The 144,179-nt window shown below is 45.4% G+C and overlaps 2 protein-coding genes and 4 long non-coding RNA genes across 21 annotated transcripts in view; 2 read left to right on the top strand and 4 right to left on the bottom strand.

Moving 5' to 3' along the window:
* The window catches only part of LOC148004306 (uncharacterized), a 4,858-nt gene extending 1,678 nt beyond the window's left edge, over positions 1–3,180 (bottom strand). The window contains exon 1 of the long non-coding RNA XR_015627958.1: positions 200–3,180. This is a non-coding gene — a long non-coding RNA (uncharacterized LOC148004306). The remainder of the gene's footprint in view (positions 1–199) is intronic.
* The window catches only part of Rasa2 (RAS p21 protein activator 2), a 119,031-nt gene extending 113,505 nt beyond the window's left edge, over positions 1–5,526 (bottom strand). The window contains exon 1 of one of the 2 annotated variants that reach the window (XM_087560558.1): positions 5,379–5,526. Coding sequence is in view for 1 of the 2 variants with exons in the window: in NM_001105724.1 (NP_001099194.1) it covers positions 5,345–5,474 (130 nt within the window). In the remaining variant the exon portion in view is untranslated. 2 annotated transcript variants of the gene reach the window in all.
* Positions 5,527–24,477: 18,951 nt separating this feature from the next.
* LOC148004307 (uncharacterized) lies at positions 24,478–25,895 on the bottom strand. The gene is made up of 3 exons (XR_015627969.1): positions 25,756–25,895; positions 25,349–25,426; positions 24,478–25,182 (listed from the first exon to the last, which is right to left on the bottom strand). It is a non-coding gene; the product is annotated as an uncharacterized LOC148004307 (long non-coding RNA).
* Positions 25,896–51,073: 25,178 nt separating this feature from the next.
* Positions 51,074–86,416, bottom strand: Zbtb38 (zinc finger and BTB domain containing 38). 7 transcript variants are annotated; one of them, NM_001436514.1, is given in 3 exon segments: positions 51,074–57,268; positions 84,924–85,027; positions 86,360–86,416. In NM_001436514.1, a coding segment is annotated over 1 exon segment (3,612 nt). In that variant the 5' UTR covers positions 84,924–85,027; positions 86,360–86,416; the 3' UTR covers positions 51,074–53,656.
* LOC100909637 (uncharacterized) lies at positions 65,104–77,581 on the top strand. 7 transcript variants are annotated; one of them, XR_015627959.1, is made up of 5 exons: positions 65,104–65,209; positions 65,904–66,066; positions 67,849–69,359; positions 72,357–72,460; positions 76,545–77,581. It is a non-coding gene; the product is annotated as an uncharacterized LOC100909637 (long non-coding RNA). The 7 variants fall into 7 exon arrangements; XR_015627961.1 differs by having other exon boundaries at positions 67,849–68,056; XR_015627964.1 differs by having other exon boundaries at positions 67,849–68,056; positions 76,577–77,581.
* Positions 86,417–99,517: 13,101 nt separating the features above from the next.
* On the top strand, positions 99,518–120,160 carry LOC134480088 (uncharacterized). Of its 3 annotated transcripts, XR_015627966.1 has the most exons (6): positions 99,521–99,693; positions 102,268–102,393; positions 116,394–117,256; positions 117,982–118,049; positions 118,512–118,652; positions 119,090–119,269. It is a non-coding gene; the product is annotated as an uncharacterized LOC134480088 (long non-coding RNA). The 3 variants fall into 3 exon arrangements; XR_015627967.1 differs by lacking the exon at positions 102,268–102,393 and having other exon boundaries at positions 99,518–99,693; XR_015627968.1 differs by lacking the exon at positions 117,982–118,049 and having other exon boundaries at positions 119,090–120,160.
* Positions 120,161–144,179: the final 24,019 nt, after the last annotated feature.

Genomic DNA, 144,179 nt, shown 5'->3' on the forward strand with positions numbered 1-144,179 from the left:
GCCTCTGCCTCCCAAGTGCTGGGATTAAAGGCCTATGTAACCCTGGCTCATATTTGATATAACCTTATAATGGGCTATTTGGGGGTAGAGGGAGAGGTCAGTCAGTAAGGTGGTTACCTCAAACATGAGGACCTGAGTTTAATCCCCAGAACCCAGGCAAAAATGCTGGGTATGAAGGGTCATGCATGCAATCCAGCACAGAGATGGTAGAGACAAAGGGATCCGTGGAGTTTGTTGGCTGGCTAGTCTAGAACACTTAGTAGGTCTCCAAGCCATAGAGAGGTGAACAGTGTTCCTGAGGACAACGTCTGAGATTATCCTCTGGCATCTACATGCACAAATATACATGCATGTGTACCTGCTCGTGCACACGTGTCATAAAAGTTTAACATACAGAAAATGTTCCTTATTTAACAACAATACGTGACTATACAACAAACTTTGTTACCAGTTCTTAAAAGGGCATATAATATATTGGGCAAAACATACAATCTGATATTATCGGTAATTTCACAAAGCGCATTAACAAGGAAATAGGATTCGGGTTTACAATTAAAGGATTAAAATGATGGTTTTATTCTACCTACACTACTTCCACAGTCACTTCAGGACTGTTCAGAGTTCTCAGTTATAAAACACTCTATGAGCTCCCTGAGGATGAATCCTGTCCTCCACAGAGCAAATGACCAGCTGAATGCTCTGTGAACGTTGCAAAGATTCCTTTCCCCCTGTTTCTACCCATCTCAAAGATGGATTCTTCCTCCATCCTCAATAACTTGTCTCATTTCAAATTTCCGACAATAATGAAGCATTAGCTCAAGTAAACCTTTTTAAATCCCTCTACTAAGTATTCATCACTTCATTTAAAAAATCTGATAATAATAAATTATTAGCATGAATAATCCCTTTTAAATCTCTTCCTCTCAACTCTTGGGTAGTTAATAAAATGTCTTGATTTAAATCTTATTACCGAAACACTTAAACCTGCCATGTCAAATAAAACACTTCTGGGTAAAGTATGAGTTTAATATTTTCTTTTCCAAGCTTCAGGACCAATTAGTAACAAAACTCATGAACATAGTCAGGCAACAATTAATATTCTAATTAATAAGCCAGCATTTAAAAAAAGTAATCCTTTCCTAAGAAGGCAACGTTGGCCTCAGTTCAAAGCTAAGATTAGTGGACATTATAATGTTCCAAGAAGAAGAATGAAGAGCTTCCTAAGAGATCCGTAAGTTTGCCTTAGTAAAGCGAACGCTGCTAATCTGTTCAGCAATGTGGGAATCCTTTCTTATCCAGATACCCAGTACTCGGAAGTATCCTCAGTAAAACACTGAGACATAGGGTATTTTCTAAAGACATGCCCTGATCTACTGAGACTGTTAAACAAACAAACACCACCATCACCAACAAATAATAAAAACAAGAATGAATTCTAAAATTAATATAACAGGGGACCTACAAATGATTTTTATAATAAGAAAATGGTCATAAATCATGATTTGTTTTTAAGCATCAAAACCATATGGCTAGAAAACTGAGGGTAAATTTGGCTCAGAGAAGACGTGGATCACAAGGAGCAAGCTTTGGAAGGATATGTGGCTCTCTGACATAAAAAGGGGAGGGGGACACAATCTCAGGCAGAGGAAACAGCAGGAGCGAAGCGTCTGGTGACAAAGCACTAGTCCACTCTGAAGATGAGAAAGATGAAAACCACCGCAAGCTCAAGGGCAACTGAGCTGCTCCAGTCACAGGGACATTGCCTAACAAAGAATAAAGCAGAACGCAGGCTTGCACACCAGGAAATGCAAGTGCACGCTGGACAGGAGCATCAGATAAGGCTTATCTCCTACTTCACTGCTTCCTAAGAGATGGCCCATGGCTGACCCAGATTTTTTTAGGGGACTGGGGGTGGAGGCACTGACTACACCAGGTCCCTAAGCCTAACCTAACTCCTTTGTCAAACAACCCTAAGTCATGCTTGGTCTGAGAATATCAAAATCCTAAGTGAGCTCTTGGGTCACATTATTGTCTCACAGATCTCACTGAACAATCTATCAAACACTTCACCCAAATCTTCCCAACCTGGTACCTTTATAATAAGGCAGTGTAGACCCTTTCAAAATGTTTACAATTGACTTCGTTAGACAAGGGCAAACTGAACAAAATGGTAGCCAAGAAGGAGGTCACATCCAGCCTGAAGATACACATGAAGAAGAAAGTCTGAAACTTTTCATCTGAGTATAGGGGTGATGGGGGTATACACACAGACTACCTTTAGGTATGCTACTTACACCAAAGTAGTTCACACCAAAAACACTCCTAATGTTGTTTACTAAAGGCTCAGATGACAATTCTAAGCTATCTATCAACTTTGCATCTTGAATACAGGTAAGGAGGTGAGGTAGGATGTCCTAAGAAACGGCATTGATCAGTCTGCAGCCCAAAATACTAGATTTCCTTAAATTGGTTGTGTGAAAATAGCCATAAGATGTTCATGTGCGCTCTCTCTCTCTCTCTCTCTCTCTCTCTCTCTCTCTCTCTCTCTCTCTCTCTCTCTCTCTCTGTGTGTGTGTACTGACTGTGTGCACATGTGCATGCCCATGGGTATGGGTGCCTAATACCAACACCTGATGTTTTGATCTCTCCCCCCCACCCCCTCCACCTTTATTATTTGAGACAAGGTTTCTCTATGAACCAGAAGCTCTACTCAACCAGGCTGGCCCAGTCACTGAGTTCCAGGGATCCGCCTATCCACATTCTCCCTAGTGCTGGGGTTAAAGGAATGTGTTGGACTGCACCTCCCCCACCCATGCCTTTTTACACCGGTTCTGGTGATCTGAAGGCAGGTCCTCATGCCTGCTTAGCAGGCACTTTACCAGCTGAGCCATCTCCCCACCCTGCAGTTCTCTGATCTGTCACCTTGATACTATATATACCTTGTGAAATCCATGGGACACGAACACACTAGAAACGAAACACTGAAGAAGGGTGTGACCATTATCTACCTCTAGAACTTCAGCAATATACACACCAATCTATCCCCACTTTTCTCAGGGAGGATTTGGACTATCCTACCCAAGAACGTCTGCTCCTCTCAGGTGGACTGTTCAGCTGCCTGTGGATCTCTAACTGCAGATGGAGGCCCCCAAAGAGCAGTTCTGAATTTGATGGCACATCTCCAGGCACACCTACGGGCAACTATCAAGTTCTCCCCAGGGTATCTCAGTGTGGTAAAAAGGAATGGTGACGTCAGCATCCCCCGAACTGCCATCAGTCCATTTCTGTGACTTCAGCACCTGCTAATGTTTCTGACACTTCTCAGCCCTCACGTTACAAAGCCCACGTGTCAGTTTCAGGAAACAGAAGAGCATCTCCTTACAAGGATCCCAGGGCTCAGCCAGCCTTGATTACACCAGCTAAAAGAAGGGCCGAGAAATTGGTGGAGGTGGTGGTGGGGTGGGTATTCTCAATTTATAGATGCTTCCTTGTCAGTCAGTCACATGACCTGAGCTGTAAGATGAGCAACCAGAAAATAAACTGTCTAGGGTGGAAACAAGTGTAATACTTTAGCCCTGGTTAAACTAAAAATATTTCCAGGAAATTAATGGTTGATTTCTGGGCAGCGGGACTGCCTAAACCACAGAAACCAAGTTGTGTTTTTTTTAATCTGCAGACCCAAATTTCACTTGGAGTGATATTTTGACCAAACGGTTCACAGACCCTTTGCTATGGATCCAGTCCAAAGCAGAAGCTAAGGAACTAGAAACAGCTCAACCCTAGATCTCTACTCCAATAGTGCACGATGTCATCCCACAACACAATCCACGTCTACAAATCAGCAGGGCTTCAACAGTGTCCAGTATCAATTCACAGATAAACATAAAGTAGTAAAAATCTGGAAAACCAGATTAGTAGGGGGGAGAAATTTTAGTTCATTTGGCTTCCCAAACATTATGTACATGCAAATATTAAGTGTAAGAAAGCTAAATTGTGAAGTTTACACCCTAAGAAAGTAACTTAAGAGACTGGGAACAGACTCACGAAACATCTATTGCTCTGGTGTGATTTCTCAGGTTTTAATACTTAAAAATGTCTGAATTCCAAGGACGACATCAGGGAATTTAAAAGTAACATTTAACATGCTGGCTCCTGGGGTTTTAATAAAATTCCAAATCCTTGAAGGGGGGGGGAGGTAACATCAAGAACCGAAGTGGGGGAATCCAAAAGAAGCTAATAGGATCCATATTTAAGAAGGAAGGTTTATATTCTGTTGAATAAAGAGCAGTATCAGCCATTCGAACACAATAGAATTTTCAACATATAAAATATCTGTTACTGTCAGGGATTATTTGGTAGACTGATTCCATTCTGAGGATAAAATAATCTGAATTGAAAAAAAAGTTTTTAACAAAAGTTAACAATAAACTCTACAGATTCGCGTGCCATACAGCGAAAAGGGGTGGTCGTCTAAATGAGTTGGGGGGGGGATAAATCTAATATCAAACGATCATTTTAAAGACTTAAGGATAGGAATGACAATCAAAGCGGCCTGTCTCTGAGTAAGATTCTGTACTCATCAGTATGGCTCTCACAAGAGTAACAAATGCACGCGAAAGAATTAAGTGGGTTAAGTGAGGACTGGATGACTGTGTTTTGAGACCTGCTCACAGGAAGCCACTACATCCTGCCCGAAGTCCCCGTCAGTCACGCCGTCTCTCGATTCAAGTCCCCGCCGCAGCAAGGTGGGGCGGGCACAGGTGTCCGGCCCGAGCCTCTCGGGAGCCCCGCTCGCCCGCGCGTCCCGCCGGGCCTCGCCCACCCGAGCTCCCGCCGCCCGCACCCGCATCCCCCTGAGCCAGCCTCAACTTTACACGGGCTGAGGAGCCCCAGGGAGCTCACACCCCCTCCTCAGCCCGCCGCCCGGCCGGGCCCGGCCCCGCCCCGCCCCAGCCGGCCTCCCTCCTCCTGCCGCGCCTCCCTTGTAATTACCACGGGGCTCCCACCTCGGGCCGCTCCCGTCCTCCGCGGCCGCCCGCAGGCCTGCGTCGGAGGGAGGCCGGAAACTCCGCGCGCCCCCGGCCGCGCCCCGGGCTCCCGCGTCCAGGCCGCGCTCCAGGCAGCGCCCCTCACGCCGGTGCGCGCGTGCAGGTCCCCACCCCGCTCGCACCGAGGGGAGCCCCGACCCGCGCCGGGCAGCCGGTCGACGCGGCGCCTCCCCCAACACACCCCCATCCAGTCCCACCAGTCCCGGGCGGCCGCCAGTGCCGCCACCCCCGCGCGTGCCGGCCGCCCACCCTCCGCCGCGCCGCCCCGGGGTCCCCTCAGCCCCGGCCCCGCTTACAGATCCTGCCGCGCAGGCTCTGCAGCACTCGGACCTCACGACTGTCCTCGTCTCCCGTCTCGGGTTCTGCGGTGCCCGGGACGGCCGGCGCCTCGGTTAAAGCCGCCGCAGCAGGCGCTGCCGCCGCCATGGTGCCGCCCGGCCCCTACCGCAGCCCTACCGCCTGCGTAGCCCGTCAAGGCGGAGCCGGAGCGAGGCCCAGGCCGGATCGAGCCTCGCTCTAGCCCCGCCTCGGCCTCGGGCTGGCTCGCCACGCCCCTCGCGCCGTGCCCGCCCTGCATCCGCCTCGCCCAACCTCCCCGCGACCGGTCTCTGGCTCTCCTCCCTGGGCAAGTCGAGAAAGCCACTCTGAAACCCCCACGGGAGGAAAACCTGGCCCTACTGTGATTCCCCAGAACCCTGGGTATTGAACGTTCCCCACAGACGGACCTTCAGGTTCCCTAATGCTCAAGGAAAATAGGAGTCCCCAGTCAGAACGACTCCAGGTTCAAAGGAAAGTTTGGCATTTTGGCAAACACTAAGAGATGTATTAGACTCTTCCAACAGTGTCTAGATGCTCCCTCACGTGGGGACAAACCACTCCCGCAACCTTTGCTCTGGGAACATTGCTTCGCAAAAGTTGGGTCAAGAAAAGGACCACAGACACTGTCCAATCCTGTCTGAGATCCAGAGGAATTCTGAACTTATCACCAGTTGTGTATTTCAGAATTAGAACGGTGCTGACCTGTTTCCCACTCCCAGAAGTAGGCTTTTTAGAAAGTAGATTGGCCCTGGGAAGTTTGTAAATCTTCAACTAGTTGTTGCCACTATCTTAAGGGAACTATTTACAGTGAGTAAACTGTGTGAATAATACCCTGGTATGTGATGAGAGGGCTGATTTCCTGGTCCTGAGGTTAACTGCACTGCCCTAAGAAGGAAGAAACTGATTCAGTAGAGCGGGGTTGTTCTTTGCCAGGTACCTACTGGAGTCGGCCTGTCAAGCAATGTTTTCTAAGGGTCAGACATATAGGGATGGCCTTGGGGCAAAAGACAGTGCAAAAGGTGCCCGAATCTTGAACGCCTGGGTCTGGAAGGGCGCACAGATAGAGGCAAGGTGTGAAAACAGGGAGTAAAGAAGAGACTTCCTGGGAAAGAACCCTTCCTGGGACGAGTGAACCAAGACAAGCAAGCCCACGCACCTTTTATGCAAAGGCCAGTCAGACAGTGACCTAAGCTTGCTAGGTGTCCTAGGCTACAGAACAATACTTCTAATCCAGCTTGTGATGTATGATGATGATGATGCCCCTCTTCCTGTACGATGCAGCCTTAGAGAGAGTGAGCATACCTCCTCTTGCAGGCATTTTGTGGTGTTTCAAGCAATAAGTCCAATTTATTTCCCTTTCTTCCCAAATCAAAGCTCACGTCATGGGCGGGAGACTGGCTTTTTCTATTTTAAAACTTTGAATGCTTTATTGGTATGTCTTACTTACACACTGTCATGGTGTGATGCTGTTTTCACACACATGTATAATGTATGTACCGTATTCACCTGGTCAATACCCTCTTCATCACCTCCCACTTCCTCTGCATTCTTCCCTTCTTCCCAGCTTTCTTCCACTGGAAAATCATGGATGATTGTTGGGAGTTGGTTCTCCTCCCACCGTGGGTTTCCTAGGGATTAACTCAGCTGTCTGGTTTGGTATTAAGAACCTTTAATCACTGAGTCATCACACCAGTAAGACTTTTTTTTTTTTTAAGTTTAACAAGTTTTTGAGAGTTGTTTCCAGAAGCATAGGCGAGAGATTAATTTCAGGAGCATAGGAAACTTATCAATGACTGCACCACTGAAGAAAATGTCTCTTCCAGCAACCATTAACTGCCCCAAATTCTTGTAAGTCCCTCCCCATCCTACAACGGGATGATGGCCCAGTCTTGCACAGATCTTGTGCAGCACAGACAACCACAGCTGCTATCAGGTAAAGAGTATAACAGCTCAAGAGATGGCTGAGGGGTTTAGAGCACTTACACTTCTTACAGAGGAGGTCCCAGCACCCAAGTAGTGGCTCACAATGATGTGTAACTCTAGTTCCAGGGACACTAAGCACCCAAATGGTATACATACATGCATGTAAACAAACACTCAGACACGTAAGAGTAGAAATATCTTTGTAAAAAGAATGTGACGGCCATGTCATCTCATGTCATACCAAGAAAATTCCACAACACGCCACTTCTTTTTTTTTTTTTTGTTCTTTTTTTTTTCCGGAGCTGGGACCGAACCCAGGGCCTTGCGCTTCCTAGGTAAGCGCTCTACCACTGAGCTAAATCCCCAGCCCTGTGAATTCCCTCTTAAGGAGCAGGCTTCCATTACAGTCAGGAAGTCGTTGGTAACCCCCATAGCAGACTTCCCACTGGTGCATCAGTAGGTACCCGTTGCCTGCAAGTAGGGATGTCAGCTGAGTAAGACTACTGGTGACAATCCTCTACCAGCAGGCTGCATAGCACCTTCTGGCACTATGAGGGGTGAGCTGGCTGGGGTTTGGGGAGAGCTTCCCTCTGTGTCATCTTGATTTCTGTATGTCCTGTGGCCTCTTCAGCACATGTCTCTTCAGCTTCACAAGTCTAGTTCTGGTGGGCAACCAAACACAGCGGTGGTTGCCTATATCGTTCGGGAACTTGATGGACCTGTCTGAGCAATGACAGCTCCTAGGGAGTCCAGCATGGGGTTTGCATTTGATGACCTATGGCTTCTCAGAGCAAGTTTTATCTACTTAGACATTTTTATTTAATTCAATATTTTAATTATCATATCAAGTATCTGGTTTGCTTGTGGCTTTTTCGTAATCCTTACTTTCTGTTGGCTCTTCCCTCCTCCACTCTCCCTCATCTAGAGACTAATTTTCCTATCCCTTCTCTTCACAGTGCCTCCGGTTGTCACATCCCTGTGATGGACAGAACCTCTTTTCCTCTCTCTCCTCCTTTCTATTCCATCATGGCACTTCTTTAAAGACAAAAACAAGGCCTCATCTGAAGAATGTCCATAGTTCAAATTTTTTTCCAAGACATGACGTTTTAGATCATATATGGAACCTGATCCTTTTACAGCTGTGACATTTGAGAGTGACGTTCAAACTTTGTAAAAGGACTTTCTCCCCCTTGGGGTTGGAGAGATGGCTTTGTGGTTAAACTGGCTCTTCCTGAGTTCAATTCCTAGCACCCACATGGCTGCTCTTAGCTATCTATGATAGGATTGATGCCCTCTGCTGATGTACAGACACATACATGCAAAGTACCCACATACATATGATACATAATAAATAAATCTTTAAAAATGTACTCTCTGATAACTTCACGCACACACACATACACACACATACACACTCACATGCACACACACATACATACATATACACACACATATATACACACACACTCACACATACATTCACACACACACTCGCACACATATACACACATGCACACACACATACACATAAACACACACACTCACACACACATGCACACACACACTCACACACATGCACAGACACATATACACACACTCACTCATACACACATGCACACACACACACTCTCTCACACACATATACACACACTCACACACACTCACACACTCACACACATGCACACACATATACACACACTCACACACACATGCACACACACACACTCATACACACACACACACTCACTCACTCACTGTATTTTGATCCTATTCACCCCCTTATCCCTCTCCCACTCCTACTAAGACTCTTCCTTTTCCCCCCAAAAGTCCTCATCCTTGTGTGTGTGTAGAGGGAGAATTGTCTTCGACTGTGTATGTATTTGTGCACACGCACAAGTGCCCAGGCATACCACAGAGTCTAATTAGGGCTGTGGATCAAGGCTTATTTATTAGAGCAATTTAGCAGTGGCTGCACTCCTGAAGAAAATGATCCCCCTTACCCCAGCAGCCATTCATTAACTGCCTATATAGCTCCTCAGAGAGGGGAGGGTGCTTGTGAGCCCCTCCCCCATCGGTGCTGGAATGTTGACCTGGTTATTCTTGTGTAGGTAAGCACAGCTGCTTGGAGTTCACGAGCACAAAGGCCATGTCACATCCAGAGGCAGCATTTCATAGCTCTCCTTCCCATCCTCGGGCTCTTACGGTCTTCCTGCCCATCCTCCTTGATGTTCTCTGGACCTCAGAGATGGTTGGTATGGATGCCTCATCTGGGGCTGAACATTCCTCAGTCCCAGATAGGGAGGCTTCCGACTAATGTCTAAGAGCAGCACTAACCTATGGGTTTAAACATCAATGTGTGCTTCTCTGATGCAGAATGGAAACATTACACGGATTCTTCCTTCTCGGAAGGATTATCATTAGTACTAAATAATTGTTGAGATCTTGTCTGTGACGTATCTAGCAGGATTAGTTCAGTAAATGCCATGTCCTGCTCTTGATGTGAACGCTTGTAATAAGTCTCCCACCTCTCTTGTTCCCGTTCTGTGCCCATTAGTCTTAATCTAAAGCAAAAACCTAGGAAGCTTGTTTGGTTTGTGGAAAACACAGTTAAACAACAACAACAACAACAACAACAACAACAGTAATAAAAACCCAATGAATGGCTTCATTGTATCAGTCACCAAGCATGCATACAGTGCAAGGTCATGAAGCCTGTTAAAGATGACTAATGAACCAATTACACATTCCTCGGCCACGCATTCAGGGTTTAGATTGGACCCAGCCTACCTCGAACCCTTCTTACCTCAGTTGCTTTGAGCCACTTTCCCCAACAACTTGTGTGCCACCCTGTGGTTGCTGGGAATTAAACTCAGGACCTCTGGAAGAGCACTCAGTGACCTTAACCACTGAGCCATCTCACCAGCCCTCCACAACTTGCTAAGAATGGCTTCCTAAGCCAAGCATGGAGACACATGCTTTTAATCCCAGCACTTAGGAGGTTGTTGCAGGTCAATGTCTGTGAGTTTGAGGCCAGCCTGGTGTATATATCAACTTCATTCCAGCCAGGGCTACCCTGTCTCAATAAAAAGAAAAAGGAAAAAATAAACAAAAGCCTAGCTGAGGGTTGCCTCATCTTCCTCTCCCTTCTCTCCTGGGCAGTAGTTCTCACGTGAGCCATTGTATAGTACTGACTACCTTCTGCTTGATATTATAGGAAACCCTCCCAGCACAAGGAGAGAGTAACGGAGGGGTGGTTGACTAGGGGTTTTATCTCCTGCACTCAATGTTCTTAACCGATCTCAGTGTGTTCACCGCATGAATGAGTGATGCATTAACTCACTTCCTCTGTTCTGCAGACTTAGAGCTTCCCTATTTTGAATTTTCTCACTTGTAATTTGTTATCATAGCTGTCCAAATGGCAGGCGTCTGACTTGAAAACCTTAGTGACATCCTCCAGTTAGACATCCAAAGCTAGCTTTTTTTTTTTTCCTTTGAAAAATACTGGTGCTCATACCAGGTTTCTCTAATCTCCCTTCTTTTTCATGAACCCCATTACTAAATTGTTACTAAAGATATAAAAGAATTTTACTTGAAGCGACATTCGTTTTTCCTCCCAAGACTCTTCCTGTGGTAGAGTTCAAAATTACCATATTGTTCCCCTCCAGCTCCCTTTCTTTGCTATCGGAAGTCACTTCTAATTACTCCACTTTCTGAATGAGTGCTTTAGAATGAATTTTTTTTTTCAACTGGTGCTGAAGGAATCTTGACTGGTCATTGTTTCCTTGCTATAAAGCATTCAGGAAACCGAGTTTAAGGTTTGCCTCTGAGCTGCAAGACTACTTTCCCGTCTCACTTTGTCTATGGCTCGTGTGCTGGGTTTTGAATTCGTCTAGAGTTCCTCTCCTCTCCTCACTGTGTTTGGTAACGGGAACAATATTACAGCAGACACGATCTTGCAGTTCACTTCCTTCCCCATATTATTGATGGATGTGTTTAAAAACCTATCTTTCCCCATCTCTTCTCTCTTCTGACAAGCAGTCACACACTGCTTTGTCTTTTCTGATTTCTTTGCTAGTTGTAAGCCCATTCATTTGTTTGAAACCACAAGTCAGCTCATTCATGGTGCGCTGTGTAGGAAAATCACCGTTTCTGTGAATGAGAAGACTACATTCTGGTGCTAGAAGCTATTTCTAAAGCTGGTCGGTCCCATCCGATTTCTGAATCACCGACTAGACTGTAACTGACCTATGAGAACTATCTCTTGGGCCTCAGTTTTTAATTTTATTATTTTTTAATATTTATTTTAATTTAAAAATTTTTTATGTGTTTAATGGGTGTTTTGCTATTTTCGCACATCTGTGCGCTAACAAGGCAGAATCGTTTCCCCTAGACTGGCTGGGAGGCAAACTGCTTTCATCAGTGATGATCTGGTCCCCCCTTAATACTTTGGTAAATTAAAGTTATTCACTCGCCCTCTAAGTCCAGACAGCAGTTTTTTTCTTCTTAGCAAAGCTGGACTTGGGGAAGGCGATGAAAGATTCAGAGAACCTTTAAGTTTTTACTTCAGAACCAAACAAGGCCATGACAAAACTTGGTCAAAACTATGGACATTTTTTTTTTAATCCGGAAGGCTCCAGCTCATCTATTTAAAATACCTTGCAATAAGTTTAGCTCCTGGAGGAAGCGGTTAAAGGCCCGGCTGTCTGTCGGAGTATAAGGCAGCATATGCCCTTTGGCCAGAGTGACTTCAGGTGTCTCGAGGCTCCCTTCCTTTTCAATTGTGATGGCGCACTCACCCCTCCTCCAGTCCACTCTTCTTGTCACTTTCAGTGATAAAACAGCAGCCATGGAAGGCTAGAACCATTGAGCAACTCTGCACTTGGTTCATCTACTCATTTGTCTGGGCAGATCTATCCATTCACCCAGAATCCCAGAGGCACTCTTCAGTAATTCAGTAGGGAAGAGTCAGGCTACGGTGCCTCAGGTCCGCAGCCCCTGCCAACCCAGCAGCCATGTGATCTTCAGAACTCGATCTAGCTGGGTCCCACACTCATAAGATACAGCTAGGGCTTCCCAATGACCCTGTCACTAATCTGGCTTGTACAAATCTACATGGGTACCTCCAGGAGTCAAGGAAATGTGGACCCACTTGGCTCTGCTCATGGAAAGTTCCGGTTGCCCTTCTCCCCTCCTCAGTGCCTGGAGAAAACATTAGAGCGGTAGTTGGTTAAATGATACCTTCAAAATCTTCTGAAGTCTCAGCAAAGAGAAAGTATAGCTCCATGAAGAGCTGCCTAATGAGGCTAGAGAGTTGGTTCAGTGGTTAAGAGCCACTGGCTGCTCTTTTGGAGGCCTCGGGTTCAATTCCCCGCACCCACACGACAACTCACAACTGTCTGTAACTCCAGTTCTAGGGGATCCAGGGGATCCGGTGCCTTCTTCTGACCTCTTTGGCCTCCAGGCACAAACATGCATGCAAGCGAATAAAACGTAATCGGGATGGGGGGTGTTGCTAAAGAGCTGACCCAAAGTCTCTCTTGCAACCTAGAGCGGAAGATATTTCAATCGGCAATGAGGACTAAGAATCAAGAATTCAGGCACAAGGGGAATTCTTTGCAGAGTCTCTTTTTCTCTCTACAAAGCACAGGAAGTGTGCTGTCTGTTAGATACTGAACCAGGCTCCTCAAATGGGCCTCTTTGCAGGTCGATGTTTACATGCTACACTTTATGGCTAACATCAGCATTTGCTGCTGTTTTTCTCAGGCTGTCTCTGAGCAAAGTTGATCCACAGACTCTCTAGGATTTGAGCCAATGCACCCTGACCACAGAGCACAGTCCCCAGTCAGTCCTCTTTGTTAGCATCTTCAGAAGCCCCGTGGCCCACTGGGAAGTTTTCCAGTGGTGAGGACTGGGGGAGGTCAGCTCTGGGAAACAGTCATGTTGGATGGAGTATGCGACTTCTGAGCCGCTTCTACGGCTTTTTTTTTTTTTTTTTTTTGATGTGAAAGGGCTGAATGGGGGTTTAGCCCCAGAGCAGCAGAAAGAGAAGCATTTGAGTAGAGTAGACACGCCGATCCTGAGACTGAACAGGCCTCCAGGAAAGAGGACCTACTGGGAGGGGGGGGGGGGGTGGGACAGACTCTTGCATGAAGAACCAGCAACTCTGTAGTACCAAGGGCAAGCAGGGCTCCATACAGGCAGAAAAACAATTTTATTTGTCGTCTTCTCCCGACACCACTTCTTTCTAGCTCTAAGTGCATGGTACTCTGGTGCCATTCCCACCACCCTTTCAGCCTCTTTTAATGATTCCCAAAGTTTCATTTCAAGAATTTAAGCCCATCGGATTGGGGATTTAGCTCAGTGGTAGAGCGCTTGCCTAGCAAGCGCAAGGCCCTAGGTTCGGTCCCCAGCTCTGAAAAAAAGAAAAAAGAAAAAGAAAAAGAAAAAGAAAGAATTTAAGCCCATAAGAAAAAAAATGCCAACCAACCAGAGCTCCCAGGGACTAAACCACTACCCAAAGACTATACATGGACAGACCCATGACTGTAACTACATATGTAGCAGAAGATGGCCTTGTTGGGCACCAATGGAAGGAGAAGCCCTTGGTCCTGCCAAGGTTGGACCAGTGTAGGGGAATGTCGGGGGTGTGGGGGGCGGGAGGGGTGGATGGGGAGAGGAACACCCTTATAGAAGAAGGGGAGGGGGATGGGATAGGGAGCTTATGTCTGGGAAACTGGGAAAGGGAATAACATTTAAAATGTAAATAAAAAATATCCAATAAAAAGATATGGATATGGATGATAAAAAAAAATAAAGAGGGGCTGGGGATTTAGCTCAGTGGTAGAGCGCTTACCTAGGAAGCGCAAGGCCCTGGGTTCGGTCCCCAGCTCCGAAAAAAAAAGAACCAAAAAAAAAAAAAAAGAATTTAAGCATCATGTTGAGGATAACAGCCAAAGCTCTGGTTTCTCCTCTCCTTTGAATCAGACCTGTCACCATCTGGGAGTCTCAAAGCAGAGTTGAAGCAGGATACTGCTGACTTTCTGGCCTCTTTTTGTACTCACTGAGGTTCCATTTTCTCTGGAGGCAGGTCTAGGGGAAGAGAGGAGAATGGCTCAGTCATAGATGGCAGGACATTGCTGCTTAGACTCTACCAGTGCTCAGAGTAGCATCCCCCCCCATGTACCAGTGATGCTGGTTGCCACCCTATCCCCCTCCCATGTACCAGTGATGCTGGTTGCCTGGACATTGTTCTGAACTGCAATTCTATCCCTGTCTCCTCCAGTTACCAGCTAACAGTTGCAAACATGCATCTCCCACATTTCCTCAGTTTACCCTTCAGCTCCTGTACATCCTTAGCCCACCATCTCAGTCCTTGGGGGAAGCTCTCCCCAGGGCATCTCCCCTTTCTGCACTCTTGTCTACTTTTTCTGTTACCTGGAGCGGGCACCTCAGCCTGTCACCCCAGGGCTCCTTCAGTCTTTCACACTCCAGAGACATCTCTTATGTTTTCACAAGGGACTAGCAACATGTCTAACACTAGCCCCAGAGCAGGCCTCAGATCCCTACAAATCATGAGCAGGGATCCTCTGTGCACACTGAGAAGTGAGGAGGCAGCTACAGCATGGTTCTGTTGCAGGCAAGTGGAGAGGGGAGGGTCACCTTGCCATTTACCACCCCAGACAACAGAAGAAAGCACAGCACCACCAAAGGGGGTCTTTGAGGACCCTCAGAGCACAGTGGTGGGTAGTTCAGAGACACTATCTGACTTCTTACTAGTTGAGAAATCTAGAAAAGTTGAGACACAAGAAGTCGATTAGGCTGAAACCCAGTGACTCAGGAAGGCACAGTATATACTACAGCAAATCAAGGCCGTTCCTGTAGACCTTTAGATTGCACAGAGGGACACTCCCTCCAGAAGGTGCTAGGTTCAGGGAACTCTCTCATTCCTGGGGACCATTAGAGCCTGGAATCTGAATAACTTACTGTTCCTGGGGAAGACAGACAAAAGGTCAAGCTTTCAGGGGTATTCCAGGAGGCTTGATGTCACTCCGTTGAGAAAAGTAGGTGTTAGATACCCTGAACTCAGGACAGAGGACTTTTGCCCCCAAGTCAGTACAAAATGTTACCGAGTCTTGACAACCACAGATACCTGCATCTCATTTGTTGGGTCCAAAGGTGTATTGTTGTAGCTGTGTGCGTCTGTGTGGAGGTTAGTGGGTTACAGGTGTCTCTGTCTACTGTTCTTCACTTAAGTTACTGAGGCAACTGAGATCTTGCTGAAACTGGAGCTTGCCAATTCAGCTAGTCTAGTTAGCAAGCTTGTCTCTCGGATTCCCCTGTCTCTGTCGTCAAACATCGGGGCCTACAGATGCACTTCTGTAGCTACCTGGCCTTCATATGGGCGCTCAGCATTGCACCTCCAGACCCCATTCCTAGGAAGCCATCTCTGCAGCCCCGGGAAATGCATTGTTTTAAGGCGTTTTCCCTCCAGGTGTAATTCCAGGCCTATATATAATGCCTTTGACTCAGTGATACTAACACTTTCTTCCTGGCTTTGCCACTATCTTTCCTTCTGTGTTCCAGAACCCTTCGGGAATAGTGGCTTTCCACCTCTAAATAGTGTATGTTTCTTAAACCAAAGAGCTCTCTTCCTACACACAGTATACTTACAAAGTATGAAGATCAATATGGCTAAAACACCCTAGCTAATCTACAGGCTTTAATTCACTTTTCTATTAACTCAATAATCTTCATAGAAGCAGAAAGAACATCCTGGATCTGAATGGCATTCACCTGGTGTCTTTGCTTTCCTCTAATCTGGAACAATTCTTCAATTTTTCCATGTCTTTCTCAGCCTTCATATTTTTTAATTGTAAAAAAAAAAAATGGTTTTCCAGACAATACATTCTGATTACAGTTTCCCCTCCCCCAATCACTTCCAGATCCTCCCCACAAAAAACACACACATACGCACGCACGCACCACAAGAACACAAAAATGAAAATAAAAGTATACAAACAAAAGACCACTAAGACCAAAAGTTGTCCAAGAAGCATGGTGCCAATATGCCCAGTGAGACTCCAGTGAGAAAAACTAACTTTTCCTTTGACGGTAGGTATCAATTACAGACAGTTTCTTGGTTCGGAGTGGGAAGCCGTGCCCACTTCCCCCTCTCAGTGTTGAGACCTCGTCTGGCTTAAACCTATGCACAGCCTATGTCTGCCTCCATAGTTCACAAATGCATCAGTCCTGCTGTGTCCGGAGGACACTGCTTCCTTGGAGCCATCCATCACCTCTAGCTCTTACAATTGTTCTGCCTCCTCTTCAGAGTAGATGTTGAGCCCTGAGGGGAGGGATTGGTTGACATCCCATTTAGGATCCAAAGTCTCTTACCTTCTGCATAGCGTCCAGTTAGCGGTTTCTATCGTCAGCTCTTCTCTACTGCAAGAAGAAGCCTCTCTGGTGATGGCTGAGTGGGACGCTTATCTATAGTTACAGCAGAATATCATAGACGCCATTTTATTGCCGTGTTCCTTTAATAGAGCAATGGTGTTTGGTTTCCCCTTAGGCATTTCCTCTACCCAGTCTCAGGTTTTTGCCACCCAAGCAGTGGCAGGAAAGGGTCCCATCTCATGAAGTTGGCCTTAAATCCAACCAGGGAGTGATTGGTTACTCCCACCACATTTGAGCCACTATCGTACCAGCATATCTTGGAGCCAGGTACACTGTGGTAGGTCACAGGGTTTGGTGGCTAGGTTGATGGCTACCCTTCTATGTACTATGCAGAGTACCTTCCAGTACCATAAATGCAAGCCAGCAGGAGGGAAACATTTAGTTAGGCAAGGCTTGATATTCTTAATGGATTCATGTCCATTGTTTTGTGGAATATCCCTGAATTTCTGTCCCATTTTTTTTTTCTGGCTTGGGAGAGGCTATGTCAAGGTTAAAGTCTTGCTGACAGATGGGAAGCACTGATGCTTCTAGTCACAGAAAGGCAGGGCTGGAGAAGGCTGCACGGAAGCCGATGTTGGTACGGTGTCTCGGGAAGACCTCAGCCAGTAGAAGTGAAGCCCTGAGGCTTCCACACTTCCACAGTGTCTGCACCCTGTTCATGAAAACTGGTTCTTGTTCTTGGCTGGAACATTTGCAGTTTGACTCTTAGATTCTCCAAGGGATTCTTAGTCACCTAACACATTTAAAGAAGTCACTTCTTACTTGAACTAAGCAGAAGTTTCCATTGCTTCAAGCAAAGCGAGATACATCTCTATGCTATCTGTGTTGATGTACTAAGCTGACTGCAAGCCCCTAAATGAGTCCAGTGTCTCTCTTTATACAGGGCACTCCGTGTCTACACCACTCCCTCTATACAACTCTCCCTCCAAGTCCCCTCCCTCATGGGCACAGTTAGGAGACCTGGGCTGTAACTAACAGAAAAGTGTCCAGAAACATCTTAAACAATTATACTCTTTTTTTTTCCATAGAGAAGAAATGTTTACTGTTATTCTGAAAATTAGAAAAAGAACTATGGTACGTTTCAACACATCTGGGTAAGAGCTTTTTTGAAAAGTCACTTGTTCATTAATTTCCTCAGCAGCATCATTCACTGTGGTCAAAAGTGGAAGCAACCAAGCCCTCACTAAAAGATGAATGGAAAAACAAACTATAGTGTAGACACACAAGGGACTGTTACTCAATTGTTTTAAAAAAGGGAAGTTTTGACACATGCTACCATACAGCTGAACTTCAAAGACAACGTGTCAAGTGAAATAAGCCAGTCGCAAAGCATATTCTACCTATATGTGGTACCTAAGGGGTCCAAGTTCAACAGAGAGTAGCGGAATGGGATTTCTAGGCACTGGGGGAGGGGAGGAACGGGGAGTTGGTGTCTGATGGGTGAAGTTTGGGTTTCGTACATGGAACGAGCGCTGGAGATGGATGGTGGGAAAAGCTATTCAACAATGAACTACGTGCTTAATAATGCTAAGGTGACGATCTTGAAAACAATTCTATTTAATTTTATTTTATACGTGTGAATGTTTTGCCTGTGCATACGTAAGTGCATACGGTGCCCACCAAAGCCAGAGGAGGGCATAGAGTTGGAATTACAGTGGCTGTGAGCTACCATATGGTTTCTGAAAACCAAACCCGGGTCCCACAAGAGCAGAATAAACCATCTCTCTAGTCCCAAGGTGACACATTTTATGTGATATGCATTTATCATAGTGGAAAAAATGAAAAAAAAGTCACTTATGTTAAAGGTGGCCCTGGGGAGTTAGTGCCTTTGTAATATTCTTGGCTTTTGTTTCATAATCATGAGGTGGTTGTTGTAGCTGGGAACAGCAACCTCTGGTGGTGGGGTACGCTGACCAGGATTTTTCCTTAAGACTCACTTACAATCATTCTGAATGTGTAAACTACCTTAATCTAATTATTGTTAATATCCCGAGACCTGAAGACAGGCCCTTCATCACGAGATAACGTGCCTTGCTTGTTAGCAGGTAGTTGGAGCAAATCAATGTTTTATGATGAGAGAGGGGATCAATAGTCACGAAGCCAGAGAGTTCTGTCCTCCCATCATGGCTTCCAGTGATAGTGCCTGTGTTCAACTAAAAATATCTTGACACACTTACTGCCCAAGGCTCCTCCTGAATCTGCCCCATAGACTTGCCTCTTCTTCCTTTGGTCTAGTGTGATGCCCCGTGGATACAGACATTGCCTGTAACGCTCATAGCAAAGGAGTCCTCTCTGTTCAGCTGTGTGTGCAGCTCTTGAAAGCTGGACCATACTGTGCCCTTGACTCGTACGTACATGGAAAATGAAGCAGACACAGGAGGCATCAACCGAATGATTTAAGAATGAACAAAGGCATAAGATGGGATGCTCAGAGAAGTGGCTAACCAGTGTGCCACAACTCTGCACCTTAAGCTGGGAAGAGAAACCAGAGCTCACCACAGAGCCAGAGGGCTTAAGCAAGAGCTTTGGTAAAAGTTTAGGGCCAGAGGCATGCAGGATGTCAGAAGTCAGGTGAGGAAGAAGAAAGGGAAAGAGGCAAGGCATGTGGTTTGAAGTCTTCACCATGGGCTGGGCTGTGTGTCACAAGCAGCTCATATATGGCAGAGAGGGCAGAGGACAGAAGCTCGCTGGTCATACTCTGTTCTTAGTAGTGGCTTAGAGGTAAACGTCTTCCTTTTTTTTTTTTCTTTTTTCTTTTTGCGGGTTGTTGCAGAATGTAGGAAAAGTGAATACAATGTTGTAAGCTGTTTTTGGACTTAAGAAATCTCCAGGTATCCTATCACTCTGTGGCTACAAATTGAGTTCAAAGGTTTCCATCTTGAGGCTGCTTGCCACCTGCCTGCCCAAACACTTCAGTCTTTCCCTAGTTGTTGATTTCCAGGAGGACCCATTGGGTTGCCCATTGGCATCTTGGGGGTTGGTTGTATGGTGTGAGGAGGATGGAGTGGTTATGGTTTTTATTCTGTCCTATAATGGGACTCTCACTGCTTTGGGATGCCTGCTAAGAGAAGGTCAAGACCCAAGCCAAGAGCATTATGTTTCAGAACCCATGGGGCAAAGCTGGCAAGAATGGTCACTCTTCTATTTCTAGATCCAAAGTAGCACTGTTTGGGCTGAAAGACTTGAAAAAAATCAGTTCCCAGCTTTGGGGTTTCCCCTCTTTCACTATCAGGACTACACTAGTCTAAGATGCCAGGCTACATGTGTGATGTTTTGTGTCATGCTTAAAGCAACGGACATCCCCAAACGTCTCCCTTACGTGTTCCAGGATCCTTGGTAGCTTGTGCTGGTTCTATGACTGGGTGAGACTTGAGAGGGAGTCCCCTTTGATCTTCCAAAAGACTCTGTGTTCCCCATCAGGAAGGATACTGAAGACTGTCGCCATGTTCTCCCATAGCCCCACCATCTCCTTTTGTTAAACGAGGACAGATGCCTGGAAATTCAGCAGCACCCATTTTGTGATCACAACAAAAAGCTTAAAAGAGCTCTGGTTCTGAAACCTTGAGTTTCTATGCCAGTTGTGAACTGTATTCCTCTAGTCCTTTCTTTTGTAATGAGAGAGAGAGAGAGAGAGAGAGAGAGAGAGAGAGAGAGAGGTCTAAGCCACCATCTGCCAGTTATTGAAGCCCAAAGCAGCTCCTCTTGCTCGGATCTTTTGCACAGTATGTGCTGATGCTGCACCTCTACCTCATAAGGGCCAAGTTGTTCATTCACAAATCACCTGATGGACAGCGGTCTGGAGTCGTTGAGGGGTAGCCTTGCCTGCTGTCTGTTGTTACTGAAGGGACGAGGTAGGTCTCCCCAAAGGGCAGGAGAGATTTTGGCAGCCTCAGTGCTAGGACCGAGACTTCTGGCAAGTGCTCTGCCTCTGGATACTTGACTTGACATGTGCTTCTGGAGAAATGTAGGGGTTTGGAGCACGCCAGGCCAACATCTTGGACCACATCGATGAGGTGTTGATATTAACTTCCAAAACATAGGAGCACATTTCAGAGAAAAGACAAGGGTATATAGCTAGAAGAGAAATAGAAGTTTGGCTAAATTTGTAGCCTCTTGGAATAAGTAGACCAGAGATCACCCAGAACTTAAGCATTCTAGTTTGTCTTTAAAGCTATATAGCATAGATTCCTAAGACTGAAGCCTGGGGATATCTTCACAGAGACAGAAAGGGCTGATAGGAACCCAGCCAGGGAGATTATAATAAAAATTACAATTAACTATGCAATTGTTCCCTACCACCTTATCCCAGTAGTCCTTCTTGGTGAGTATTTTACCTGCAAAAAGCAAGACAAAGCTCTTCGTCCCCGTGAGAAGGAGCTGGGAAAGATTCAGATTCTGGGACTTCACTTTGGAGAGCAAAGGGTGCAGAGAAGCCATAATTGTCTATCGTGATCATGTCTTACTCATGATAGCTGTTCCATCCAGTGTGTTTGTTTTATACTGTGGACAGCCAGGGAGATGTCTTAGTAGTGTTTGGATCCCCAGAACCCTTGAAAATGCTGGGCAGCCGTGGCAGCCTGCCTATAATTTCAGCTCTGGGAAGGTGGAAGGCTGAGGTAGAATATCCCTGGAGCAAGCTGAATAGCTAGACCCGTGGAAATGGAGTAATGTGAGAGCAGATGAGGGAGACTCCTGAGTTAAACCTTGGGTGTATGTATGTGTATACACACATATACACTCACACTCACACACACTCACACACACTCACACACACTCACACACACACTCACTCATACACACACACACACTCACACACAAGCATATAGACATGCAAAGAGATATTCTATAACTTTCTTTATTCAAATCTCTTTTTGCCCTTAGAGGGTCTTAGATTTTTCTCTTCTTTTGTTTTTCAAAACAGAGTTTCTCTGTGTAGTCCTGGCTGTCATGGAACTTGCTTTGTAGACCAGGCTGGCCTCAAACTCCTGCCTCTGCCTCCTGAGTGCTGGGATTAAAGGCCTGTGCCACCATGCCCAGCTGAGCCTTGAAATTTTTAAACAGGAATTCTTTCACTTTAGTGTTTTTGTTTGTTTGTTTGTTTTTTGTTTTTTTTGTTTTTTTTGTTTTTTTTTTTAACAAAATCAGTTTCTATTCAGATTACCAGATAAGAACTGATATGAGGGGTTGGGGATTTAGCTCAGTGGTAGAGGGCTTGCCTAGCAAGCGCAAGACCCTGGGTTCAGTCCCCAGCTCCGAAAAAAAGAAAAGAAAAAAAAAAAGAACTGATATGAAGGACTAGTGAGATGGCACAGAAGGTAAAGTCAGCTGCCACCAAGACTGACATGAGTTTGCTCCAGGACCCACTTGGGTAGAAGGAAAGAAACCGCTTCCCAAAGTACTTGACCTCCACAAGTACCACGTACCTGGGACTGTGTGATCTCCCCCCTCTCCAGCCCCATCCCCTGTGCTTTCTCTCATGCATTCACACACCAATAAATAAATAATATAAATAATAAATTTTAAATAATAAAATATAATAAACGGTTTTTAAGAGAATATCATAAATGCGGAGGAATGCTTAAAAGGAGAAAAGCTGTCTTTTACTTTTTACTTTACTTTTGTCATTAGAACGGGATGACGTAAGGAAACAAGCATTTCTTGGTCATGTTTCTACTTGGGACGCCTCGCTGTGAAGGACTGTCCAGCATACTGGAAAGTGCTTAGCGGTGTCCTTGGCCTCTGTCCGCATGCCACTCCAATATCTCAGTCATGACAACTAAAAATGTCTGCAGGGGCTGGAGAGGTGCCCAGTTGTCATACACACTGTAATCTCTGCAGTCCAGAAGCACGGGTAGGAGGTTCAAAGTTCTGATCCACTAAATCATGAGTTCGAAGCCAGCCTAGGATACATCTGACCCTATCTTAAATGTCCTCTGGAAGACAAAAAGAAAACCACCCCCAGTTGGGAACCTTTGCTCTATATTAGCCATTTCCTACACAGCATGAGGGTCACTGTGGTCATCCACCTGCCTAGGCTGAGAACTCTGTTCAGGGATGACTGGGTGAGGGTCAAACAATAGTCTTGACAGGAACTCCCTTAGATCTCCAGGAATAGCAAAGATACCAGAATGGAATCCACAGCAGCTCCTATTCAAAGCCATCTTGTATCTCCTCTAATGTACAACAGTATCCGGGCTTCTGGCTGTCTGTCCCCAGAATACCATGCTCTGTCCTCTCTATGTGTCTGTCTTCTTTTCCCCTTTGATACCTTTGGACACATTCAAGTCCTGGGCTCTCTGGAGGATCTTTCAAGACAAACTGGTTATTCGGTTTCTCTTCAGAATCCACCCATTGTCTTATCCATTTCTTGCCTCCTTCTTAGTCCCTTAATTTGGTGCCCTGAAGCCCAGAGATCTGGTCCGGGCCCTCGAAGCTCTTCAGCACAGTTGCGTGTGGGTGGATGGGAGGAACTGAGTAGCCCAAGTAGCACCAGATTTAGCAGTGGGGAGGAGGCTGGCAATGATTCTCTGTGAGGAGGGCTGCAGACTCTCGTCACCCCACTCACAGATGTGCCGGGATGGCAGACTAGCTTTGTTTCTCTAAAACTGCTTTCTCCTTTCCACACAATAGAGGCGGGTATTCAAATGAAATTATTTAAATAAACACAACAAATAAATAGTCCATCTCGTCTGGTCAAAAACATAAAAATACTTAGTCTTTGGTTATCTGCTTTCTCTTTTTAAAAATCTTTTAGAGATGGTGTTTGGATCTGGGACAGAGTCGTGGCTAGCAGATTCTTTGGAGAGAGAGAAGATGGGCTCCCTGGGTCCACTCCCGCTGAATTTCGCTAGGTGCCTGCCTGGTCTGGATGCTGCCCTTGTTTCACCTGTAAGGGAGAAACTGAATCTGCTCCTAGGCTATTTGTGTGCCCTTGCTGCTGTGCAGTGATTCTAGTGCCTGTGGTCTGGTCCTTCCTGGCTTGGAAGGACCTGCGTGTGTTCCCTGATGACTCAGTGCTGCTCTGGCTAGGACTCTGACCCCACATCCTCCATCTGGCTCGGCCCCAGAGTGTCTGCCCCCACCTTACTAGTGACTCACCTTTCTCTCGTGATGCTTGGCACACGGAGGCCTGTTGGCTCTCAGCTCAGTCAGCCTAGCTACTTTTCTACTGTAGTCCTGGGTGCAGCCCAGGACAGTGTATTCAACCCTTCTCCCTAAATAACCTTGCAGCCACTCCTGGGGGCTAGACAACATGGCAGGTGAACCCCTCCTTCCCAGGGTCCCAAAGATGGGATCTCCAGGTGCCCTCCACCTTCCCCCACCAACCCTATGTATGCAGGGTCAGGAGAAGGGAGACAATACTTAAATCAGATGGTGACCTCCCTCATCTTTCTGTCCTTTCCTATGGAGTTTATGGGGCCCAGCAGGATGGGCTTTTTTTCTCTTCCTGCCTGTTCCAGCACTCCTGACCTAAAACTCCATGATTAACTGGCTCTGGTGCCAACAAGCAAGGCAAAGCAATCTGTGACTCTGCGCAGATGTTCTCTCCTACACAGCTTGGCCTAATTGGTTAAAAAAAAAAATCTGAAAATTCTATTTAGTGGCATTTCTTCTGTAAAATTCTAAGCCTAGCCAAGACAACTGGAAACCTCTTGAAGGGTGATAGAGGGTCAGTATATGGTAAATGAGAAAGGGGGCCACATATTTGATTTTTTTTTTTTTGGTTCTTTTTTTTCGGAGCTGGGGACTGAACCCAGGGCCTTGCGCTTCCTAGGCAAGCGCTCTACCACTGAGCTAAATCCCCAACCCATATTTGATATTTTAAAAGCTGTTTGCCACCATGTGTATGTTTATAATTTACTTACCACATGCCATGCTCTAACGTAGATGGTCCACTGAGGCCTGCCTTCAGGCTCAGACCACAGCCCTGTGAATAGACCGTATCTGCCCAGGCAGTGGCCGGAAGAAGTACAGGACCCCCAGACAGGAAATTAGAGCACTCAGAGCACTGCTGGCAGACAGGAGAAGGGGCGCTTTGCTGTCCCCAGGTCTGGACTATAAGGATGAGGAGTCTCTCTCGTGTGAGCAAATTTCATCACAAGTCCTGATAGGCCAGGTTCTTTGAAGAGAGACTTCTTTAGGTCCAGTTTCAGAAGATTAGTCAACCAAAATCTCCATATGGAAGGAATAAAATAGAGATACCAATCTTTTATTTTGCAGGTATGTTTGTTTAAAAAGAATCACTATTTGTGGTTTTATTTCATCGGCGGTTCTGTTGTTTTAAAAAAAAAGAGCTTTGGGGCTGGAGAGATGGCTCAGGGGTTTTAAGAATACTGGCTGCTCTTCTGAGGACCCAGGCTTGACTCCTAACTCTCCCATGGCAGCTCACAACTGTCTGTGACTCCAGTTCCAGGGAATCCAACATCCCCCACAAACATACCTGCAGGAAAAACACCAATGCACATAAAATAAAAAAATAAAGAAGTCTTTTAGAAAAAATAAAAAGGTGGAAATGGTTTGGCAGTTACAGCTCTTACAAGCAAGAATTTGAATAGTCAGCACCCATGGAAATGTCATGTAAATACCAGGAGGGTGAGGGCACCCACCTGTAACTCCAGCCTGGAAAGGTGAAGACAGGATCCTTGGAGCAAGGCACGACTAGCTCTGGGTTTGACTGAGAGACCCTGCCTCAAAGAATAAGGTGGAAGAATGATGAGAAAGATTCCTGAGATCAACCTTGCACACACACTCACACACACACACACACACACACGCAACATGCACATAGGCACAGGCACATATACATGCATTCACACATATTTGAATATGTATGTATAGCGGCATACTACACACGATCACATGTATTTGAATATGTAGGTACACATACATACTACATACACATACACTTGAAAAGAAGAAAAAGAATAATTTTTAAAGGGACTTTTAACATCTAAAAAATAAAAAGGTGATTTTGACAGGACATTGCTAACAGATGGACAAGTGCAGAATCCACCTCAGAAAGCCAGAATGCACGGAGCAAAGGACAGGAGAGGGATGGCTGATGTTTCTCCAGCGGTGGCAGGTGTCGGTCTCTGACCACAGGGCTTGTGAGAGACAGGACTGGAAGGCAGTTGGAACAGGCTCTGGAGATCTGAGTAACAGGATAAGAAAGTAGCAGGTCAGCTTTGAGACGGTTCAAGTTGAAAGGACCCAGCAAGTAGAAGAAAATCAAGTTCAGGAAATTTGTTCAGGTTAACATGTAGCTTCTGGTTGACTTCCTGCATTTTGAGGCAGAAAGGCTAGAGGGGAAGCAAAGCCAGTTAGGAGAGAAATTTGGAAACCAAGCTAGCCTCAGATGAAGTGTAATGCAGTGTCTATAAGAATGGAGAGAGGTGATTTTTTTCAGAGGGTCACAGGCATATCCTAATAAACAAACAAACAGACTTCTGAACATTCTACACAAATTCTCTCTCACCTGCATAGAACTTAGGCTGGATTTGCACAGCTCTTTGTCCTTGATTTACCCCATCTTGATATTTGTAGTGTGTTTTGCCTTGTGCTTTTCATTTGATTCACTCAACCCCATTTGTGATGACTTCATTAACAGGATCCTTCAGTAGCTTGTGTTTTTCCCACTAAAACACGTCACATATAGACGCAGTTATCAACTTCCTCACTGTTGTCACTCCAGTGCCACACCCGGGTCTCTGATGAGTTATGAGTGGTTGAATAAGTGGATGTGGTGTGTGGGGACAGGGAGTGATAAACACAGCTCATGCTTTATAAGTGCCTTCTTGTCAGGGGACTGTGGGTTTTGTGGTTTGATTGTTTGTTTGTTTTTTAAGTAAATAGAACAAGCTTAAAAACTGGTGTTCTATTCTGGACCAGAAGCGCTGGCTTCCCCCAGCCTCCAGCTCTCCTTCCCAGAGAAAAAGCAGAGTGTAGCTTAGTGCCCCCTGTTGGATCAAACAGAAAATCCAGCTTTTTAATACAACCATATTTTCCCGTTATGAAGAAATATGTAATCTCACTTGAAAATTTTATCCAGACTCTTCTTTGGCCCTTACATTTTTTTTACCATCTAAAGATAAGCGTTCTCTGCTTAATTTACTGTTTTGTTTTTGTTTTTTTTTTTTTTTCGGAGCTGGGGACCGAACCCAGGACCTTGCGCTTGCTAGGCAAGTGCTCTACCACTGAGTCAAATCCCCAACCCCTTAATTTACTGTTTTAACTACTATCTTTGCTTTACCTCACAGTTCCCTTGTTAGATACATCCTATTAAATTGTGAAATATCTCTTACACAAAAGTAGTCAGGGAGTGAAGTATTGCTAAGATTACTTTATATGCCATGTATTAATTACTCGATATTTGTGGTAGAAACACACACTACAGCAAAGGCATGTCCACACCACCCTTGATCCAAGACTGCTGAGCAGTGACTTCAGAGGCACACAATTGCTACTCTAAACTTTGCCGTACTTGAAAAACTATGACAACAATAGTTGGTAGAACCATGACTAGTGATTATTCTTTATAGTTAATTCATTTCTAAACATTATCTCAGCCATCTGGTCTACCTTAGGAGAAACGCTCATTGACTCAAATGATGTTATCACTGTCTCATGCTGTGACTTATCATGGGACCTAAAAATAGAGCTGCTGGCTTGTTTGTCTTTATTTTGGACTGACTATTAAACATTTTAAAAGTCTATGGCTTGCTATGTGTTTTGTTTTTCTCTTCTTTTTCTGGTTACTGGTTCCATATTGGCAGTGAGATCTCCCTGTGGTCATGTTTTTGGTTATCTCTCTTAGTGGTACTGGGAGAAATTTCTGTATAGTTCTAGAGATTGAACCTTGAACCTATGCACACACTAGGCAAATGCTCTACCACTGAGTTATATCCCCAGCCCTTAGAAAACTCTCTCTCTCTCTCTCTCTCTCTCTCTCTCTCTCTCTCTCTCACACACACACACACACACACACACACACACACACATCTTATTGTGGTATTTTAAAAACAAAGATAGCCAGTGTTTATGTATCCATAATCAAACTTTCCCTTTGTGATAATTTATTTCCTGGCTGTTCAGGAAATAGATCTGTAGACCAGGTTACTCTTGAACTCAGAACACCCCCTGCTACCTCCCAAGAACTAGGATTAAAGGTGTGTGCCACCATATCTGGCTCATTCTTTTTTCTTGTCTTTTCTTTTTTTAAGATTTATTTACTTATTATATATAAGTACACTGTAGCTGTCTTCAGTCACACCAGAAGAGGTCATCAGATCTCATTACAGATGGTTATGAACTATCATGTGGTTGCTGGGATTTGAACTCAAGACCTTTGGAAGAACAATCTGTGCTTTTAACCACTGAGCCAGCTCTCCAGCTCCACCTGGCTTGGTCTTTGTGGTAATTTCTATCTTTTCCTTTCCCGTCTAGCTATTTGGTACTTATGTGTTTGGTTTTATTTTGCTTTTTATGATTTATTTATTTATTTCCTAGCAATTTAATTCATTTGAAATTTACTTCTGTATATTACTGAAACCAGTGCCAAGGATTCTTCTCCAAGTACAACCTCCCCTTTTGCTTAGTAGACTGCTTTTTCATGGTCTTGTAGATAGTGTCAGCTGTCAATGTGACTCAGCCTGGAGTTATCTGAGAGAGCCCCAATTGGGGGATTGACTGAATCAGATTGGCCTGTAGGTAAGCCTGTGGCATATCTTCTTGACTGCTAATGACTAGGAGGGCTCAGTCCACAGTGGGCGGTGCCATCCCTAGGCTGGGAAGACTGGGCTGTGTAAGAAAGCCAGCTAAGCACAACCAGAGAGCCAGCCAGTTAACAGCTTTGCTTTGGGGTACTTGCCTGTTCTCTTTCTTGAGTTCCTGTCCCGACTTCCTTCATCGCTGGACTGTGATTTTGTGTAAACCCTTTCCTCCTATTTCGGTCACGGTCACAGTGCCAGAAATCAAACTAGAACACATGGTTTGTGCTCTTTCCTTTATTAGAAACAAAGCTGATACACGAATAAGAAATTACTCACGTTATTCCCTGAAGCCCTCTATTAATTATTGCACCAATATCACGCAGTTCTAACCCTGATAATTAGTCCATGCATTTGTTGTTGTCATTGCTGTTTTGGATTTTTCTGAGACAGGGTCTCCCTACAGAACCCTGGCTGTTCTGAAACTCACATGTAGACTAGGCTGGCCTCAAACTAACAGAGATCTGCCTGCCTCTGCCTCCAGAGTGCTGGAATCAAAGGCTTGCACCACCATACCCTGCTTACTTCATATCTTTTAATATACACATCTTCCTCACTATGGTTTCCTTTAGAATCCATTCTTCCAGGCAAACCATTAGAATCACTTTGCATTTTCCTAAAGCACAATTATCAGGATTTTGATTCGCTGCCTTTACACCCATTCAGCAAGGTTTGTGTTTGTGTTTGTTTTAAAGCACACACAGAAGAAGCTGCAGAATGTTGACACAAATGATGGCACTGGATTTATAAACACTTATGTACACTTTACATATGCAAAGCACGAGGAAGGCTCAATGTAAATCATTCCTGCATGCTTGAACACAAGAAAATGAAGACTGATTCACACAGGGGAAATCTCCTCAAAATACACAAGGAAGGGGAGCAGGCTCACTGAGTTCAGATAGAATTCAAAGCCTCGTTAATCTATGCCAGAAAATTAGATGCTATATAAGATAAATGTAAAGGCAGAAATTGGGGATGACAACACATGGTCTAAAAATAGCTGGTTGGGTAGTGGTGGTGCATGCCTTTAGTCCCAGCACCAGGGAGACAGAGGCAGGTGGATCTCTGTGAGTTAGAGACCAACCTTTTGGGAAAACCTTTTGAACAACGTGTAAAGGTTGTTTCTGTCTGTTCAATTGTTGGTTGCCAAACCAGCCAGAGCGCTGAGTACTGACCAGGTCTTGGTATTGTTATTCCTGTGGACCATCACCAGGTACTTTGTAAACCTTTATCCTTCCTTACTTGCTGACTGGCTTAATAAAGAAAGAGCTGATGGCCAGTAGCCAAATAGGAAATGGAAGGTAGGACTTCAATGTAGAGAGAGGGTCTCCGAGAGAAGAGATCAGAAAGGGGATTCAGCCAGTGGACGCAGAGGTGTATGGAGGATTCAGATCGAGCAGAGAGGTAGAACCTGGCAGGTGGCAGGATGTAGGCAAGAATCAGTTAGGTTAGAGTAGCCAGAGGGAGTCTGAGCTAAAAGCCTAAGTTTTTAAAATATATGAGATTCTCCATGTCTTTATTTAAACTGATGGTGGATCTGCGAAAGTCCCCTCATACTAGCGTGGTCTACAGGAGCTAGCTCCAGGACAGCCACAGAAACCAAACAAACAAAAAACAAAACAAAAGCCAACAAACAAATGGCTCCTTAGATAGGCCCATAGTCTGCAATGAATTGCAGCATCTTGACGGTTGTTAGAGAGATGCACATCCTAGTCCTTGTTCCAGGGCTGAGAAAGAGGGTCTAGGTTGGACCAACCGCCTTTACAGCTGTGAGAAAGTCAAGAAAAAAAATGTCTCCCAACACTCAGGAGTCAGAGGCAGTGAATCTGTGGGGACATATTCTTCATTGCCAATTATGTAGAAGAGCCCAGCCCACTGTAGTCTTCAAGTTCCGGGCTAGTCAGAACTACATGATGAAACTCTATCTCAAAACAAAAGAACAAACAAACAAACAAATAAAAAAGGAAGTTCGGGCATGGTAAAATAAACAGACCCTTATTATTAAAAATTAGGGTTCACATGAGTTCTATAATCATCACAATAATCTGTGATTGTTATTTATGTTGTTGGAGAAATTAAAAAAGTTTTAAAAACCCTTTTAATGATTTTTTTTGTGAGTTTCACATCGTGCACCCCAGTTCCACTCATCTCCCTGCCCCTTCATATCTACCCTTGTAACCTAACTCCCAAAAGAAAAAGAAAAATTAAAAACAAACAAAACCACTACCGATGGGAGGAAAAAAATCTCACCATGGAAGCTGCAGTGTGTCACACAGTGCACCCTTTTGTCCAAACAGCTTTACTTGCAAATGTTCATTGCAACGAATCATTGGTCTGGTTCTGCTACTCTTATCAATACTGGATCCTCACTGGGACTCCTCTCCGATAACTGGTTGTTGCCCTGGGTCATGGAGAGCCTGCGGTTTTCTATCTGCAGGACTAGCCCTTCACATGCTCCAGTAGATAGGGTGGGCCAACTCAGAGCCCTGGATCTGGGCCTGGGTGGAGCTGAGCTGGTCAGCCCACCAGCTCTCCTGCACCTATACCACCGGGGTCAGCTCTACTGTGCTGCCCAGGCAAGGTGTGGGGTCTGCTCTCCCAACTGCTGCAGTGGGTGAGGGGCAGGGCCAGTTCTTCCACCTTCATGCCTTCAAGGCCAGCTCACCTACCTGCCACAGGTGGCAGGGGCATCTCTCCAGTGCCACACCACTACACAGCAGATGAAGAGCAGGGTCTGCTCTTCAGTGGCCATGCCACCAGAGACAACTCTTCCAAGCTACCCAGATAAGAGGTGGGGCCAGCTCCCTCCATGCATGGCTAGGGGCGGGGCCAACTCTCCGACTGCAGGTGAGGGGTGGGGTCAGCTCAGCAAAGCGTTCTGGCGTCAGCATGGCCTTAGGCCCATGGCCGAGACCAGGGACATCCTCATGGCTTTTGGGTGGTAACATGGGCCTCGGACATCACGGAACCACACATGGCCCCTGACAACAGCATGGGCCAGATGTCTCCATGGCCTCAGATGGTAGCGCAGGCCACTCAGATTAGCATGTTCCAGTACTACAGCACAGCCCTCAGGCATCCGCACGGATTCAGGTTGCACCCCAGACTGCAGACAGCTGCCTGGCCTCTGGTGGTATCTTAGGCTATGGACATCAACACAGACCACAGTTTCAGCAGGACCATGGACCTAGACATGGCCCTAAGTGGCAGCCTGGGCCAGGATGTCATCCTGGTCTCAGGAGGTAACATAGGCCACTCAAATCAGTTTGTCCCCCACATTAGCATGACTCCCAGACATCACCACGGTCTTAGGCAGCAGCTCCGACTACTGATATCCAGATAGCCTTTGGTGGCAACACGGGCCACAGACATTCTGGTTTCTGTAGGGCCAGGGCCTCAGCTGATAGGTGCAGGCTCCTCATGGCTGTCCGCTCCCCTCTGCTGTTGCGTCTCTGGACCTCTCACAGCGCACGAATTGCTTGGCTCCACTTCCTCTCCCATTTCTCCGCTGCGTACGCCATCTTTCCCAGTTCGGCATTACATAGTCATTCGCTGTAGTGGTGCCTGTGGGAGCCGAGGCAGGGGCTTGAGTATCTTTCTTTCAGTTGCCCCACAAAATTAAGTAATTTTAACGAAAAGCTATGCCGTCAAGTTTGATTCCTTATGTTTCCTTTTTAAAGTATGTGTTTGTGTGTGCAGATTTGTACGTTACATGCATGCCATAGAGCACCTAGTAGAGGTTTGAGGTTGGCTTTCGGGAGTGGATTCTCTCTACCACATGGAAATCAGGTGGGTTACTTTGGTCTTTATAAGATGGGTAGAAATTCAAGTGAGGATGTCTAAGACATGGATCGCTGTCCATTCTTGTAGTTTTTTTTTTTTTTTTTTTTTTTTTTCGGAGCTGGGGACCGACCTCAGGGCCTTGCGCTTGCTAGGCAAACGCTCTACCACTGAGCTAAATCCCCAATCCCATTCTTGTAGTTTTACTGAATAATTTAAAATATATTCTTTTTGGTATGAGTGCGGTATCTGTGTAGAGATCTGACACTGAGTTACCTGCTTACCACTTGTGTACCGAGGCAGGCTCTTTCTTTTGAGATTAGAATTCCTGGATTCATCTAGCCTAGCTAGTCAGCTTGCTCTTGGGGTCCTGTCTCCCCGATGTTTCTAGGTAGGAAGCCATGGGATTCTGGGTATCTGACCTCTGTTCTTTAGGATCTCACAGCAACTACTTTCTCTGCTGAATCATCTCCCCAGCTCCACACTTCACTATTTATAGCATATAATGATATTTTTAAACCATTTATTTAGAATACAGACATCACCGACATTTTGTATTTTCTTCACCTCCAAAAGAAATCCCATAGTCAGCAGAAATCACATTCCATTTTCTCCATCTCTCTTTCTCTCTCCCTGCACAACTTCAGACCTAAGGGTTGACGATTGACTATAGCTATACATTTGGTTGTTGCTACTGCCCCATGTTTTGGCACCATGTGCACGTCACACATTTGGTTTGCCTTTCCACTGACTGATGAACACTCAGATTATTCACATTCCTGGGCCATTATGAATAATGCTGTCAATTTTCCCTTCCAAGTGTCGACACAGATACACTTCCAGACATAGACCTGGGAGTAGAATTTCGGGGCCATGTGATAACTTTATGCTTTATCTTCTGAGGAACTGCTAGGCTATCTCCAGGGCAGATCTATCCTTTTATATCCTATAAGCAATGCACAGAGGTTTAAACTTCTCTGTACTCTCTCTGGCTCTTGACACTGTTCTTCAAAAATAAAAAAATTCTAAGGTCATAAGGCAGTATCATAGTTTTGATCTGCATTTATATTCAAGGATATTAATCATCACATGCTGATTATCAATGTATAAACCTTTTTGAGAAGGTAAAACTTAATTTCGGTGTTGGAGGCACTCACATGAAAAATCTGGGGCTGGGGATTTAGCTCAGTGGGGCTGGGGATTTAGCTTAGTGGTAGAGCGCTTACCTAGGAAGCGCAAGGCCCTGGGTTCAGTCCCCAGCTCCGAAAAAAAGAACCAAAAAAAAAAAAAAAAAAAAAAAAAAAGAAAAATCTGAGCATACATTTGCCTCCTAGTGCTGGGATAGCAGAAACAGGAGGGTCTTACCCAGCTAGACTACCTCAATCAGTGAGGAGGGTCTTACCCAGCAAGACTACCTCAATCAGTGAGGAGGGTCTTACCCAGCAAGACTACCTCAATCAGTGAGGAGGGTCTTACCCAACAAGACTACCTCAATCAGTGAGGAGGATCTTACCCAGCTAGACTACCTCAATCAGTGAGGAGGATCTTACCCAGCAAGACTACCTCAATCAGTGAGGAGGGTCTTACCCAGAGAGACTACCTCAATCAGTTAGGAGGATCTTACCCAGCTAGACTACCTCAATCAGTGAGGAGGATCTTACCCAGCAAGACTACCTTCATCAGTGAGCTCTGGGTTGAACGAGAGAGACTCTATTTCAAAAATATTAACACAGAGGACAATAGAAGACACCTGATGTCCATCACATGTCCTGCACATATGGGTTTTTGTGTGTACATATGATCATATACACACACTGTACACACATAACGATACCTCATTTAAATAATGCTTCCATTTTAATTGCGTGGTCTTTTTTGTTATTGACTTGTAACAGATAGGTCTAGATGTCTTTCTCATAGTTAGCAACTGTGTCTTCATTTTCTGTCGTAGGATATTTGATCACGTTGTGAACCCCAAGATTGTGCTATTGACCAGAACAACCTGTTTCTAGTTGTGGTGTGACTCAGCCTTAGCCCACACCTTTAATCCCAGATCTTTCTGCTTGAATATTGTAAACATGATTAAATAAAGTCAACCACGGGTCAAGAGGCAGAACAAGGAGCCAGTTGACAGGAAGTCAACATATGATTATTAAGGAAAAACCGTAGAGAGGGAGTCAGGAGGACAGACAGAGAGACACACAGAAAGTAGAAGAACATTCAGTGTGAAGAGGTTTTTTTTGAGATGGCATAAGGGAGGAGATGCCTTCTGGGGTGTTGGCTGAGGAGGAAGGTCAGCTGGGTGTTTTCTCTGCCGCTGTGAGCTAGCAGGCTTTCACTCCAGCATCTGACTCCCGAGTCTTCACTGGTAAAAAATCAAACAATTAAGATTTCATTAAAAAAAAAAAACAACAACAACAACTTTTTTTTTCTTTTTTCTTTTTTTCGGAGCTGGGGACCGAACCCAAGGCCTTGCGCTTGCTAGGCAAGTGCTCTACCACTGAGCTAAATCCCCAACCCCAACAGCAACTTTCCATATGGAAATAAACATGCCTCAGTCTGAAGTGTGGGGGGGGGCGGGGGCAGTTGATTCCGTGGGAGGAAGCAGAAAGAGAGACAGGCTGTGGACACAGAGCGATCCTTAGGGTTGGTTACTTGTAACAGGTACAATTCATCTGGCCCTGTCACTCCCTCCTACTCATACCCAGATACAGACCTCCCCCTCCCATTCAGAGTAAACTCAGTGTTACAGCCCAATCTTTGGTAGAAGAGCCTCTTAGGTGACATTTTTCATACTTCCTGGGAAATCACCCTTTGCCCGTCCCTTGGCCACTTTCATTGCCCATCCCCCTACCCCAACTCTGCTCTTCACAGTAATTTATTGAGCTCATGTGGGTGAGCTTTTGAGGTGGGGGCAGCAAGAGAGGCTGTGGAGGATCCTCAGTTCTGCTTCCAAGCTGTGGCATTTCATTGAGAAGGAACAAACGGCGACTGTTCTGCTAAGCTACACAACGAGCTGCTTTCTCCTGCCCCTGACCTTTACCCAGGAAGAGGCCAAGCACACTTGTCAAGTCTCTTCATTTGCTGCAAAGAATATGAGGTAAACAGAGCAAGAAGGCTCTCATTGTCATCACGTTTATAGAAGCTGCTGGAACTTTTCACACGGGGCTCTTGGTAGCTTAGTCGATGGCTGGGATACAATCTTTTTTTTTCTCCTGTGGAAATGGGTCACTTGAACAATTTATTTGGATGGATTTGGGTTGTCCTGGATGATGGCCAAGACCTTGGTAATGTGGTGATTCCACAGCAAACTTGTTGATTCGTCCACCATCTGTGCCTTTTCCTACAGCACTCGCCCACAGAGCCCTGGTTTCTTACAGTTATTTTCAAGGGTAGCCTTTGAAGGGCTCATCTACTTCTGCCTTTCCAGGACTGGTCTGTGGTGGACTACCGAGAGCTTTTGAAGAAGGCAGAACACACTGGCATGCTGTCTTTTCTTCTCATTGATCTCAGTGAGGTCCTGATGTTTTGAGTGTTTGGTCATTGTCTTGATTAGGGTTTTACTGCTGTGATGAGACACCATGACCAAGGCAACTTTTATAAAAGAGAACATTTGATTTGGGTGGTTTACAGTTTCAGAGGTTCAGTCCATTATCGTCATGGCAGGACGCTCGGTAGCATGCAGGCAGATGTGGTGCTGGAGAAGCTGGGAGTTCTACTTCTTAATCAGAAGGCAGTCAGGAAGAGTCTCTCTTCTGCAGGGAAGTAGGAGGAGCATCTCTTCCACCCTAGGTGGAGGTTAAGCAAAGGACTTCCAAGTACACCCCCAGAGTGACACACTTCCTCCAACAAGGCCACACTTCCTAATAGCATTACTCCCTATGGGCCAAGCATATACAAACCACCACAGCCATCTTCTGTCTGCAAGTACAGACATGAAGGACAGAGTTGAGAGGTGAATAAGTCCTCTCATCATGCCTGAGTCCTTACTGGCATAACTGAGCTCCAGAAAAGCATCCTTCGGGATTCTTTGTGGACTTTTCTCTGCCACTGTCCAGGGCATTTCTTGCTGATATACAAGGGTCAGGAAAAAGACTCTTCAGCAAACACTCAATGAATACACTGGCTTTGTTAGGGTCTCAAGCAAGATGCTGCAGTCCAGAGGACCCCTGGGGCCTTTGTTGTTCCAGCCTCAAGGAACTGGAAATGGATTTGAATGATAGGCATCCAACTAAAGGACCAGAGAATCCCCCTCTCTTCCAAGTCGACAGCTTCTTACCCAGAAACGGCGTCTTGTATTTAATTATTTATTTTCTGGTCCTGAAGGATTTAGAACTGAGCTCATGCTCTTCTGTGGATTGATGTCTATATGCAGGTGAGGGCAGGCACAAGATAAGGCAAGGCCTGTGACTGGGCAGTGAAAAAGTGAGGCGGGCACAGAGTTTTGGAGAGGGGAGAGAGAGGAGAAAAGAAGAACCAGGATGGAGGAGGGGAAGGACAAACCAGATCTGTGTGGCCTTAAAGGGTCACAGGTAGTTATGAGCATTTCATAAGGGATGGATAATTACAGGACAATTTGTCTTGTCCAGGTGGGCAGTTATCTCAATATTAATTGGCTCTGAGTTTATTGTGTGGATGTTTTGTGGGGTGAGAATTTATGGATATAAATCTGATTGATAAATTACAAGCTTACTGAGTTTTGATTTTACTGGGTTGCTGGGAATATGAGCAGAGTCCCCAACAAGAGAGCCATGAGATAGGCGGTCTCTGTATGGGACTGGTGTGACAGCTACCTGCTAGATGGATGGCCACTGATGTGGCTGGCCATGGCAGCGAGATCGCCTCAGGGCCCAGACAGTAGCCAGTGGCAGTGTGAGAGTTATAGAGTTGGGTTGAGAGGTTTTCACTGACTGAGATGAAAATACCCCACAGATGCCATATGGCCCTACAGGGCCGGTAATAGTGCGGGTTGGCTCATTTTGTTTTAATATTTACCACAACTCTCTTCCTTTTTCCTTTCTCCTTCTCTCCCCTCCTTCCCTCTATCCCTTCCACACACTAAAGTCGATCAACATTCTCCATGTGTCGCTCATGTTTCTCACATTTCTCAGTGATGGGATCTCTGGGTCCCCTCAGCTGGGTATGGGCTGTGGGCTGTGGACTGGGACCTCTTTGGTTCACAACCTCCTCTTTCTCTTCCACCCAAAGCTGGGATCCTTTGGAGACGGGGCCAGAAGACCTTTAGAGTCTAAGAATGATTTATTCAGTGTCAACTCCGCCAGTCCCACTGCTTTAGGCAGGCAGTAAAAGCCATCCTGCAACTGAGATTTAAGAGCATCTATACCAAAATATGGGAAATGGATATCACTGGCTTGGAAGACAGTTTCTGGAAAAAAACCAAAAATATACCTCACTATTATTTACTCAACAATGAGGTCAAATCTTTCATTTTATATGTGTTAAAATTTATCAAGCGATACACAAGATTTGTACTCTACTGTGAACATGTTTTACTTTATTTAAAAAGTAAAAAATAAAATGCCTAAGTGGCTTATTTTTACTATTTTATTTTATGTGTATGAGTGTTTTGCCTGCATACGAACACCATGTATGGTCCTGGTATCTGCAGAGGTCAGAAGAAGATATCAGACCACCTGGAACTCCAGTTAGGGTTCTGGGAGCTAAGTTCAGGTCTTCTGCAAAATCAATAAGTACTTTTAACCACTGTAATGGTTTGAACAAGGATCCCCCTCCCCATAGTAATCTACGAGTGGCTTGGTCCTCAGTGGGTGGAACTGTTTGGGAAGGATTACTGTTGGAGGTGTGTCACTGGGGATGGGCTTTGAGGTTTCACAAGCCCATGTCATTCCCAGTTAGCTCCTTCTGCTCCATGGTTGAGGACTCACCACGTAAATTCTCAGCTATTACTACAGCACTGTGCCTGCCTGTCTGCCGCCGTGCTCCCTGGTGTGATGCTCATGGACTAACCTTCTAAAACTTAAGCAAGGCTACAAATAAGCTACTTAAGTTGCCTTGGTCATAGTATATCCTCACAGCAATAGAAGAGTAACTAAGAACCTTTGAGCCATCTCTCCATCCCCACCCCCTTTTGAGACAGGATCTCACTATATACTCCTGGCTGGCTTGGACTTGCTACGTAGGCTGGCCTTGAACTCACAGAGATCCATCTGCCTCTGACTCCTGATTACTGGTATTAAAGTTGTATGCTATCAAACCTAGATATAAACAAATCTTTAAAAAAAAGAAAGGAACGAATGAACAGGAATCTTGAAAGTAGTAACATCAAAACATCTATCTTGTCTCTCCTACCCAAAAGGACCTGGAATGAAATTCTAATCAGTAAAGGAAAAATTTACCTGCCCACTGAAAAGTCCAGGTGTAACATAAACATCGTTTATGGCTTGATTTGGTGCTCACAGAATGCTACTGGGACTCAATTTTCAGGTACTTCAGGGCTCTTCCTTGTTAGTTATATCTCAGGACTTGTATTAGTCAGGGTTCTCTACAGTAGTGGTTCTTAACATGTGGGCTGAGACCTCTTTTGGAGTCAAATGACCCTTTCACAGGGGTTATGTATCAGAGTTCCTGCATATCAGATATTTACATTATAATTCACAACAGTAGCAAAATTACATTTATGAAGCAGCAATGAAAATAATTTTATGGCTGGGGGGGTCACCCTAACATGAGGAACTGTATTAAAAGGTCATAGCATCAGGAAGGTTGAGGACTACTGCTCTAAAGGAACATACACTGCATAGCCTAAATCACATTTTATTTTCCTCAGCATTCTTTCTAGGCAAGCAGACAATGTCTTTTTCTTCCCAAGAAGTTCCCTGAAACCATCCTGCCCTCACACATCCCTCTGGCACTACAGGGTCATCACCATCTTTTGCCCAGTGCCTGTGAGTTGCATTTACCTGGCTGCCCCATCACCCAGTTGCTTGCACCTCCTCTTGGTGTCTGTACCAGTCCATGTTACATCATGACATTCATTCCTACTCAGTAGTGGCTTTGTATGCAATACTCAAGCCACTCGAATGTGTGTGTGTGTGTGTGTGTGTGTGTGTGTGTGTGTGTGTGTGTGTGTTCGAGTATGTATACACACACAGGCATGCATGTGTTGAGGAAGGTAGTGCCTGCCTTCCTTAAGTTCCAGATAAGAAGCACATACAACTACTTTTTGGGCCAGTTAAAGTTGATGATGTACAATCCAAGGCTGCTTTGGTATCCTTTTGAGTATTAAAGCAATGCTAAAATAAAGAGCCTTAGGTTGATGGTACCAAAGGTGGGCCTCCCTAAGAAATTCTGCCAGCAGCATGCACACACTTCCCACTGATTCCCTTCAAAGTGCTGAGAGAGAGCAGGGCAGGCCCAAGTGTGAGAAGAGCTGCTGTGGCTTCCTGCTGGTACACCAGTGACCTCTGCTGGTAGGCTTTCCCTCTCCCTGTGCACAGAAGTTAAGTGTTCCCTCCTGGACAGTGGTTCTGTGGCCTTCTGATGCAACACTGCAGAACTGGTGACCTTCCCTGCTAACACTTTTATTGGGAGCCAGGACGGCAGCTGCCAGAAGTCTCAGTAAGGCTCCTGCCTTTGCCCCCACCGCCTTCCTCTCAAAGCATGCTCACTTTTAGATACAATTATATTTATTTAAAAATTCTCAAAGAGGGTGCTGGAGAGATGGCTCTTGGAGTTGAGAGATTGGTCCCCAGGGTCCACATCAACCACTACCAAATGCTTGTAACTCCAGCTCCAGAGGAATCCAACACCTCTGACTTCTGCAGGCATCTGCACACATATGAACATGCCTGCACACACATGCACATGCCTGCACACACATGCACATGCCTGCACACACATGCACATGCCTGCACACAGACATGCAGAATTGAAAATTAAAAAAAAAGAATATTAAAACAAAATTCTCCGAAAGGCAACCAGCCAAATGGCTCAGCCTGGATATGGAATTCACTCTCTGAGACCCAAAAGGTTTGAAGGAGAGAACCGACTCCCTCTGACCTCCATGTGTGTGAATGGCATGTATTCTTGAATATGCACACACATACTTGTGCGAACGCACACATATGCACAAATTACATTTTAAGTCTCAAAAATAACATGTCTAAACCCCAATTCTACCAGCTAAACAAATCTGAATATATGTAGCTCTGGCTGTTCTGGAACTCGGTATATAGGCCAGGCTGGCCTCGAACTCACAGAGGTCTACCTGCCTTGACCTTGCTGAGATTAAAGGCTTGTGTCACCATACCAGCCCAAACTTCCTTAAAACAAAATATTCAACAACACAGCAAAGTAAAATAGATGCTGTCAGAATAAGGTTACTCTTTGAGTCCACGGTGGGCGGCTGCTGAGGCACCCTTTATAGATATACAAATTCACATCTTTTAATGCTGCAGTTCATCTAACTCACAACGCAAAATGCTGTTGTCGCTCACGCATTAGACTACATCTAAGTCAAGCAGATTTTTGATTAACTGTCCAGGCACATCTGTCCTGGGAACTCAAGCCCAGGAAGCTAGGCAGTCAACTGAAGTCGTGGTGACAGATCTTCCAGCTGCCTGCAGGGTTTTGTTTTTAACAGCTTTTTCACAAACCTCTTGTCTTCGTAGGGCCACGGGGTGGCACTAGCGAGTCTTTTCTAGCGTGACGTTCATCTGTGGGTGGGGCCTCTGCAGCCATCTTCCCTGCGGGGCTCTGACTCTACAGTGAAGGCTCATTGGACCAGGGGCAAACTCCTGACCATGGAGGAACCAATCCTCACGTGCTGGGCATGGCGGGTCGGAAACATTCCTATGCCTGGGAAGTGGGGAGACCGCATCTTCCACCCACAGCCTGGAAGAGCAGAGGCGGCTCCTCAGCTTAGAGAGCAGAGGTGACTGGAGAGCGAGATGCAGCCAGATGAGATGTCACTGGCAGAGGTTTCTGCTTCTAGTTCAACTTTGGACCAGCCTCCTTGTATAAGATTCTTTCCTTCCACCGTGGCATTTGTTCAAACAAAGAAAGTTCGCGAAGACATGAGCTTTTGTTTATCCGGCATTCAAAACAAAACGCAGAATTACGAATAGCATTGAGAACTCAGAATTTGAACTCATGCAAACCACCAAGAAACCTCATAATGGGATGGGGTTTTGTCTATCAGTACTTGATGTTTAAAAGAGAGTGAGACGCAGAAAGCCTCCCCCCCCCCGATTTGTTTCTATATTTGCTATAAAAATATATCCAAAATGTGTAAACAAAAGCAAAAGATTGAAAACATTTTCCATTAGGAAAGTTGTTACACGTTCATCATAGAGTTACACATCAGGGAGCCATTGAAAGAACCCGACCGGTAGGCTATTCCCACATTCTATTTTAAAGAAACAGTATAGAGTGGTGTGTGTAGTGTACTTTGTATACGGAGAAAGGACAAGAATGTACACGTTCACACACACACACACACACACACACACACACACACACACACACACACACACACTGTGCAGGGTGGGGAGAGGGGTCTCTGACATCTACGGAATGATTGTACCATGTGAAAAAAAAATGTTCCCATATACATGTATTAGCTCTTTCAATACACGGCGGATACGTATGTACACACAGCTATACTAGGCTGCTTTTCACCTTAATTGAGGTTAGGTTTAACATACTTAATAGGGGATACTTCTCTTAACTTTGAAAGATCCCGGAAATTGGGTAGATCTTCACAACTGTCCGTCCTGCTTGGGTCGTGCATCCCGCCACCCTCCTACATGCTGATTGTTCAATCAGGAAGAGGCGGGATGCGGAAGTTCACCGATGCTTGCTCTAGTTCCACACACAGTGAGATGTGAAGGGTGTCGTTTGTGGACTGGCAAGTTGATATCTGAAGTTGAGGAATTGCCCAGTAAATAAACAGGCGTCTCATCTCCATTCTAAGACATTCTCAACACCTCGACCAGTGGAGCCAGCCGCTGGCTTGGGCCTGCAGGCTCTGCATCTAGTAATTAGTGAACGTAATACCCTTTCCCCCAGATTCTTTTAAATAAAGATTAAAGCGTCTGGCGCAGAGCCTGGCTGGGTCTTGGCTGATGTTGAATGTTTGGTGCCGTTTTAATCAGTCTTTCCTCAACGTATCCTGAAAGGCGGTTGTACCACTTACGTTAGAAGAGACTGAGTATTAGCTGTGAGCCAGCGCTGGGCTGTGTTTGAACTCGGTTTCAGAGGACATTGTCAGAGGTAGCTCTCTGAATTTTGTTGCTGTTGACAGGCTGGCCTCCCAGTTATTGTTATTGTTATAGGTCTGTTTTTGTGTATGTGAGTGAGATTATAATTCAATGACCTCACTTCTCCCTTCCTCTCCTCCCTCTCCTCCCTCTAAACCCTCCGATATACCCCTCCATGCTCCCTTTTAGACTTGTCGCCTCTTTCCCCCACATTGATCATTGTTTCTTTATTTTTTCTTTCTTTTTTTCGGAGCTGGGGACCGAACCCAGGGCCTTGTGCTTGCTAGGCAAGCGCTCTACCACTGAGCTAAATCCCCAACCCCCATTGATTATTGTTATGTGCTGTATATATTTCTAAATGTAAGCTGCTGGGTCTGTATAATGTTGCTCGTATGTATGTTTTCAGGCTGAGCACCTGGTAGTGGTGGACGGTTGGTGTCCTCTTCCCTGGGGAAGGCCACGCCCCCAAGCCCCCACCCTCTGCGCGGACTCTCAGCACTCCTTACTTGTCTGTAGCTCTTTGTGAAGGGTTGAGGCTTTGTGGTGTTTTGCCCTTCAACTTTGGCGTGTCTTTTGGTGTCCATGTCCAGCTCACACACAGACAGTCATGTTGGTGAGACTTCGGGTGTAGCTTCTGACAGTATTCAGAGACACAGTCTCACAGCAAACTCCCGCATCCTCTTGACAGTGACTCTTGATCTCCCTGCCTCAGGCCACTGAGTGGTAGGACGCATATGCTACCACACTAGGCTTTGGTTTTTCTTTTTCTTTTTAAAAAGAAGATTTTTTATTTTTGAGACAGGATCTCAGTATGTACCTCTGGCTAACCTAGAGGTCACTTTGTAGGTCAGGCTGGCCTGTATTCAAAGGGATCCATTTGCTTCTGCCTCCCAAGTGCCACCACATACATCATCGTCATCGTCATCATCACTATTTAACATGTTCGTGTGGGGTGATGGCAGTACATGACCCAAAGCACCTTAGGGAAGGAAAGGGTTTATTTCAGCTGATGTCATTGAGGGAAGTCAGGGGAGGAACTCAAGAGTGGATGCAAGAACTATGGAGGAATGCAGCTACTGTCTTGCTTTCTATCTCAGGCTCACCTGGCTTTCTTTTACAGAACAGAGTCATCTGCCCGGGGATAGTGCCTCTGACAGTGTGCCAGGCCCTCCTGTGTCAATCACCAGCCAGGACAATCTCCCAAAGGCGTGCCCACAGCCCAGTCTGATTCTAGGCAATTCTTTCTTGTGATGGCTCTCTCCATGTGACCTTAGCTAGTATTGACAATAAAAACTCACCAGCACAGAGCACGCACGAGTCATAGCACACATGTGGGGGGCAGAGGACAACGATACAGTCAGGCTCCCTTCTCTGTGGGTCCTGGGGGTGGCGTTCAGGTATTCCAGCTTTCAAGTTCATTATCCACTGTGGCAATTTTCCAGCCCCTACTTTCTCCTTTGAAAGATGTTTTCCTTGGTCTGGAGAGCTTTATTGTGCTAAGAATAAACATCTTTGCCATAAACTGGGATAAGCCAACCCCGAGGGAAGTAAGCAGGAATGGGGGCAGGAGGCAGAGAAGGAGAGAGTATATTAAGGCGTGAGTTCTTGGATCCAGCTTTGCTCAAAGCCTATGATGGTCTGAATCATTTAACCATGGAGTAAGTAAGCTCTGAGCTGTGTCACTAGACAAACTTGTTATTGTGGGAACCTCAGACTTGCACAGACTTAGATAGTACAGGTTAATTGCTGGATGTGGCCTCTTGATGCACTGGGGGAAAATGGTGACCATGAGAAATATGAGGCCGTTGCTGGTCTTACAGCAAACTTTAACAAACACAAACACACTCTAAAAATCACCGCAAAAAGTACAGTATACTAGACACCCAGCAACACAGATGTTACACTTTGAGTCTGAAATGCCCTCCATAAGCTTCCGGTCCCTAGATGGTGGTGCCATTCCAGGAGATTGTAAGCCCTAGAGGTGTGCTCCTGGGCTTGGGCCTTTGAGGACTGCTTTTAGTTGGGACTTTTCTGCTTCCTGATCCACCAGATATGGACAGACCACACCCCTGACTCTGTCAAGTAGTCCCCGTATTTGGCCATGTGATGAGAAAAAGTGACCCAGTCAGTAGTTTATGGTCATCATCAACTATTGTGCATCACAGAGAATTGTGTTACCCTGTTTTTTTATGTAAGTGTGTATACAGCATGTGTGTGTGTGTGTGTGTGTGTGTGTGTGTGTGTGTGTGTGTGTGTGTATGTAGTATAGTCAGTGATGTAGGAGTGCTCATGCCAGTGTGACCATAAGACCTGAGTGACACTGGTCTTGACATTCTGATGGCAACTGGGTCACTAGATGCTGAGAAATCTTCAGCTCCATTAAGGTCCTCATGGGACCTTCCATCTACATTCAGGGTGTCACTGATCATATCACACAAGGCCAGACATATAATCCTTTCCTTATGCTGAACAACGGCTTCTGTCTCTGGCATCCGAGAAGCTCTCGGTAAGGTCCCACTCAAGCCCCGGTCACCTGACTCTGATTTCAGATCTGCTTGGAAAGCAGGGCTGTTGAAGAAGAGGGTCAGGGTGGCTTGTGAAGGAACTTTAGGGGGCTTTCCTCATAGCAAAATAAGAAAGAGCTCATCAGGAAAACCCACAGAAGAAGACTTGGAAAGGCCAGCACTTTTGCTTAAAGTGGACTCTTAAAAATTCTGGGGGAAATGCCTTATGTGGGCAGCCAGGAGCCACTCAGCTCTTCAGAGAATTGGGAGTGGATGGAGCTATGTGAATTGACTGAAGGATTCCAGTAGGGTCTGCAAGTGGGGCCCGTGGGGATCCCCTCTATTCTCCCAGCTCAGACGTGTACAGACAGGACGCATTCTGTGTGGCCCAGTTGCTTTTCATTCACTTAAGTTCCGGGTGACTTCTCCTTCCTTTAATGACTGCTAGTTCCTCTCCCTGAGCCACACCTTTCTAGAGAAACTTCCCATTACCACAGCCAAACATCCATCCCCATTTGTCAGTTTTCGTGCTGAAAGTTTTGCATGCTGGAAGCAGCCTCAGTCTTGGGCAAACTGGGTTGTTGGTCAGGCTGAATGGCAGATCCGGTGTTCAGTGGGCATCTCATTGTGATGTCACTGAACAGGTACTTGGAGGACGGTACTGGGGAAACTGGGCCTGGGCTTCACTCTTCTTGAGGCTCCTGCGTGTTGGCAGAGGTTGAGTTGAGGATGGATTTCCCCAGAGAGCATACCAAGACCTGAATGGCTGTGGGGTTGACCCAATTGGAGCAACGAGGGAATCTTTGAAGAAAGAGCAGACACACAGACATGCATACAGAAAATCTGAGATCAGGTGGGCTGTATGCTTCCATGGAGCAGCAGCCCAGAAACAGTACATTCATTTTATACATCTGAATTGAGGAAATGGATATCTATCTATCTATCTATCTATCCATCTATCTATCTATCTATCTATCTATCTATCTATCTATCTACCTACCTACCTACCTACCTACCTATCCATCTATCTATCTATCTATCTATCTATCTATCTATCTATCTATCTATCTACCTACCTACCTACCTATCCATCTATCTATCTATCTATCTATCTATCTACCTACCTACCCATCTATCTATCTATCTATCTATCTATCTATCTATCTATCTATCTATCTATCTATCTACCCATCTATCTATCTATCTATCTATCTATCTATCTATCTATCTATCTATCTACCTACCCATCTATCTATCTATCTATCTATCTATCTATCTATCTATCTATCTATCTATCTATCTATCTATCTACCCATCTATCTATCCATCTATCTATCTATCTATCTATCTATCTATCTATCTATCTACCTACCTACCTATCTATCTATCTATCTATCTATCTATCTATCTATCTATCTATCCATCTATCTATCTTAATGAGGAAGCAGATTTAGCTTATCCTGGTAGGAGCTCGTCTATGGGGGAGCTGTCTCAGGCCATAAACATTGGGGAGGAGGAAACCGTAGTCCATGGTTTACTGCTCATACTATCAATACCTGCACCAGGATAAAGGGAAGGCTTCATCATTTCCGTGCGTGTGAGGCATTGAGGTCCATGACAACAATGACAATTATGGTCATGTCAACAGCACATACTCGACGTCATCCCACAGAGTAGCAGTGAGACCCCACACAAAGAGAAGCAGAGGTCTGAGACTCTGTTTCTCAACAGCACTGGATGCAGAAACCATCGTATTAAGTGTTGAGAAATGACGCTTTGGCCAGAAGAGACCATTTTAATATGGTCAGCAGCTTCTATACAGACATACAGTGGAGAAAGGGCTAGCTCGCTTTTGCGGAAGTGGTGACAGCCTGTTCCTCCCTAAACCCAAATTTACAGGACAAGAATACAGATGGAGTCCTGTATATTATACGTCTGGATATTTGAAAGTTCTAAACAGGGCTAAAAGGTCTTAATTAGATATGTTCTATCCTCCTGTTGTACGTGGTCTCAGGTTGGTTGACTGGCTTCTCTCTGGCAATGTCTGGTTGCTCCTGTGAGGTAATCTTTTCTAGGACATGTCATTTCCTTGTCCTACCACTAGGGGGACCAGGGGCTATAGTTGATTGCTAGACTTCGGGATTTTGCTATATCCTACCGCATAGGGCACGGAGAGAACTCTGCAGATACTGGTTTGTCCTGCAGATTCTGACGCGCTTCTAAGCGCGGGCCTTTCTCATATGCCACTCCGCTGAGTGGGACATTTCTCTGACTCATCTTTCAAATACTGGAGTTCTCTAGAACTCTGGCTTCTTTTTCTTATAAGTTTCATGGGAGACGTCTTTCATTTCCGGTTTGAATCCTTCTAAAACCAAAAGATGATCCCTGATCCCTCCTTAACCCTAGCGTCTCAAATCCAACTCAACACCAAGTCCCGCCGATTCTACCTCCTAAGTATCTCTCAGCTCTTCTCCATTCTTCCCACTGTCTCTGCAGTGACATACAATCTAAGTCACTATCGCCTTTAGCTCAGTCACTTCCTAACGGCTGTTTCTAGCCACCGTCCCCAAGGCAATTTCTACATTCAGCCACTGTGGCTTTTTTTTTTTTTTTTTTTTTTTTTTTGAGACAGGGTTTCACTATGTAGTCCTGGCTGGCCTAAAACTCAATGTGTAGACCACGCTGGGCTTGAACTCAGGGTCCTACTCTTTCTTCTATTTCTCCACCCTCCCCTCCATCTCTCCCTTCTTTTTTCTTCTTTCCACCCTTTGGATTGAATGCAGGGGCTCACACCTGCCAGGCAAGCACTGAGACACATGTCTAACCTAAGTGCCTCCGTGTTGCTCTTCACAGATCCAGATCCAGAGCTACAGCACAAAGGCCCTGTCATCCCGAGATTGATCTCAGGCCCCGAATTCTCGTCAGGATGACCTCTCATGCACTGTGACCTCTCCAGAGGCGGACCTCAGCACACAACCATTGCCTGGGCCCAGAACTCCTCTCCTTGTTAGCTGTCACTCATCTTTCAAATATCAGCTCAAATGTTACTTCTTCAAGGTCGGTTTTCCTCGAGGTTTAAACTAGGGCTTTCAGCCTTCCTGATTCTGTGACCCTTTAATACAGCCCCTCATGTTGTGGTGATCCCCAACCATAAATTTATTTCCATTGCTACTTTCTAACTATAATGTTGTGACTGTTATGAATTGTAATGCAAATATATAATATGCAGGGTATCTCATGAGCAGCCCCTGTGAAGGGATATTTGACTCCCAAAGGATCACAACCCGTAGGTTGAGAACCACTGAACCAGGGCATACTGCCCCATTAGCTGTCTTCCTAGCACCAAGCACCTCTTCCTCATAGCACTTTACAGTGGTAGCGTCACTCCTATTTTTAGTATGTTTCCCTGTGGATCGTGAAAACTGCTTTCTGCTTCTCCTGGATTTTCAGTACCTAACTCAGCCGTGCTTCAGTAACTTGACGCCAGTCTCATTTGACTCTGACCACGTAACTAGCGTGGTCCGTAAGCGACCCCATTCTTCCAATTGCTGAAGTTGAAAACTGAGAGAGTTAGCCTTGCTCTGTTTTTCTTACCTTCTGGTACCTAAATGCCACCAACTATTAAATTCATCTTCAAAAATATACTCAATGTCTTCACTGTGTGCTTCCTAATGGAAGAATGTGGCTCCAGGGAGGACGTTTTCTTCCTCATTCCTACATTGTGAGCAGCCTCATTTCCTTACGACTAAATTTAAAAGGGGGAGAAATGGTGAGGACAATCTACTGATCAGAAAGTTATGCCGCAGACCTCAATGGAGTCTCATTCAAATTATTAAAAGTGGCAGTTATGAGAATAGGCTATTTTAAGATTTATTTATATTATTTTTAACCGTGTGTGTGTGCGTGTGTGCGTGTGTGTTCTGCCACAGCTTCTGTGGAGGTCAGAGGACATCCTCCAGTCCTCTCCTTCTACCATGTGGGTCTCGGGGATCAAATCCAGTGGTCAGAGTTGACTGCAGGTGCTTTTACTAAGCCATCTCCTTGGCACACAAAAACATTTAAAAGAATTGACAGCTTTGCTATTGCTAATGAATACATATAGCAATTCTATTATGACTAGGCTATGACTATTTCGCCCACTGTCTATAATTGGAGAGATTACTGCATGCCACCATACCTGCTCAGTGACCATATTGCAGGGAGCAACTGGGGTCAAAGGGTGTAAACTAGGGAGGGAAAAAGAATTCCTATCAGAAAGTAAAGTCATTAGATGGCCAGAGTTTGATGTGAGAGAAGGTAAAATGTTCTCAGATATAGACAAAAATCAAAGTGGAAACATTCTTGTCACTGTGGAGAGTGAGGATAATGAAGCTACACCAACAAGGTGATGACTAAGACATGTTTAAAAATATGGAGCAATGGTGTTGCCTCACCTGACCTGTTTTAAATGCTTTTAATGTGGATACTTTCTTAATCATTACCAGCTCTAGCTTTTTGGGACAGGGTCTCTCTGAATAGCCTTGGCTGTCCTGAAACTCACTGTGTAGATCAGACTGGTCTCAATCAAAGGTATGAGCCACCACACCCGGCAACAAACTGTTTATTGAAAATGTTTATACAACTAAATAATGCATTTTCTTAAAAGCAGTAATAACAGTGACCAATTTGGGGGTAAATCTGGTTTGTTTGCCCTTCAAATAGAAAAGTGATGATACAAGTAGCCACTAGCAAGTGTAAAAAAGAAAATCTGAATTTGTGTTGGTGGACTGTTATTTGCTGAGTTTGGAACCCTCTTTCCACATTTCCCTTCATGACTGCCTGCGTTTGGCACAGGATAATCAGCTAAGGTTAGTCTGTGGCAATGGGACTCTTCTCATGTGGCATATTGCCAGCTGATAGCGGCATGAAATCATAACGTCACACCATTGTCTTCGAAGCAGGTTTTATGGGGCTACTCAGCACTCAGGACACATGACACCAATCTGGAAACAGCCTCCTTCAAGCCCATTTCACCACCATCTACAAAACAGTGGTTCTCAACTGCCGTGAAACCTTTGAGGGTCGACGGACCCTTTCCGTCTGATGGTCACCCAAGACCATCAGAAAACACATATTTATATTGCAATTCATAGGAGTAGCGAAATTACAGTTATGCAGTAGCAGTGAAAATAATGGTATGGCTGGGGATCACTACGGCATGAGGAACTGTATTAAAGGGTCCCGCATTAGGAAGGTTGAGAACCACTGCTCTAGAACAGCCCAAAGCTGCACGACTTTGTCTTGTCCCCTCCCTCTCTGGTGTATTATTAGCATTTTCCTTGAAACAGCCAAGAAAGTTCAAATCCCCTGCCTAGCTGTGGGAATGTCTCAAAGTCACTACAAGACAGGGAAGGGGGTTCCCTTCAGAGCTGGGGGTTAATAATGAATGCCTAGATCCAAAGACAGTGCTAAGGTCGGGGTTCAGTAAATATGTTCTCTGTAATACTTCCAAGTGAGAATTTTGCTTTGAGGTACCGCAACACCAGGCTCATCCCCAACACTCATTTACTAGAAGCATTTCATGTCTTAGTCAGGGGTGTGTGTGTGTGCGTGTGTGTCTGTATGTGTGTCTGTATGTGTATGTGTGTGTGTGTGTCTGTCTGTGTGTATCTGTGAGTGTGTGTGAGTCTGTGTGTGTGTCTGTATGTGTGTATGTGTGTGTGTTGTGTGTGTGTGTGTGTGAGTATGTGTGTGTGTGGTTGACTTGTTTTTGTTTTGGTGGCTCTGGCTGGCCTGGAATTCATTATGTAGACCAGCTGGCTTCATACTCAGTTCTGCCTGCCTCTGCCTTCTGAGTGCTGGGATTAAACAAATCTGCCACCATGTCTGGCCCCTATTTTGATATCAGTTTATGAGTCCTAAGCATGTAGGTCCCATGACACGTAAGCAAGGAAACAATTACACTGACAGAGTACTGTATGTAACAGAGCCATGACTCACAAAGAAGAAATAGCTACACAAAACAATTAACAGCAAGTCATAAAAAAAGAGACTTAATATAGGAATGAGCTATTTTAATCAAGCAAAACAAATTTATATTCATTATTTCTAAAAATAAAATTAGACCTTTCCAACCCTTAACATCTGCATTTAATCATATTTCCTAACCAAAATACAGATGCTAAAAACAGCAAGTTACAATATATCTTTACAGCATACAGTATGTTCACTGTTTACACTTTAATTCTACTTGGTCATTATGTACTTGATGCATACTTAAACACCACTCATAACATTTACACAATCAACAAAAAAATGTAACCAGTTGTCTTAAAATGGCTCTGCTATAAATTGTATAGAATATACAGAATTACAAAGTCAAGTATTTTATCAAAATATACACCCCCTCCCTGAAACTAACACAAGCTATCAACATTTTAAATGAATAATACAATTATAGAAAATATTTGCAAAATTATTTGTATGTATAAATATTCTGCCATATTTACTTTGGTCTAGAATTATCAGCATACAAGTCCACTTAAAAAATATCCACATATTGATGGGAGACATCAATACATATAACTTTATTTGTAGTTAAATCAAAACAACTTAAATCCATAATTGTTTTATAATCATAACTGAGATAAAACAAATTAGTGGATCACAGGATTGCTTGTCATCTGGTTATTAATTCAAAAGTGATTTTCATAAGCCCTTTGTGACTACTTCAATAAAACTCAAATGGTGTGGGTGCACATATATACAATGGACAAAACAAAGTTCAATTGCTTGCGTTTCCCCATGTCCTCTAGTATATAATACTGTATGTAGGTAAAGGGAGATGAACAAATGACAAATGCAGATACATATTGCGGGTAACAGCAAAGTGCTACAGTATAAAGGTCACCTTGAATCATGTCCTTTTTTCTGGGTGTTTAAATGTTGCCTACCCCAAACCATGCTAAGCCTTCTTCGTGGAGGCAACACAACACTGGGTGGGAGAAACCAGAGTCCTCTGATAACCTTCCAGCCTTGGCTTTCCACCTACTCAATCCAACGAGCAGGAACGGCTACTTAACCTGTTCTGAGTTTTGCCCATTCTGGTGCTGGAAGGGTAGGCTGTGTTCTCCCTCCCTCCTATTCTGCCAGTGTTAACAGTAAGAATCTTTTGAGTTCCAGCTTTCCAGGACCCTAGTTCCCATGAAAAAATACCTGTAGGGCAAGGAGACTTTTGAGGGCAATGTTGACAGTCTGAGTCAGTATAAAGAAGGATTTAGAAGTAAAAGTGGGGCTTTAACAGGGAGCTAATGTCTGCGAACACGAAGGAGGGGCATCTGGCTTTGTGGGTGTTTCGAGTCATGTTTGTAAGGGGCAGAACACTGTCATTCCACATTCTATCTCCCCATCCCTCAAAAACAATGCTGCTGTTGGAGGCATCAGGTCCCCCTGTCCTCATGTTATCAGTGGGGGTAAGGAGTCTGTGGCCCTTTTCACTACTATGTACCTGTGTGCTGCATTAGCTCCAAGGAGATGTAAACCTGAGGAATCAGGCTTTCGGCCTTTCCAAGGGACTGAGATTGATTACCACAGAGGTGTGTCTCTCCCTCAGCCTCCAGCTGCTGCTTCAGTGGAATGGGAGGGACCAGGATTATTTGACCACAGAAGTTGGGTGGGATAGCCCCCCAACATCCATGGCCTTGGGATGACTGGAAGACTGCAGAGTTCTGAAGAATGTGATCATTCTTCATTCTGAGGTGAGGCCACTGCAGAGGACTGTGTGGCATAGGTAATCTCAGGTAAGTCTAGGAAGGTTTTCTCATAGATAAGGCATGACCTATGTTCTGTGTGACTTGAGTGGACCAGTTCAACTAACAGCTCAGCCATACTTCAGGAGAACAGCACAGCACTCCATCGAGAAGCACACACATGCTCGTCAGCCAGATTCCAAATGTTCTACTGATTTCTACAGCAGTCCGTGTTATCTGAGGTCTATTGCTCTTGTGGTTCTCTACTAGGGACAGACAGACAGCTAAACGTTATAGTGATTCATATACGTACTTTACAAGGTTTATGCTGCAGAAAAGTGTCTCTAGGTGATATGAGAATGTCCTACTTTAGGTTACCCATTACATATGTTCAGTTATATTGTTAGATATTTTGTAAATACCCATCAGTTTACCAAAGATTAATAGTGCAGAAACTCAATGGCAATAAATACTGTCATAGCTCGTTTAGCATGTCTCAAAGATGCCATCTGCACGATCCTGACCCTTACTCTCTCCAGTGACTAACAACAGTTCAGCAGACCTCATTAGTGCGCGAGAGAAAGGCTTAAATTAGGCTAAAATCCAGCTGCTCTTTCCACTGTTCAAAATCCCACAGCTCAGAACTTCATTAGCCTTCACAAAATACTCGGTCGTTAGAGGATTCAGCTAGTTTGTTTTTATGCATTCTGTGTAGAGTGAATGATAAAACCCAAAATAGTTGTTAGGATCCTTTTTTGGGGGAGTTTACACAAAGGAAAATTAACAACCCCCCATCCTTTGAGAATATTATGTGAACAAAACTAAGCTTAAAAAAACTTAAAAAACTAAAAATAAAAAAATCACAAACAATTTTGAAGACCTTTCTAACTGTTGTCACTCAAAGGACATTTTCAGCAAAGGTTTTTTTATGTCATCCTTTTGGTCGCTGTCTTCCGAATCAGTGCAAGGTTGACTCTCCAAGAGATCGGAGTTTTCGTGGCAAAGGTCATCTGTTTCCTCTTGCTTAGTCAAGGTCTTGAATAAGTGCTTCTTTTGGTGCATTCTGAGGGCAGCAGCTGTTTTGCATATTTTGGGGCACTGGAAGCAAGCAAAGCCTTTCCCGTCATGCTCCCGGACATGCCTCCGCTCGTGGTTCCTTTTTGTGGAGAGATATAAGAAACCCTGAAAGCAGAACTGACAGTGGTAACGCTTCTCCCCTGTGTGGATTCTTTCGTGGATCTTGAGCGTCTCGTTCAGCGTGAAAGCCTTGTTACAATACTGACAGATGAACTCCTTCACGCCCAGGTGAATGCGCTCGTGCTTCTGTAGGTTGCCCTGCACTGAGAAGCGCCGCCCACAGGTCTTGCACTGGTAGGGCTTCTCGCCAGTGTGGCATCTCATGTGCATCTTGAGCGTGGAGGAGCTCTGGAACTGCTTCGCACAGAGCTCGCAGATGTAAGGCTTCAGAGTGAGATGCTGGTGGGGCTTGCCTTCGGCTCCCGCCCCTGCTGCTTTGTCACCGTCACAGAGCTCGCACTGCAGCTTGGGCATCTCTTTATTCTCCTCTTCTTCAGAGGCCTTATCTGGGGGCAATTTCACCTCTGCGCAGCGATCTAGTTCAGCTGGGTACCTGCGCCGACCCATCTCTGCGCGATCCAGCTCAGCTGGATACCTGCGCCGACCCACGGGGCTTCTGCTCCCTCGTTCCTTCCTCCACTTGACTTTCCTTATTTTTCTTAACTGTTTGGATTTCTTCTTGGGCTTGTAGTTGTAGTATGGGCGCCACGGCTTATCGGTGGAGTCCTGGTCACTCACTTCATCAAATGCTTCACTCATCTCCACACAGTCAGCTTGGCAGAGCCCAAGAGGGCTGTCTCCACGGGTTTCGGGGTCACTCTCCCGAGGCAATGTCTCTTCCTGCATTTGATACTTGGGTTTTCTCCCTCTTTTGTAAAACAGCTTAGACCCAAGGATATGCCTTTTCACGATGGCTTCGTTCCCAATTTTCACTGTTATTTGGCAAAGGGGTGCAACATTGCTATTTGTGGAGGTGCCGGGCAGAGCGGGTTTTGCTATATAAGTTTCAATCTTACTGGTTTCTTCGACGACATTTGTGGTTTTGCCCGAAGATCCTCCGAGATCAGCAACATATTTTGCCTCCTCTGTTATTTCTCCCCTGTTACATGGAACGGTTTTCTTTTTCTCCTTAGAGTTTTTGGGTCTGCTTGCGAGTTTACTGGCTTTATCTGCCTCAGGCTTGCTATCCTTGATCAGGGACGGACTCGCCACAGGCTGTGAAGGGGACTGGTGGTTGCTGTTGGCCAGGCAGGCAATGGCATTGCTGTGCTTGATCACCGACGAGAACTGGCTGCTGTGCACAATGACAGAGGGCACCGAGCCGCTGTAGCTGATCACGGAGGCCGAGTGCTCCCCACTCGAAACACACACGGGCTCTGCCTGCAGGGTGGTGCTGACAGAGTTTCCAATGGAAGAAATCGACACCTCAGCCGAATCGACGAGATCGGTTTTCAGTGCCTGCTTCCTCCATTTGAGGCCTTCTGCATTTTTTACTTTGGCAGAAGTGGGTGTACCCTGCCATGAAGGTGTTTCCACTGGGATGGCAGGGCTGCTGGTCAACGAGTTTCTGCCATCTTGGAAGTTCAGTGTGGGCATTTCAGAGCTTGGCAGATTCGGAATGACGAAGGTGTCAGGTGGGGATTCATTCCTTTGACGGTTTCCTTGAGCACTTTCATAGGAAGAATTCCGGTAGCTCTTATAAGGTGCCCGCTTGCATCTCATAGGCAAGAGCCTGTAAAGTTTGTATGGGTAGACGGTGGGCTTCAAGCCTCCATTTGCTGTTTTTTTACTGATGGAGAGTCTGTGATCTATGGCATGAAAAGACTTCTGATGGTTTTTCAGTATGTAGTAGGTCATAAACGTTTCAAGACAGAAAATGCACTGGTACCGCCTCTCTCCAGTGTGCCAGATCTCATGTCGTGTCCTGTACTCAGCCAGTGCGAAGACCTTGTTGCAGTAATGACAAGGGTACGTTCTTCTCCACGAGTGGACATTTGCGTGCCTCCGGAGGCTGGACAAAGTCACATAGCTACGTTTGCACACAACGCAGCTGTAAAGCATCTGCCCATTCACAAATTTCACCATGTGGTCCGCGTCTGACAAGGCACTCCCAGCGCTGGATAGTTCACCAATCCTACTTTCTGGCACCAATGAATCTGGGCTTGTGAATGAACCTCCATCTTGTCCAATGGTGGGGTAGTTTTCTAAGAAGGGTTGGTTTCCTCCTGGCATGGGCATGTGGCTCGACCTCATGCAGATCTGCTCGTGCCGGTCCAGCCTGTTGAGGGTGGTGAACTGCTTGTTGCAGTACTTGCACACAAAGGGGTCCTGCGTCGGCTTGTGCAGCTGCATGTGGGCCCCGAGCAGTGTGCTGCTGTCGAAGGATTTGGAGCAGCAGCTACAATTATAAACGAGGGGCGGGACCTCTGCTGCTGGGGGACCAGGAGTCTCAGAGGGCTGGTTTTCATCTTCTCTGGGAAAATGGACATCTCCTTCACTGCTGGGAGGTTCTGAGTGTGACAGAATTGGAGCTGGCTGTGGGCTTCTTTCTTGATTCACCTCTGGGCAGGTTACTAGAGGGAGTGGCATGTTCTCTGTGGTTGAGTCAGAATCCTGGGTTTGGGTCTTTGGCTTTCGGCATGGCTTTGCTTTTGTGGTGAGAGCTTCGCCATTTTCTTTTCCCGTTTTACCAGATGAACTGCTGCTGTCATGTTCCCTCAGAGGCTGACTCCTGTAGGCCTCAGTGATGGAAGAAACGGCATATGAGTGTTCGGCAAGCGTGCGGACAGGCTCTGCCTCGGGGCAGACACTGGCTCTCTCCTGGCAAAGGCTAGTGGTTCTCATGGCATCTGACACTTTTTTGAAGCTTGCCCTCAAGTCCAGGGGAGAAAACATGCTATTGCTATTTTCCGTCTCAATGATGGAAAATGCGTTTGTGATCCTGGGCCCATTAGTGACAGCTGGCTCTTCGTGCCTTTTTTCATTTTTTTCTTCTTTAACCACGCCCTTTTCAGTGATGCAAACTACGTAAGGACCTGGGGAATTTGAGAAGTTGCGGTCACTAAGGTCCTCTAAGAATGATATTCCCAGCCTTTTCCCTGCAGCTGCAAGGTCAGTGACGGTTTCCTGTCTCCTGACCACCACGGTGGAGCTGTAGATGTAATTAAGAATCTCTGTAAACACTTCGGCTTTCAGATCATCCAGCTCTAGGACATGACTGGAAATACAGATCGTATGGCTCCAAAAGATGTTTTTGAAATAAAGGCTTGAGGCGGCCAGGACATTGCTGTGGGCTTTAAACTTGGTGTCCTCCACAATGATGGTGACATCACATAAGATGCCCCGAATGCGCTGCTCATTTAGGATGGAGAGCACCGTGTCACTGTGAAAGTCGTCCTTGAGGTCCCTGGAGAGGGACATGACTGTCATCTGAAACAAGAAACAAATGGTCAGGGGCCTCCCATCAGCGACTTAGTCATTTCTAGGCTATGTGCTACTTCTGGAAAACTGTTTTGTTTTTTTTTTTCTTCACTTAAGAACTCAGGCATTTATCTTATCCTGTTGTTATTCCTAAGACTTGGAAGTCAACAGAAGGCCAGCCTTCTTCTTGCCCCAGACTGTTTCTCATGCCATTGCAAATAGCTGTAGTTGGAAATCCTCCCAGGATTCCTTCCCCTGCCTTCTGCAAAGCCTTGGCTATGTGTATGTGTCCAAATATGGGGAGGGCAAGTTTCTGTATGTCCACCCAGAAAGGGTGTCTCCACTTGCAGCTGCTGCACGGAGACTCTAGAGCAGAGCGACATCATGGTCTTTTAGAAGCAGCCACATTTCATCAGACTTTCTCCCCTGAATACAAGGTCTTACTATTTTGCCTCAACTAGCTTGCAACTTGTTATCTAGCCAAAGCTGGCCTTGAACTCAGAGACCCACCTACCTCTGTCTTCTTCCAAGTGTCCTCCCTTGATACTCTATGATGTAAAGATTAAAGCCAGGCTATCACACGTGCGAGGTGAGTCACAGCTCAAGCTCTTCTGGCCTGGAACTAGTTTATGTAGGCTAGGCTGGCATTGAGTTCACAAAGATCAGCCTGCCTCTGCTTCCTGTGTAGTAGGTGTAAAGCCATGTGTCAACACACCTGGCTTCATTTGGTATATGTGCCTGTGTGTGCCTGTGTGTATGTGTGTGCCTGTGTGTATGTGTGTGCCTGTGTGCCTGTGTGTGCCTGTGTGTATGTGTGTGCTGCTGAGGACTGAATCTCTGAGCTCTACATGCTGGTCAAAGAGGGTCCACTATTGAGACATAACCTCAACCTCTTCTATATGTTTTTTTTTTTTTTTGGTTCTTTTTTTCGGAGCTGGGGACCGAACCCAGGGCCTTGCGCTTCCTAGGTAAGCACTCTACCACTGAGCTAAATCCCCAGCCCCTTCTATATGTTTTGAAAGATAACCCTGATAATCTGATTCAACCATAATTCATAAAGCAGAAACAATTTATTAATTTATTTTTAAAAGTTTCCCATAAGCGAATGGTACCTTTATGTGAGGGTTATTCGCTCAGAGAAGCAGCAAGAATGGAAGAAGCCATTCTAACTGATTTCTCTGAGGTGTTTCTCTTCTGAGTGGCAATGTCTGTAACTGAGTTTGACCACCAGGGACACCCTCCCTCCTTTCCACACACTGCCTGGGGAGAATCAGCCTATTCTTTATTTGATTTCCCTTTTATTATAACCAGACTAGACTAGTGTTTTTAAAAACAAATCCTGTGGAATACTAAAGGCAAACAAAGAGAAGACAAAGCAGTAGGCCAGGGAAGTATGTTTCCATGTCTATGACAATGAGTCCCATCACAGTTTCCAAAGTTAGACAGCTGAAAGGCCCCGGCAGGTCTTGGATGGTTTAAAAATGTTATGCATGTAGCATGCACAAGTTACTCTCTTTAGACTTGTCACTGTTGTGAAATGTGCAAGAAACAATGGTTCCAAGGCTTTAGTTGATTGTAGAAGAGAGGGTGGCAGTTCAGGGCAACTCCCAGATGGTGGTGGGAGGAAGAAGGAAGAGAGGGAGGAGAGGGAAGGGAGAGAGAGAGGGGAGGAGAGGGGAAGGGAGAGAGAGAGGGGAGGAGGAGAGGGGAAGGGAGAGAGGGAGAGGAAGAGGAGAGGGGAAGGGAGAGAGGGAGAGTTAGAGGGGAGAGAAGGAGAGTTAGAGGAGAGGAGAGGGGAGGGGAGGGGAGAGAGAGAGGAGGAGGAGGGGGGAAGGGAGAGGAAGAGGAGGAGGAGGGGGGAAGGGAGAGAGGGAGAGGAAGAGGAGAGGGGAAGGGAGAGAAGGAGAGTTAGAGGAGAGAGGAGGGGAGAGAAGGAGAGTTAGAGGAGAGGGGAGGGGAGGGGAGGGGAGGGGAGAGAGAAAGAGAGAGAGAGAGAGAGAGAGAGAGAGAGAGAGAGAGAGAGAGAGAGAACCTGGGTAGTGGGCTTTCCTCTAGTCGAGCTCCCACACTGGCCTGCCCACATTCAGGTGCGGTCCCCCCCTTCTCCTTTCTCAGGCATCTCCAGCCTTACAAATTTCCTACATACTTCTCAATCCAATCAGGCTGACAATTAAGACTGACCACACTCTTAAACTGCTGTGGGTATGGGTGGTGTGGGCTGAATGATCTTGTCAGTCTAACATAGAGAGAACTGTTTGTCACAAGAGCAGCAAAGGAAGCAGGACATAGGTAAACATCTGTATTCTCTGATATTACAGATGCAAGCACTTCATGGCAAACCCTCCACATTTCTCACAGAGTAGCGGAAATCACAGGGGCCTCTGCTGATAAAAGGCCCACAATAGATTTTAGAACAGTGTAAGTCAGAAAGAAGATTTGATTTATGTGTAATTGCTAAAATGTTTTCTAAAAAGAGCTTCATGCAACGTTTGTCATTCTCAGCAGTGTTACTATGATGGAAACTTGAAGAGCCTGGGGGTGGGGGTGGGGCTGGGGGTGGGGCTGGGGGTGGGGTGGGGCTGGGGGTGGGGCTGGGGGTGGGGCTGGGGCTGGGGCTGGCTCAGCAGTTAACTTCGCTGGCTGCTCTTCCAGAGAACCCATGTTTGATTCCCAGCACCCACACGGCAGCCCACAACTGTTCTTAACGCCAGTTCTGGGGAATATGATGCCCTCTTCTGGCCTCTGTGGGCACTAGACACACATACAGTAGACAGACATACATGTAGACAAAGCATCCATACACATAAAATAAAAATATTTTAAGAGGCTAATAAAAATATTCTAGATATAAACATTTTAGTGAGCCAATATAAAAACAATCTGTTAACTAGAGAACAGTCACCACTCCTCCTGTGCTGCTGTTCTCCTGAGTCTATTGTTTTTTACTTTACTGTGTGTGTGTGTGTATGTGTGTATGTATGTGTATGTGTGTGTGTATGTGTGTATGTGTCTGTGTGTATGTGTGTATTTGTATGTGTGTGTGTGCATGTGTGTCTATGTGTGTGTCTATGTGTGTGTCTATGTGTGTGTATGTCTGTGTGTATATGTGTGTATGTGTGTGTATTTGTGTGTGTATGTGTGTGTATATGTGTGTATGTGTATGTATGTGTGTATATGTGTGTGTATGTGTGTGTATATGTGTGTGCGTATGTGTGTGTTTGTGTGTGAGCGTGCGCATGTTCACATGTGCGCATTTGTGGCATTGTTCCTTCTCTTCATTCTTGTGTGGACGCCCAGGGATGGAACTCAGGTTGTCAGCCTTGCCTGACAAGGGCCTTGATATTTGTTCAGCCATTTATCAGCCCCAAGTTTGTATTTTATCCAGAATAACTTTTAAAGGCACCTTTTACTGGGCAGTGGTGGTGCACGCCTTTAATCCCAGTGCTACAGAGATAGAGGCAGGTGAATCTCTCTAAGTTGGAGGCCAGCCTGGTCTACACAGCAAGTTTTAGGACAGCTAGGGCTACACAGAAACCCTGTCTTGAAAAACCATAAATAAATAAAAATAAAGTCACCTGTAAAATATATAAATACATATATATATATAGAGAGAAATGTATGCATATATATGAACACTTAAATGAATATATACATATATCATATATTATACTTCTATTTTATAAGTACAAATATAGAAATAGGGTGAATTATTCAGCACCGAAAACAGGACATGAGAGAAAGAAAGAAGTGTAATTAATGATGTCAGGGAAATAGCACACACTGGGACTCAATTCCAAAAAGATGAACGGTCACCCTATATTTACATGCCTTAATATGTAAACAGAATATATAGTACTATAAACTTCAATATAAAAATTTTGGGTGTGTTAACATAAAATATCTCTTATTTGAGTATGCAGTTGTCACAGGGAAATTCTGGTTGATCAGCGTATTTGGACTCTTCTGCTGGCTTGCCTCCTGCCACACTGCAGATCTACAGAACCAACGCACACAGGCAGTATAAGCATGGCACCTAGGCTCAAGCTTCCCACCACAACAGGACTGTGCAGGACCAGGTGCCTTGCTACACACTTAGCCGGTACTTAGGATGCTGAGGAGCTATGTGGGAGAGAACCTGTCTAAAACAGATAAATCTAACAAATTAACTACCTTGTGTATGTGTGTTCATGTGTGTGTGCACAGATGGACATATTAGGGGTTTCCTGGCATGTGTGTGTATGTCCGTGTGGAGCTCGAGGTCAATCTCCAGTGTTGTCTCTAAGGAGCCATCTACCTTATGTTTTGAGACAAGGTCCCTCATTGTTTTAGGCTACGCAAGTTCCAGGGTACCTGAGTCTGTCCTCAGTCTGGGAATGCAAGCATGCCCAATGTTCTTACATGGGTAATGGGGTCAAACTTGGATCCCACAGACTGACTGACCCACAGTCACAGCTCCAGCATTGTCTATCTTATAAGAAAACTAAACAGATTCCTGTCCGTGGTGGATTCCAATGGACGGGGCAGCAGTCCCTTCTCCACCTTGGCTTTCCTGTCTCACACCCAGATGTCCGATCATCGTATCTCCCCTTTCATGGACTGCCTCGGTCACAAGCTTTGGGAGACCTCTACTTTCTGTGTACATCTTGCTTCCTTTCTCTTCAAGGTCTTCCTTCTCCAGCCTGGAGCTCTCCTTGGCAGTCTTTAGACTCACCCATCTCAAGGAATAGCTCATCTGAGCAGCCTCTGGCCTCTAGGATTTCTGGTTGTGTGTTCATACCCACGTCAGAGCATCTGAGACAGAAGCAGTTATGTTTGTTCACATGTATTTTCCTTGGCAAGTCCCCAAAGTGCAGGAACAATTTTGCCGTCTTCGTACTCTCCGTAGCTATAACATGATGCATGCTGACTATGTTGATGGTGTGGCGAGCAGAGCGCAATTTAAGCAAATGTCTTAATATACATTCTGTGCAAACAGAACCTCCCAGAGTAAAGCCTTGAAAATCAGAGCAAAGTGAGCCCGGTTCTGCTCAACTGGGAGCATAATTCAGAGGAAAATAAAAATTAGTTCTTGCCAACTTTATTCCTCTAACCTGGCCATTTTAAAAGCATGTTTGAAGGGCTTCTGGGTTTCCTAAGACATTTTCCAAGTTTGTGAGACCAAAACTACTCTGTAATGATATGGAAAATTATTTATGCTTTTGAATATGTTGAAAAAGAGTAATCTGGGGCAAGCAATGACAGGTAGGTGCTGGTACCTCAGCAGACACCAAACCAGAGATATTCAAGGGAAGGAATAAAAACTATTTTATTAACTTTTACTCTTGAGATGTGTGTGTGTGTGTGTGTGTGTGTGTGTGTGTGTGTGTGTGTGTGTAAGCATCCTGTGTGATAAAACAAAGTGGTATATGTAGAACATTTAAGAGTGCATACTGAGGGCTGGAGAGATGGCTCAGCGGTTAAGAGCACTGACTGTTCCTCCAGAGGTCCTGAGATCAGTTCCCAACAACCACATGGTGGCTCACAACCATCTGTAATGAGATCTGATGCCCTCTCCTGGTGTGTCTGAAGAGAATGACAGTGTGCGCATATACATAAATAAATCTTAAAAACAAAATAATGCACGTGTAAAAGAGGTACACAGGATACTAGGAGACTTAACTGTACCAAAGGCTCAGCATCCCTGTTGTAACTAACTTGTAAGAAATCATGTCATCAAAGAATATCTGCAGGCAACCAAAACACCAATTTTTTTAGAAGTCTTTTCCAGCTTTTTATTTGTGCAAAGATGAATTCCTTTATATACCTCATAGCTGTAATGCTGTATTACAACTGGATATAGGAATAGATGTGAAAATCAAGTTGTCTTTCTATTAAGCCCAAATTAAAGATATTTGACAAAATATAATACCATGCTCCATACTGGTTGGTTTTTTTTCCCATACGATTGCCATTTTAAATGAAATGTTACTTTATTGTATAATTAGGGTGACCACAGTCATGTGCATGAATATTTAAATACACATTTGAATTTTTGAATATGGTAAATGACAGACCTTGGATAAACAAACCCTCTTTGACTCTTCAATGATAAATAAGTCCAGGGAGTGGCTTCAGGACAGCTCACAGCCATCTGTAACTCTAGGTCCAGGGGACCTGGCACCTTTTTCTGGCCTCTATGGGCACTGGGCATGCAACTGGCACACAGACAAACATGCAGATAAAACACTCACACACATAAATAAAAGAAGGATAAATATACCTTAAAACTTTTAAAATTACTGTGCTAATCTTTAAGGCAACATTCATAATAGTTTGAAATAATTTCTGCCTCCAGGAAATTATTTTACTAAAGAAAAAAATCACGTGTATGCTTAAAAGAACCAAATACAAAATGACTGAAAGTACACTGCAAAGCAGATATGCCAGTCAGACGGGGGCGGGGGGTGGGAGAGACTAAGGGATGCAGACGCGTGTGCAGCTACACGGATGCAGGCTGTTGCCCACCTTGACTGGGGTGGGAGGTGGGGGAGGAGACACCACAGAGCCGTTCCCGACTATTCCCAGTGAAAACTGTTCTTTGATCGGCATGGCTGCCATTCTAGTCTACATAATTTGCTATTTGCTTGCACCTTGTTTTCTAAGTGTCAAGAACTACTTTGGTCACAACAACCTTCCTGTTCAAATGACTCCATCCACTCATTCATTTATGAACCAGGCCTCCCCGTCCTAAGGTGGGGATGGGCAGGGAAGGTGAGCTGCTCTTAGGCCTTTGTTCTCAGAAAACACAACACACTTGTGTTAATGCAACCTCCATTTCCCCACATTTCCAGCTTAATTAACACCTCTTTCCCTCTAACCAGTTAAAACAATTTTTACCAAAATACATAGAGGTAAAACGTTAGAACTATAAATCATATAAACTATATGATTTATCATATACCTCTTCATAGGGCTTGCTACTAAAATCTGGCGTTTGGTGTGCACGTGTACATGTATGTGCACATGTGCAAGAACATGGGTGCCTGTGTGTACGTGTGAAGAGACCAGAAGTTGTCAGGTGTCCTCATCTACTGCTTTCCACTTGTTTTGCTTTAAGAGACAGGGCCTCTCACTGAGCATGGAGGTTACCAGTCAGATGACAGTGAGCCCTCCATATTCCTGTTCATCCCCAAGCACTGCAGTCACAGGCTCCGAGTCACCTGAGTGTTGCCCAAACTCAGGTCCTCAAGCTTTTGAAATAAACATTTTATCCCGTGAGCCATCTACCCAACTCCTGAAGACTGTTGCGTTTTATCGGTAAATCTCTAGGACATGACAGAGGAGAGGAAACAGCTCTTTCCAGGGCAAGGCTGCTCTCCAGAGCCAGTCTGGAACTCAGCTTTCTAAATCTTCTGATCAAAGAAGGCCGAGCCTTCCAGCCAGCACTCCGGCAGCTCAGTTCCTAACGTAAATAAAATAATAGAGTTGAACCGACAAACAACTTTCTCCCCTCTCTACTGCAAGTCGAGTTCTATAAAAAGAAACTTAGAAATCAACCCTAACTAAAAAAAGAATGCTCTGTGTGAGGATACTGACCTGGAATCCTGCAAAAGTCAAACTCCCATTCCATATCCGGCTAGCGCAGGCCTATGGAAGGAGGGTCCACTGTGTGGGGCTGCGAGGCCCTGTGGAAATTTTCTGACAAAGGACGGTTTGCTGCAGGGAGCTGGCTCCGCCATCCCACACACATCCTTGCAGTACATTTGCTCATAGTCATGGTGAGGTCTACGTCAGACCACACGTGATGGGGTGTTAGAAACACAAGCAGCAGATCACAAAAACAGATTACAAAACAGAAGCCCTTTATAGCGCAGAGCTGCGTCTAGGAAGAGGAGCACCCCTTTGATTTTGTCTTCAAAATGGGGCCTAGCAGGGGCCTGGATGCTGCGCATGAAAGAAACCAGAATGGAGGTAACATGGTGTGACAAGGGGAGTTCACTTTCTTACCTGAAACTCAAGAGTGACACTGTGAGCTACTGAACGAACGCACTCCACATAGGGGTGGCTGGCTAGGGCAACCTCACCCATTATGGTGTGTGGTAAACAACGGGCCTCCAGACCTGTAGTTGCGTGCACAGACTGTAAGAACGGGTGTTGTCAGATTCGTGAATGATGCAATGGGCTCAGCTAAACACTTTGCATCGCTTGTTTGCAAACATGAAAGGGGAGCAGGTCCATGAGTTCTTTTTCTTCTGTTGAAACGGAGCAGTGTTTCGGATGGCCTGCCTACCTGCCTGCCTGCCTGCGTGCTGTGGGTTCATCTCAGGATCAAGCTTGCCTAAACACCTGCTGGCTTGAGAAACCCGGCAAACAGGCTCAGAGCCTGTCTCCTAAGCCCTCCGAGTGTCGGGTCCAGATTTCAGCAAATTCCACCAGCACTCAAGAGTCCCAAGTGTTGAAAACATTTTCAATCTGAATACTGTTCCTTAGGACAGATTCCTGTTCTCTGAAATTCTCACTGCAGGGATGAGCTGTCTATTAAGATAGTTGGTTTTTAAAGGGCAAATACCGCTTTCCTGTGAATTCAAAGGGTGGGTGGGTGGGCTGAGAGGAGGAGGACTCTTCTTCCCTTCTCATGTGACAGCTACCCCTGGAATATTTACAGGGAAGAGCTGTCGCACATTCAACTAGCAGCAAGGACAGGTCATCCTAAAATGGACAGAGTACCAACTGCTGCTTAGCTCTGAATCTACTGCCTTGGTCCCCAACCTTCCTGGTGGACTCAACACAAGACATGAAGTCACAGTTCATGCTGACTCTTCCTGGAGGTTGGTAGATGAAATGAAATCAATCTCTCTCTCTCTCTCTCTCTCTCTCTCTCTCTCTCTCTCTGTCTCTGTCTCTCTCTCTCTCTCACACACACACACACACACACACACACCATCATCATCATCATCAAGCACGTTACGGAATGCACAGTAGGGGTTCTGGGAATGTGTCACATGTAACCTAGCAAGTATATCACTTAGCACAGAGTAGAGGCTCAACACAATCTAGCAAGTGAAGTACGTAGCACATAGTAGGAGTTCAGCGAATGCTAGCAAACAGCTAGGAACTAAACTGACTGTGACCCACCCATAGACTATGGGTAGAACTGCTCACAAAACCAACCTTCGATTAGAGTATAAATACAGAGAGATCTGGCCAATCCACGCTACAAGCCTTCAGAGGCCTTTCCCCATCCTGGGACAAAAGCCAGGCGTCTCTGCAGCCTGCAGGGCACTGTGTTATCCATGAGGTAACTGGCTGTCCCCTGCCTCACTGTTCCTTCCTGCTCCACACAGAGGCTCCCTTTGCTTCTCTGCCTGACAGCCCTGGAACCTTGAATGTGCTCAGGCATGGCCTAGGGCGGGCTTCCTCTCACTTCAGGCCCAGCCCTGAATCCTGCGGCATGGCTTCTATATGGCCGTATCTTATTTCCCTCTGCTCTGACCTGGACATGAAATGTCTGCCACAGGCCCATCTCTGCCTCAGCTGGCTGTGCCTCCCTGAAGGGAGTAGGCTGCTGGTGGCAAGCCCTGCCTTGTTTCCTGATTCAAGGCAATATGAAAGCAAGCAGCCTCGTGCTCCTGACCACCCCGAGCTATCATTAACTCTTTGTGCCTTCCTTGCACACCCTTTCTCCCTTACATTACGTCTTTTAGACATTTTGTCTAAAGCAACACTAATTTGTACCAGAAAAATAAATGTGTTTGTAAGTCAATACTCCCATCACTACTGCCTTTACACCGCTGTCCTCCACCTACAATGACCACAATGTCCCAGTCCCTAGTTATCTGCAGGGCCCTGAGAGTTCCACCCTCACCACAGACAAACACAGTTTTCCCTGTGCATACATCTATGATAAAGTTTGACTTACAGATTAGGCACAATTAGACATTAGCAGTAATTAAAATTTAACAATTACACAGACTTTAGTAAGAGCTACTTAGTACTCATGAGTTACTTCTAGAATTTTCCATTACATATGATCAGAGTAGACCTGAACTTAGATAACTAAAGTGGAAAGTCAACCTGTAGATAAAGGGGTCTACTGCTTCCTCTTCACTGCCTTCCCAGGAAGTGGAATGAGCCATGGGAGGGACGAGCCTTCTACTCTTGCTGCTCATGATACACAGAAGCCACTGGGTTTTGTGGAGTGAGAAAAGAGGAAGCTCATGAAGCAAAGATGGCTCAGCCTGGTGGGAAATCCAGCCTGCAGTGCCTGGTGGGAAATCCAGCCTGCAGTGCCTGGTGTGGGGCTCACGCCTGCAATTTCAACTCTGGAGATGCTGAGAGGAAGGTTGGGAGTCTGAGGCAGCCTGGTTACATAACAAGTAACAGGCAACAGAGGTTTGAGGCCAACCTGGGCTACACAGGAGGCCCAGCAGTCCAGGCTCTGACAGCAGCTGTACCAGGGGCACTTTCCCGGTGTAGCCTGCTATGCAATCAGTGTTCACCCCACAGCCCAGAAAACACCCACATAGCCCAGATTTGCTGGCCTGAAGGAAGGTGAGCTATGGTGCTCTCCCTCACAAGAACGAGAGTACACATTAACCCTTTTGTTACAGGCCAGTGAAGAAGAGGACTCAGGTTCTAGCCAGGCTGCAGCATGAGATCAACTGTGGGAAGCCTCAGAAGATGCTGGAGGGAGAGATCCTGGACAGGGAGAACAGCTTCCAGCGTGAACCTCCTTCATGAGACATGGAAGATTCTCTTGGCCAGTGAGGAGTTAGAATCTTGTATCTGGATGCGAATATCCTTACAAAGGTTTATGAGGTCCCTTCTATCCAATCCCCTTTTCTACTACTCTAACATGTCTCTTTCATGTGTTGCTTCTAGAGCCTGGAATACCTTCTAGCCCAGACTCCTGGTCTCTGACACTTCCTCCCTCTTCTCACAAACCACTCAACTGCTACACTCTTGGCATGCAGCCCCCCCTCCCCGCCATGTTCAGTATACTGCTGGTTAAAAGTTACTTAGCAGTGTATGCCTTACTACAGAGTAAAGATTCTAGGAGGGCCAAGACTATTTACCAGTTTCCCAGACTGTTCAGTTCTGTAATTGCCACTATTGTTTTATTATGGCACCAGCACTACGCAAAGATACCTGGTGCTGTTCCCAGATTTAAGGGCACAGAACTGGCAGCATGGACATCTCTGCTGTCTCCTACTGTGCTTCTGGGGGGGGGGGGGAAACACGCAAGTTCGAGAAAGGCAAGGCTGCCTGACTTGAAAAGGGAAAAAGAAAACCACTCCGACAAATGACCATTTTGGGGGATCTGCCTGCCAGGGTACACCATGTGAGCTGGCTGCATAGGACAAGCCAGGGCTATCCATCATCCACAAAGATATTCTGCCCACACAGGTCAAAAACACCCATGTTTGTAATGATGAACATGATACTGTGTTAGTTTTTAGAGAGGATTTGTTTTGGCGCACAGTTTCATGTCTGTTCATGTTGGGTGAGGGAAACATCACGGAGGAAGAGCACAGAGGAGAAAGGCTGCTCACCACATGGCAGCCCAGGAGCAGAATGAGTGAACAGTGCTGGGCATGAGCAGGGTGACCTTGAACTTGTCCCATCTCCTTGTTCCCACACACTCCCAGCAATGCCATCAAATTATGGATTCATAATATGAATATGGAGTCATCTGTGGAGTAAGCCACTGGGGAGGTCAGAGCCCACAGGATCCGATTACTTCCCCACAGCCCATTGGCTGGCAACCATGACTGTTTCTGTCCCCAGCTAACACTACCACTTCTTCGACTCGAAGGAAGGCAAGGAAAAAACAGTCCTTCAAGTCTATGGTAACATTTTGCTTAAAGCCCATGGCCTAGGCCTTTCTCTCACATACCTAGAACGAATTGGCAACAGTTTTAAAATTTCCAGGCTAGGTATGGCACTGCACACCTTTAATTTCAGCACCCAGGAAGCAGAGGCAGGAAGATCTCTATGAGGTCCAGGCCAGACGGAGCCACAAAGTAAGACTCAAATCCCAAAGGTTTCAAGAATTTCCTTAGCACTAAAAATGTAAAGTTGGCCCCGCATATGTGTAAGCTGATGTTAGGGGTATGCAAAGGTATGTAAAGGGCTGTGTGAGTTTCCGAGTGACCTCCTCCCTCTGGCACTCACACAGCTCCCTGCAATCACTTTTAATGGCTTCTGACCACAGTTCCTGCTTTCCTGACTGAGGAGTAGCTCACCTGGAGCCGGTGCTGGGCCTGTGACCTACTTCTGGGTTATAGGACTATGGATGCCTGTGCATGCCAGTGCCCGGTACACTGGCTTCTGGGCAGTTCTCCTGTCCCCACCCTCACCTCACTGTGATAGATATGTGCCACTGCATTCAGCTTTTAATGGGGTTTGGGGGCTTGAACTCAGGTATGAGATTTGTGTAGCCAGCACTTTTACCTGCTGTGCCACCTCGCTGGTCCCAATGGTGACCACACTTTACAGCGGTAAGAGTGACTTGGAGAGGCTGTGGAGCTTGGATGACATCATTTAGGCTGATCTGGGATTTAAATCACAGACTGACCCAAAAACTGAGATTTTCACTTCAAGTTCAGGGACATGAAGACAGAATGAGAACTTAGGTTTGAGGCTGGAGAGATGACTCCGCAGTTAGGAGCACTTGCTTCTTCTGCAGAGGACGTACCTTTATTCCCAGCTCACAACCATCTACAGCTTCAGTTCTGGGCATCTGCCCTGCTCTTCTGACCAGTGTAGACACAGGCATGTATGTGGCACATGTGAATGCATGTAGGCAAACATGCATACTCATAAAATAAGTGAATCTCAGAAAAGAAAGAACTTAAACTTCCTTGTCTTGTGCAGTGGGAACTGAGGTCCCCGAGGCTTGTGTGGTATCGGCCTTCTTTCCACTGCATGCTTTACAAACTGTATCCTAGACTGAGGCAGGGTTACCAGGCTACTAGACTGTGCCCTAGGTATAGTTTACAACCAGTGGTAGCTGGGAACCCGTGTTCTGCTCGCTCAGCTACGTGCCTCAGGTGACCTGTACCCCATTAGAAAGGGGCCGTTTCTCTTATATGCTCAAAGGTACCATATGTTTCACAGGTGCCCCGGGTGGGAACATTCAAGGGAACTCAGTATTTCCTATAACACTTTAATTCGTTTTCTTAAAGTACACAAACCAGAAAGTAATATACAGCAGTTGAATATCACTTTAGCTTTTATTTTTATTTTATCTACTTTTGTTTCAAGGCTGACCATCCATGGCCTATTGCATCTAACACAGGGGCTATCACAAGATGGGGTAATAGAGAAGGAAGGGTTGGGGGTGAAGGTCACTGATCTATAAGATCACAGTGCACCTCAGTGCCTAGAAGTAGTCTACTCATGAGATATGGTTCTACCGAAGGAGAAGTTAGGGTGAGGCCGGCTGACCCTGGGGACTCTGACCTTGGTGTAAGGTCGTCCTGGTTCTGCTATTACTGAAAACTCTTGATGCCCTCTTCAGAGGGCAAACAGCACTGGTAGCAGAACGTGGGCACTGCTCATGCTTCTTCTAGGCCGGTGCAAAAGGGCATTAGCAGTTTAACAGGAGCCTTTTAAGGTAACTACTTATTGGCTGGTAGGAAGCAGGCCAAACGAGACTGCTTATATGGCCAGTGCGTTTCTGTGACCTGCATTTCCCCTCTTCCGTGAGAAAGCTTGCTCATGCAAACCTGCTATAGATTTGGGAATAAACATTCACAAGACCAATAGTACCTGTTTTGGGCTTCTATATTTATTTCCCTTCCCCTGCGCTGTGTCTTATCTTAACTACCTAGCTTTCTACTCTCTGCAGACCATCTCTGCTCCTCCGTCTGCATGCAGGAGGGATTTTTAAGAGTGCAGTCTTGGGACCTCCTAGCTAGTTCTTGCTTAAATACAGGAACCTAAGATCATAGCTGTTTGGCTACAATTTAGTTTACAATATATACAGCATGTATACTGTATTCTATAGATCTACAGTATATGTACTAGTCTGCTAACTTACTTGCTGTCTGACAATGTCACTAACGTAGTTCGGTAGTTCCTTGGGCCTTTCCCTGGTGGAAGCTTTGTCAGGGCTGTGACTTGGGTTGGTTTGCAGATGATAACTAAAGCCCACTTCCGGTTCACAGTGCAATGCCTAGAAGATGATGTAACGTCCCCAAAGAAACCCTCACCAAGCTGGCAAATCCACTCCCACCAAAATGTCTCTCAAAACCAGAAGGATAAATTTGCAAAAAAAAAAAATTTAAAAAAAGCTTCAACAAGACAGAACAGTTTTACTTAGACACTCGAAAGCACAGAGGAGTCCGCTGGGGCTCATTCTTCAGGTGCCACAGATTCCAGAGCTGGTTCTGAGGCTGCCCCATTCTGTGTGAAACCATTATCCAGAGAGGCCTTCACCCCAAGGGACCCCCAAGTGCAACCCCTGTCCCACTACGGCCTTTTGAGGTCTTTCCTTTCCTGACTGGAATCTAATTCCTTCAGCCATCCCCTTGTAAAGAGAATGTTATGGAGAAGCCGAGGGAAACAGGTCTCCAGACTCCTGGTTTCACAGGCCTTCCGGCACCAGGCTCCATAAACCACTGTGCCAGAACTGTACCCTCTGACCTTGGAGACTGCCTGACATCACTAAGCCTGCTTCAGCCTGTGAAAGGGAGCTGGGGCTGCTTCCGGAGTGCTGGGTCAGACAGGAGCTAAGCATGCAGGAGCAGCCAAGAAACACAAGCACAGTTGTCTGCTTTACTTCGATTATGCACTTTTAGAGGAAGGCATGTGGGCTTCTCTTTCCTTGTTTTCTGCCATCTCCAATTTCCAAACATCCAGGACTGAATTTGCAGTCAAAACTCAAAATTCCATGTTTATTTTTACTCTCTTTAAATGTGTTCCTTTGGTCCGATCCCATTCTACCTGCTGATATGTTGAAAGCACTAATGGCATCTGAAAAGACACTGACGTTCCTTAAATGTGCTACGCTGCTTCCTGCTTCCGCTATGGATGGTGCTGACTAAAAGGCGTGAGGGGAAATGTTCTTGCACGTACCTGAATCATTTCAGAATTTTTCCATCTTTCAAAATAGGAATGATAAAGTCTTAGTCTCCTTTTGAAAGAGGATCACCAAAGCTACACCACCAGCATGCGACTCTGGACCCCAGTGCACAGTCAAGGCACTAAGAACATGGGGTAAGTGGGTTCTTAACTTCAGATCCAGAAAGCTTCAGAGCTGCAAGGAACGGCCTCCGAAAGAGAGAACAAGATCTCACAATTCCTGGCGCTAGTGACCTGGCTCCAGGCTTCAGCTGATCTTTATAGGGGACATGGTGCAAAGCCATATCAGGCAACATTCTCTGTGCTCTCTGTTTCAACAAATACTGGACTAAAATTTCCTTTCGCCTCCATTCTCTCAAACCCAATCCCAGCGCCTTGTGATCCCAGCATTCCTGTGCTCTGCCTAGCTATGGAATTCAGACAGCCTGTAATTGTCTCAGCTCCTATATCCGCTTACCAAGCAGAATGCCTCCTTCCCCATCCTGACTCCTTCCAAAGGCCGACTTTGTGGACTCCAACACAGAACAAAGGAAAGAGCACCCGGCTGTAATCCACCCTGCTTGGCCCTATCTCATTCACAAACACTCTCATACACACAAACTCACTCTCCTTCATGGTGCCCATGCAGCTTTGGAGTGATTCCAAAAGACGCTGAGGCTCAGGAGAGTTAGGCTGGAGCCCTAACACCAGATAGCATATAGCAAGGATGGAGTCTAATCTTGGTTGTGTGGCCCTGGGTTTCAAAAACGTGTGTGTGTGTGTGTGTGTGTGTGTGTGTGTGTGTGTGTGTGTGTGATCTCAATGTTAGTAACACTAACCCCCCATCTCCTTTTGTGTTTGACTTCTGGACTTCTGTGTGTTTCCGCTGGCCAGCCTGCATGTAATCACCATGCTACAGAGCATGTGGTGTTTTCCTTATCTGCTTTGCTGTCCTTCATTACCTGATCATTGCGTTTTGTTTAATATGTTCTGTAAAATGACAGCAATGTCCAAGATGATTGTGGTAATTATGTTAAAAAATAGATCTTGGCAAGAAAATGTTCAGTCAGTGGTATGACATATGACTTATGTATTTTAAATACATCCCCTAAAATTACTTAGATTTTTATTTTACTAAAAGTGTCTGAGCCAATACTGACTTAAAGAAACAGAACTATTTTCCTGTTGACCTTTTGGACTCCTTCCCTTCTTCACTCTCACTCCTCCTGGAGGTGCTGTCTCACAGAACAGATAAGGTAGGCTTAGATCTTCCACAGCTACTTATTTACGGTTCTTGACTGCTTTAACGTCTCTTCTAGTCCACGGACCAACAGTAGGGTTCGAGAAAGATGGTTAATAGGACAAGGAGGTTGTGGGCCTGTTTAGATCCAATCTTGTCAGAATACCAGCAGTCTAGCCCAACAGTTAACACCAAACACCAGTCGATGGCAGTGGTACGATCCAGCAAGAACTATGAGGCTCTGCCTGCCTGAGTGGAAGAGACCAGAATCAGCTGGAATACCATGAGCAAGTCTCTGGCATGGTTCTCTCTATGAAGTGAAGCCTAGCAAAGCGTTGCATGGCCAACAAAGACCAGTGAAGTGTCACACAGTGTCACAATGCAAGAGGGACCTTTCGCTGTCTGGAGGGCCCTACCCGCACTCTTCCAAACATCACACTCCCTCTCAAGCGTCTGCTCCAGCAAAACATCACATGTCCTTTCACAAGACAGCTTCCACAGAAATATCATATGACACAACTGAATTTCCAAAGAAACCAGAAATTTCCACTTCATAAATGGGCTAGCAGAAGCTCCTATATCTGGTCCCGGGCCTGAGGAAGAGGGAGCTTTAAGCTTAGTGTGGGGAAAGTTGGGGAAAGGGGAAGGAGCTGAGTCCTGGGGACCCAGGAGGGGACATAGCAGTCAACTCCAGAGCCAGGAAATGGAGTGGCACATCGGGAGAAGGATAGGCAGAGGGATGGCTGCTTCCCAGGGCCTGATGGGAGATGCAAAGGTAGAGAATGGCAGGGCCCCAGACAGGAGTGACACACCATGAGGACCTGGACTTTTCCTCTAGTCCCAATGTCCTTAGCCCTAACTACATGGTGGAAAGAAGAACAAGGCTTCCAAGTCATATGGGTGGGAGAATCTCCCGATGAGACATTAAAGGAGAGAGAAAAGGATGGCTGCCTAGCCATTAACAGGTAGGAATCCAAGATCTAGCGTGGGAAGAGGATAATGAAGCCTGGGTCCCTCTAAGTAGCCTTGGGAAGGCAGGTGGCTCTTGGCCGCTGGAGGAAGCTGTACAGGGCACTGACGTGGGGTCGGGGGCTGCAAGTGAGATCATGCATTTTGTCCAACTGAATGAAAACAACAGGCTCAAGGAGCCTGAGAGGAACAGGCAAGCTACCACAACTACCACCAGAACCCTTAATAAAAATGTTTCTAGCTGTCGCCCTGAACTGGAATAGCCCAGAATAAGTCTGAGTTTAACAAGTGCCCAGGTGTTTTTAGATCAAAGGTGGTTTGGGGCACTAAACTAGTTTCCTAAGGGTGCTGTAACAATCAACACACTTGACAGATTTATTCCCTACAACACAGGACAGAAGCCCAGCAGGTGTTTACAGGTCCAGGCTCTCTCTGATCACAGGGCATGTGCAGAGTCCTTCCTTGCTGCTTTAGCTCTGGCTTATGACTACAGGACTCTCACTTTTATCTTTCTCTTCTCATCCTTAAGAAGAATGGGAAGGTGTGGTGGCTGGGTCATCTTGGACAACCTCATTCCACCATGATGATAATCTATGAGATCATTTTTCCAAATGGAGACCCCACTTGCAGGTTCTGAGTCGTAGGCATACCTTTAGGGAGGCCTCATCAGTCAGCCCAGTAAAACCATCATGGCGATAACTCATAGATGAATGGGAGGAGAGCATGGATCCAGACACTGCAAGCAGAGTTCCCTGGCAGCTGACAGAGAAGGAAGAATAGGACCATTGCAAAGACCATTTATATACACAGTGGCACTCCCAAGCACTCCCTGGTACTGGGAGACTCCACGGGGCTAAGAATCAGGGGAAAGGCCACCTGAGAGTACTACATGTTAGGAGACAAACACCCACAAGTTAATAGAGTTAAAATGACTATGCCACCTTCTAAACAGAGGCAAGCACTTTGAAGGGCTGAAAAGACTTAGTCCATTTTCCGAATTGGATTAATTTGCTATGAAGCTCTGATTTCCTCTCTAAAATACAGTGACATGTTCTTACCCCTATCCTTTACTTAAAGTTTGGACAAGCCACCATGGCAGAATTATTTCTAAGTTGTTTCTTTAGGATCAGTCGGCCGTCCTGCTAGTCCCCAACACTGGCGTCAGCTCCAAGTCCCTTCCCACCACCTACTGCCATCCTGGACACCTTCACTGGGAGCAGTTCTCCCATTATTTGTATAGTGACACACTCCCCCTGCCGTAATCCTTCTACTTCCCAGACACACAGTAAGGTTTTCTGTGCCTTCAGACAGAAATTTCTCTTCTTACAAACTATTTTAACAGTCTTCAGAATTTGAGTCTGAAGACTCAAATTTGAGACCTCATTGAGGTCTGTTACTCCAGCATGCGTTTTTTTTTTCTTTTTCTTTTTTTTTTTTTTTCCGGAGCTGGGGACCGAACCCAGGGCCTTGCGCTTGCTAGGCAAGCGCTCTACCACTGAGCTAAATCCCCAACCCCAAATGCGTTTCTTTCTAAACAGAATCCAGCCCACACCCTCGGAGACCGGCCTTAAAACATGTTCCAGTTAGCAAGCTGGCAAACTCGTCTGCATAAGTTTGTCTCTGTGTTTCGCTACGTGTATAGCAACGTTCCCCAAAGGACAACTCACACGAGTCAGGGAAATCCTAGGTGCATTCTTCCACATAGCAGGACTGAGGTGGCAGGGGAGGCAAGATCTCAGGTTAGGTCCCCACTGCCAGTCCAAGGATCAAGCAGGACTTCCCCACAGCACTCTGATGGCTTCTCATCTGTCAACACTCCTTGGAGCAAATCCTTGGAACAACTGCATCCTGGCTCCCTCCTAGTGACCCCGCATGACACCAAACCCTACAGCCTTATTTATGTAATGGCAGAAACAGGCCTTAAGTGCTCAAGAGTTTCAAAACAAGACTGACAGCTGTAGTGAAAGAGGGTGAGGGAAACTGAATGAATTCTACAGCACTGCCTTACGTGTGTGTTCCGTCTCCATTCAGGTCTAATAGATGCTGGCTGTTCACCTTCACAGGTGGGTTACGTGGCGTCTACGGAAGCTAAGGTTCCCTGCCCCTGCTGAAGGGGTAACAGCTATGAGGAGAGCATGGCGAAGCCAGGAATCTCAAAAGCTAACATCTGTCGAGCATTTCTGCGTGTGAGGCCCTGTGCTGAGTGCTGCACACACAACCAAGAGCGAGGAGTCTCTAAAAGATGCTGAGAAGGGAGAGCATTTCATCCTCCACGGTGACACTCATAGAAGGGGAGAGAGCCATGCCCACAATCCCAGACAACTCAGAAAGCCGCTGCTTGACAGCGCAGTGAGCATCCTTGCTAAGTCAACACCTTAAGTCACACCTGTCGGGGGTAGGGGGCTGCCTGCTGTCCTTCTTTGTTGGTACCTGCCACCTGATGCTTGGCTCCATCCTGCTGCCTTTGGAGTGACAGACCAGATAAGGAAGGACTTCTGCTGATGGCTTCCTCCAGTTTTACCCAGTACTGGGCAGCCTGACACATGTTGCCATGTGTACCTGATACCTCTCCAGAGAGCACAACCATAGGTCGCTTTCTGTTACAGACCTTACGATTTTGCTCACATGAAATGGGCATAGCTATATATATGAAGGGGGTGATCTATGCAGTGACATAGAGAAGGGAAGGTCAGCGGTTATTACCTTTCCTCGGCTTGGGCCCCGGACTCTATAGGAAAAGACTGTACGGGCTGCCACTGTGGTGATCCTGATGGGCGGACTCAGACTGTATATAGCATAATCCACAACTGACAGCGGCCTGTGTACAGTAAGTCTCTAAGCATCCACAGTGGTCTTCGAAAGTCTTGTGGCTGGAGAGCTGGAGAAGGGCCCAAGCTTGGTTGCTAGCACAACCTCTGGTGGCTCACGACCTCCTATAACTGTAGCTCCAGAGGATTAGACTCCTCCAATCCAAGTGGGTACCTGCGCTCACACACACCTCCCGTCCACATTCAGATACTTAAGAAGCAAAATAAATCTTAAATAAAAGGCATGCTGTATTAGAACTACTTCTATCCTCTTGTTATTAGCCTGTGTTTAATGCTCATATTACCTACCTGAACTTGTACAGACTTGAGTTTTAGACCTTAATCTAGAAAATGTAAGTTTAAGGTACTTCAATTTTTGTAGCTGGTCTTGTAGCTTTTTCTTCTTCCCTCCCCTCCCCCTCCCCTGGTCCTGACCCCCAAACACAGATAGGAGAGAAACAAGGACAGAAGGGCAAGAGATCCCCAAATCTAATGTCTTTCTATTTGTTTCTTCTTTGACCATGGCTACTAACAAACCACACACAGGCCCCCTAAGTGACCACCAACCCTGCCTCTTGGGGCCCTCACATTTATATACCCTCTGAAAAGTCCCCAGAATTCCAAACACCACACAGTCACAGAAACTATCTGCAGCTGGCAAAACCATGCCTTTGCTAGAGCATGAGGTAAATCATGGTCAGCTGCCACATCCCCACACCTGGGATTAAAACAAAAGCACATTCTTATAATATTTTTGGTGGTTTTTTTTTTTAAGAAACCAAAATTCTAAAATGTCACTACAAATTTTACTGTTTCTAAAATTTCATCTGTCCAGTGACGTACCGTCCTAAAATTGAAATCATGCCATGTCAGTACCCAAGGTTTCCATGACGCCCTCACGTGCACAGTATCTGGGAGGCACTCGTTCTCCAGCCTATTTGCTCCTATAGGGAAACTCCTAACATGAATCCTGGAGGCAGAGCACAAATTCTTCCCTTCCGTCTGTCTGTGTGTTTTCAGGATGGGGTTTCCCAATGCTTCAGGAGCTGACTGAACCATCAGATCACCACATCCTGCCTTTAAAAGGAAGAGGCCCATCTTCACCTTGAGCAGGTGCTGTGACAGGGGACGGTAATGGCTGGGTAACACCCAGGACTTTATTTAGCTCTAACTGTGTTAGAGGACTCTGAGTTGACATCATCCCACTGCTTCGCTGTGCCCTCCCTAATATGACAAGGACAAAATGACAGCCAGAGAAGCCTGGCAGTCAGAGCTTCAAGACAACGCGACAGCACAAGAAGACACATCTACCAAGACACAAAGCAAACCTGCTCCTTTCTTCTCTAGAGGTGTCATGGAGACACAGAGCTGACCCTCTTGGTCTGGAGAATAGTCCAAGTGGTCACTGTACATCAGGAATTCCTGGGAGACAACTCTGGTGCTTTTGCCTGAGTCTGCTCTCACCTCTCTACCTTCAACTGACAACCTCACATCTGCTATGATTTCCCACAGAGTTCTAGACACAGGATGTCAAGGTGCAGAATCATCGGTTCGGGACCAAGCCTTAGATGTTTGTACTTCCCCTAGTCATCCATTTCCATCTCCTACATTTCCCATAATCCCTCCTCTATGTTTCCAGTGTGAAGCCACCGTTAGCAGCAGTAATCCCTGAAAGAGGCCAGGTAAGGTGGCATAGGCCTCTGAGGCCTCTGGGGCTGGGGAAGCCACTTCCTCCTAGAACTTGGCAACCCTGAGTAATCTGCAGAGTGGTTGAACAAGCACACCAGAAGGCCTGAGGAGACAAGCGCATGGCTTTTTTGACTATGGAAAGGCCACAGAAACTCTGGCCAGCGTACAAATGGATGTGTAATAGTCTAGACTGAGGAAAACAAGAAGGAAAAAAAATGGCTGGTAGTGGGAAAAAAATATAAAGAACTACATTTTGGCATGTTTTTGCCAATTCCGCTCAGGAATTACTTTCATTAAAGCAGAATGTATCAGAAGTGATGTTGGAAGCCTGTAACTCCAGCACTGGGGAGGCTGAGGTGGGAAAATGAGTTGGAGGCTAGCCTGGGCTACACTGAGAGGTAATCTCTGTACAACAACAAAACTCAGAATGTGTTTTTCGGGCACTATTTGGGTATTTAAACGTTCACATGTTCGAGAGAGAGTTTATCTACATGGTAAAAAAGTAAAAAAACAAAACAAAACAAAAAAAAACCCCTCCCCCGACAAAAGCCCACAGTCTGCTGTTTAGAACCACTGTGCTGTAAGTATACTTATTTAAAAATAACCTAAATACAGGTTATGCTACGTGAATGCTCCAGTCTCTGCCTGTGCTTTCGTTTTAGAAAACACGCTCACAGGCTGCACAATGGGCGGGGCTTCACTGTGTACACTCAGTGCAGAAAATGGCTACCGGGTTGGGCCTGCACACTACAAACAAGCAGGGTACCTTCTGGAGACACTCTCCCTCCTGGCCGAGAACCTTCTTTTCCCACCAATACTGGGTTTCTTTGCTGAATACCCTGGTAAGTAACCACCAGAGCGTTTACTATCTCCCGAGCAAGGGAGCCTCGTGGGGAAAAACACATTATTTTTAAAGCAAGACGGCCGTTAGGATCAAAAGGAAGACTCCTATTTATAAAAGAAGACAACCACGTCGACAGGTATTTCTTCAACAGAAGTGGAAAGCATTTTGCCAGAAATTAATAAATGGAAAAAAGTCTTAAAAACAAACAGAAAGCCTTTTAATCAGTTTCCTGGTAAAATGTAAAACCAACGCTTGCCTAGGAAGCGCAAGGCCCTGGGTTCGGTCCCCAGCTCCGAAAAAAAGAAAAAGGAAAAAAAAAAAAAAAAAAACCAAAAGGACGAACGCTGACAAATTAAATGGAGGCCAAAGCAGGGTAAGAATTCACTCCGAAGTTATTTCTGTTTAGGAAGGGATGTGTCCTTCCAGGTGACTGACCGCACATCTGTGCAAAAAGTCAACTCATGGTGAAGGGGGCTGAGACACCCTAATCACTGGACCTTGGTAGGAAAAAAGAAATTGAAGGTCAGGGTTGTTTTCTTCACCCCAGTTAGCACAGGCCCCAAGGGTAGCAGGCGCTAAGGCCCAGCCCTGGGACAACTCCGCTCAGTCACCCGCGTTAGCAGATTCTTCTCCTGTCATTTCCCACGAAAGCAAAGGTGAAACCCCATTATGCCAGAGGAAGGGGACACAAACGGGAGGTGTGATTCAGCAAGCACGCAGAGCATGTGACGGTGACACGTCCATCAAACAGATGTGTGATTCAGCGCTGAGGCAGTGGAGAAAATGGCTGAGTCATGTCAGGGACCGCAGGACCAGAGGATATATGTTTCAGCAGAAAGCGAGATCTATTTGTAAGAAAGGAAACCCTCACTTACATTCAGGAACCAATCACGATCCTGACAGAGCTGACGAAAGGCTTGTGGGGTCACACGAACACACAGAGCAGTGAAGGCCGCTGTGGTTACACCGCAGGGAGCAATGGAAGGTGGGGTGATGCCATTCCTGATCACCTGGCATGCGTGTGGAGGCCAGGGAGGGCACCGGAGCCCTGGAAATGGAGGCACAGCCCATTGTGAGGTGCCATATTGGATGCTGGGAAGAAGGCCTCTGTAAGAATGGCAAGTGTTTTTAACTACTACAGCCATCTCCTAAGACCACCCTGGTAAAGCCTTGGCCCATACTAAACTCCTGGTCACTTCAACACACACACACACACACACACACACACACACACACACACACACACACACGCGCGCGCGCGCGCGCGCGCTACAACAGTGTAATGGTTGGAATAAATACATTAAAATGAGGCTGGGAGACCAGGCTTCGGGCAGCAGCATCTTAGCAGAAATGGACAGATTGTGAGAGGAAGGGAAGCATCATTTATCAGTTGCCTGCCACACTGTAGCTACTGATCAAATTATCACTCAAAGTTTCAAAACAGGGGTTGGGGATTTAGCTCAGTGGTAGAGCGCTTGCCTAGCAAGCGCAAGGCCCTGGGTTCAGTCCCCAGCTCCGAAAAAAAGAAAAAAAAAGTTTCAAAACAGACCAATTTGAGCTTAGAAAGGAAAAACTCAGCTTAGCAGGACTTTGTGCACTTCACAAGCCTGGAAAATGGCCCAGCTGGTTTGAGAGACTGGGTTTATCTGCCTCTAGCATCCTCATCCCAGTGTACCAAGCTCATATGCTCAAAAAATAGACCCAGTATTTAATAGATATACACTCAAAGGCAATGGAATTGAGTTACTTTTAGAAACTTTTTGCAACAACAGAAAGGGTTTTTGTTTGTTTGGTTGGTTGTTTTTAATCTATCCTTTGAAGAAAGATTCTCTGGGGCTGGAGAGATGGCTCAGTGGTTAAGAGCACTGACTGTTCTTCCAGAGGTCCTGAGTTCAAATCCTAGCAACCACATGGTGGCTCACAACCATCTGTAATGAGATCGGATGCCTCTTCTGGTGTGTCTGAAGACAGCTACAGTGTACTTACATATAATAAATAAATATTAAAAAGAAATAAAGAAAGAGTCTGATTTATCTGTTGTTGACACTGATACAATGTTAATACCACTATCAAAACCACATTTAGCAGCCTGAATTTTAGTAATGAGACGTGTGTTTGGGAGTATGCTAAGGTCAGGGATTTGTACAAGATTTATTCTCGATTTATGCAAGCTAGAAACTTATGCAAACGAATCCACTTAATATTCATTGTGCATATCACATTACCTTGCAAAGGAAAATGCCCCCCAAACACATAATGCACCCCTTGTCAGTCTCGTGTTCTTGGACCCATCCCTCCTATCAGAGGAAAGCTTTGTTCTAGAGGCTTCTGGAAGCATACTCCTCTGAGGCTTTTTGCTCTCCTTACAGGGTTCTTTCTGTCTCCCTGGTCATTTCTTTTCTTAAAAGGCTCAATACTCAACCACATTCTTCCTATACTCTAATGGGAAACCTCTTCATCTTTTCCGTATACCCATAGCTCCCGATCTGGCCTTCCCCTTCCTAAGGGGTCCAGATGAAAGATGGCGGCTTCAGTGCTTTACCCTCAGTGCCCCAGGGTCCCCAAGGCACCAGGGCTCTGAGAATGCTATGCTAGCAGCATCCCGTACTCTTTCTCCAGCAAGACAGCTGCCTGCCATTTTTCTCATTTCCCCACTTGCTACCCCGTGAGAGCACCATCTCTGGGCCTGCCCCTTTCCTTAGAGGACTGCGCAGCCTTCTTTCTTATTGCCTCTCCTCCTAACCTCCTCTAAGCTATGCACACGGACAGGCTCCTCAGGCAGGGCCATGACATTTCCTTGTTCAGAGAGCCTTAATGACACCATTGATTAACACATTCCAATTTCCTAGTTGGCATTCAAGACCATTATTGTTCAGCAACAAATATTCTCCAGTTCCATTTCACCCTGGACGCCTGTATAGACCAGTTCTAACTCAATTGGACTTGATGCTTTTCATGGATCACACGCTGAGCTTTCTGTCTTTCTCTACTCCTACTGCAAAAGCCTCCTCCAATTACCAAAGACTTCTTTTTACATTTACTGCCTGGACACACACACACACACACACACACACACACACACACACACACACACACACAGGAGGACAGGAGGGCGGGGTCTCTCTCTCTCTCTCTCTCTCTCTCTCTCTCTCTCTTGCTCTCTGTCTCTGTCTGTCTCTGGCTCTCTCTCTCTGCCTCTCTCTCTCTCTCTCTCTCTCTCTCTCTGCGTGTGTGTGTGTGTGTGTGTGTGTGTGTGTGTGTTTCTTGTTCGCCTTTTCAAGCTCTATCGACCGTCTGAGGAGGAAGTTCCCGTTGTTTTTCGGTTGAATTCTCTAGCCCCTTTAGTGGGGTCATACTTGTGATGGCCACTTGATAAACATTTGCCGCCTAACATTTACAGAACTTCACAAAGTTCCCAAGCCCGTGTGCAGGTCCGTGTCTCTTTTGTTTTCCTATGAGACTTATGTTGTAACAAGTGGCAGCCAGGTCCCGTAATCTGATTTCTAGCCTTTAACGCAATTCCCAGGTTTACCATTTGGCTTTCCATCCCATAAATCACGAAGAAGTGCTTGTGTTTCTTCAACTGCTCTATTTTAGAAGGCCAAAGTCAGCTGGACTAAAAGCTAAGAAATTGCTTTGAATCAAAAACTTCTCTTGTCAAACTGCTTCCTCTCCCACCCCCAGCTATGGGTTATGTACATACATTTTTTTTTTAAAAAGGTCTCAATTGCAAGTGACAGGAATGGAAAAATGGCCAATTTAAAGTTAGATTTCATTTTGAAAACGAAAATGACGTAAGTCGGTCTCCAGCATCCTTCTGTTGATTACTAACAGCAAATCGCTGACAGCTGAACAAATAATTCCCCCCTTAAAGACGCGACATGACTAATACAATTATAAAAGCATAAACATCTTGAATACCCGAGAACCTCAGAGAAGTCCAATAACATGATATATGAATCCAGAGGCCTCGTGATCGTGTATCAACTGAAATTATACGATTAGTAGATGTTAGAAGTGGACAAGAATTAAAGTTCGAATTGCAAAGCAAGAACTTGGAAACGTCGCTGGCTGTGGCCTGACCCCGTGGCAGGCAGCACTGCGGGGCTGCTGGGGTGGCAGTTAGGGAGAGCGGTGACTGTGGGCTTGCCCACCAACTCTGCCTTTTGACTTTAGGTAGAATTTAGACTGCAGGCTTCTGGAGGACATGCATTTAACTGAGAGCGGTGTGGCTCTAGCAAAGCACTCTGAAAGACTGCGCCCATGAAGGAAGAGCTAGCCACAAAGCCTTCTACGACCTGCCACGGTTTGCACATTTCAATCCTCCTCTTTCTTGACTCTTCAGAGTACCGTAGAGGAGGAAACTGACACACCAGAAGAGGGCATCGGATCCCATTACAGATGGCTGTGACTCACCATGTGGTTGTGGGAATTGAACTCAGGACCTCTAGAAGAGCAGTCAGTGCTCCTAACCACTCCCTCCAGCCCTCAGAGGAGTAAATTATTAACACACTGCCCCACACATAGAGACACACAACCGTTTGGCAAACCGTAGCTGTTTCTGTCACCGCCTTGTACAGTGTTACCACCTTAGAGTGCTGGGCTGTCCAGACATCTGCATGAGAACCGAAAATGTCTCTTCATGATTGCACACTCTACAGCAAGTAGAGAGGCTGGCGGCCCGTCTGCCCTGACCTCAACCCACTGCGAGTGACAACAAAACTCAGTGGAATGCTCTGGGGTTCCATCTTGCTTAGGGTCCTTACGACTTGAGGAAGCCACAGAGCTATCAAGACACACACACACACACACAAGTTCTCATCAGCACATCTACCAGCGGAACTAACATGCCAAGCCTGCTGCCTTGAAGCTCTGTTTGCTAGTTCTCCCTCGGCACAGAGGCCTGGCACACCACGTGTCCTTAATAACAGACTGCTTGGGAGTCATGGAAATTTTGTAGTACCCAAACCTGGCCAGGTCGAGCTCAGGATTCAGACACCTTGAGGAGTCTTTCAGAAACTGCCATTTCTTTTCTCACGCAGACTAAGGAAAGACAGACCCCTCAGTTACCTCAGTTAGAACATGCCAGCCTTAACAGAGTTAGCTTCTGTGCTTTGGCAGAAATCACTTGGAAATCCTTGGTTCTGGGCCCTCCATGTCTTCCACAGCAAGATCTAAGAAAAGATGAAAACGCAGTGATTCAGGATTCAGGACTTCAGCCGCAAGAGTCATTGCGGGAAGTAAATGAGAGAGATGCCTTCGGTAAATCGGGGACTGCACCGAGTGCTCTCAGTGGATGGGTAAATCTCTGTAACACCCCTCAGCTGTAGGGAACAGTTCCCCATTTTACAGCTGTGAACCTGTTGCTGGAGGTCACACTGAGTGAGTGCTGGGACTCAAACCCAGGTTAACATCAGCACAAAGATTGATTTGAGCAAAAAATCTGCATCCCAGAACATGAAATTGGAGTCCTAAAGGCTTTTTTTGACAGTGACCCATTTTATTACAAATTATGTTACATAAGCCAAAGGCGCCATTAAACTTCGCAACGATTACTTTTTCTAGTCCTTCCTATCGTACTACATATTCTAATCTTTTAAAAATTTTCAGCAGTGACCCATCAACGGAATTCTACTAATGAATGCTTGGTCTCGGAAAAACACTGGTAGAAGGCCTATGATTCTCGAAGTCAGCCGACCGCTGCAAGTTGCAAGTTCGAAACCAGCCTGGGCTGCTAGCATATTAAACGTTCTAGGCTCCTTAGCCAGACCCTGTCACAAAACACAAACTCTGCTCTTTGATCTTAGCTACAGCGAGACGCTATAAGTTTCTCTGAAACCACAACAAAACTATTCTTTCCAGCCGTGAGAACCAGAGCAAGCACTTTAGCTCCCCAATTAGGAGAATGGCCTTTAACCTTTCAAATAGGCATATACTACACAAACGTTTATCATTTAGAATAGATCATTACATGGGTTTTTCAATCAGGCCCAACATCCAGAATAGGAATCAGGCACTTACCCACCGCAAAGCAGGAGTTAATAAAGTGGAAGCGCAGATAGATTAAAATCTCAGGTTATTTATCAGCTGACCTGCAAAGAAGTGTCTAAAGGCTGACTGTTGAATTGTCCCAACAGACAGACCGCTGCAGTAGGAGCTGGAGGCCGAGGCTGCAACCCCTGGGGGCAGGGCCCTGCCTTTGAACGTCCGGTTCAATTCCAGGGGCTTGGTGTCGCACTAGAATCTCAACGCGATCCGGTAGGGTCAGGAAGCAGCTCGGGTTTGTGCTTCAGGGGAGGGGAGGTACGACAGTCCCGAGCCCCAGGTACGCGTCACTCCCCGCTGCCCCCCTGCAGCCGAGCCTGGTGGGGCGGGACGCGGGCACCTGCGGGCGCCGACTGCTCCGTAAGCTCCGCTGCGCGTCCGGGGAAGGCTGCAGCGCTGCCCACCGGCTCCTGCCTCCCCACCCCCACGCTTTGGAGACGCGCAGGCCCCGGCGCACTTACGGGGCTCCGCTCCGCCGCCCGCGCGCTTCCCGCGGGGTCCATGGCGCTTCCGGACCTGCGAGTCCGGCCGCAGCGCCGCCCAGAAAATGGACGCCGGCGGCTGGGCCCGGACGCCCTGGTCCGCCACTGGTGCAGTGCAGGCCCGACGGTCGCTAGACCTCGGGCGCCCGCCGACGCGCAGGCTTCAGGGGCGCTGCGGGCCGCAAAGCTTCAGCACAGCCGGCGCCACCGCTGCAGAGCCAGGCTCGCACAGGGCTGCGCAGCCACAGAACAGGCCCTGCACCCAGCGCGGGCCTCGTACATTCGAGCCCTATGCAGTTTTAAGGGCATCAAGTTCTCAGGATCAGGGTGTCACCTGTGCTTTCCCATGGCTGTCAGGGGACGCCTGGATTATTTCCCACCATGGTATAAGAACTAACTGTCTCATGCAATAAAATAAAATAAAAAGCCACCGACTGTCCGCTGGCATCCTTCCTACACAGATTCGCAATGTGGCACCTACTGCCTCATGCACACCTAAATGCAGGTGTTTGTTTTGAGCCATCCAGCATTGAGTCTTCGATTTTTAAATTTTTTTTTTTAATTTTTTGTCCTTTGGAAAAGACTCGCTCCCAGGCGAAACATTAAGGTTTTGAAAAGGGGTATTTTCCTGGAATATGGTTGCTTGCCATTTATGCACTCCAGTTCCTGACCAAGCATTAAGAATATGATCATTTTTTGGTGAGTTGAGTAGATTTTAATACTATATGCAAAGTAGAGTCCCTTAAACGATGCAGGAAAAAATGGTGTCATTTAAAAATGCAGACACCATTTGTGAAGGCTGACAGGTTGGGCAACGTGCATACACATGTAAAGAGCAGTTCCCGACCTTCTCAATGCCAAGCACGCTTTTATTCTCTCGCTCCATAGGCCAGTGTTCACAGATTACCTCCACTAAACTGCATTTATTAAGTAATGATTCATTTTCCCCTTTAAAAAAAAAAAGGAGCGTGAACTGTTTTTGTCTACATAACTGCCAGGGAGAACTTCCACAAAGCCTGAGCTAACTTGCTGGCAATGGCGGATACCAACCTTAAAAAACAAAACCAAAGAAGCTCCTGGTCTAATTGCATGTTTGTATGTTTCCATTGAGGCTGGGAATGATTTTAAAACTAGTGCCCATAGATCGGGAAGTCTGTAAGCTGTATTGCTGTCGCTGATTCCCTGGGACTGCTGGGGAGGTGGCGGGCAAGGCTGGTTGGCCTTTTGGATTCTGCAGTCCTGTGCTGACAGCCTGGGTTTGCCGTTATATAAGGCCACTTCTCTGACCTTCAGCTCTGGTGTCTAACGTGCAGTATGTTTTAGTATTAATGTCTACCTCCTAGGTGGTTTTTAAATTGAATTAAATAATACATGTGAAACACTTGCTCTCTAATTTCACGCAGGTGTGAGGATTGAAGGTCAACTATTCTGAGTTAGGGCCTCTCTTGTTTATAGTGGTTTTCCATGGGTGATCACCTAGGGTCACTTGGGACCTATGACCTAAGTCTGACTCCAGGGTGTTCCAGGAGGTGTCCTGATCAGATCCTGTCAACAACTTGTGACTAGTGAAATTTGGCTCTGGCTTTAAGAGTCTTAGCATGTGGAATGCCCTCACCGCCAGCAGGGCATTCACAAACAGTTGCATTTTTTTTGTTGTTTGTTTGTTTGCTTTGTTTTGCTTTTTCTTATTGGAGCCAAATATTTCTCTGGAAGCAAGCAGTATTTCCTCACATTGTTTTAATAACTAAACTATCATAGCAATGGCCTGAATCTTATGTAATAAACCAGTCCTTCAAAAATTTCCACCCTTCCTCATAACTGGACTCTCTCAGTCATCCTTCTGAGGATGGGGGAGCTATCTGGAAATTTCCAGAAACATCCCGTCTTATCATAAGTATGCTCTTTTTTCTGTAAAGGTTTCCTTCACGATTTTCTTTTCCGAAACAACTACGTGTGGTGTCTTCTTTGTAATAATTTCCATTTCAATTCATTAAAAAAGGACAAAAAGAGAGTCTAAGACTTCAAATCTCCTTAAAAGTCTGTCTCCTTGCTCATCTTTGATCCACAGCTCCTAGGCCCTGCCCAGGAAGCTGTCTTTGTTTTGTGTCTCATTTCGTTTCATTCCCACGTTTCTGTTATACTGCATGTGCTTTCTGATTAAGATTAGGGGGCAGCTTAACACTGACAGTTCCCCTTTCTTCACAGGACACCAAGATAGCAGCTAAAAAGACTAAAACGTTGCCCTTTCAAACCCACACAAGGTGTCCTCTACAAGGCAGCAGGGATCAAAGACAAGGGGAGTGTGTGGAGTGCATGAAATTCAGTGTCCTATGAGATGGTCTATGTGATACTTAGAGTTGTGCTGGTTTAATAACCTAATTGGACAAATTCATATGTTGCCCATGAGACTCGATGGCATTTGGCACTCGGGTTTGGCCCCGAGGCTATATATAGTTTCAATAATCTACAGTTTAAAGCCTTTAAAAAAAAAAAAGAAATATTTCAAGCTTGGAGAAGAACTAAAAGGGTGGTGGTGGGCCTTTCCCTGCTTCTCTCCCTCTCCACATTTCCCCTTCCTGAACTTTCCAAAGTTGCAGACATTATCCTTTTAGCCCTGTGTAGTTCAGTATTTCTTTTCTAAGACCTTTTTTTTTTCTCTTAGAGTCTATCTCTTTTAGAGAACTGGGCTCAAGAGTCAGAGATTAAAAAAAAAAAAAAATTGAGGCATGAAAGCCGGGCTTAGTGGTGCAGGCCTTTAGTTTCAGGACTTCGGAGGCAGCGGCAGGCAGATCTCTGAGTTCGAAGCCAGGATGGTCTACAGAGAGAGTTCCAGGACAGCCTGAGCTAGCTGTGGGATTTCCTTTGAAATAACAAAAGAACTGGAGTGGAGGAAGGGGGATGTGCATGAAGCCTTTTTGCTTCTACATACGTTCAAGATTTTCCTAGTAAAGTTTGAAAAGGTTAAGCTTGTGAAGGACTTTCAAATGGTATAAAATGTTTGTGCTGTGATATCAAATAGGGAAACATACAGTGTGTCTACAAACATTAAATTGTACTAAAAGGTTCGCTGCGTGTAGATAAGAGATTAAAATGGTTGGTGTAAAACAGTAAGGCTCTAGCTATTTCACAGTCTGCAGATCTTAGCTTTCTAAGAAAAAGGAATAAAATTAGAAGACAACACTAAATAGAAAATATTTCCTGAAACAGGGCCAGTGGAATGGCTCGGTGGGTGACGATATGTACTGCCAAGTCTGATGGTCTTCATCTGATTCCCAGACCCCTACAGCTTATCCTCTGATCTCCACATGCATGCCATGCATATACATGCACACACACACACACACACACACACACACACACACACACGCACGCACACAGTTTTTAAAAATATTATTAGAAATTAAACAAAACGTATTGACTCAATCTGGCCAATGGGTTCCCAGAACAGATTATAATTTACAAAATAGAATCGTCATCTATGCCTGTCATCCCAGTACTCTGTTAACTACGGCAGGAGGACCATGAGTTTAAATCCAGCCTGGGCTTCAAAGGGAGACCCTGTTTCAATAAGAGAGGAAGGGAAGAAAGGAAGGAAGGAAGGAAGAAAGGAAGGAAGAAAGGAAGGATCAATCTTCAAATATAAATCTAACCTGTGACCTACTTTTATATGGCCTAAAAATAGCTTTATATTTTTCAGCTTAAAATAGTTTTAAACTTATGTGTATTCATAATATGTGTCTGTGTGGGGTGTGTGCACACAGCACAGGTGCCTGAGGAGGCCAGAGGCATTGGATCCTCTGGACTTAGAGCGACAGACAGCTGTGAGCAAGATGGATTCTGAGAATCCAACTTGGGTCCTTTGCAAAAGCATTGTTTTCTCTTAATCTGCTGAGCCGTCTCTCCAGCCCAAGGTTTGCATTTTTAAGTGACTGGGTGGAGTGTCAAAAGGAAGAACATTATATGATAAGAAACCATATGAAATTCAAATGCCATTGCCCATAATGGTGAAGGGCACAGTCACAGCCGTACCTATTGTAGTTATTATAGTTAACATTGCATTTCATATTTTCTTTCATTGATACAAAAATCTGTGGAAACCCACAAGACCCTCAGCTTTGCTTCCACTCGCTGGTTTTGTTGTTTTATATTTCTGAGACAGGGTCACTAGAGCCCTGCTGGCCTGCAACGCACTGTGTAGACTAGACTGGCCTTGAACTTCCAGAGCTCTGACTTTGGCTGCCTCTGGAGTGTTGGCATTAAAGGTGTATCGTGCCATGCCCAGCTTAGATAAAAGCTCTGGGACACTTCCGATCCCAATAGGTGAACCACAACGGAGTCCCTCTCACTAAGGTCCCAAATACTAAACCGGAATTAAGGTTAGTGCTTGACCTTCTGAGAAATCAGTAGATCGTCCTGAAGTAGGCCAGCTCTGGTGGCCAGATAAGGAAGTCCCTCTGCTTTAACCCTCACAAGGGAAGAAACCTGAAGAAGCCCAACGTGAACCTCTCTGTTCTCGCTCAAGCTGCCCTGTACAATCTGGCTCCTCTTCCAGGTCCAACGCAGCCCATGGTTTTTATAGATCAGGGGCTGCCTGAGTCACAGATCTTTAGTGAACGCCAGCAAAGTCAACACCATCTTTAAACTCAGTTTGTTGAAGTTTTATTTTCTTATTTTGGCATTGCTGAGGTCTGAACCCAAGGCCTTACGTATGCTAGGCAAACACCCTACCCCATATTCCTACTAAAATTTTTTTATTTTGCATTAAAAGAAAAAAGGCCTCAGCCACTTTCTGTCTGATCTTTTATTTCTAAAAGCCAGCTAAGTTTCCCTGCAACTGAAAGCAGTTGGTTTGGTGGAAGGGAACTAAACCAGGAATTAAGCATGAGTCTGCAGTTGACTCCCCAGATGACCTCCAGAAGGAACAACTTCTCAGGCCAGGTCCTTCAGTGAGAGAAAAAGAGCCATGCCTGGGGCAAGTGAGTCTGGTTTGAATTTCTGTAAGAGGCAAGCAAGAAAGAACATATTAAGTGTTACCATGCCCCCCTGTCCTGGTTCTTCTGCAGACTGAGCAATTCAGGCAGAATATCCTCTGGGGATGGTCAAGGAGTACAAACCACACAGAAGAGGGAGGGAGGCAGAGAGGAAGGAGAGAGGAAGAGGAGGGGGAAGGGGGGAGGAGGAGGCAGGCTTTGAGGGAACCAAGTGCAGAGAAGCATGGATTTAGGAGAGAGAATTTCTTGGACCTGCAGCTTACAGCAGGCATTTTGGGCTACTATTAGCCATGGTTACACCATTTTATAAAGACCCTACTTTGGTTAAAAAATCAACAATTCTTAGAACTAAAGTAACTCGTATCTCTAGATTCTTGCCCTCCCTAACCTACCACCCCTTAGTAAAGGCTTGTGGAAAAGTTTATTTATTGCTCATAGACATTCTTTTAAAATTTATTTATTTTATGTTTATAGGTACACTGTAGCTGTCCTCAGACACACCAGAAGAGGGCATCAGATCTCATTACAGATGGTTGTGAGCCACCATGTGGTTGCTGGGATTTGAACTCAGGACCTCTGGAAGAACAGTCAGTGCTCTTAACCGCTGAGCCATCTCTCCAGCCTGCTCATAGACATTCTTTAACCCATTGTTCACCTTATTCCTTTGGCTACCTTAAGCACTGTCCGGCCCCTGGGGCCAGAAAAGGGACATTTTCCATCCCCTTCCCCTTTTCTGTCCTAGGATTATATCCTTCCACATCTTTTCCCAAATAAAGTCTATGCTGCCCTTGGGTCACTGGTCCCTTTGTCTGTCCTTCTCCCAAACCTTACAGGTAAACCTCCAGTCTCTGCCCTGTAGCTCCAACAGTACTTGGGCACAGCACAAACTAAACACTTTTGCATCTTGTTTAAACACTGGTGGAGATCTAATAGGACAGTGGGGGAGGTCTTCTCTGGCATTCTTAGCATGAAGAATCGAGCCTTTGTTTTTTGAAACAGGGTCTCTATAACCCTGCTGGCCTGCAATGCACTATGTAGACTAGACTGGCCTTGAACTTTCAGAGCTCTGTCTTCATCTCTGGAGTGTGGCGATTAAAGGTGTATGGTACCATGCCCAGCTTAAATAAACTTTCCAGGACACCTCAGATACAAAGTTCCTCATGGATCCCAATAGGGAGATGTTATAAGGCTCCTGAGAAGATCCATCAATGGTTGCTGCCCAATAGGCAATGTGGATCAAGCGAACACTGTCAAAAATCTCAAGACCACCAGAGTGGCTTAGGACTCTCTCTTTGCAGCTGGCCTACACTTGAGGGCTCTCCAAGACTTCTCTACAGCAAGCCCTCTCCACTTTTCCCTTGTACCCTGTACCCCCGGCTTCAAAGGCAAGCAGCCTCTCCATTTGCTCTTCGCTGACTGCTGACTGCTCCCTTTCTTCCCATTTTCTGATTCTCTGCACTCCAACCTGCCTTTGTATTGTCCTCTCTGTCTGCCTCCACCCCATTTCACTTCCCAGATGACACTCCTGTTCTCTGCATGTGAATTTTCCAATACCCTGCATGCTCTGAAGTTACTCCCTGTCCCTACTTAAAGAAAAAAAACAAAAAACAAAAAACAAAAAAACCCCAAACCCTCCTTTCCCCTTTCTCAGTCATAGAAATAAAGAAAAAGGGGGTGGGGTGAGGATTACGAGGGCAGGGCCCTTCTCGGATTTAACCACGTTCTCGGCTGGTGGCTTTTGTTCTCTCATCTCACTGGCTTGTAAGGCCCTCAGGCAGGCACTCCTCGGCCAGCTCAGTGGTGGGGAGAAGGGCGGCACAGTGAGGCCTTAATTAGAGCGAGGCCTCAGACCTGGTGAGGGATTTTACTGTGCAGAAGGAAAAGAAATTTCCAAATATCCATTTGGTAGCACTGAGCAAGGGTAAAGAAGATACCGTTTTCTTATGTAAAGCACATGACGGAAGTCCCCCCCCCCCTACATACATACACACCCAAAGTATTTATACTGGCATTTTGTAAAAACAAAGCAGTTCTAGAAAACAAACTCCCTCTGCAGGCCTAGCACAGTGAGAGTGGACACAAATCCCAATCTCCAACCCTGAGCGGAAAGAGCAGCAGCAGCAGAAAAGTAGCCATTAAATGAAAAAATGCAGAAAGATGCGCAAGACCCAAACAGTTTCGTGGTCACTGAGATGTTTTAGGCCACAGCAGTGACATGTGGGGATCACCTAACAAAGGTAAGTGATTTAGCAACTGGGTTCAACTTACCTGCTGCCCTGAGAGCTTTCTACAGACCTGTCAGGAGCCAGGCCTTCCCCCAATGTCCCCACCCCCGCCCCCACTGTCAGCTATGCACCCTGAGAAGTCAAGAGCATTTGCCTGCACCACAAATTCAAATTTTTGCATTCAGGGGCTTCTCAACCTAACATCTGCTCGTGAATTTAAACGTGGCAGGCATTATTAAGGTCACTTGGCAATGTAGGCAGACCAGCTTGGAAAAGGGCAGACAGGCATACGGTGGCTTATTAAGAGCCAACTCTTCTTAGCAAGGTGGTGAGAGAAAGGACGGAGCCCAAGCAAAGGCCTCTCCTTGACATTGGCTGAGCTGCCTGCAAACAGAAGAGTGGACTTCAGTAACAAAGAATTTCCTTCTGTACCAGGAATGATACACACAGTTGTGCCTGTTCATGTCATTATCTAGCCTTCCGTGGGAACCTGAACTGAGCCTCAGGGGGACCCTGTCATCCTCCATTCTGCCTGGCTGAAAACTGTTAGTTCTCTAGAGAATGCTCAACAAATATACCGAGATGGGAACCGAATGGCCGAAGCACCTCTTCCTGCCACCCGTGACAGGCAATCTCTACGACCAACAACTAGAACAAGGTTGTCCTGTGGTAGGCTGCTCCACAAAACCAGTGAGGCATGAGAAACCAGTCAGACCACCTCTGTTGTACTAAATGACCTGCTGAGTTAAGGCTCTGTTCAAGAACGTGCTTCTAGAAAGTTCAGAAGGCGTTTAAGAACCATGTGGTGTTTAACTCGTACAGCAGTTCATCTCTGCTCTCTGATCCTCATCACCACACTAACCCTGCAGGGATGGAAGCACGCTGGCTCGTAAGACCTTTCTCAGCCTATTAGTATAACAGAGAAAACAGTTACATCCATAAAGCCACGACAGAGCCCACGACGTGCTTTAGGTATTTCAAGACAAAGATTGTTTTTTTTTTTTTTTTTTTTTGGTTCTTTTTTTCGGAGCTGGGGACCGAACCCAGGGCCTTGCGCTTCCTAGGCAAGCGCTCTACCACTGAGCTAAATCCCCAGCCCCAAGACAAAGATTGTTTATTGACCAGTTGACATGTAGACCTTTCCTCCATTTTGTCTTTTGGGGGGTGAAAATGAAATGGAAGTCTCAGGGGTTTGGTATGAGTTTAAATCCCAGAGTCCTTATGAAAAGCAAAACAAGATACTTTCTAGAACATTCCTTGCTCCAAGAGGCCATTACTGAGTTGATGTTGGGTCTCTGCCAGGATTGCGCCATTCCTGGGGATGCAATGCCAAGAGTGTCATTCACCCTCCCAGATAGATTCAAGGCGCTTCTGGGGTCAGAGGCACCCATATCTAGTGTCTGACAGGTTGAAACCAGCCACAGGGCCCTGGGTGGCCTTCTCACAGCATGAGCTTTTCTAAGGCAGGGGCAACCATGAAGCTACGAAGCCTGGCTTCAACAGGCAGAAGGGTCCACAGAGAAAGATGGGGCTACAACTTGTGTTTACACACTCGCTGCACACGACCCCACCAGGTCCTTGCGTGGCTTGGTCGTTTGTTACCTTGCAGGTCTTTGCTCCAAAGCCACAGCCCCAGGAAGATCTTCCTAACCAGCCATTGCAAGGGGGGCACTCCCTACAGACATCACCCTGGCTTTTTAACTGTTAGCTTTTCTTCTTTGTGTGTTTTTGAGACAGGGTTACTTGCTCAGGCTAGCCTGGAACTCACAGTCTGTCACCAGTGCTGGAACTAAGAGCACGTACCAGTGTGCCCAGCTGCTCTTCCTTCTTGTGTTTGTTAGTTGTTCGCACATTTGTTTTTGCCCCTCCCCTACTGACTACCCTGCCCTAGTAAAGATGGGATCATGAGACACAGGCTCTGCTCCGCCTTGATGATTGTGTTTCTAGCTCGTGGAATAAGGCTGGTAGATAGTGGGTACTCAGTAAATGCCAAGTGTTTATTTAACCTGGGGAAGTTAGCTGTTAGAACAAGCTATGTGGGACCAGAAACTGAAGGCTGACTCAGCACGATTTAGTAATAAAGAGAAAGGTGCTAGGTTATTTTTTAGATTTTTTTTTCTCCTCACATATAAAGAGGCTATTAGTCTAAGCTGTGGCCTGGTCACCAGACTAGCTACAGGGGACCCTCAGAAAAGGCCGAGTTAGAGTCACATCAGTGTAGTAGCTGGAGATGAAGCCTTGCAGTCCGGCTGAATTAAAGCTTGGGAAAAAACATTTTTCTATTCCCCAAAGACAACCATGAGTTGAGAATTTTATACTATAAATCATTCAGGCAGAGAAACCACACGCTCCCCCATTTCGTTCGTTCGTTCGTTCGTTCGTTCGTTCGGTGTGAGAACAAAGCAGCCGTTTGCACATTCTTCCTCTCACGCCTGCTCTGGCCTGCCCAATGCAAGCACCTCAGCCAAAATGTGTAAATGAGTTAAGCCTACCTCGTCGGTTAAACACGGAGGGGTAAGCACCATTTTCCCTCATTTCAGCTAATCTAGGAAATCCAATAATAATTGTAAATGGGTAAGTTTAGAAAAGCTTTATGTCTTGGCAAACATCGCACTAAGCGACACACAACAACGCAATAAATAATAATTCTCCCATTCAGTCGCCTGTTTATTAGGGTGATAATGGTTCTGTGTATTTCCCAATAGTTTTGTTTGGTTTTCTGGCTCTGTGGATTATATTTGAAATTCTGTTAGGCATGACTAAGAGCAACACAAATGAATAATGTCATTAAAAAAAAAAACCATTAGCTATGAAAAGCTACAAGATGACGGTAGCCATGCTTAGGTTGAAAACAAAAGGATGGAGAGTCTACGATACGAGCATGAGATCTATCAGGCATCCATTCATGCTAGAACAACTGCAGTTCATCCATCGGGTCTTGCAGTTAAGATGCAACTTCACTGGAAATGATTGATCTGTGCTGGCCTATCAAGATGGAAGGCATTCTGTTCGGATCTTTCTGCACAGCAAGTGTTTTAACTCTAAACGGTGAGCTCACTATTTGTCCAAGAGCGAGTGACAATGGGTCCCATGCTTCTGCAATCGTTAATGATGCTGGTCTGAAAATAAATGTCCACACTGAATCAGGTTTCTGACATTTCCCTGTGGTCTGCAATCTCATAGATATGTTCAAAAGGCACTCAGTCATTTCAAGACCTGGGCAAGAAGCAAAATGGCTTCCAAGCAGATTGGGGGTGGGGGGTGGGAGTGGGGGTGGGGGGGGCAGGAAAGGTGTTGCAGAAAGAGAACTAGTCTATGGCAAGCCCAGGGACAGAATCACTAGATGAATCATGTTCTAATATAACTGAGCCACAGAATGATTCCAAAGACGATGATTTATTTGGCCTCAAAACACAACAACAATGAACAACAGCCACTCTTTAACCCATAAGAGATTTGACCATGCAGATCATGCTGTAGGAAATGAAAAAGACTTGCTAGAAACAAACAACTATTTACATATCCAGCTCCGAATCTCAAATTTCTTCACCTGGGAGCAGTCCCCCAGAGGCTTCAGGTCTGGCAACAGCTACAGAGACACTCCCATGAGGGCTCCGGGTGCACATGTCAAGGGGAAGGAAGGCTTGGGTTTGGGTCCAGCCCTACCCTGAGCTGGGAGGTTACCATGGAGGGCTGAGGGAGTTAGAAGCAGGAGAATTTCTGAAACAGCTTTTGTTTCAGAGGCACAGGTGAGGAGCACAGGAGAATGAAAGTATACCTCTCTCCACAAACCTTGCCATGCATTCTAGAGCGCATTGTAGCGAGACCTTAATTTAGAACGAACTGAGAACAAAGGGAAGAGAAGGGCTGTCTTGAGCAAGCCTCAGTATGCTTGCAAATGGAGCTGATATGGAGCTAGAAGACCACATTTAAAAAAAAAAAAATAACAAAACATCTAAAGCCAGTTCAAGTTCTGTGGGAGAGGGCACAAAACTACAGGGTTCCCACTTGGCATGCGTCTCCCTCTCTAAGACATTCTTGTGTATATCTATTACTGCATTTAAAAATATGAGTCGGTTGCCAAGGAAACAGGTTCCGGCCCAGTATTAATTTCAAACTAAAATATTTTTGAGGGGTTAGGCTCAAAGAAAAGAGCACACGAAATGATTTTTGAAAGATGCCAGGATTTGGCACTTGGAGAGCCACAACTGTTTTTCTGCAATGAGCCATTCTAGGGGTTTAGCTTCATTTAATGGGGCTCAGTTTCTGTTAAGAGGGCCACGGAAACTTAGCCTTTTTCCCTTAAAAAAAAAAAATAACTCCCCGCCCAGCCCCCTGCTACAGGCACAAACAGTGGCTTTATCCCTGTATATGACAAAATATGACTTTGAAAAGTTTACATTTTCATCGTTTGTATAACACAGTTAAAGTCCGCGTCTTGGAGATTAACATTTTTGATGGTTCCTTTTGAGGTTATTTACGTTCTTTGAAATTGTCTCCAGAAACCCACTTGATTTTTAGTTTCAAACTAAAATTGAGCCAAATCACCAGACTCTTCAAATTCTTCTTTTGTCTAAGTGGCGCCACACCTACCCCACTTTCACAGCAGAATCACTTTGCAAGTCTATGCTTATCTCTATGCAGGATTTGATAGGAGAAGCTATTCGGTTTAGTGCCATCCCCAAATATTACAAGCATCTTAGTTAATTTTTAAAAGTCACATTTTTAATGCATCGGATGCTGCATGGTTCCAAAAAAAAAAAAAAAAAAAAAAGTCTGTAAAGCATGCAAATGCCAACGTACCTGTACGCACCACTCAGAGACCTGCTAGCATGACAAGACCCTCGGCCATCTTTATGCAAGGCGATGGAGACCGACTGATTTCTCCGTCTTCTTGCTCACAAGTTTTAGAGATGCGGTTGTCACACACACCAAAAATTGTACGCTGAACAGCTTGAAAGCCTGTGATCACGAGGACTGAATTTATCAACGGCAAAACAGGGACTGAAAAAACTAAGTTCCTTATCCAAGGATTCTCTGAGGCTGCCACCAAGGAGGTGCTGGGCTGAATTTTTTTTTCTCTCTCCCTTACTCCTCTGAGAGTTCAAAGCTCAGAGCTGACCACTGCAAAGGCCACTGTCACATTTGCTGAAAATCAAACCACTGAGACCGGCTCTGCGAATACGAACGTGAGAACCGGAGTTGCTTGCACAGGGCGCAGTGCCTGTGAGTTAAAAATAGAGTCCACCTTGCCTCCTACCTGCATAATAAACATGTAAGTTTCGGGTGTTTAATTTGATATTCACATTAATTAACAATACAACATACATTATTTAAAAGACAGCAAATGCAAGAAGAAAGGGGAGACACCATCTGGTAACAGGGTTTTGTTGTTCTTGTTTGGGTTTTAGGGGTTTGTGGGATTTATTTGGCTTTGTTTAAAAAAAAATAAAAAAAGAAAAAAGACATAATCTTATTTTGAATGGGATGAAAAGCAAATGAATCCTGAAAGGAAGATCATGTCGACATAACGAAGGTTGTAATGAGGCAAAACAAGTCCTCCCAACCAGATGATGTGGCAGAAAGAGCATTAACATACTCACATCTGAAATACTAGGCAACGTGTAATGAATTCTACACAGCATGCACACACAGCACAGCACGGCTAATCCTGCCTGCCATCGTAGGCTCACACAGGCAAGACACGAACTGCATGCAGCCAGCACACGAGCGTGAGGGAAGGAGGAGGCGGCGGCAAGGGATAGCTCACCTTAAATGCAGTATCTGATTAATGTTGTAAGTGACATTGCATATCAGCCTCAGAGTCTTGGTTCAACTGGGTAGGAGGGAACAAAGAAAAATGTCATCAACTGGTGATGCAAGATGAGCCCAATCACTAACCACTGCTTAGCAAACTCCAAATTCTGCAACCAGGCAGTCGAAGGCATTCCATGCACTTAGGCAGTGCGGCTGCACGGTGAATGAATCGTCGAATAAATCGTCTGCTTCTGCAAATCAAACAGTCCTTGTGCTAAGGAAGGAAGTCAGCTGGAGTGAATACAGTCATATCCTCTTCTTGGAGAGAGCTTGCAATGCAGTAGGTATCTGCTCGGGGATGCATTTTATAGACTGTTAATTTCATGGAATCGCTAGCAGCAGCAAGAAAAATAAAAGTAATAATTAAAAAAAAAAACAGACCTATTAAGCTACTGCCAAGTGAAGACAGATTCTGATAAAGAAAATAGCATTTGTAGATTTTTTTTTTCTTCCAAAACCCTAAGGTGCCGGCAGCCTTGTAGAAGAATGCATGATCAGTTGTCTGTATCCGTTCTATAACCTTTAACCACAGGCAGCGTAAATGTAGCCAGCTAAATGTATCTGCAGTACAGAATGGCAGATACCGCTGCAGACAGGATGGTATGAAGATGCACGTGAAACCAAATAAAATCAGTACAGAAAAGAAACCGATGCCGGCTTCCTTCAGATGTACAGCTGGCCTTCATAAAGAATTAGAGCTATCTTTAGGATATTAACCTAAATAATCGTCAGATGTACAGCAGCATACCGTACATGTTCCAAACATAGAGTGATTTGTCTTCCCCCTCCCCCTCCAGAGCGAGCGAGCCCGTTGTAGGAATAGCGAAAGGCTGGGGATAGTATATACTGGCAAGAAGGGATGTGTGCTGAGAGGCGATGTCCCTTTGTCTGACTTAGAGGCTTATTTTAGCTTCACACTTGCTCCATGGCATTGACATTAGGAGGTCAGGGCTGATGCAGGGCTGTTATCCATTTTATGGGTGGAATGTTTCCTGAAAATTAAGTCTCATCTACTCAGACACCAAATCTGATGTCTTCCTCATGCCACTCCCCCACTGCTCAGGATTGATGGGACCTAGTGTGGCTGTAGGTAATAAATGTGATCGCTTTCTATAGACTCCAGTTCCTAAGTATGAAGGATAATTTTTTAAAAAAGCCTTCAAGAATTCTTGTGCACAGACCCGTCCTCTCTCAGACATAGACGCATGCATACACACACATATGCATATGAGCACACGAGCACACACATACATACACATATTCGAGTTCAAACTGCAACAAAACATTTAACGCGGGGAACAAAATAACTATTAAATGTCTGCTTATTCAGGATTTATAAGAATTACCTCATAAGCAAATACTATTTTGCTATAAAACCAAAGTGAAATAAGAGTAGGTTGGTAGATTTTTTTTTAAAGATCCTATCAGCAGATTAAAACAGAAGAAAAAAAAATAGCATGCTGTATACCAAGTAGTCTTTTAAGAAAACAAAAGAGATTCTTTCCTACAAAGAGACCATACACACCCCAGAGCTGTCATTATAAGCCAGCCTTTCTATGAAATGCTAGGGCCTGATTTTAAATACATAATATCTTTACATTTTTCATCTCATCTCTCACACAGTCTTTAATTGCCTATTGCATCACCAAACATGCTAATGTTAATTAATTTTAACAATGCAACCATGAATTAATATTTTCTGGGTTTGTCAGTTTTTTAGCGACTCTAGCTTCTGCGAGGACTGCCTGGAAATAACGAGGTCAGCAAAATATTCATGTGTCCTAAAAACTGCTTACAGGCGAAAATACATTTGAAAAATCTCAGCCTGGGCACTAGGCTTCACAACTGGGTTGTTTCTAGTTTGAATTCTATCTTCTTCCTCGGGTCAGAAGTGGTTTCTAGATGTGTGGAAAGCATACATGCCCATCTTTAGCCCACAGGCTTTATCTGTCAGGTTGTCGGGAAGCAGGGATTTGGGGGGGGTCTTATCTGATCCACGCAAGCCTTCTTGTTGAAGCTCACTTCTCTCTCACAAGAACCCCAGAAATGAAAGGGGCTTTAAGGAAAACAGTAGTTCCTGGTCTAACAGCAACGGTGGCGCCATCTTTCTGACCCTCATATCACTACTCTCTAAGCTCTGGCTAATATGGACAGTGACGGAATATTAGAATGGAGTCTCCTTGTGCTAATTCCTTCTTTACTGAGGGGGTCTAGAATTAGACAGTTATGAGGAGTTACAGGCACCAAGGTAACTACCACGGTCATCTACAAAGCGGGATCCTGTGCCTGGTCTTTGCTACTTTGTGGCTTCTTTTTCCCAGCCTTTATCCCTGCCCCTTCCTCCCCGCCCCCAACACCAGATAGGAAAGAAACAAGGATAGAAGGGAAAGAGGTCACTGAATCTAATTTCTTTCCTTTTGTTTCTTCTTTGACTAGTCTAGTAACAAACTGGAAACAACCTCCCTAAACTAATAACAACCACCCACCATGCCTCTCCGGGGCCCTAGCACTAATATACCCTCTAAAAAGTCCCCAGAATCCCAAAGTCAGCAGCCAGCAAAATCATGCTTCTGCTAAAGCACGAGGCAAATCATAGTAAGCTGCTTCGGACAGTCCAGAAGCAGCAGCAGTACATCCTCATACCTGGGGTTAAAACAAAAACACATTCTTCTAATATTTCTGTGTTTTGTTTTGTTTTTTTAAAGAAAACAAATTCACGAATTCTCAAAAATATCATTACAGGATCCCTTCAAGATGAGTAGAAAGTTAAAGGAAATAGCTTGGCATGGGACACACACAGCCTGTTGAGATAGTCCCATGAATGACATCTGAAGGCTGGACATTCACGTTACAGGTTCACAACCTACTATCAAGATACAGAATCAGTGGTGACTACTGAGCCCAGTGAGTGCCTCCTCAGTCTGGGATAATAAATGACAGTGACAGCAGCGGTCATCCATCCCAGGTTCCCTGGAGACGAGTGAGTGAACAGTGTACATTCCTTTATAGCCTCGGCTCTCAGCCTTCCTGATGCCGTGTGCGACCCTTTTAATTCAGTTCCTCGTGTAGTGGTGACCCTCAACCGTAAATTACTTTTGTTGCTACTTCACAACTGTAATTTTGTTACTGTTATGAATCATAATGTAAATGTCTGCTATGCAGGATATCTGATATGCAGCAGGTTGAGAACCATGGCTTTATAGGGAAGGGTGGAAGCTGTGGTTGGGTCCCACACTTATACTCCTTACAACGAGGTGCCAGGTCTAAGAGTTTCCACACCTCTCTCTTGGGCATCCTTGTTTACTCTTTGTCAAAATGAACAAAAAGACAGATATTGGATGTTATTTTGTGATGTCTCAAACAGTGAGCAAATGATATATTTACCAAGCCTACATGGTTTGAACGAACATGAATTCTAGCTGTAAATATTCTAGGGAATGAGTCTGGGTAGATGCTGTCCACTAATAAATCTTGTTTTATACTGGGCATAGCAAAAGCCATGCTCATGCCTGAATTATTTAAGCTTTATCACGATTACAAGTGGCAAAGATATACATTTGCTTAGGATTTTAAAAGAATGGCAGGCCCCTCACTCATCCTCGGGGAATATGCACAGACATCAGCTTAAATGAGAATCCCTTTTCCTCCGATGAAAACTGTAGGCTCTGACAAGTCAAACACAAGGTTCCCAAAACAATTCGGCAAGGACAAGCTAGAGACCAGAGCAGGGCTGCAGACGTCTTCCTCTGACTTATGCTCTTGCTTGCCCATGGCCTCTGTATTCTGCAGGAGGAGCTAATTTTATCTCCAGGCCTGTGGGTTAAAGTTAAATGGCATGGCTTATGCAAAGTGCATAATTCAAGTCTGAACAGAGCTTGACTCTTCTCATTTAAAAAAAAAAAAAACATCAAGTCAGGGCACTGGGTCCCACAGGAATCCTCGGTTTATAAACAGTTGAATTGGTTTGCATGATATTTCTTGATGCCATTCATGGCTTTAAAACATCGCAGCTGGTTTCATTTTATACCTAATCAAATACAAGTAGGGGGACTCATGATCAGGTTAGCTAGTCGACTGATTTTAAGAATCAATGTTCACCATGCTTAATATTGTTGTTTAAAATTTTTAAATGTAAGAGGCAGAAATTTTTTTTATAAGGTTGATGAAATTCAGACCTGAAAACAGTATGGGAGTTCTTTTTCTTTCTTTCCGTCTTTAATTATTAATTAGTATCTATGTTCTTGAGACAGAATCTCACTGTCTAGCTATGACTGGCCAGGAGCTCACTATGTAAATGAGTCCAGCATCAGACTCACAGATACCTGTCTGCCTCTGCCTCCTGAATGCTGGGATTAAAGGTTTGTGCTGCCTCACCCTCAATAAAGTCATTTATAACAGACTTTAAGTAATTTGGGAGGGGGGCTGGAGACATGGCTCAGCAGTTGAAAACACTGGCTTTTCTTTTAGGGGATCTGGGTTTGATTCCCAGCACCCACATGGGGGCTCAAAACCATCTATAATTCCAGTTCCAGAGAATCCAACGGCCTCTTCTGAACTCTCTGAGCACCAGGCACACTTGTGATACCCAGACATATATGTGGCCAAAACGCTCATACATTAAAAAAAAAAAAGACTCTTAGAAAATAATGGGATGATATTTTAGCTGACATTTTTGATAAAGTCCATCACGGTTCTGATGACTGTATCTTGCCCAGAGATCTGGGCGGGAACTTCTGTATACTGACCAAAGCTGAAAACCATCCTTATTTTAACTATGGTATATCAATAAATTCTAATTTAACAATACTAATTGTATCCTACAGTGTTATTATCATCAGTTTTAAAGATCACTGTTATACTGAGACTAGGATTGGAATCTGAGATTAGACGATGGAAAGCATGATGGAAGGCGTGAAACTGCTTACTGCAAATAACTCCAAAATAATTCTCTCCAAACAACTCCGGAAGTCTTCCCACTGGGATGACATACTGGGGAGAAAGAGTTCTCCTGGAGCACTCTGGTTCCCTGTAGCTGTGGCTACCTCTGTTTAATGTGAACCAGGCTCAGGGAATTGTGGGTACCTAAACTGTCACCAGCCAGAGGCAGCCAGAACCCAGCCATTTGAAAAGAGAATGAAACAAAAACAAAACAAAACAAATCTTAAATAGGCCGTGTTGGGAAATTAGGAATAGAACGCAGAGCAACCATTTTGGAGGTAAGTTTGTTGCACTTTGTAAATGTTTCATGATGCAGAGTGGGTGGGAAAAGCTCCCAATTCAACATCTCATTGAGGAAAGCTCAGTTTCTCCGAGTTACACCTCAGGTTTGGGGTGTAACTCAGTATACATACGGTTCCGAGTTTCCTCCCTAGCACCACATACATACAGAGTTGACCCAGATGACACCCTTAATAATTTAGTTCACCCATTCATTGCATTAAAAATAAGAGCTGACTTCCTTCATCCTACTATGTTTAGCATTTATGAACAGGGTTGTTATAGATTATCTGGCTTTTAATCTAAATTAGCAATGAAAGAAAATGGAGGGAGTGGTCTGGTACTGCTATGTATTCAAATGCTAAATACTAGCCCCCCAAGATCTGGTTCCCTCCACCCATGAGGAGATAGTCACAGACACTATGTGATGCTATGTAACTTTGCTCCCCAAGTTAATTGGTCAATAAAGGGATAAAGCCTATGATTGGGCAATAGAGTGAGGTAGGTGGGTATTCAGTTGCAGGTAGAGAGGGAGGAGGAAGAAAGGACTCAGAGAGTGGAGGAGACCGTCATCAGAGGACAGGGACCATGAACCCATGGCCAGGAAAACCAGCAAGTAACAAGGGACACATGGCTGGGAAATGAGTTAGAATAGCTCCAATCAAGGCTTTACGACTTGTAAATAAAACACCTGAACTGTGTGTCTTGTATATCGTCTAGCCAGAATTTAATTCCAGTTACAAAAAAGAAGTCCATGCACCTATCAAGGATGGCTTAGTTTCAACTCCAAACAGTATTCTTATCTTGAACAGAAAATCAAGTACATACTATGAGGCCTTTTCCCCAACATGTATTTTTCCTGTATTTTATTTTTATTGTGTGTTTGTGTAGGTATGTCTGTGTTGGGGGGGTAGATGCCCATGTGTACACACGCATGTAGACAGCAGATTCAGTCTTGGGGGTGGTAGCTATTTCTCAGGATAGATGTCCACCATTTTTTGTTGTGTTCATTTTTATTTTCTTTCACACTGAGACCTGGGGCTACCTCCCTGGCCCTTTCCGGCTCCTATATGGTTTTTAGTGGACTTTTTTTTTTAATTTACTTTATTGTAATGAACTCACAAATAAAAACACCACATAGCTAGACTAAGGAAGCCACTCTAACAAAGACTTTTTCAGTCACAAATGCTATACACCACAATGAAAACCGCACAGTTACAATGGCCATTCTGAAGCCAAGGAGTTCCACTCAGGATTTACCCTTTCTCTCTCAACTACATTTTAATGCACCTTTCCACCATAAACAAGAGAAAACTATGACAGAGTTGAATGTAGAAAAACATTTAAGTTACTTAAGTCCTCTTTCATGACCTAATGTGTGCTTTTGAGAGTCTAATTTTTTTGTAAGACAGTAAGACGTTTTTCTCTTCTTGTTTTTTTTCCTGTTTTGTTTTGTTTTGTTTTGTTTTGTTTTGTTTTGTTTTCGGAGCTGGGGACCGAACCCAGGGCCTTGCGCTTGCTAGGCAAGCGCTCTACCACTGAGCCAAATCCCCAACCAAGACGTTTTTCTCAACTACCTGTTTAAATGTGTCATTTTAATGAATGAATGTTCAATAGCTGCTCACTTTTCTTCCTTCCTTCTTTCTTCCTTACCTCCCTCCTTCCTTCCTTCCCTTCCTTCTTTGAAACAGGTTTTCTACCTAGTTCTGGCTGTCTGAAAGATCGCTATAGACCAGAGTCCCCTCAAGCTCAAGAGATCTGCTTACTTTTGCCTCCTGAGTGTTGGGATTTCAACTGTTCATTTACTCCGAACTAAAATCCATTCTGTACGTATGGATAGAAGTTCCATTTTGTATGTGATCCTAAAAGAACCCACCCTGGCTTGCTTTCTCAGCTGGGTAGACCCAGAGCTAGATTCCAACCCCTGCCTCCCGTGTCTGTGGCAGGTTATTTTGTAAGCCAGTGAGATGGCTCTGTCTAAGGGGTTTCCTTATCAACCTGCTCCACCCTGCCTGGGAACAGGAAAGGACGGCCTCACTGTGTGTAGTGAGGTGGGAAGTGGGCGGGTGTCTGCACAGTTGGAGCACTGAGAACCTCCAGGTCTTAGACACCAGCTTTCTACTTCCAGACGTTAGCGTGTGGTCAAGACCTGATGCTGAGAGTCAGGCATCGAGCCTCGAGGACCACACAGAGGTGGTTACCCCAAGAAAGAGCTGGAAGAGGGGGAAAACTGAGACACGAGGTTTTCAACAAAGAAAAGGGGAAAACTGGTGAGATGGAAGGGAGACTGCCCCTTGACCCAAGCAAGTCCACTAGACATCCTCAGTTGGAGCACCCTCAACACAGGCTACCTTCGCAATGGGCATTGCTACGTCAGCCTCAGCAACTGCGTGGTCTTTGCTTTTGCTCCCCCCACCCCACCCCAGTGCATTTGAAGGGTGGAATCTGATGACCTGGAGTCCATGTGGGTCACTGGCATTCCCATAACAGACCCATTTGCTACCGGGACTGTTTGCCACTGACTAAACAGACAGACATGATGATAGGCTAGTCTAGCTAAGTTTCTTTTCTCTAGAGAGAATGATAATCAGGTAGAAAATGAAAGGTGGGACTATAAACAGGATTTCCTGTGGATGGACAGCATGTACCTCCTGTGAAAGAATCACACCCTGCCCCCAGCTTTATGGAGGTATACCTGTACCTCATGTAAGAGGATCCTCCCTTCCTATATGGACCTCCCCTTGACAACAGATGTTCCCAGGCTGAACCCAGGTCTTCTCTTTTGTCAGATAAATGTATCTGCAGCTCAGAGTCTTAGCTGTGTACCTCACCTCAGCCAAGGCAGCTCAACCAGCATTCCTTAGGGATTCAATTTTCTTTGGACAGAACGGAAAGCACAGAAAGAATTTGTGTAGTGAAGTAGCCATCTTTATCTGGGTCTCTGGGCTTGCCTCCTGTGGGGTCTTTGTGTCTCCCAGGCTTTGCCTCATGCAGTGGAATGGCCTATTAGAGTGTGCTGTTGACTCCTAACTCAAGGATGGGACTCTTTCACTAGTTCCCTCACCACCAAGGGCACCTTCCATTTTGGGGTTAGCAAGACACTTTCTAGCAGTGCAGAATTTGGCCCATGTGGAAAGTAATGGCCCTGGAGGTCCCTTCGAAGACCTTTTTAAAGGTTTTACCACTCATTCCTCAAGGAAAAACCCTGAGTTGACTGAGAAGTTGTGAAACCTACCCTTCCCGGGACAGGAAAGGGGAAATGGAAATGGTGGTGAGCTAACAGATCACCTCTGCCTCCAAAGAGGACCTAGTCATCCCCAAAGGCCCTTTTCTTTTCTTTTTTTTTTTTTGGTTCTTTTTTTCGGAGCTGGGGACGAACCCAGGGCCTTGCGCTTCTTGGGCAAGCGCTCTACCACTGAGCTAAATCCCCAACCCCCCCCCAAAGGCCCTTGGGGCCAGCATGTGCTTCAGAGAATTGTAAAACAGGGAAGACGGTTTAAAAAAATGTCTTCTACACTTTCTCAAGTTCAAAGATAGTGCTGGCATGCCTAACGACCCTGGCAGAGGGAAAGAAACAACACCCCCCACTTTGCAGGGCTCTGCTCTCTGTGATTTTATAGACTGGCTCCTTTTAGAAGAAATTCCAGACTGTCGCTTACTTATGAAGCTGTTGTAGATTACACAAAAATGATCAGATGCCAGAAGACGAGCGCTTATAATGTGTTTTCTTCTCCAAAGCAAATACACTCACGTCTTTAAAAAGCTGAACTAAAAATCATTTTAAACAAAATCGTAAGTATAGCTTGCACGATCCCTAGGCCCCAGGGCCTCTGATACGTGGGTAGTATCAGACGGCCAGGCTTAATTGCTGGAAGCCAATCATTCTAAATTTAGCTGGTTGAAGTCACCTTTCTTCTATCTGGTTTGCAAAGAAACATCTCATGAGTTAGCATGAGCGGCTAAAAATAAGCTGCGAGTTTCATTTTCTGTTGTTCAGCATGGCTTCGAAACCAATCGGCACAAACCTGACAGAAAAAATCAGCAACTCAAACTGCCTTCGTTCCTGTCCTGATGAACAGCTCCCTCCCAGGCCTGACAAACCTTTGTCCTCCTCAAGGTCTTGTAGAAATGGGGACGGTGAGCTAACGTATGCAGATGTATCACTCCTGCACAGGGTGTCACCTACACTTCAGGGATGCCGGAGACCCTTCTGCAGGGCCAGGGAATAAATAAACCCTGGGCTCCAGACAGCAGGTTCTGAGGTGTTGAGTTCAGTCTCCCTTGACCCAGATGCCCAGGTTCTTACGCAATTCCATGCTGCAGACCCAGGCAACTCACAACAAGTTCAGTTTCAAAACCGTCTTTTCAGGGCCAAGTCGGGCAAGAAGGTGTTTAACTGCCGTTTCTGTGCTTCAAAGGAAAGGCTCCATCTCGCCATGGAGCATTCAGCTGTGCTGTCGCCCAGTGAGCAGCTCTGTGAGAAGCAAGCTCTCAGCGAAATGAGATTGAAAGGGGGCAAAGAAGGGTTAATCTCCCTCCATTAGGGCGGGGCCGCTTGGTGGAGGTGAAGAGAATAATCGGTATGAAGGGCAGACCAGACAAAGCACATTCTGGAAATGGAATTACGGAGCAGGCTGAGAAGGATGATTGTCCCGATTTTCACCGTGTGACTATTTCTTAGATCTTGGGGTCTTTACCTAGCTTTGAAGTTACAGCCTCAGGGAGGAGGAAGAGGGCATGTTCACACTGAGTGTAGGGATATCTAAGCTGTCATTCCATAGAGCTGGGATGTCTGGGAGCAGAGGGCGAGGTCACAGCTGCCAGAACACTGAACAGACCTAACCAACCCCAAATTAGACACTGCACGGCCAAGTAGACAACAGGAGCGTGGCTTCCCTAGGATGGAGCATGTCCTTTGCTTCTTATTTCATTTTGAAAACCATTTTAAAAAAATGTTTATTATTTAAATTTATTATTTGTGTGTACGTAGTGCATGAATGTGTGCGTGTGTGTGTGTGTGTGTGCATGCATGCGCGAGCACACACAGGCGCGCGCACACACACACACACACACACAGAGGCGCACACACACACACACACACACACAGGTCCCAAGAGCTCAGCAACATGGTGGATCTCTTGGAGTTGAACTTCGTAGGCTGCCTGATGCAGGTGCAAGGACTCAGCTTGGGTCCTGTGCAAGAACAATACACGTCCCTTAGCACTGAGCTGTCTCTCCAGACCCTATTTTGTTTTAAATTATGCATGTGCGTCTGCATATGATATGTGCATGAGGAGGCTAGAGGCATTGATCTCCTGGAGCTGTAGCGCTCTCTCTCTCTCTCTCTCTATATATATATATAGAATATATATATATATATATTCAAGCATATATATGTTTGAGAGCAGCCTGCTATGGTTGCGAGGAAGCCAACTTTAGTCCCCTGGAAGAACAGCAAGTGCGTTTACCTGCCACGGTCCTCTATTTTGAAAACAAAAATTAAGAAATTTAAAAAAAAATAACATTTTGTTTCTTTTTTATGGGCAATGTGGTGGGGAGGAGTCACGAGAAGTTACAAAAAGAGTTTAGGAAGCTGATGCACACCTGTGATCCCAGCAGAGGTAGGAGAACGAAGAACTGAAGGCCAGCCTGGGCTCAGGGTGAGACCCTGTTGCAAGTACGGGGATGGGTAGTAAGTATAGCACTCTAGCGGTAACTCACAAGGCACAAGGCATCCAGTGTTCCCACGCCCCGGCCTATACTTGCTGACAGTTGTATTTTCTATCTGAGTCATTCCTGTAGATGTATAGCACTTCCTTTTGCTCACCTACAATAAAATGAAAATAAAGTTGGGGCTCCTGACCCTGGGTAGGATGGTCCCTAAAAGACCACCCACTGTTCCAGCTTTCCTGATAACTGTCTACGTGACCATTCATGCTGCCTGGCATTTAGGTAATGGGAAATAGCTGGTCTCTTCTGCATGGGTGAAGGTTTGCCAAGTAGTGCCTGGCTACAGTGATGGGATGTCCCATCAGGGACTGCTGAACCTCTTTGAGCCAAGGACCCCTTGGACTAGTGGCAGCTATTTCTACAGGACAAGGGAGGTGATCCAGATTCATGGGGAAGGGACAGAGTTATCTTGTGCTAGACTCTCCCTGCAGCTCTGGTTGTAAACTGGGTAGATGCAGCTCTCATAGTGGAGATGGGGCGTGGAGTCAATACAGACAGGTAGGAGTCGGGACACCAGCAGTACCTGGCAATCAGGAGACCTACTGAGCACCTTTTACTTTTTTGTTTATGTGTGCTGGGGTCACTGTGGGATGCAGACACCCTGTCTAGGTGTCACAGAACTCTGATTTCTCTGGTTAGGTGCAGTTCCCTAGCCCAAGGACCCAGTCCTCTGAATGACCAGAGGTCATGTATCAGAAGACTGCATCAGCTGAGAAGGCTTGAAGGAGACATGACCTAGTGGTTAAGAGCATTGCAGCGGACCTGGGTTTGGTTCTCAGCACCCACATGGTAGCTCACAACCATTCTACCTCTAGTATCCAGAGGATCTGACCTGCTCTTCTGGCTTCTGTGAGCAGCAGGTGCATGGCGCACATACATACGTAGGTACATACATACATACATACATACATACATACATACATACATGCATGCCAACAGACACTCATGCACATAAAATATGAATCTAAAAATTTTTGTTTGTTTTGAGACAAGGTTTCACTATATAGCTTTGGCTGTCCTAGAACTCAGTATGTAGACTAGGCTGGCCTCAAACTCAGAGAGATTCACCTGCCTCTACCTTTGGCTGGGATTAAAGATGTGCACCACTACTTCTAGGACTAAAAACATTTTTTTTGTTTTAAGAAAAATTTGTAGGGCGACAAGACTGTGAATCTCGCGTGGAGCAAACACAGCAAGGACATGGATTGTCCCAGTCATTCCTGAAATGTCAGCCGCCATCAGCCGAGCCCCAGCTTGAGGGAGGTCGTAAACACCATTAGAATCTTTGCTGATCTAAGCTTGCATCCATAACTTTGGACCAGAAAGCCAAGAATCGAGAGAGTTACCAATGGGACTGAGGGCAGCCATGGAGGACTGTTCATAACAGCAGCTTCTCTGGTGTCCTGGGCATGGAGAAGTGCTATCATAGGGTGTTGTTCCTCACCAGCTGACAGTGTGGCCATGGGTAGGCACAGATGAATTACGTGCAGGGTTATGGTATCTGAATGTGAACAGGGGGACTGTAGACAGTGGAGCAGACTGTAGAGGCAGAAATTGAAAGGCAAATAAATGACAGCGGTGCAAGCTTTTAATCCCAGTGCTCCAGAGGCAGAGGCCTGAGCTCTCTGAGTTCAAGGCCAGCCTGGTCTACAGAGCAAGGTAGGACAATGTAGCCAAGGCTACACTGAGAAACTTGGTCTTGAAAACACACACACACACAGAGAGGCAAAGAGGGAAAGACAGAGAGAGAGAGAGGCACATGACAGGATGTGCCCCTTTGACAGACAAGTTAGGAGAATGAGAAGTGGGGAGCTGTCAGACCATCACATGACAGGTGGGCATGGTTGATGTTTTCTGCAGTGTTGTACAGAGGCAATAGACCATCATGCATCCTCTTAAATGATAGTTTTTAAGTTTGATTGGATTCGTTCAACAGGTTTTCCACTGTGACTACCACTTCACCTGTTTCTAAGTCTCCACACTCAGGTCCCTGCTGTCTGGCCCACTGTTCCCACTTCTTTGGTGAGAAGGTCTGGTCACGGCACCTTTCAAACTTCATGGGCACCTCCCCTGGCTTGGAATTTCATCATGTTCTTCCTCAGGGTGGGATCCACGGGAGCTCCACACCAAACCCTTGCTTTGTCTACTTCGCAGTTCATGTCTCCTGGCCCGAGTTCTGCCTAATAACTTAACCTTGGCTCTTGCCCTGATGCTGACCTAGTTTCTTTCCCTAGACCCACTATGGCTCAGTTTTGAAGGAAGGTATCTTATAGATGACTGCTCTCTGCCCTCCTAAGTCCATTTCAGGTTTCAGAGATCACAGGGCGCTGGCATTACTCAGAGGATGGCCTGGGTCCCTAACCCCAAGGTCTAAACTATACATGTGAGTCCTGAGATATAACCTACCTATCAGAGAGCAGATACAATTTCCCTGGCTGAGGCAGGAGGCTGCTTCAGGAGTCAGTCTTATTGTTGGTGCCTTCTGTCTGCTTCTAGAAGGTTGGGCATCTTTGGGTCCTGTGTCTAGTTCACTCTCTGCCCCTGAATCTATGGGCAATCATGGGAAGCAATGATCTGTGTTTACTGCACTGCTCTCATATTTACAATAGTTTCCTGGCTCCCTGTCTAATAACATCTTTGTGCTGTAACATACCAGCTAAAGCAAAAGTTCAAAGCCAAAAAGAAAAGTTAATTTCTCATTTGGACGTGTGCTATGGATTTGGTAGTTTTCCCTCCAGAGTCTATGTGCTGGAGGCTTGGTGGTGTTGAGGCAGTGAGATCTTTAGGAAGTGGAGGTTCATTGGAAGGTAATTAGGTCATGGGGGCATTGCTATAGGTCTTGTGTGGTGGGATCAGTTCCCCCAAGAATGGTTGCTATACATAAACCTGACACTTCTCTGAATCCCTCCTCTCTGTGTAGCAGGTGTTCCCACTGCTGTGATGTCATTTGTCCAGAGACTCTCATTGGAGCAGAGATGTCTGTGTCGTATTTGTCGACCTCCAGAACTATATGCTAAATAAATATCTTATTTAATGATGTCTCTACTTATCAGATGTTATTTATAGCAATACAGAATATGACCATATACTAGCTCAGGGTTCCCTAACTATTTCCTGTGTAATAAACACCAATGGAATGAATATGTATCAAACTAGACACGTGTTTGCATGTGTAACATATAAGCAGGCCTCAGGTCCTGTATGGCATGTATATGAATATGAAGGGCACGTTAAAATGTATATTTCTGATATCTGAAAGACAGCAGGTGAAACCTAGACATGGTTAGCCCAAGTCTCCACAGAGTGATATGGATAAATCTGAAATGCCTGAGATTGTGATCAGAACTTCTGACGTCACTGAGACCCATGAGCATGCATTTTCGTCTGAGGAACCCAAAGGGGCTGGGTTCTGGAATAGACACAGATGCCCTTCTGGATCAGATTTTACCAATTGGTAACTTTAAAAATCAGATTATTCAACTTCTGGGAATTTTTCTTAAATTGTCCACAAGGTGTTCATCAACATTCACAGGAGTGTTTATATATTTGTAACAGTGGGGCATCAGAGACAATCAAAATTGCCATTTTTAAAAATGGCTAAAAATGGTTAAATTAAAATATGCCTGTGCAAAGATAATAGTCATTAAAAAAATCATGTTTTCAAAGAGTACTCCTTGAATTACAAAGATGTTTACAATATAACAGTAAGAGGGGACAGAAGCAACAAAACCAATAAAAACCCAACACACAACAAAAGCCAAGAGTAAAACAACAAACTACAAAGGAATTTGTCTTATATAGAATGGAAAAAGGAAGAGAAGTGTTGTAATAGTTGAAAGTCTAGCCAAGCATGGTCTAGCTGCAGATGGAGGACGCAGTCTATCCCTGGGGGAATCCTAAGCTACTTCTTTTGCAAGGCAACCTTGGGAGAGCAGATGACAAAGAACTTAATTCAATGAGAAAGGCCTTCTCACAGGCTGCTTCCTTCCTTCTGTGATTCGGGATGATATCCTGTGATGAGATCCTGGACAGATGTGTAACCCCATCACATCAGTCAGACTGACTCCACTGCTGTATGCTTGGGAAGTACAGCCCAAGGTCAATGCCTCTAGGATGGTCAGTGTTCAGTGTCAACTTGACAGGTTCAACCATCACTTAGCACTCTAGCCTCTCAGTATACCGGTGAGAAACTGTCATTTAAAAGTCAGTCTCTGAGAATGTCTGATACAATGTATCTTGACTAAGTTCATTCTTGTGGGAAAGCCCATCTTAATTGTGGGCAGGACCATTCCCTGAGCGGGGATCAGGTACTGTAGGAAATGGAGAAGACAAGCTGAGGGTGAGCATTCATTGCTCTCTGCTTCCTGCTTGTGGATGTGCTCTGCACGGCTGCTTCGAGCTCTTGCTGCAGCGACTTTCCCACCATATTGGACTATCCCAGACTGTGAACCTTGCTGCAGCGACTTTCCCACCATATTGGACTATCCCAGACTGTGAACCAAAATAAACCCTTTCTTTCTGAAGTTGTGTTTGCCAGGGTATTTTATTATAGCAACAAAAAAGTAACTAAGCTTGTGTCCATGGTAGATAGTAAGCCTCTTTGTTCCAGTGTGTTAGGGCCCTCAGGAAAATCCCAGGCACAGAGAGAACTCAACCACTTCTCTCAAGGATTTTACTGAAGCCGGCAGCCTTTTGGGCCTCTGGTCCTGTCGGACCTTATCAAGAGACTTTGAAAGAGTCATAGCTCATTGGTTAGGCATGTTGCTAAGGAAAGGTGATTCAAAAACAATTTTCTCTCTTTTCAAAACAGTGCTACTTCACAGCGGTCTCCAAAACAGAGACACCAACACTGACCATAAGGGAGGCAACTGTTCTCACAGAGTGTTGACTTAGCTTTCACGTTCCTGTGTTGCCCAAACCATTTTGCACGTAGAACCTCACTCACTCTGTCTCACCATTGCAGAAAAAACAAACAAACAAACAAACAAACAAACACAACAACAAAAACCACTATTTTGGAGGAGGGAAAGAACTTTAAAATTTTGGTAAAAGCCAGAGGCTTCTTGAGTTAAAAACAAAACCCCAAACTCTTTTGTGTGGTGATTTCCAAATTGGCTCTTGACGAGAACTAGGGGATTTCAGTGTGAGAAACGACAAAGCCAATTACTATGAATCCTTAGCTTTCGTAAATGTGACGTGAGCATGTTGCAAAATTCTCTAAAAGAGGTAACAGGGCCTTCATAATCCTGAGCCAGGAAGAAGAGAGCTAACACTTCTGTACTTTGCGAACTATAAAACCCCCAAGGTCAAAATAACCAACTGGGCCGGCTGCTGCCTGTGTGAAACTGCTGTATTCAACTTGTTAGCGTTCCTCAGGACAAACAAGGTCAGACAGACATCTTCAGGTGACCTAACTCTGCACAGACTGTGGTGTCTCCAATGTGGGTTACACAACTCACGTATAATTGAAGTGGAAAAATAATAAACCATGAGATCAAAGCGAAACTAACTTACGAAAGCCCCCTTTTCCACTGAGATCTATTTTGACGCCATTTTCAAAATGTCAAATACTAAAAATGTGAAGTGTAGGCTTATACACAACCCTGGCTTGTTGGTGACATCTCTGGGGCCACCACATCTGCCATCCAAACAATGTCAGTGGCCACAGGACCTGTGGCTTTTTCCCAGACACTGCAAGTTTCCTTTCGTGAAATCCTGATTACTTGACTTGATCATCATACACCTCTCCTTGTCACATAATGTAGCTAGAAATGTCAGAAGCCACTCCTGTGTCAATCTGGTATACTGTGTGCATGGAGGGAATCATATTAGATGGCAGCGGAAATTAACAAGTCATGACTAGTCAGTATTATGGTTGGAATACGGAATGTTCCCCCAGAGGTTGTAAGCGTGGACCTCAGTTGGTGATAGCATTGGGAGGTTCTGGAAACTTTGGCAGATGGGACCTAGCTGGAAAAAGTAGTCGGCGATGCCATATCATCATAGCTCTATTTGATCCTGGTCCCTTCATAGGTCTCCTCCATAGATGTCTTTCTGCTTTGCATCTACGATGAGAATCTCCTCCACCACCCATTGCTGTTGCTAGGATGTGACGTTCCGCTCGGGAGCACAAACCACAATAACCATGGAGTGAATCCGCTGGAACTGTGAGCCAAAATAAATGCATGCTCCTCTGGTCACACTGCCAGGGGTTTTCTTACAACACAGCCAGTCTCCTACGTGAGTGGACCATGACACCATTCTTCCTGACTGTGACCTTTGGCTTCCTGAAAATCTGTTAAGCCGAGACTTTTGAAACCTTGTGCTTACTCTCAACTTACTCCTTCAGATGCCTGCTTCCAGCAAGCAGTACACCCCCGACACTCAGCATATTTTACTCTTGACTCTAACTCAGCCCCCTACTCAGTGAACACTTAGTCCTCGATAACCCCGGAAGGCGAACTTTCAGGGGTAGAAGCATGTTTTTGAAAAAGAAAAATCATTATTTATTCAGTCCACTCCTGAGGTGAAGGTACAAACAGCAAACTAAGAGGCCGTCACACTGGCCAGTGACAGACCCTCCCACACAATGGACAATGCTCATTCTTCAGGGTGAGAATATGGAAGCCAGGAATATCAAGGCCAGTGACAAGATTGAATCTGTTTAGGCAGATTTTGACCACAAAACTAGAGAACTATGCACCATGCAGCCCAGGCTTTCCTGGAACTCTTTCCTGACATCTACCAGTGAGATGAGGATTGTACAAAGACCTACAGCGACTGAAAACCTACACAAAGTAAAAACTCAGCTAAGCGTCTCCAAGTAGGGATCACACCTTGACCTCTCACTGTTTGGGCAAATGAAACTTTTCCTGAAGAAAAAATATATATATCAGGTATATTTTTTTATATTTTGATGGGGGTAGCATTAATGTTCTTGCCCAAGTCTTTTAGTCTATATTAAAATGTTTTTCCAATACATTTATTTGAAGGTCTTGTCTTAGAGGACCCCTCTTATTAGTTTAGCACCACAGGGCCTGGTACAGATTGGGTAGAATTGTCGCCCAAAGTCCCCAGGGCTAGGCAGAACCATGAGCTCAGAACTCCAGGGATGTTTGATAAATTACTGTAGCTCATGGTTGTGGGAGCAGAGTCCCATTGAGAAATTTAATCCAGTTTTCTGGACACAAGAGGACATCAGGAACAAAGCAAGAAAGGCCTTGAACAAATGAATGGATAAAGGAAAATAAGGCAGGGGAGGGGATGCCCTTACTGCCTCACTGGCCACTGGCAGCAGGGAGATGTTTACCTTGTCTTAAGATCAGAATGAGCAGAGGCACCTTGGGAAATTTCTTTCATTGTTTTTTATCCACATGACCAGATAAAACCTATGAGTATCCATTAGGGAATTCAACATATCCCATAATTTGTTGCCGCTGGCTTGAGATAGGGTCTTGTTTTATATCCCTATTTGGCTTGGAACTCACTACGTAGACCAGTTGGTCTTGAACTCGTGAGTAACCTCTTTGCCTCTGTCTCCTACCTAGGCTTACAGGTGGGCAGCTATATGTCTGGCATTCTAATATCTTTTTAAAGATTTATTTATTTTTGTTATGTGTAGGCACTTATTTACCTGGAAGTATTTCGTGTGCTATGTGCACACCTGGAGCCCAAGGAGGCCAGAAGAAGGTATTGGATCCTTTTGACCTTGAGTTACAAAGAGTTGTGAGTCCCTATGTGTGTGCTGGGAACTGAACCTGGGTCCTTGGGAGGGCGGCAAATGAGGCCTTTCTCCAGCTCATCTTCTAACATCCACCCACCCCATCCCTAACCACTCTACTCTACAGCTTTATATGTGAGCATTTCCAAGGTTTTACACTCAATGCCAAAGAAAATCGCCATTGTCCCAGAAGATCTCCCTGGCTGTCTCTGAGAAGCGGCTGCCCTGTAGTTAGCTGTAGTCATGTGCCTTGGTTTCAGCCAATGGAACGTGAGGGAAGGTGCCGTGTACCACTTCTGCCCATAAGGACCTCCTCAGACACTCCTTGCTCCTTCTACAGAGGAAAGCACATATACACCCATGACGTTTGGAAGCCACATGCTGCAGACAGCCGAGCCGCCTTCAAACTTTGATTTTCTTGTTTCTGTTAGTGTTTAATGAGGATCAAACCAAGGAACTTGGGCACATTGGGCAAGGAGTCTCACAATGAACTGCATCCCCAGCCTTGAATCTGAATGAATACGTGAAAGATAGTTACCCCCAGCTAACCTGCACCGTCACATGACCAAGAGGTAAACACCGCAGTGTTTGAGCCCATCTATACTTGGGGTCGATGATAGCAATGAGCCTGTCAGGACACGTGCCCTCTTGACACAATCGTTGTCATTGTGTGCAGAAGTCTCTGGGACTTCTACCACCCTTTATTTTCCTAAAACAACAACAACAACAACAGCAACAACAAAAGCAGAATTAGAGACTTAAATGTACAGACTCACCAGGGACAAATGGCACTCACCAAAGTATTTGTCACACGGCACTCAGATCTTTCAGCCAGAGGAACAGTAGGACGGTATAGCCTTGCTTCAAGAAGGCCCGGTCTGTAAAATTATATTTAAAAAGTAAAACACACGACCTACAAACCATATATCAAAGTGTGATAGTTAATCTCAAAGGGCACTTGCTCACAATAAATTTGTCTTTTCCACTAAATGACATTTTATTTTTACAGTGCCCAAAACTACATTCACGTATGAAGAACAGACTTAGTGTGCCGAGGAAAACACGCAGAAAATCAACGCTTACTCGGGAGGTGACTTGAGAAGCCAGAAGGACAGAGATATAGCTGTCTGTATGCCTGTCTGCTCCACAGCTCTCATGGGTGTGAATAAAATGCTTTTCACAGAAACTGAAATTTCCTGAGTAGAAACTTCCAGAACATAAAAAGGACAGGTTATGCAAAGACCTAGGAGTTTTGAGACGAAATTAAAACAGACGACCTAGGTTTCACCTTTGTGCTTGACGTCCCTGTGGCAGCGTAAGAGGAAATGAAGAACCGTAACCAAGACAGCCCTAAGATGTTGACGGTGCGTCAGCCCGTACTGAACAAGCGAGGCCCCTTCCTACTGGCTTGCCCTTCTCCCCCAGGCCCCTTCCTACTGGCTTGCCCTTCTCCCCCAGACCCCCAAAGTGTGAAAATACTACTTGACAGACAGAGCATATGTTTGCCTAGAATGGGGCTTGTTTTAAGTCTGATCACCCCATAGAAGGTCCAGGAAGCAAACAGCCCAGATCCCCAAACAAATATTTTCGCCTTCTTGAAATAGCGCTCAGATTGGGAGAGAAACAAGAAGCCTGATCCACCACCATCCCCACCCCCCAGGTAGCTTTTGCTTTTGTATCCTTGTTTGGCCCTGTGGGGAGAGAGAGTAGGCCCCTCTGAGGTTGTATTTGGAAAGTGTCCCAAAGGCCATCCCCACGCCCCCTCTGGGTCATAGCCCGCCAGGCCCAGCTCTCAGGAGCAAGATGGCGCCCATCGTGTTGGGCCATGATTGAGGGGCTAAGGGCGGGCCTTCACTTACTCGGAGGTTCTGGCTCCTTGGAAGCCCACACTCTTGCCAACTCCCTGGGCTCAGGAGTTACCACTGCATTCTTCCTCTGGGATTCCTCAACTTCTGGTTGAGATCTGCTCCACATAATTTTCTCATGATGTCACTCATTCTGACTGCTTTTGGGAAGCTGATCTACAGGAAAAGGCCTCCATCAGGCTTTAAAAAAAAAAAAGAAGAAAAAACTGAGGTGGGTTGTGGGGAGATGAAGAGAGCACAGCAGTGAGCTCCCCGTTTTGAGACTCGCTGCCCCTATGAGAACCACTCCCTGGCCAGGTTCCTGGCTGCAAACCGAGGCCAGTGACAGGCCGTGGGTGACGTCAGGGCCAGGCCTGAGTCATAGCCAGTGGCCCGGCTGCCCTGCCACTCGGAAAGGGACAAAAGGAACCTTTGATGTCCAGAGGCCCTCCTCTCTTGCAGACTGACTGCACTGAGCAGCAGGCCAGAACATTCCAGCTGTCTCCCCGCCCCACCCGCCGCCCTTCCTCCTTCCGGAACAGTCCCAGACAGATTCAACAAGGCCTCCCTGAAGGGCATCGCCCTCCTATGCAGCCACGGCATGACCACTCTCTGTAACGGAGAAGCCCGGTAGAGCAGGGGGTTTCCCCAGGACCCTCTCACTTCCCCTGTCATGTGTCTTCCTTCTTGTGGCCTTCACCTTAGCAGAGTCCTAATGGTATTTAAAGAGGAGGAAAGATGGACTCATATCACCGTCACTGGGCAGCCCCCTAGTGCTCCGGGTGTGTTTGCTTCTCCATGTGCTAAGGAGGCAGGCCTCAGCTCTCTGTTCTGTTCAGCCTGGGTCTCCATGGCTTTCATCTTAGAAGACCTAGTCATACCCCAGTACACGCCATGAAGTTTACTAAGTACACCATGGATGGATGAATGAATGAATGAATGAATGAATGAATGAATGATTGGATAGATGAATGGGTGAACGAAAACTCTAAAATAAATGTGGAGGGCATATACCGAAAACTGACGGTGAATGTTTAAGTCTCCACGGTAAGAACTTTATGTCAGTATTGCACTTATTACCGGGACAAAGCTGGGCTTCCTTCGCCTATGGATGAGGAAACGGGTTCTCACATGCTTCTCTCAAGTCTCACAGCTAATCAGTGGCAGAACCTGGGCTGTCGGACCTCAAATTCTCTTTTAGCGTCCGTGTTGAGAAGCTGGGGTGAATGAAGGACTGCTGACTGATGCCTACACACACACACACACACACACACACACACACACACACACACAGAGACACAGACACACACACACACACACACACACACACACACACACACACACACGGGAGGAAAGACAAGAATAAACCCTGACCCTACAAGAGCACTGCAGAACAATCATCCATGTTCTGTCAAGGTGAGTGAGGTAGGCCTCCTGTACTCCTCTTGATGGGCCGAGACTTGAGAAGCGACCCGAGAAGGTGGTGCCAGGAGACAAAGCAAGGGAGGGCTGGCGGCAGAAGCTCTGGCATGTCGTAGAAGAGCTACAGCAGGCAGAGCACCTCAGAGGAAGCCATGACCACCTCGTCATTGTCTTCCTGGACTCCACGTGCAGCGGCGAGATGAAAGGGATGGGTCTGGGCAGATAGGAAAGCTCAGGGGGAAAGGACACCAGAATGTTCTCGAGAACTGGAAGGACCAGATGCAGAGGTGAAACAAATGTGTTTTCTGAGGATGAGAAGGGGCCTCAGCCTCTTTCTTGGGCTACTTCTGTCCCACTGGGAATATCGACATGGCTAGGGTACACAGAGAACCCCTGCTGTGCTCTATGTGCCAAGGCAGGGGTGCCAGGAAGAAAGTCTGCTCAAGAGTTGGGCCCCCATCAGGATGAGCTCCTTGGCACCTTCTCCACGGTGGCATGTGATTCTGTCTTGTACTTTTCCCCAACTCTCAAATGCCTCATTTCAAGAAGAAGACAAAAGCCAGCAATTTCCAGCCCCTTGGGAAAGGCACTAGAGACGTTGGTCTCGGTGACGTAGTTTCGCAGCATTTCCTCTCTCTCTGGAGGCAGGGCAGGTTCTGGTCATGGAGACTTCTCTCCATGGCTCACAGAGTCTGTCTCGTCTCAGATGGCCAGGGGACACTGTGATTACCTTCCCTGAGAGTTCTGTGGTTCTGTGATTCTCAGGAATCTCTTCTTTAGTGGAGTTTGGGTCCTTAGGCAGGTGGAATTAGCAGAGAATCTCAGAGGAGAAACCTACCTGCTCTTCATCAAAGGAGAAGCGGTCAGCTTCCCTGTCTACAGAAATGCCACTGGATGCCTCCCTGCTCTGTTTCCCTGGGGGGGGGTGTCTAGCCTACTCCACAGACACCAGTCTTTATTTCTTTAATAAGAAGTCGAGTGACCCACTATACTGAGTGACAGGGCAAACAGAAAAGGGAAAGAAGAGAAAAAGCAGAAATGACCAGTAAACTAAAGCAAGCCGCAGATCCTTGGGCTCCAGGTGCTGTGGTTGATGCTGACAGGGGAGAAGGAAAGGAGAGGAGGGAGAGGAGAGAGAGGAGAGAGAGAGAGAGAGAGAGAGAGAGAGAGAGAGAGAGAGAGAGAGAGAGAGAGAGAAGAGAAGAGAAGAGATACAGAAGGAGATACTTAGTCTTGGCTACAGTATATAACTGTATACTGCTAATTTTCTGGAAAACCTTTAAGGAATTCTTCAGACCTGTCTATACTTGCCACCTCCAATTCCTCTCACTTCCTTCAGTCTTAAAAAATACAGTTAAGATATGGTTTCCTTAGCAGAAAGTCCACCCACGTAAAAGTTAATTTGATGGTTTTTAGTATATTTACATATATTTAGCATATTTGCATAGTCACAATCTACTTTTACAACATTTTTGTCACACATTCCTCCCCAAGAGAAACATTGTACATTTTAGCCATAGGCCACCACTAATGTCCTTTCCAGCTTCAGGGATTTCCCTTCTCTGGTGGTCCACACAGATGGGATTATGCAGTACATGGCCCTGTCCTGATTGGCTTCTTTCGCTTAGCGTGGTGCCTTCAAAGCATGTCCATGTTGTAGAATATTTCCATGATTGTTCCTTTTAAATCTGAATAATATTCTACTGCACTAGTATAAGACATTTTGTTTATTATCTTTGAATCAGTTGGTGAAAGTTAGAATTCTCCCACTCGTTTGTGCAATACTGAAGGTTGAACCTAGAGTCTTACCCAAGCCAGGCAAATATTTTACTTCTGAGCTATGGCCCCAGCATTAAAAAAAAAAGTCCTGGGCTGGAGAGATGGCTCAGTGGTTAAGAGCACTGACTGTTCTTCCAGAGGTCCTGAGTTCAATTCCCAGCAACCACATGGTGGCCCACAAGCATCTGTAATGAGATCTGATGCTCTCTTCTGGTGTGAACGAAGACAGCTACAGTGTACTCATATACATAAAATGAATAAATAATTTTTAAAAAAGTCCTTTCTTTTATTTCAAGCTGGTTTTGAATTCACTCTCTGTCCTAGGCTGACTTTGAACTGAGAGCTCTCCAACATCAGCCTCCTTGAGTAGCTGAGACAACAAGTCTGCAACACAGGTACAACTCACTTTAAATGCTCATGAATAATATCGCCATGGACTCTGGTGTTCAAGGTTATTGTTAGGAGGTGTGTGTGTGTGAGTGTGTAAGTGTGTGTATGTGTGTGAGTGTGTGTGAGTGTGTGAGTGTGTGTGAGTGAGTATGTGTATGTGTGTGAGTGTGTGTGAGTGTGTGTGTGAGTGTGAGTGTGTGTGTGAGTATGTGTGTGTGTGAGTGTGAGTGTGTGTGTGAGTGAGTATGTGTGTGTGTGAGTGTGAGTGTGTGTGTGAGTGAGTATGTGTGTGTGTGTGTGTGTGTGTGTGTGTGTGTGGGCGCGCGCGCGTGTGCACATGCACATGAGAGCAAGCACGTACTTAAGCTTTTGTTTCTCTTGGACAGATACCAAGGAGCATGATTGCTGGGCTGTGTTAGCTACTTTAATCGTTGCTATGAATATATGATAGAAAAAAATAAGAAAAGATCCATTGTGGCTCATAGTTTCAAAGGGCTTGGTCCGTGGTTACTTGGGTCCATGGACTTGTGTAACATTCGGGTGCCAAGAGCACGTGACAGGCAGAAAGCAGAGGGAAGGGAGAGCCTGGAGAGGTGGGCAACTGTTTGCTATGCACACACAAGAAACAGAGTTTGGATTCCTAAAACCTATGTTAAAGCAAAACAGAGCAGAGCAGAAGCCAGACAAGCATGGCAGCCATCTGTAATTCCAGTGCTTGGGAGGGAGACAGAGGACTCTTTGGGGCTGGTTAGTTGATATTGGCAAGCTGTAGGTTCAATGAATCAGTAAATGAAGTGGAAAGTGATTGAGGAAGACAATGTCAACTTCAACTTTCATGTACCCATGTGCACATGGGCACATGACCCCCCCACTTGTGTTCATACACACACACACACACACACACACAGAGAGAGAGAGAGAGAGAGAGAGAGAGAGAGAGACTACTGCTATGTAGATATACATGCAAAAACTAAACCAAAGATAAATAAATAATAAGTAAAAAATTTTTAAACAATCAGAATGAGAGAAGTGCAACAACAAAATATCCCCAGGGCTCACCTCACTGACTTGCTTCCTCCTACCTCCTCAAGTTCCCAGAACCTCCCAAAAGAGTGCTACCCACTGGGGACCTAAACCTGGAACATCTGAGCCTGTAGGGACATCTCATTCTCAAACCATGACATGGCTGGTGTAGAAACTTTGTGCTTAATGTTTCTGAGGAACTGTTCAACTGTTTTGCAAAATGCCACCTCCTTTGATGCCCCACCAGTCACCTGTGACGTTTCTGATTTCCCATATCCACAGCACCAGTCTCACCGTCTCCCCCAACCCCTTCCCCGCCACCCATCACCGTCTCTTTTTATTACAGTCATCCTAGTAGGATGAGCTATGCCGTCCCATTGTGGCTTCTACCCAATGACTAATGCCGTAGCGTATCTTTTCTCGAGCTAGGCGGTCATTTGTAGATCTTCTCTAGAGAAATGTCTAAGTCCTTTGTCTGCCCTTCAATTGTACCTTCTTATCTTTGAATGTAGAAGCTCTTTCTATTTTAAGTTCATTCTGGATCTAAATCCTTCATAGTCCACGTTATCTCCTCGTGTGTGGGTTGTTTCATCACGTGCCTTCAAAATATTTATTATCATTTTTATTCGTGTGTATGTGTGTCTGTACGAGTAAATCTCATGTATCTACAGATGCTCTCAGAAGCCAAAAGAGGCTGTTGGGGCTGAAATTACAGATGGTTGTGAGCCACCTGATAGATGTACTAGAAATTAAACTCACATCTCCCAAAAGAGCTAAAAGTGTCCTTAACTCCTGAGTCATCTCTCTAACCCTTCACATGTTTTTATAATTTTCAAAGAGATTTAATGTTTTTATTATTTATGTGTATGTATGCATATCTGTGTAAGCGCATGTGCACATTTGTGTGCAGGGCCCACAGAGGCTGAAAGAGGGTATAGGATCCTCTAGCATTGGAGTTACACACTGTTAGCTTCCCAATATGGTGCCATGCAGTGACCACTCTGTGAGATCAGCAAGGCTCGTAACTGGTGGACGATCACTCCAGCCCCATGTTTCTCCACATTCTTGATGTTACCCGAAGCACAAGAGCTTCACGTTGTGAGGAAGTGCAAATTCTTGCTCTCTTTTGTCCCTGGTGCTTTTCACGTCATGGTTGAGAAAACTTTGTTTAGCTCAAGGACATGAAGACGCCCACCTCAGTTTCCTACAGCACCCTTAGCGGTAGACGCTTAGCTCTGTGAATGGCTTTAGGTGGTGTGAAGTAGAATTCCATGTTCAGTGCTTTCAGTGTGGATGCCCAGCTTGTCCCAGTATCACTTATTGAAAAGACTGTCCTCAAACTGGCCTAAAATGGGGTTTATTTAAAAAGTGTTCTAGTCTCTCCCCTACTGATGTGTCTTTGCTTCTTTGTAAGAAATTGATTGATTGTAGCATTAGTGATTTTATTTCTGGTCTCCTAATCTTTCCACATCAATCCTTATACTGGTACCACACTATTCTGTTTACAGCCGATGACCCTGCATGCACAATGCCTTATATTTGATTGTCCAAGCTGAGAGAAAGAAGTGAGGTGGACAGACAGAAAGGGAGGGGAGGGAAAGGAAAGAGAAAAAGACAAAGATGGGTGTGTTGGAATAGATCTTTTTCTTCTATTGAGTCATTTAAGAAAGTCCTTAGAGGCAGAGGACACCTGCCATTTTTATCATGAAGGGGGAAAAACACATGTTTCAGGGATAGGGCCCATCGAAGGACCAGGAGCCACATCTGTCCTCTCTGTTCTCCTCGAAGTGGTCTCCCGGTTCCCACAAAGTGCGCACAAGCACAACATTATGCTGAACTCCTGTGGGACTTTCTATCTTCTGAGACTCTCACACACCCAATCACATTTTATGCTCTCGACTTTCCCAAGAAGTAAATGGATCAGATTCAAATCCCTGTTTGATCATATAGCTTACCAAGTGAACCTGGACAACTTTCTAAATGTATTACCCTCGGTCTCCTCGGCTCTGTTATATGTAAAACCAGAGAGGCCGAGGAACTTGACCAACCTCACACAGCCTGGAATTGGCAGGATCAAGGAGAGAATTAGGGTCTTTGCCTCCTATCTTAGATATTCCACAGGCTTCCCTCGTGGAAATTCTTTTTTTAGAAGGATGATTCATCTGGCTGCCTTAGGAAGAATGTTTTTAAAAGCCAAGGCCATTATGTTCTTCCCGCTATGTCTGAAAACACCCAGGAAAGCACAAGACCAACGACTTCGTGCCTCAAGGTGATAGGCTATCAGTCCCAACATCAAAGACTGTTAAAGCCATGGCGTCTGAAGCAGATACCAGTCAACGTGGAGGGAGACTCAGTCCCCGCCTGCTCCTGCTGCTCTGTGTTTCGTACGTCAGAGTTCCCTCTAGTGGCTTTGGTGAAAATAGCTCTTCTAAACAGATTTACAGCCTCAGCATCAAAGGGGGCAGAGAGCCGAGGGCTCTGGGTTTCTCTTCACTGATGAGAAAATGAGATTCGCGAGCAGCGGTGACTTTCGTCCCCTGCGGAATGTTTTAACAAACATTCAGGGGCGAAACACCACTGCACTGCTGCATAGGGGCCAGGAATGGTCCTGCCCAGCAAAGATTCACGTGACCCAGCACGTCAGCGGTGCCGATGTGGAGGAACACCCTTCCCCCTCCTCCCAATCCCTCCCACCCTAACCCCTCCCCCGCAAAACCTCTCCCACCCCACCCCCAGGAGGTGATCTGCCCTGAACCAGACTGGTGCCTTCTTCGTAGCTTAGTAAGGTTCAGGCTGAACTTGGAATTTCTTTTTATGAACTTTTACAAATAGCTAGGCAGTGGTGGCGCACACCCTTAATCCCAGCGCTTGGGAGACAGAAGCAGGTGCGTCTCTGAGTTCGAGGACTCCAGAGTGTGTTCCAGGACAGCCAGGGCTACACAGAGAAACCTTGCCTCGAAAAAACAAAACCAACTAGCAAACAAGTAAACAACAACAACAAAACCTCTTACAAATTTGTATTAGAATTGTTAAAAATCCAAAAGCAATAATCTATACTCCCAATTAAAAGCAATACAAGAACTTCATTTCCTTATCCCTGTCCATAATTCATGTTGGCGTCCTTGAGAGTTTGCTTCATTGAACTATATTAAAATGCCAACTGAAGACCACTTAGACCAACATGGCCACGTTCTTTGGCTAAGATATCCTCCTTGTCGGTGCACATGCAAGGGGGTCTTTGTTAGAGTCAACAACACTTCCCAACAGTTTTACATTTTACCGAGTGACTGACTATCCCTTCAGCTTAAAGATGAACAATTTTCATGTTTCCAGAGCACTGGGATGCTCAGCCCTGTGGAGTTAAGACATCCACATCAGGCATTGAAGACACAAAATCAAATGGTACCTGCCTGGGATGTCATTGCTATGCAGGTAACTTTCTGTAGGCAGTGCTAGCTAGAAATTAATACATTATTTCATTGTCATGTTTATTATTTTGTGCCAACATCTGGGTGACTAGTGGCTCATACACTTGGAAGGCAGAAGGATTGTCACAATTGCAAGGCCAGTCTGATCTACACAGTGAGTTCCAGGACAGCTTGGGCTACAGAGTGAAAGCTTGTCTTGGAAAGAAAAAACTTAAGAAAAAAAAAAGAACAGAAAAAAAACCCTCTGTTTATAAGAAACAATGCAATATTATCTTTCTGTTGACTGGAGAGATAAAATTTATTGCAAATTTAAATAAGAACAATTTTTAAATTTTTATTTATTTTATATGTATGGGTATTTTGTTTGCATGTACATATATGTACACACTCACAAGGAAGCTAGGATTTCTGTGTGAGGATTACATGCTGAGAGGAGGGCCGGAAGGACACCAAGAAGCTCTCATGGGAGACACCAAGTGTGAGCAGTTCTGTGGGTTAGGAATGATTTCTTGGCCATAGTGTTATGGTATATTCTGAAAAGTTGACTTTGAGCTATAAGCTATATTGTGTGTATATTGGCGCCTGCTGAGATCAGAAGAGATCGTCAGAGCCCCCTGTAACTGGAGTTCAGATGTTTGTGAGCTGCGCACGTGTGCTGGAAATCGAGTCAGTATCCTGTGGAAGAGCAGCCACTGCTCTTAACCTCTAAGCCTCCTCTCCAACCCATAAAAATGTTGTGATGGACCGAGGCTGATTGATATTGAGAGCACTAAATCTTGGTTTGACCAATCACTTGTAAAAATAAACAAATGAAAAAATAGGTTTATTTCTAGGAGCTGAAAAAGGTTATTCTGTCAAAACAATCGTGTTTTGTTTCTATTTTCATGATTTAATTTCTATTGAATACACTGTCCAAAGTGAGGCTGATAATTTTCTATTTCACATATCTTAAATTTTAAATAATTTTAAATTTAAAATAATTTTCCCCCTTAAAAATTAAATAATTTAAATTATTTAAATAATTTAAATAGTCACAGTCCACCTGGCAGTGTGAGTCATCTTGCTCTAGGTGTCACTAGTGGATATTGTCATTCTTTGAGTTTTACAAATCTGATGAGCGAATGGGACATTTTCCTGGCTGGACTCACGTCTAGCACTTTAGACCATGGGCTCTGAAGCCAAACTCACCGAGGTTGAGCCTGTCGCCTGCTGACTAATGTCTTGGCTATGCTTTCGTGACCGAGAGTTTTGCTAATTTTCACAGCCATCAAGTGAAGATAATAAAGCCCCGCCCATTAGTTGCCGTGGAATTAAGTGAGCTCATATGCAGGTAAGAGCCTGAATCCGGAAGCCCTCGCTATATGTTAATGTTAAAGGAGAGTTTGAATGGGAAGCTCTAACCGAGTCAGCACAGGTGAATGTGAACAGGTTTTGTTAATTGTTTTGGGTTTTGTTTTTGTTTTTGTTTTTTTGTTTGTTTGTTGTTGTTGTTATTGTTGTTGTGGTTGTGGTTATTGTTGTTAGTTTAGAGAGCATTTGTGTGTCTTCTTTGAGAGCTTTCTCTCCTTATCTTTTCACACTATTTTTTCTGTGGCCTTGTTTGCCTCTTTTCAGTTTGTACGTTCTTTTCAATGTTAAGAATATTTGGGCACGCATAAGATATCTATTGCAAACATAGCTTTGCACACTCTGACATTGGTCTTTGGACTTTAAGTGTAATCCATGCATTTAAATGAGCCATATATTAACTTTGCTTGTCATCACTTTTCTTAATGGAGTCCAGCCTTCACCTCTTTGACCTTTCACGTCAAGCAAATGTATTCATGAGTTGGAAATGAATTTTCATTGTTGTATTTATCTTGCTCCACTTTTCACACTTTGCCATTTATAGCAGTGTTAGTGAGAACAAAATCCGTGTGCGAGTGTCTAACTTACTTCCTGTAGAGAGTCTCTCATCTGATCATCTGATCACCGTGCCAAGCTGCTCTCCTGTGCCTGGCTCGAAGAGTTCCCATATTCCATCCCCCGCCTTCTCCATCTGTGATTTAACCGTATCTTCTTCTGTGCAACTAGAACACAGCAGTTGAAGGCCTCTGGTGATCTTGTAAAACACACAGGATCACCTTTTTCTTGGCCTTTGTTCTCTTGTGTCCCAAGTCACTTGACTCCATTAGAAATGCCCATCTCCAGGAAAGACTTCCTTTGCAGGGCTGAAGATGGGATTTTGTGGGTTTTCTTTGTCCCCTTGCCACACACCCGGCCTTCTTTCTTTCTTGCTCACAAAGTCATGCTGCCGACAGTGGCAAAGATGTTCTCTCTCATCCTGCCTTGCAGCCAAGGCAGAGAAATGCACTGTGGTCCAGGACGGGGTGGGGGTGGGGGCACAATAGAAGGTCTATTACATAGGTTATGCAGAAAAAAATCCTTCTCTTGAGTTGCAGGTCTCTAGAACCAATTATATTGAGGTGGTGCCTTGGAGAGCATCAGAATCTTGCAACAAACATAGGTGAAGTCTACACATAAAAGTCAGTACACGGAGTTAATGGAGAGAAATAGATTGAAGTCCTGAGTCACATGGGTAAGACATGGTCCAATGTCAGACCAACCTAGATTTCCCGTCAACAAGACAGCGTGCTTTTGTCATTCAAGCCACTGTAGCTCAGCGTTCTTATTTTCAGCCGAGAGGTTCATCATTAAGCATGGGTGTGGCCTCATGACAGGTACTGACTGTGCTCCTCTCGGTTCACATGCGCCTCCCACCATCCCCCCACGAGCTTCACTCTCTCTGCAGAGCTGGTTGGGAGAATTCTAGCTTGAGCGGTTAGTGGTAATACCACGCCACACACGAGATTCCAGAACCGGGAAATTAGAGAGGAGAAACTAGACTGACTGCTTAGGCCTAGAATGGGGTGGGAACTTGGGAAGGCGACAGCAAAAGGTTGGGGGCTTCTTTTTGAGGTGGTAAAAACGTTCTAAAATTGACTGTGGTTATGGTCTAAACGCCACTGAATTATATAGAATTACATGCTTGAAACATGTGCTTTATGTGGCTGATTCTGTCTCAGTGCTGATGTGGGGTTTTTCTTTGTTTTGTTTTGTTTTTTATCTTTTCTGTTTTGGTACTAGTCCATTTTTTTGTTGCCATGATAAATTCCAGAAGGTTAAGAGGCCATCACCATCACGGTGGGGAAACATGACAGGAGGCAGGGGCAGGGTGCTGGGCCATCTGAGAGCTCACATCTTAAACAGAAAGCTTGAAGCATAGATTACTAACTCGAATGGCAAAAATCTTTAAATTCTCAAAGTTATAGCGACAAACTTTCCAGCAAGGCCACACCTCCTAAGCCTTCCTAAAAGTGACAGTAACTGGGAACCAAGTACTCAAATCTATGAGCCTATGGGAGATATTCTCATTCAAACCATACCATTTCACACTGTGGCCCCTATAGCCTTGTAGCATTTAGCCTAACTTCAAAAGTCTCCTGCAGAATCTCTTGTGTACTGTATGGACGCATCACCTGTCAATAAAAAGCTGATGGCCTATTAGCTGAGGCAGGAAATAGGAGGTGGTAGTTCCTTTATAGAGGAACTCTGGGAGAGAGTCAGGTGTAGGAAAAGACTCGCCTGGAACCCTGAGGAAATAGACACATGAATCTAAGGAGAAGTAACCAGCCATGTGGCACTCATAGAATAGAATAAATGGGTTAACTAAGTTATGAGCTAGTTGAGGAACAAGCCCAAGCTTGTGGCCTAGACATTTATTCATAAATAATGAGTCTCAGAGTTGTTATTTCAGGAACTGGGGTGCAGGTGGAAAAGCCCGTGGTTACATTCTCCATATGAGGGGATGCTACAGGAAAGGACAAACGGATAGAGTGAGAGTGGCTACTGTTGACTGTAAGGCTGCCCGTAGATGACAGAAATGATGGAGAATTATGGAGTTGGATCTGGGGCATGAAGTGGATTTTAGTATTTGTAAGAGGGGTTCACTCACAAGGAAGCTAGGATTTCTGTGTGAGGATTACATGCTGAAAGGAGTGCTGGAAGGAAACCAGGAAGCTCCCATGGGAGACACCAAGTGTGAGCAGTTCTGTGGGTTAGGAATGATTTCTTGGCCATAGTGTTATGGCATATTCTGAAAAGTTGACTTTGAGCTATAAGCTATATTGTGTGTATTATGAATGGAACTTCTAAAATGATTTATACCTTGATATAACTTAATTTATATTATCAGCAAAAGGGAATGAAGGAAATATTAACTTATGATACCAACAAGTCCAGCCAGGAGGGTGTGGGTTAAAGAAATCTGGAATAAGGGGTTGGGGATTTAGCTCAGTGGTAGAGCGCTTGCCTAGGAAGCGCAAGGCCCTGGGTTCGGTCCCTAGCTCCAAAAAAAAAGAACCAAAAAAAAAAAAAAAAAAAGAACTCTGGAATAAGCTCAGACACAGTGTTGACTTCATAAGGAGGCTACAGAGTGTCGCAGATGCTGGGTGATGAGCATGTCGTTCTGTGTGCTCACATTTGTAGGAGGAGCAACAGGGGTGTCCGTAAGACTAGTGGAGTCCATGACAGTTTCCAAGAAAGCACCAGAGCTGCCGGAGACAACAGCGAGCCAGGACTGTCACATGACACCTCTGAACAGGACTGTCATATGACACCTCTGGATGCCTCATGACCACAGTGACATATGTTCACATATTCAATAACACACTTATGTCTGCTAAGGCACTTTGACAGCTTCTGGCTTCAACGATGTATGTCATGGTCTCTATAACCCAGTGGTAAAGGCAGATTGAGACAGATATACACAGACAGCAGTAACTCCAACATGGGTTTTCTTCTTTCCTTCCCCTGCTTTCCCTCCCCATGACCTCTGCTTTTAGGAAAACAGATACTGGTTGTTTTGGGAGGTGACCTTTTATTTTTGCAGATTTCTTACAGTGTTAACTTTAGCATTTTGGTTAGTAACAAGACGGACGGTCATCTTAGCAAGACATTTCTAGAAGTCCTTATCTTTCTGTTTCTTCCAGAGTACGTGGGTTGGGGGAGGTTCTCTGGTTTGGCTGAGATAGAGATGCGAATTGGAACAGGGTGGAGGTCAACCCTAAAGCAAAGGGGTTAGCATCCCCTGAAAGGAGAGAGGTTGAGAATTGGGTTGGCGGTCAAAGGTTGACTTGGATGGGAAGAAAAAGGGAGAGGAAGGAAAGGAAAAGGCAACTGAGAACAGAGTGATGGAGGCAGGAAGAGAGATCTAAGCATCCTCAGGAAGCAAAGGGAGTTGGGGGAAGGGACTCTGGCCTATCTGAAGGAAGCTTTGTTGTGTGTTGTGTTATGGGACCCTTTCACCATGGCCTATAAAATGCTACTTTCCAAGGCGCTCTGGTCTGAGTGTGTCATTCAAAGTTCATAGTTCTTAGTTGGAATCTTAATCCCCCATGCAACAGTGTTGCAACAGTGTTGGGAAGCGGGGCCTTTTGGAAGGTGCTTGTGTAATGTGGGCTCAGCCTTCAGGAATGGATTAGTGCTGTCATAAGAGAACATGAGAGGGGTTGGGGATTTGGCTCAGTGGTAAAGCACTTGCCTAGCAAGCACAAGGCCCTGGGTTCGGTCCCCAGCTCCGAAAAAAAAAAAGAAGAAGAAGAAGAAAAAAAAGAACATGAGAAAGGGAATTAGCTCTCTTGTTCCCCTGTCTTCTGCCACATGAAGATACAGAGGTCTCTCCTCTTTAAAGAAATTTGGGGTTCAAGCTACCATCTTGGAAGCAGAAAACAGCCCTAACTGGTCAGCACCTTGATCTTAGACTCTATAGCCATCAGAACTGTGAGAATTACATTTCTAGAAAGCATGTCTGGGATATTCATTTTTTTAAAATGAAAGTTGTTAGTAAGACTGAAGACAGTTCAGGCTTGGAGGTGTTACGTCCCCTTCTGTTTTGCAGTCAAATTATATGTCTGTGCATGTTTGATATCTGAGTTCATTGACCTGATTGTGACATAGTTAGCTTCACTTGTTACCTTGACACATGGGAAGAGGGAACCTCAACTGGAGAGTTACCTCCACTAGAGTAGTCTGTGGCCAAGTCTGTGGAGCATTTTCCTTGTTTGTTGATTGATGTCAGATGGCCTGGTCCACTGTGGGCGGTGTCAACACTAAGCAGGTGAGCATGGACTGTGTAAGAAACAGAGCTGAACAGCCCAGAGCGCAAGCCAGTAAGCAACATTCCCCATGCAGACCAGCAAGCAACATCCGCTGTGGTCGGACCCTGCTTCAGTTCCTGCCTCCAGGCTCCTGCCTTGAGCTCCTAATCTGGCTTTCCTCAAGGATGGGCTGTAACCTGTGAGCTGAGATAGACCATTTCTTCCCAAAGTTGCTTTTGTTATGGTATTGATCACAGAAATAGAAAGAGAACAAGGACCATCTGGGGTATGATTTTAAGGAGTGCAGCAGTGGATGAGCCTGTTGGGTGTGGCCATTCTCTTCCACCTAAAGAATGCAGGCTTCCTTCATCTACTTTGTTCTTGCAGACCTTTGAGGTAAAGTTAGTAACTTTTGTTTATTCTCTGGTCTCCCTAGTTCACATCCTGCCTGGAATCCTTCGACTTTAAGCTCCTCCCCAGCTTTTCTTACCCTTGAGCACCTACCTTCCCCTCCCTCTCTCCATGGCTATTCCTCTGCCAGTCTAGGTAAAATTCTTCTTTTAGGGGACTGTTCTTGTCATTCTCACTTTTTTCTAAAAATATATTTTTGTTTGAGCTTGAAATCCTATCATTTACCTCTTCTTCTATATAGATTTACCTAGACATGCGGACTATTTTTTTAAAAGATTTATTACATATAAGTACACTGTAGCTGTCTTCAGACACACCAGAAGAGGGCATCAGATCTCATTACAGATGGTTGTGAGCCACCATGTGCTTGCTGGGATTTGAACTCAGGACCTCTGGGAAGAGCAGTCAGTGTTCTTAACCATGGAGCCATCTCTCCAGCCCAACATGGTGACTCTTATCCATTCTATAGAGTTTGGTTCTGAGATTTCCAGTTATTAACTGGTTCTTTCATAATTTACATATATATTCGTTCCTGTATCTCCAAAAGGAGTGGGGTGGTATATATACTAGATCTCTGAATGAAACGACAAGAGAGATATCAATTAAATATAATGAGAGACTCTCGGGTCAAAGATAATTTGCCTACATTTTCTTCCTTCCTTCCTTCCTTCCTTCCTTCCTTCCTTCTTTCCTTCCTTCCTTCCTTCTTTTTTTTCTTTCTTTCTTCCCTGAAGTTTTCCGAGGACCTACATCAGCAAATAATAGAAATAAAACTAGAAAGAACAACATGTAGGCTCATGGAAGCAGTCAGGTCTAGGAAAGACTCTGGGTCTTAAGAGCAGTTTGCCCAAAGTGAGCAGGGGAAGTCTCAGACACACGGAGGACTTACTTGGCACAATGCCTCATATATAAACTCGAGTCATGGTACAGGTTCTCAGAATGACAAATACAGACTTCAGGGAAGAAAAAGTCTAAAGAGTCTATGGAAGGTAAGTCGGAATAATTACTAATACTACACTAACAGCAGTTTTTCATAGTCACAATATCCTCTTTGCGTGTGTGTGCTTGTATGTATGTGCATGTGTGTATGTGTGTGTGCATCTGTGAGTGTATGTGTGTATGTATGCAATCGTGTGTGTGTGTGCGTGTTTGTGTGCATGCACACACTCTTATGGAGGCTAGAAAAGGACCAAAGATGTCTCTACCTTTCCACATTATCCCCAGTATCCCTCACAGAACCTGGAGTCTGTTTTTGTCCAGACTGGTGCCAGCAAGCCCCTGTAACCCTTCCATCTACATCTCTCTCCCACCCTGGGGCCCATGCTGGGGTTACAGGTCTGGTAGACATACAGGTAAGCTCTGCTTTACAGGGCTACCGGGGATCCAAACTCAGGGCTTCATGCTTGTTCAGCAAGCTCCTTTACCTACTGAGCCACCTCCCAAACTCCACAAATGTGCTATTCATCCCCGAGGAAGCTTCAGTTCCCTAACTATTCCTTTTTGGATCCCATCCTGTTCTTTCATGATACCAATGCCTTCTTAACATTCTCTGAGGATGTTGTTGGAAATGTCTTCTCTTTTCTTCCTATTTGTACTTTTTCATTGTGTTTGTGGTTATATATTTATTCTTACCCATTTTAGGTTGTCACCCTTCTTCAAATACATGGTCATTTCTGTTACTTTTTTAAAAAAAATATTTGTTCAGGGCTAGAGAGATGGCTCAGTGGTTAAGAGCACTGACTGCTCTTCCAGAGGTCCTGAGTTCAATTCCCAGCAACCACATGGTGGCTCACAACCATCTGTAATGGGATCCGATGTCCTCTTCTGGTGTGAACGAAGACAGCTACAGTGTACTCATATACATAAAATAAATAAAAATATAATCTTTTTAGAAAAAGATTTTTTCTTATTTCACATGTTTGAATGTTTTGCCTGCTTGTAAGTATATCACATGTACACAGTGCTCTTCAGATCCCCTAGACCTGGAGTTACAGATGGCTTTGAGCTACCATGTGGGTGCTGCGAATTGAATGCTCTTAACCATTGAGCTGTCACTCCAGCCCAGTGCTTCTCAACCTCCCTAATGCTGAGACCCTTTAATACAATTTCTCATGGTGTGGGGACCCCCAACCATAAAATTATTTCACTGCTACTTCACAGTTACAACTTTGCAACTGTTATGAATTGTACTGTAAATATCTGTGTCTTCCAGAGATCTGAGACGACCCCTGTGAAAGGACCCTTGTGAAGGGGTCATGGCCCACGGGCTGAGGACCGCTGTTCCAGCCCCTTCAGATGTTTTATCCCAGGCAGGGAACGAGGTGATGTGGTTCCACTTCAGCTAAAGTTCCTTTGTGCTTGGATGGGACCGGTTCTTTGACAGCTTTTCTACAGGATGACTTACTGTCACCTCTTCCTTGCTGTATGAGTCAGACTAACAATAACAGGTTCTGCTTTTGCTAAAAATGCACCTGCCTCCTTGCTGAAGCCTACGAGGTGACTGAAAAGGCCATAAAGCCTGTTTTCTATCGCCTCAACTTTGGGACAGATGTCAGACTCCTACTCCACTTTGCACGTAAGCATGTCAGTCATTCAAGGAGTGTCTAAAAACAAGGGGCAAAAGGAGGTTTGGCCCTAATTTATCTAACCTTCTTCAGGCAGAAGACACAAAGATAAAGCTAAGGTATTTTACTATCAGGCCTGTATAGCATCATTCCAGGTCCCAGAAAGGCACCTGAGAATCTCCGGTCTCTGTCCCAAACCTGAGTCACCTGGGATTCCTGGAATGTGAAGCCTCACAGATCACCTCAGGGTGAGATTGCCCTTAAGTGAGAGCCATTTGCTTATGCTAGGAACCGAGGAACAACCATCTCATGGGAACTGGCTTACCCTCTCAAGGGATACAGACTTCTGGAGAGTCACCTAGCAAAGTAGAGCTGGATAGACCACAGGCTGATGGAGACTGCTGAATTATGCGTGTGCCCCACGCCTTCTCCTCACCTAAGCCCACAGCTCCTGCCAGGTCCCAAAGCACAGCGTGCTTCATGCACTCTTCCCAACATCGCCACACCTGGTCAAATGCTCCCCTGATTTCCCATCATTACCTTCCCACCGACTTACGGACCTGATTTGTTGGGACTGCTAGAGTCCAGCTGCTGGCCACTCTGGACTTCAGTAAGTGAGCCAATGCATAGGTACCTCTTACAATGTGATATAACTGCTGCTTGGACTTTTGCTTTGATAACTAAAGACCCAGTTATTAAACTTCCAGTATCGGCATGTGGAGTCTTATGTCTGAGAGGAAAGAGAGCTGTCTGAGGTCCCCCTCTCCATTGGCTGGGTACATAGAAGTAGAATGAGTCCTGTCTGGCTGCCGAGTGGCTGTCAAGAAGTCATCTTCTTATCTATGGAGTGTTATTAGTGGATCCAGCTGTGCTGTTCACTCAGCTGATGCTTACAGACAATTTTTGGGGTGAAGGTTCTCCCTCTGGGTTTTAGCCTCCAACCTTCACTCATACAATTCAGGGTTGCCATCCCTTGCTTCCTTCTACCTCCACTCCTCTGCCCACCATCCATCGCCAGAAATTCTTTGAACTCACATCTCTGCTATAAGTGCCCTTATCATTGCCGAATGGCCATTGTCTCTCAAGTGCCTTTACTGCTGTTTTAGTATCATCATGGTTAGGAGAAAGCAAGCATGTTCAATCCGCTGTCCTTCCCTGAATAGTTATTTACTCCCTGGGTAGGTTCTATTCCAGTGTTCCATGTTTCAAGTCCTAGCTCTTTTATGTGTTTTTCCTGAAATTGTAGGTCCTTGACATTTTCATAAGATGAGGCAAGGTGGTCCTAGTCCAGGCGACTTGCTGTAGTTGAGAGTCCCTCCGAGATTGTCTACAAATGCAACCCCCACTAGATACAGTCTTTCCGAACTTGCAATTAGCAGCAGAAAGGTTTTTAGGCAAAGGTTCAGGAAGGATGTTGCAAGGAATGATGGAAAGGAACCATTTGTGAGGAAGACCGCATCACTGCCAAGCTCTGAAGTCCTTGTGAGCATCCTTTTACCGTAACTATTATCGGATCACCCCTCTGCGCCGTTGCAGGAGGTCAGCATGCATACCGGCTCCAGAATGAGGGTGGGTTCTTCCTTTAAAATGTAGAACTAATTCCATTCTGAATATAAGTCATTCACTGGTTTCTAATTCACTCTCACCGTCACATTTACAGAAGGAACATGCCACATGAAAAATTGTGGAATTAATGAGTATCTAGGCATTTCAAATTTTTACTGGCAGTTGACTCTGATTTCAGCAGATGAAGACCTACTCTTCAGTCAGCTAGCCAGAAATATTAGTAATTGGTAACCACATCCCTAAGATTGTAGCTGTCCCGGTCTATGGCCATTCTGCCCTGAATGTGCTGGATCTCGTCCAATAATAGCTGTCCATGCCTTTTTTTTTAAAGCCATATTATAAAAAATAAAACATCGTGGACAATTTTCAGTATTCGGTATGCGAAGAGTCACAGGTAAGCAGAGGTGCTATACCCCTCCCCCAAGCTGGCAGCTGGCACCTGAGTTTCTCCGAATTCTTAAAGAGCTACAAAGTTGCCTGCTGTCTGCTCCCCGACAGAGCCCGTGATCAGACAATCAGCAGTATCCAGCCCCAGGACGTCCATCGGATCAAATGGGGGGGGGGGGGGTTGGAAGGAGGGGGAGGGGTTAGAAGAGTGTAAGAATTGTAACTCCCTAGAGTCCCTGAGGAAGAAGGCAGGGATCTCTTGTGCCTTCTTCTCTCACAAAATCAACAGGCCAGCCAACCTCACCCTGTCTATGTTGCCTCTTTCTACATCACCCTGTATTAAAAACAGCTGCACTTTCGCGGGGTCCCCTCAGTCACGCGTGTGTTAATCACCACAAAGGACATGAGGAAGACTGAGAGGCAGCCGAGATCAGCATTCGTATAGTCAAGATGGGATTTAAAGTGGGAAATTGATTCCACAGATGACAGAGACTCAGAGAAGCTCAGGCTAGTGGCGGCAGGGAGTCACGCCCAGTCTGTGTGACAGGAATAATCAGAGGGACTTACAGGAGTCACAGACAGCGGTCACACTGGATAGATTTTTCTGGCCGGAGCCATCCTGAGGCTATGATCAGTAACACCATTCAGGGCCCACAAGCTTAGCAAGATACCTGGCCTTTCCCTCCATCCTGTCCTACAGTGGTTTTCTCTTGGGCTGAGTCCAAGCTAGAGCCTCCCTGACCTGCATTAAGCCTAGGAAACCTGTCTGCAGAGGTCAGTACCTGCAATCCAGAGCCATGAGGAGAAGCATGAAGAGTGGATCTGAAAGCAGATAAACTATGCCCTGTGTGTTGTATTGTGCATATTATGGACACAGCATGGGTTAAATATATAGTAAGACACTCTGCATCTTATAAATACATGTATGCTTCTGCAGCTCTCTGCATTCAGTGAAATGAGCCATAACCCATTGCTATTATGGCTGTCAATTACATGATATTTAAAAATTTACCAGCTAGGAAGTTTATTGACCATCCATCTTTGAACAGAAAATTATTTCCATCTTCTAGATTTATTTCCAGTCATAACACTAGAAGTATCTGGTTCCAAATGCACAGCTACCAATCCTGGAAATGGACAACTGCCACGCCACCCACACACACATAGCCTCATCTGTGTAGCCTTTAAACCAAGGCTGTCTAAGCCTAATGGCATTTTTGGGTAATTTTTACAAGACAATGGAATAACATTTTGAAACTGGGCTTTAGGAAGGACTGCTCTTTGGCGCTCTCTCTCTCTCTCTCTCTCTCTCTCTCTCTCTCTCTCTCTCTCTCTCTCTCTCTCTCCCTCCCTCCCTCCGTCCCTCCCTCCCTCTCTAAATCTAAAGGAGAAGTGCTGTGCTGGCCATTTTCTCTCCCCCTTTCCATGGGGCAGAAGGCAGAATAAAGCATTAGTCACAGACAGCACCTGCTTAGGCTCTGAAACCTGTAAGGCATGTGGAGAATGCTGGAGTCTGGCGGAGTCTGGCTTTCTTTAGCTGAGAGCATCAAGCTACAAAGGAACCCAGAAGGCTGAGAGGCAGCCGATCCTCTATCAGCCTGTGCCAACCTCAAAGTCTGATGGTCCTGCGGGCAGAGAGTCAGGCTGCACCCCACTGCCCGGTGAGTACCGACTCACTTCTGACTTTTCCGAGTCCAAGAGTCTCCTTTGAATCAAGAAGACTTTAAAAAAAATAAGAAAATGGAACCCTTCTGCTATTAGGTTGTGGTGGCTATGCCGTTCAGCCTTTGTCTGCAAGCAGGTTGGTTACAAGTTGAAACAACAAAAAGAAACCACACACTGATCCTAAACAAAACAATAGGAGGGAGAAAAGGAAACTATGTAAAAGGAGAGGGAATAACAAGGATACACCCTCCAGGCCAATGACCAGTGCTTATCCCAATGTTGTTAGGCTCCACCTTGTTTCAGGGATAGGCGTAGAGGAAAATCTCGGGCTATGGTGCTAATACCTAGGACTGTACAAACCGCCATCGCTCAGAACAGTTAAAGCATCTCTAGGACCGCCTGACCAGTCAAGTGTTTTGAAGGGCCCTGTTAATTTCAGCATGCAGCAGTTTCCTGAAGCTCCAGTGAACCCTGAGCACAATGTAGCAAGGAAGACAACAGGAGTTCCTAGAGAAGGATGGCTTTCCCAGCTAAGAAATCTCAGCATTGTTCAGTAGAGTGGAACCCAGCAGAGGGGAGACTAGACTTGGGGGCTAGGGGTGAGAGGACTCTAAATCGTACTTACACAGGAGCTTTTACTTGGGCATATATATATATATATTTTAATTTTCTCTTGTATGTATAATTAGGAGAGGAATTGCTGGGTTGTATGGAAACTTTAATACTCTCAAGACCTGCCACACTCTTTCCCCAACTGACTGTGCTGTCTTAAAAATCCCACCAGCAGTATGTGAATTTTCATATTTCTTCATCCTCATCAATGTTGGTTACCGTTTGCCCTTTTTATTGTTGCCACTCTAGAAGGATGTGATATGTCATTGTGATTTTGAGTGGCATTTCCCTGGAGATTAATAACTTGAGCATCTTTTCTCATGTTTGCTAAGCGCACTAAAATTTTATTTATTTTACGTGTTTGTGTGTATTCATAGGTGCATGTGGGGATGGATAGGAAGAAGGGTAGTGGTGACATGTGTCATGATATTTGTGGTGTGGTGTGTGTGTGTGTGTGTGTGAATCAGAGGACAACTCGAAGGTTCAGGTTCTCTCCTTCTGCCTGTGGGCTGGGTCCTGAGACTAGAACCCAGTCATCAGGTGCCTTTATCCAATATCATCGCCATCTCGCCAACTCAAACCACTTGCATATTTTCTTTAAAGAAATGTCTATTTTGGGTTATCAATCATTTAATTATTGAGCTGTAAAAGTGAGTCTTTATATATTCTTGATACAAGTCCCTGTTAGGAAATAATTTGCAAATACTTTTTCCTATTCCATGGACTATTTTAGGATCTCTCTCTCTCTCTCTCTCTCTCTGTGTGTGTGTGTGTGTGTGTGTGTGTGTGTTGTCCCACCAGCATCATCCACCTTAGTCTTTTGGTTTGGTTTGGTTTGGTTTTCTGAGATGGGCTTTCTTACTGCCCTAGGGTTCACCAAGTAAGTGAGGCTAGCTAGCCCGTGAATCCCAGGAATGTGCCTACCCTGGTCTTCCCCTTGCTGGCATTAGCACATTACCACACCCCCTGCTATTTTGAGATCTAAGAACCAAGACAAGCACTTTACCCACTGTGCCCCTGCAGAATCCTGGAGGGTATTTCTTCCGCTGGGGCCTAGAGGCTGTTTCTCAATCTTATTTTTAACTATGGTTTCCTGGATTCAGCTGAACCCTCCCTCATAGGTCTTTATGGCGAAATCTTTAATCATCTCTTCTACTCTCCACTCAACTCCGACTTCCCTAGAACAAGTAAGAGCTTCAACTTGCTTGTTGTATGAAAACAGGGATTGGACATGATGTGTTATAAACTTCTGTGACTATAGCAAACGCCTCACTAACCAACTCTCCTACAGGAAGCTCTGGGGATTCCAGGCACTGCCAGTTTGGCCCTGCTGCTTCTGGCCTGTGGTGAAGCTCCACATTATGGTGGGAAGTGTATGTCAAAACAAAACTGTTCACTTCACAGTGGGCAAGTGAGCCAGAAGGCGTAGGGTGTTCTATCCCCTTCAACTACATAGCCACGATGACCGGAAGACCTCCCCACCAAGAAGGCCATGCCTCCTAAGGTCCACCCCACAGTACTACGGTAGACATTAAACCCTCAACCCATGGGTCTTTGTGGGACATTCAACATTCAACTTACAGCAGCTTAAGACTCTAAAGTACAAATGCCTTTTATTTTCCATGAATCCTGTGTGTGGTGTGCACATATGCGTATTCCCAGGTATATGGTCACATGTGAAAGTCTGTACATGGTTGTACATGTGCATGAAGGCCTGAAGCTAATATGGAGAGTCTTCCTCAACTGGCCTCCACCTTATTAATTGCAAGCAAATATGGCGCTGGAGAATTAGCTGAGAGTTCTACATCCAGATCTGCAGGCAGCAGGAAGAGAGATGCTAGGCTTGGCTTGAGCATTTGAAACCTCAAAGCCCACCCCCAGTGACACACCTACTCCAACAAGGCCACACCTCCTAATAGTGCCAATCCCTGGTGACCAAGCTTTCAAATATTTGAACCTATGGGGACCGTTCCTAGTCAAACCATAATATCATCAAGATGTTATGATTCAAATGTATATCCCTAGGTTCTTTTGATAGTGAGTCCATTAGCTGGTTTAGTGCTTCCAGCTATAGATCTAACAAGTATGACAATCATGATGAACACAACCCTTGGTTCCTAAATTTATTCCTCCATTTTCTGTACCATGCTAGGCCCTTTAATGTTAATAGGTGGCCCTTCCTCCAATAAGATGCTCAGGCAAAAACCTAGGAATCAATCACAACTGCTCTTCTTCCTTGAAGGTTATCCAATCCCAACTTCTCAAAAAGCCTTATCCTGGGATTGGGGAGATGACTCAGTGGGTAAGAGCACTTCCTATGCAAGCAAGAGGACCTGAGTTCAAGTCCTCAGCACCCATGAAAGAAGTCATCGTGGACTGCACATGCTTGGAACCACAGTATTGTGGGGCAGAGACACATACATCCCAGCTCAATGTCCAGACATCTCAGCTGAATGGTGACCTTCTGTTTTCATGAATGATCCTATCTTGAATGAATATGGTGGAAAAAGAGAGCAAGATGCCCAGTATCTTCCTCTGGCCTTTGCATTCATGCATGGGTACATGACCTGCAAATCCATGATCTGCACATGCATGTGACCTTCCTCCCCAGAGAGAGGGGGAGAGACAGAGAGACAGAGAGACAGAGACAGAGAGAGAACCTTGTCCATACCCTCTGAACACACCCAAGTCTGTTATCTTCTTATCCTCTCCAGAGCCAACACTCTTCCTGGGCTCTGTTCTCCTCCCTGAGTTCCTCTGGTAGCATCTTTCTGATGTACTTGATTCTACTCGATCGTATAAATTGGACACATGTAGACTCACCTGGGAGGTGGACCTCTGGTACACCTGTGCTAAGGAACACCTTGATTA

The sequence above is a fragment of the Rattus norvegicus genome, chromosome 8 (assembly GCF_021556685.1).
Source record: "Rattus norvegicus strain SHRSP/BbbUtx chromosome 8, alternate assembly SHRSP_T2T, whole genome shotgun sequence".
Lineage (NCBI taxonomy): Eukaryota > Metazoa > Chordata > Mammalia > Rodentia > Muridae > Rattus > Rattus norvegicus.